This window comes from Lissotriton vulgaris, chromosome 1_1 (assembly GCF_964263255.1).
Source record: "Lissotriton vulgaris chromosome 1_1, aLisVul1.2, whole genome shotgun sequence".
NCBI classification, from domain to species: domain Eukaryota; kingdom Metazoa; phylum Chordata; class Amphibia; order Caudata; family Salamandridae; genus Lissotriton; species Lissotriton vulgaris.
In genome coordinates this window covers 112,017,195-112,159,302 of record NC_141685.1, presented here as the reverse complement: position 1 = coordinate 112,159,302, position 142,108 = coordinate 112,017,195, and the positions used below count along the sequence as shown (strand labels likewise).

The 142,108-nt window shown below is 46.1% G+C and overlaps 1 protein-coding gene and 1 pseudogene across 1 annotated transcript; one reads left to right on the top strand and one right to left on the bottom strand.

The window, feature by feature from the left end:
- Positions 1–28,411: 28,411 nt before the first annotated feature.
- On the bottom strand, positions 28,412–113,132 carry LOC147737652 (uncharacterized). Its single transcript, XM_086939586.1, has 3 exons — positions 113,078–113,132; positions 78,993–79,111; positions 28,412–37,270 (listed from the first exon to the last, which is right to left on the bottom strand). Exon 3 carries the CDS (start codon positions 35,871–35,873, stop codon positions 34,494–34,496), a length of 1,380 nt encoding a protein of 459 aa, XP_086795712.1. The 5' UTR covers positions 35,874–37,270; positions 78,993–79,111; positions 113,078–113,132; the 3' UTR covers positions 28,412–34,493.
- Positions 97,498–105,680, top strand: LOC147737653 (uncharacterized; annotated as a pseudogene).
- Positions 113,133–142,108: the final 28,976 nt, after the last annotated feature.

Here is a 142,108-nt window from a genome sequence, read left to right as displayed (position 1 = left end):
TGTAAGCTCCAGATTACTGTCCCTCGCAGTTGCAAGAAGTAGGTTGTCTTTCCCAGGGTAAGAGTCCCTTTCCTACTTTAAAAACTTTTTTCAATATCCGATTTTTCACCATGTAAATCCGCTGATTAAATCAAACAGTCTTCTTAAATTATTTCTCCAGGTTGTCTCCCAAGGTTCAATTACTCATCTCGTACATTGACATTGCTCCGATTCTATCCATATATTAGAGAAATTATGAAAATGCGGAACCAATCCTTCCACCTAGATCCTCAGGTCCCTGAAGTACGGGCAACCTGTAACTCTCCCCGCTCGGCATCTTGTGAAATCACATACAATAGTAGCAGGAGCTAGTAGTGGCAGGAATGTGGTCTTTCATGGTTAATGACTGATCTAATTTTAGGCCTAGATTTTTAACACGTTGTTTAGGAACAGGAGCTAGTCCCAATTGTGAGGGCCACCATTCATCAGACCATCTAGCTAAGGCTTTCCCCGTTAGCATGACCTCGGTTTTTCCAGGATTCAACTGAGGGCAGTTCTGTGTCATCCAGCTAGATATTACAAGCATTCCGCTGGAGAACCGCAATTTCTCTGCATCTATCTTTGGGCCAATAGTAAATATAAGCTGAGTATCATCAGCATATGAAATTATCTCAAAACCTAGCTGTTCTACAATGTTTTCTAACAGATATGGCCCTAGCATGATAGTTTGCGTTCTGTCTGACAAAGTTCTGCAACTACTTCAAGGCTGCCCCTTGAATGCCACAGGAAGCTAGTCTCTCCGCGAGCACTAAATGTGAGATGGTATCAAGAGCTGCCGAGAGATCTAGAAGGATCAGTACTACCGATCCTCCAATGTCTATTTTCTGTCTGAGCGAGTCAGTTACAGCGAGCATGGCAGTCTCAGTACTGATGCCCGGTTGAAACCCGGATTGTGATTGATACAGAATTTCCTTGGACTCCAGGCATAGACTTAGTTGCTTGTTAATTATACTTTCCAGCAGCTTGCCCAATAAAGGTACCAAAGAAATAGGGCGGTAGTTGCTTAGTTCTCGGGGATCCGCAGTTGGTTTCTTCAATATTGGACGTACGAATGCTTCCTTCCATGGTATTGGAATGGTACCTGATTGTATTGAATAATTATTGATATTTAGAATTGCTGGCACGCAACGAGTGGCTAATAGGGCCATTGTCTTTGGAGGACAAAGATCTTGGGGTGAGCCAGATTTTGAGAAGGAGAGAGCATTGGAAACTTCCTCAAGCGTGGTTAACTCGAAACAATCTAAGGTGCTAGCTGCCATTTTTTCTAAGCCCTCTGTTCTTTTAGAGGCTTCAAGGTCTTGAGAGGTGATCGACGAAAAGTTAGCATAAATATCAATTATCTTTTCTTGAAAATAGATTGCTAACGAATTACAAAAATCTTGTGTGTCCATAGGCAATTGTCTACAGACATGAAGAGATACGAAGTCTTTTACTATATTAAAAAGGGCCTTTGGGACGTTACTGGCACGTTCAATTTGGTTAATAATAAATAGACGTCTGGCTGATTTCAAATTCAGATTACAGCTAGAAAAGAATTGTTTAAACCGTAGTTTGTTTTGTGGGTCTTTACTTACTCGCCAAAGTCTCTCCAATCTCTTGCATTTGGATTTTTCAATATTTAGCTCTGAAGTGCACCAGGGGGCTGATGGTGGACATTGGGGAGAATCCAAAACTGTCACAAAGGGGGTATTAAATTCTTCCAACGTCGTAGGAGCATCCTCATTAAAGGCTTCTACAGAAACATTTCGCCACGGTCTTGCGCCACTTGATTTTTCCCTGCACTTAAGTCTGAGCACTTAGGGCATGGCTGTTGGATAGAGAACTTAATCATTGAATGATCGGTCCAAGTGAGAGAGTTTGGGAGGTTACAGGTTAGATGATCAATATTAGAAAAGATTAGGTCTAGCGAGTGGCCAGCTGAATGAGTTGGGCCTGTAACTCTTTGGGTGAGTTTAATCATGTCAAGAGTAGAGAGGAGTTTATTTACCTCAGGGTTCGTATGATTTTCACCATGAAATTTAAAATCCCCCAACAAAAGAAATGTATTTGAGGAGAGCACATGTATAGCAATTAGATCTATCAGTTGGTCGGTAAAATTGGTCTTAGGAGAGCTCTTCCGGGGAACCCTCCCTGCTCCCGGGACCGACGTTACAGAGCCTAAAAGCAACCTAGGTCTGCTGCCGATGCAAGACACAATTCTGCCCTCCTGCTGCTGGGCCATGGCCGAGCAGGGGAAGGTAGGACAATAGGTTTCCTGTCACAGGGAGGTCGCTCCCCACAATGCAACAGTACCACCTGTCTGCCCGTGTCTCCCAGCTCGCTGCTGTTGCCTCGGACACGAGTTCAAGGCTCTCCTCCACCCGCAGGCTACCACCTGTGCCTCATCCCTGGTTGCCAGTGGTAGGTTGCTTTGTGTAATTGTATTGCTTGTTTATTTTGTTTGCTTCATTCCCCCTGTTGCCTCTTGTGCTACTTCTGTGCCCTGTGCTCTTCTGCCTTCTCGCCGTTCCTCCTGTGGTTTCCCCGCCGCTGCGTCCCCTGCGGCCCTGTCCCCCGCTCGCTACACATCGCCTTAGTGTATTTTGTATTGCATTTTGTTGGATTGTTTGTTGTTTTCCTTTCCATTCCTTCTTTTCCTATTGTGCCGTTTCTGTTCCCTTTTTGCCTTCTGTACCCTCGCCGTTCCCTGTTTTCCCGCCGATGTGCCCCCTGCGGCCCCAAGCCCCGCTCGCCCATTCATGCGCCCCCGCCTCCCAGATGCTCCTCCCTCCCATCTTCCCTTCTTATGGCGGCTGCTGCGCGGTGAGGAGAACGACCCTTGACCCTTTCACAGGCAGGTGGCTCCCCACACTGCGACAGCACCACCTGCCTGCCCGTGTCTCCCAGCTCGCTGCAGCTGCCTTGGACGCGAGTTCGGGCCCTCCTCCACCCGCAGGCTACCACCTGTGCCTCACCCCTGGGGGCCAGTGGTAGGTTGCTTTCTGTAATTGTATTGCTTGTTGTATTGTTTATTTTGTTTGCTTCATTCCCCTTGCGCTACTTCTGTGTCCTGTGCCCTTCTGCCTTCTCGCCGTTCCTCCTGTGGTTTCCCCGCCGCTGCGTCCCCTGCGGCCCTGCCCCCCGCTCGCTACACTTCACCTTAATGTATTTTGTTGGATTGTTCGTTGTTTTCCTTTCCATTCCTTCTTTTCCTCTTGTGCCATTTCTGTGCCCTTTCTGCCTTCTGTACCCTCGCCGCTCCTCCCCAGTTTTCCCGCCGCTGCGCCCCCGCTCGCCCATTCATCTGCCCCCACCACCCAGCTGCTCCTCCCTTCTACCTCCCCTTCTTATGGCGTCCGCGCCTGGACCGCACCCAAAGCCAGAACACCTGGCCCCCACGAACGCCATGACGCCGGTCTCCACTACTACTTCAGCTCCCTCCACGCACTCAACCCCGGACGATCATGCACCTGCTGCCTGGCTGCCCCGAAACGCACCCAAGGACCCTTCTCCTGCCGGAACTGCAGCTTCACCAGCATCCGGGCGCCAACCCTCCTACCAGGAAAGAACCCAAGTACCTTAGATGCATTCATCTCAACACTCGCAACACTAGAAAGCATGTTAAGACTCACTTACCAGCCGGGATGAGATGAAAACTGTGGATCAATGTTTTGTCCACGGGGCAAAGTAACATAATTAGGAAAATTTGTTAAATTAGTATTGCTATATAAGATACAGTGCCAAAGTTCATAATGCCATCTTTGATGTAATCTTTCCTAGTTTTTCAGTGCAGGGCAGTAGAAAGACGAATTTGCAGGAAGTCGCGCTGAGTGTGGCACTTCTTTACGATCCCATAGGGATTCTATAAGGACAATATCCTCTTGTCCTAGCTCAAATTTACATTTTGTTACAATCAGTCAGGGAACTTAGAGTTAAAGAACTTAAAGTGTAAGTAAAAGATTCATATATTCATTTGAAATTTCAATGCTCCACGTTCGATTTCTGAAGAACGAATAAATTATTGTGGCTTCTCTCCGCGCTTCTGGTTAACGAAACACGGCAGAGAAGACCTACAACATAAACGGGATGCAGCCAACAGCCGCAGCGTGTGCATGCAGGGTTCAAAGGCCTCGTGTAAGATGGCCGATCAGTTGAGTGGCGGTTTAGTTGCTGCTTGCTGTATGGTACAAGGGGATGATACGAAGTATGCATCTAAGACTACCCAAGGTTACAGTCCAGTTTTTCTATCACAAACTTACTTCAAATGTTTTGTTTGATTTAAGCTATTGCTGTAACTGTTCAAAATGAAGAGATTGATCTTGAGAACACAATTTGTCACAAGGGTAGGCTGAGAATTAAGAAAAACAACAAATCTCCTGGTTTTATAGATGCCATCTTGTTTTTTAGTGGATGTCACTGTCTGTGATGGTGAGCCTGGGCCTGTTCTTATCATGGAAATGCCACTGAGTGCGAGCTGCCCAGACCTTGAATAGAGAGTTCACAACCACAATATTTTGGCAAAGAGGTGAAGCCACAAATAAATGAGTGAGGCTTGTGGCTGCCCAAATCAGTGAACACCTTGTTGGGGGGGGGGGGGGGGGGGGGGGGGGGGGGGGAGAGGAGAGGAGAATTCACAATGATTTTTTTAAAGCTCTCGCTACTTTAACAGAGCCAGTTTCGAAGCGCTCAAAGTGTTTGCCGATAAGAGACTTAGGGCCAGATGTAGGTAGCTAAATACCGGTCGGTAACGGCCAAAAATCGGTGAATTTTCCGGTTACAGACGTTTTAGCCCTTTCCATTGTAGGAGGCTGTAAATAATGATTCGGTAATTTACCGATTCGTTATTCTAAGGAATCGGTAACATTTCGATTCCTTAAAACCTAAGTAGGTAGTACTTAAGTGAGTGCATTTTTGCTTTAAGGATTCTCTATTTACCACCAACTACAAGTTGGTGGTAAATACCGAATACCTTTAAAAAAGCAATTATTTGCTTTTTTCAAAGTGCCATGTGGCAGACATACATGCCCTTAGGACATGTATGTGTGCCACATGTGCACACATGCACGATTCAGGGGTGTAACAGGGTGTCAATGTGACACCCTGCCACCCTTGAATATGCTCCCGCTTTACCGATTCGGTATTTACCGAATCGGTAATAGTGAATGGCTTCCTATTCATTCCACGCCCAAAGGAATGAATGGGAAGGTATTCCTCATTACCGAATCAGTATTACCGATTCTGTAATAAGGAATTTTACCTACATCATATTTACCGATTCTTAAATACTGAGTCGGTAAAATTTGGTATTTAAGAATCGGTAAATTGAGATTACCTACATCGGGCCCTAAAGGTATAATAAGGAGATAGCGATGCCTAAGATTTTATTTCATACCAATCAAGTTACTTCCTGTGTAGACTTGCCTCACCAAATGCAGCAATAGCAGGCAGAAAAGGCTTACTTTAAGGTCCAGTACTGTCTAATCTATGTTTCTTCTAAACACTAGGGGATTCAACAAACTTTATTCGGTTTTATAAATCGAAAAAAACATAAAAGTCATAGATAGGATGCTTTTTTGCAGCATGCTGCTGGGGTTCTGGACAAGGAGATTGAACTGGCTATTAGACAATTATCTCGCTCACCTTTCCTCCCTTCCCTAGGGGTTTCTTCTGTTGCTCCATATGCTGGTTCCCATACTCAGTCCCCTCAAGTAGGCTTGGTGGACATACCTCAAGATATGCCTCAAGACCAGGCTGGGGGTATCGTCACCCTTACACCAGTTGTTGTCACACGGTTGGTGCCCAGTCTCCAATTTTTAGGTCAGCCCCTGACATGACCACTGGCAAGGGATGGGGCCCAGGAGGAGCGAAGAGGAAGCGCCTCTCAGTTGGGGGCCCTTGTAAACGAAAAAGAACATTGGATCACAGTCCTCTTCAGCAGTCCACCCAGAAGTGCCTAACCTGGATGCTATTTCGTTAGACATGCTCAAAGCAGCCTTGCTGTCAGCACTTGGAATTAAATTGGACCCCATCCTATTACAACTTTCTGCGATGGAAAGCAACCTGTCTGCACTAATCGCCTCCTTGCAAGGGGACCATGCCCTTCTCTCCACAAGTATCTCTCCTACAAGGCCTACGATCTCGACTACCATTTCCAGTCCCAGTGGTAGTGGCACGGGGGCAGAAGACAGAGCAGTGTCTATCACGAAGCAGCCTAGTCACATGGTAGGAGATACAACGCCACCTATTATGCCCAGGACTGACCATAAAGACCGTCCAGCCAACCGAAGGGGGGCAGGGGTCACCCAGAACTCAGTATCTTTTCAGTCTCTGCAATCTCAGGGTTTCAAAGTGGGCGGATTGTACAGTTCCAATGATAGGTGGGAAGGGCTGGAAGCCATGCCCCCGGGGACTAGAATAACTATTATCCTAGTTTGGGCTTTGTTCATCTCCTACCAGAGTCCACTAGGCTTGTTGTGGAGTGAGTACCATGCCTCAACCCCGGGACCAAGGAAGACTTTTACCAGCTCAACAATAAGGTGGTGCACTGGCTCAATTCCATCATTGCCCCTGGGCTTAGGGTGGAAAACAAAATTCTCATGGTGCGCCGGACACAGTGAGTTGGTAGCACCAAGAAATCCTGGCTGGGGGACTGCATTATAATCAATGTTAACAATCCAGTCATGGTAAACCGAATCTTAAGCACGGTTGCCCAGTCTAACTACAGGTGTTGGAACTCAGTAATCTCGACACTTCTACAGACCCAATTATTACCAACTACGCTCCCAGCGCGAGCGGCTCCAAGAGGTGGGCCATAGGGGTTGTGCAGAGGGGATGATAGGGGTAAGCACAGCAAATAGGTTTACTCCTCTGAGCTCATTGGAAGATTGCGATTGATGATGTGTGGGTCCCTCGGACCCTGTGGCACCCGCATCCCAGGGAAATGTATCGCCCCCAGAACAGGTATCAAGTGTGAATGGAGGGTGTAAATGTATTTCTTGGAATATCGCGGGGCTGGAGAGCAAGACTGAGAGCACCAAATGGTTGGCCCTTGTTAAGAGTTTTGATGTGATATGCTGCCAGGAAACATGGGCTGTAGACAATAATTATCACCTAGATGGCTATAAAACTCTCTTCATTCCAGCTACCCCATCCAGGACAGGGAGAGCCAAGGGGGGGCTTATCACCTTTGTTTCTCTAGCTGTGCTTGTCATCTCCGCTACCTCACTAAACGTCTCTCCCAATTTACATGTGATGTTGTTGTCCAGTGGAAAGAGCAAGCTACTTCTGGTAAACTTTTACAACGAGGGAGTTACACACCCGGATGAGGGCAATATGTCTGCTGGGGTCTGTACTTCAGGATAGCTTCTTGAAAGGTCAGAGTTATCACTACATTTTTCTAACAAGGGATTTTAACACTCATGTGTGGGGACATCAGGCAAAGAGAAGTGGAAGCTATGGGTTGTGCACGACAAGCAGGCTTACACATGGAACATACTACCCAGGGTACTGAGCTTAACTCCATCTTGCTTGAATTTGATTTAACATCTGTAATGAATAAGCTGCCTCCGGGGAAAACAGACATTATTCCCACCTTTCTTGGAAGCGGGTGAGAGACCTTTATTGAAATCCCCTTTGTATCTTCCCCCTTTATTCTCTGGTTACCGATTTTTCTGTGCAGGCGATTGAATCTAGTGACCACAACCCCATTTGTGTCTTAACAGGCTAGACCCGAACACTCGGACATACCAAGGTGGGTGCAGGGGCTGGAGGCTCCTTTAAAAGTGGTGGTAGTGGGAAGGAGCGTAAGGTGGGTATGTATTGTCCCAGAGCTACTCCACGAGTCCCTTTTAACTCACTGTCATAGCAGGTTTGCAACCTGAATCGATGATGAGGTAAGTGCTCTGGACATCATGGTTGCATTTGGATCCATGTCTACTGTCAGAAGGAAGTTACTACGGGCCTCGGGTGAGGGCTGTAAGCACCAGGTCCACAATGGTTCGGCGTGCTCCCAGGCTTCCAGGACCCTGAGACAGGCCTTGGGTGTTAAACCCCGAGACCGGTGGCTCTCAAAGGCCATGAAGAGCATATAAGGCTGCTCTAGCAACTCGTGAGTCGGCCCTGAAGATTGCGGCCTGGATCGATTTAGTGGAGGCGAGTACACTGCGTAATAGCTCAAAGTTCTGGGGCATTATTAACAGCCCATTTCTATCTGGAAATAATGCTAATTTACTGGAAGCCCATATCACTGAGGACAATTGAGTACATAATTTCGAGGGTATCTTCCAGTCGGATACCCCGCCAACTGAGGGGCAGGAAAGGGTGGAAGGCAAGTCAGAACTAATTTTTACCACGCAAGAGGTGAGAGCCGGTATTCTGGGTCTGTCTAAAAACAAGCTCACACGCCAGATGGGATCCAGCCATATCTCTACATCGCCCACATAGAAACCTGGGTGCCTGTCCTCACAGATGTTATCAATGCTGCAGTCCAGGTTGGCCGCCCAGATTCTTGGGTTTTATCAATTATAGGCTAGGTATTTAAAAAGGGAGATCCGTACAGTACCTATTGTTATAGGCTCATTTGTCTTCTGGACTCTGTGGTGAAGGTGGTGGGCCGCATGGTACTTGACACAATAGTATCTTGGGTTGACGAAAACAACTTTTTATCCGATATCCAATAAGGCTTTCGCCTGGAACAGTGTTTTAAACCTGTACATGGTTCTGAACTAATACACCGTGGCTCGTTCCAGCCCCATATACCTAGCCTTCATGGACCATTCCTCAGCATTCGACTGTGTCAATAGATCCAAGCTGTGGCAGTTGATGTCCTCCATTGGCATAGACAGTAACATAATTTTATTTCTGCTGGATCTTCACCGCGATTCAACCGCGGTTGCCCGCTATTCAAAGGATCTGAAAGTGCCCAGTCAGATTGACATCAAGAGAGGGATGTGTCAGGGGTGCATTTTAGCACCCTTTCTTTTTAACCTATATATTAATTCCTTAGAGAAGACCGTTTTGGCCACAAATGCTGATTGTCCCCAGGTAGGCAAGCGTAGCCTGCCAGTCCTCCTATTTGCAGACAACGCAATCCTTGGGCGAGGACAGCCAGGTGCCTACAACTTCTTCTGAATTCTTTTGCCCTTTTTATGAAGGACTTGGACTTTTCATTTAATCATTCCAAGTCATTCATTATGCAGGTGGGACCTCGTAAAGCTAAGCAGTTCACTTTTAAATTCGGACTTTCGGCAATACCGAAGACCAATGTTTTCTACTATTTGGGAGTTGTGTTTGAGGATTCCTTGAGTTGGTGCCCTCTGCTTACTTGGAAGAAAGGGGATCTAGTGAAAGCTTTTGCAGCTGTTTTTAACTTTGCCAGCAGTGTGGGAGGGAAGCCAATAGGGGCTTTGAAGACATATGAAGACAAATATATCTAAAAGGTTAGTTATGGGAGTGAGATATGGGGCCATATTGGGGTAGGGGCAGTGCAAAGTACTGAAAACTCTTTCCTGCTATGGGCCCTTTCTGTTCCACAAAGCACCCGGTTTTATGTCTTGCACGAAGAGTTGGGGATGCCTTTCCTCTCAGATGTACTGGCTTTCCGTCCCCTGGCTTTGTGGCTTAATATTTGGTCTAAATAAGAAAATACACATAGCAAAGACGTCCTACGGGAATGCCTTTCACTTGACAATGTCTCAAGCATCCGATGACTCTAGTATATAAGATGTATATAAGGATAAAAGAGGGACCTTTTCTCTGGTCAAAGAGTGTTTTTTAAAGAATGAGCTGCTGTGATAGAGAGGGAAATGAGCTGTGTAAGCCTAGTGTGTGTAAGTACATGGTGGTAAAAACTGTACCAACCACTGAACCTTATCTTCTAGGGTTTAAAAGCATCCATGATCGTTTTCTATTGACCCAGTTTCGGCTCAACCTCTTCCATTACCTCATGGCGCACCCTTGTGGCTTCCACAGAGGCCAGTGCCTCATGCCCTGTGGCTGCAACTGTGAGTCTCCTCAGGACATGATGCACGTTTTTAATGTTTTGTAGTTTTTATGCTGTCCCTAGAAAGTTATTTATTATTTCCATTCTCAAAAAAGCGGGTTTTAGGCGGGTGAGAACAGCTCTTATCTTTTTACAGCTGCTCTCTAATATCACCGTTTTGCCTACGCTTAACTTTTTATGGGACGCTGTTAGACTCAGGTGAAGCTGCGATTAACTTCTGTACTGTAATTCATGAATTTTTGTCTTGTGTTCTGATTAACTTGGACATATTATATTTGTCAATATGTGTCTTGGAAAATGTTTTATCATTTAATGTATGACTTTAATGATTTTCTTTTTTAAAACCGAATAAAGTTTGTTGATAATAATCACTAGGGGATTCATTTACAGGGTAGCATGGTATCCCTCACAATAACTCCAGGAGTCACAGTCCACACAATGTACATGCTTTGTTTCCCCTACTTCCAACCTTACATGTACCCCTAATCACCTGCACAAACCTCTCCCTGCTGATGCCAATGTTGTCCTCCGTCATCCCGCAGATCATCTTTTTGGCCCCTTTCAAAGTGCCCATACAATAAAAATGCTACTGTTGTAAATACATATCAACTACCATTTGTTGCGTTTGAAACATTTTATTGAATAATAAAACCTAATAAACGTAAGCTGATTATTAAAGCAAACCAAAACATCAGTTGCCATACACATTAGAGACAAAAGTTGTACATACAAATCAACATACTGTAACACAGCAAAGTTATGTAGAGTACAATTCCTAATTTCTGGCAATCTTTAAAGTTGAACAATAGAAACGTTCATAAAGAACAGGAAATGAAACAAAGAAGGTGGGATACCGTGATTTCATTAATGTAATACTTCATACACATAGAAAAACAAATACTAATTATTTTCCTTAAGCAATAAAGTCCGCACATTAAAATATTACAAGAAATATAATGAACAATGAACATTTCATGTGTAATTAGAATTCAATTTGAATATTTTAACCTCCTCAGCATTATTTGACTCGTGATTACAACCTGAATGCTTTCTGGAATGGAACCACCTCATGGGGTTCGAAATCTCATCTTTTCCAACAACAGGATTCAAATGGTAAACTTGAATTTCAATTCAATTTATTGATTTAAGCCTTTTTGGAGATCAACAATTTAAATATATACAAAATCCACACACTTTTGTAAAATTGTCAGCTAAACTTTAATTCAATCCACCTTCTAATCAAACACTTCCCATTCCAGCAAGCATCACAGGACCACTTGTTGTTATCTTCCCAATTAGTGATAATGTTTCAGATGGCAACTACAATAAATATGTTTAGTATTTTACCTCCGAAAGGAAAAACATACCATTTCTGAATCAAGGTGCACAATAAAATATAGGAACAGAAGGGCATCTTTTGGTGTAGCATTCATTAAGGTTGGACCAGGCTTGAAACTAGAATTCCTGAACTTTTGGACATTTAAATGTCATATTTTAAAAGAGTTTAAACAGACCCAGCACGAGCTCCACGAAAAATAGAAGATGAGTGAAAATGTGCTGATAAGTAATCTATTGATGTAAAATACAGTGGTCAGGCAATGCTTGTGGATCTAATTTATTCAGATTTTAACTCCATAGTTTGTTCAATAAATTGACTGAGCCTAATACTTGAAGGTCCATCTCTCAGATCAGTTCTATTACAGTTTTAGTTGCGATAACACTAAAAGAGATCAATCATAAATAGATTTTAAATGCCATGTTTGGAATTGATCCTTGGTCTGAATCTAGATTATTGTCTGCAATAGAAACCAGTACGAACAGATCAAATCTAAAAGCATTGAATATGTTTATTATAATGGTTTAGAGAAAACCCAGAAGACACACATTGTTCCTGAAACTCAGAAAATGTATCTAAAGATTATGAATACATCCTATTTTATGTCCAGAGACTGCTTTCTTGTTTAAGTTACAACATTTGCAAATATATTTAACAAAACATTAAAGCTGGTTGTCAGAAATTCTGTCTTTAAGTATTGTGTAAGAGTTAGGTGTGATGATTTTTATTTGATCTGAAGCAACACTAACACTAAATAGGTACATTCACAGGTTATCATTCAACTAACATTATTATCAAATTTAATTTGGAGGGAATTGAGAAAAATGGCCTCATGTACCAAGGGTTTTATTGTTACAAAAATCCACTGGTTCGGTATTTCACAGAGTTTGCAAATGCTAAACCCCTTTTAGAAATGTACTAAGCCCATTTAACAATTCAGAATTTGGACGGGGAATGTTAATAGTTTACCTTCTTAATATTAAATACATCCTTAAGGTATGTATTACGCTTTGAAACCATATGTGGGCTGAAAAACAGTAACAGGAGGTAGTAACCCAAGGGGACATTTGTAAATCTGAAAGTAAAATGGGGTGCATTAAAAAATTCCATTATTTAAAAGCAATCACAGACACAGTAGTGTGCTGACTCTACAAGCAACCACTTTTTACTAAATGGATTATTAGTACATGAACCTTAGCATTTCCTATATTGCTGAAATTTAGTCTCTAATATTATTGTAATGTTATGTAAATATGTGTTTCTGTTATTTCAATATTGTCATGAAATGTACCTATTCTTTTTGTCAAACATATTGAAATATCTTTATCACAATTTTTGGGGCATTCTAAAAAGTGTTTTCATTCTTTAACTTGAAGCTTCCTAAGAAAAATACTGACGCCAGTTCCTGGTTTCTCCTAGATCGTTTAACTTTCTCACTAAACAAGCACAATATTGATTTGAGAGCGGTGGTTATTGTAGTCATACGCACTGTGGTTAGTTTAGAAAAGACCAATATAGAACTTCCTTTATATTTAGAAATATTAATTGCAAAAGTGTATGTTCAATAATTTCAGATAATTTACTGATAAATATATCAGATAAAGATCCCCTAATTTCTTATACCTTGTGGTATCAAAAATCTGCTAGAATTAACAGACTTCTCTTCTAGTTAAATCCAGGTATGAGAAGTTATTAAATGCGATTATCAACTTTCCGTTATTTTAACACATTTTCTCAGTGCACAGAGTATTTTCCCTACATAAATCAAAACATTTCATGCAATGGTCTGTGCTTGAACGTACAATGAAGGGGTAAAAATGTATTTCTATCACAAACAAGAAACCCTTGGGTCTATGAGGATTACTGTTGCAAATGAAGACCTAGCTAAGATGAAATATCCCTTTAAAGGGAAGATTTCCCTCACCCACCATAGTTGGCATGCTTCCTTATTGGGAATCTCCTTGCACCGTGATACAACCCCCTCACTGAGAGGAAGGAGTTCAGGCATATTTTGTTATAGAGAAAGGTATACGAAATACCACAATAATGAGCTCAGGGTAGTGGGGGCAGCAGAGTGAAAGTTAAAACTGGCTAAGTGTTTAGCCATGCAGATCAAGTAACAATGTGAAATAATTTCGATTAAAAAAAAAGAAGACTATAAACTAAGCTAGACATGACTTTATAACTGGTTAATCAAACGTTTCTGGAGGTTTAGTATATATAAACAACTCCTTTTTTCTATGGTGTGTCATAAAAATGATGCTCTAAATTTTGGTAAGGAGTACACAATGTCAAAAAATTCAATTCTGCTTTTATATCAATTTACCTTTGAAAGCTTGAAGTAAAAGACAAGTCTAAGTGGCATTTGGTTATGAGTAGGCGCTAATGAATATTTCCGGATGACAATGTAGTTAGCATTTTTTGTATAAGATGTGTTAAAAGTATGGGTAGGGAAAATGGCTATTTTGGCCAAAGGCTCCCCTTTCTATATGCATGCCAGTTTTAATTTGTACACAGAATCACAATTTTTTATCTGGTACACTGTAATGTTAGATGAATCTATTTTACTCTTCTGATAAGGGATGACGATGAACCGTTTTTTTGTCCCTGGTTTTAAATGGATTAAGGTTGGAACAGACGAGGTGTTGGTGGACTTTACCTCAGAAAATGGTTGTTTCCCGCATGCTGCTTTCATGCGACTTAAATCCCTTTAGTGGAAGAGGCGGCTGCATGCCTGCATATATGGCCAGATCAGTACTTGGCTGTTTCAGTTCCACAGTGGGGCTAGAATAGAAGCTGTTAAGGGCTTCCCATTGGTGCAGCAAGTACAGTGGCACCAGCTCCCAGGTGCCTTAAAGGCCCACTGAACCCTGATAACTGCTGTTTGTCACAGTTCAAACATAGGCCTGAGGGGCCCACTGAACAATGATTATTGCTGTTTTCCACAGTCCAAACAGAGGGCAGGGGTCACATTTCCTTTCTTCCCTTGGGGCCCAGAGCACACTGGCTGGGCCATTGGTTAAGGATGCATTGGGGGAAGAGGTGGGAGACAGGGGGATTATTTAAACAGCTCGATGATGACTTCATGCCTGGGTATTAAAGTATTCATTGCAATTAAAGACTGAAGCAGGAATAGATCTCATAATATAGGAAGGCCTATGTACAAATGCAGCTCGATAAGCAGCTGCCTTTTAACTTCTCACTTATCACCTCTCCTAATTTACAGTTTTATTTTAGATGCAGACTTAAATTGTGACCTATGAATATGTTTATCTATCTTTAGGTTCCAAATGACCCATCTTTTCCATATGCAAGTATCAGACAGGTCGGGAAAGCCTAATGTTTTGAACTTGATAAAGCCATATTATTCACTGTCTTGTAATGCAAATGGCAGCATTAGGCACGCAGAGGTGTAATCTACGTAATCCCATTAGGTTCAGGGTACGGGAGGGTGTTGAGGGCATAAAGCACTTTGACAAAAACATTGCTGCCACCATAGAAATTCAATGTTCCTTGTCCTACCCTAGTATACAAGTAGTACCACATTCCTTGTATCCCTGAATTAAAACACAAAATAATACCGTATTTAAAGGCCCAGTTCAGAATTACATGGAAGGTGCACTGTCCCAGACTACACAACGGTGCAGTTTTCAGTGGGTGCTGTCATGTCACACAGGGGGAGTACACCAGATTATGCTGGGGAAAGCATGTGGTACCCCAACGTAGGCGCAGTTGTAAACCACCAGTCTGCTTACATAGTAAAGCATCTGGCAGCTATTAAATGAGGTTGCACGTTTCCTCTGCAGATGGTTGGGGTCTGTCACCATCCTGTCAGGTGGAGGTATACAATCAGTGCACCTCCTGACTGCTTGTTTGCCTTTTCGCCTGTGTCAATAATACAGTGCAGTCCTTGGAGGAGTAGTCAATTTGTATTCATGAAAGACACTTGTGTTTCTCGGATGTGTAATTCCCAGATGATGCCTGAAATATTCCCCAATGGGCTATTTGTACATGGTATTGAATTGTATCGTCTTATGAACACTGTTAATAATAAAAAATATTTCCCCCCAAAAATAATAATAATACAGTGCAGTCGCAAGACAAAAGGTTTTCCCACATTTGAATGTGGCCATGCCCAATACAAAGGAAAGCATGCACGCTTAGAATCTCTCCTACGTGATCCACACTACATAAAGGGCTATGGAAGTGTCTGCAGCCTCTTCTGTAGAACAAAATCCAAAATGCCCATAGAACGCAGAAAGAGGGTGCACCCCGATGCCTCATTATGTACGAGGGCCTTTGGTGTTCGTCTGTACTAAGCGAGTGACAGAGTTAGTGGAGTTTTTATTGCACTCTATGTCACTTTACTTCTAAGCACCTAATACAGCTTGTACAGTGGTTACTGTCATCTGCTCACCTACATTATGCTTAATATAAATAGTGCACAATTTCGGCGTTTGTGTCTGCCTACAACGTGGACCTGATACAAATAGCAGTACCTACAAGGTGGATGGTACAATTCAACAAGAGTCTAAGATACTTCAGCACAACTGACTTTGCATCAACATTACGGGGCATCAGTCTTGATGGCAAGCCAACTTAAAACTTATCAGTATTGTATACATTATTATCAGAGACTATACTTGCTTCTTGGATACAACTTTACAACAGAATTTTATTAATTTTCGTACAGTTGTGTGTATATAATAAAACAACCTACCCAACATAATTGATCTATTTATTCCTCTTTTTGGGTTCTGGAGTAGCATGCTACTCGCCGAAAAGTGCTTCAACACTTCATCAGGGGTAGCAAGCGCTATATAAATGCAAAACCTTCCCTCTTCTATCCCTCCAATATCATTTTGAACCCAACTAACAGACCAACATGTCCAGCTCTCAAGTCAGTCATAATTACTTTTATTTAATTTCATTAAAATAATCATAAAGTGGGTGGGGAACCACCATCAGTAAAAATACATTTTAAATTTAAAAACAGGAGAGTTTGAAACATTTAGACAATGCCGTTGATGGGTATGCTGGAACTTATTAAATTGGTGAATGATTTCCTTTTTTTCCAGTTCTTTTGCTGCCATTTTAGGAAATGTTACTGCTGATTGATAGCCCCCCGAGGCATTGGATGATGGCTGCTCTGCATGTCAGTATTTGTTCCTTCCTGAAGATTTCCCGGAGGACCGTTCTTCGGGTCACTACCAGGGAAGGGAATATGCATAGTAAGCGTCCCATCCTCCTCATGAGCGACATTCCTTGGATTGCCAGGGGTATTTCCATTTTGATGTCAGGTCTTTTGATGGGCATGACCCCAGCCGCAGTAACGTTAAGTAGTTTTTTCTCTCCTCTGAGAAGTGGTCAAGTAAATATGGTTGAGGTTTCAGCCACTGATAGCCTTGAATCACGGCCCAGACATGTTTTTTTTCTTGACAGCTGTTTTGTCCATTAATAGGGAGGTTCTTTTGATTGCGTTATTCACTACGGTTTTGAAACTGGAGGAAGTGGGGAGGGTGAGCCTGGCCTCCTCGACCTGCAATGCCGCGAGGGAGTCTTTCAGAACACTGAACGTTGAGATACTTAGCCTGGAATGGGTTTCAATTTCCTTCCAGCAGTAGTGTGCAAGAGTGTTGTCCTCTGCGTCCCTCATTCTCCAGTAGTATTTAGCTAATGCCCCTCCTATGTCGGGAGTCTGGTTTCTCAGGCCGTACTCAAGACGAATTCGGGTATGTGAAATGTGTCGGGGGATTGAGAACAGGATCTTAGAGACGGTTGATTGTGCTGAGTTTAGGGTGATGACATCATTCATATTTAGGATTTCCGAGCCATATGAAATCGAGGGTAAGAATTTTGCTGAAATAGCTTTAAGCAAATGGCCTGTAGAACACCCTGTGAGTTTTTCCTTTAAGACTGAAGGCGAACTGCAGTTGTTTAGCTCTGGTACAGCCTTGCCCCAGTTGTAATTTGAAGTTGAGGTTGCGGTCTATTAAGAAACCTAGATATTTATGAGTCTCCCGGGAATAGAGGTTGCCCGTCCAAGTACCAGGTGAATTTGCAGTGGGCCTTGATTTTAACTCGTCTGGCAAAACACATAACTTTTGTTTTTTGGTGATTGATGGTTAATTGGGCATTGGTGGTGTAAGCTCCTAGTTTGGTGATGAGTCGCTGCAGACCTACAGGTGTTAGAGCGAGGAGCACAATATCGTCCGCGTATTGAAGACTGGGTGTGGGGACGTTACCCAGTTTTGGGGGTCTGATCGAATTGACCGTAGTTGAATATCTAGGTCGGCGATGTAGATGTTAAAGAGGCAGGGTGCCAGCACACACCCTTGTTTTAACCCGTTAAGGGTTTGGAACTTTTTGGTTATGCTATGCCCGTCACCTTTCCTGAAGGGAACCCACGTCTGGGAATACAAGTTGATAATGGTGTCCAGGAGTTTGGTTGGGACACCCCAGTTGTTCATTTTTACCCATAGCTTGGCTCTTGGGACTTTGTCGAAGGCTGCTTTCAGGTATATGAAGCATGCATACAAAGGCCTGGAATTTACGAGAGCTTGGTTGGCTAGCAGGGTGACCGAGGAGATGTTTGTGAGTGTGCCCATCCCTGCCCTGAATCCTGTTTGGATGTAGGGGATGAGGTTACTGCTTCCGACCCAGTCCTCCAAGTCAGCCAGCAAGTTTGATGCATACATTTTAGCCTCCACATCAATTAAGGCTATCAGACGGTAGTTGGAGGGGTCGGTGCGGGCACCCGACTTGTACATTGGATTTAAAATACTGCCCCTCCAGGAGTCTGGGATGGTAGAAGAAGCTAGGATTGAAGAAAAAAGTAGTGTGAGGAGTTCAGACCAGAATAGGGGATTATGCCAGAACAAGGCGTTTGGCAACCCGCTGGGTCCTGTGGCTCCCTCGGGTCTCCGTTTTTTAATGATTTTTAGTACTTGCTCCTTCCGGATTTGCGGAGAATATTCGAATGCTTCAGAGTTGGGGGAGATTTTGATATGGCCTGCTACAATTGGCTTCACTCCTGGTTCTGGGCCATGAGTTACCGGACGAACCATTGACATATCGTTGTATAGGTAATCAATGTGGGCACTCCAGGAGTCCTCAATGATGTCAGAGTTGTGATGCCGGTTCTTGCCATTTGCTAACTGATTGATTATTGCCCAGAACTTCCTAGAGTCCCTTTGTTTGGTGGAATGGAGGAGTTTGGCCCAGAGTTGTTCTTGGAACGCTTTTTTTGCTCCCTTAATGTCTTTTTTTAGGTCTTTTCTGGCTTTGGTAATTAGTTGCAAGAGGTCCTGGGAGGGGGCGGAGCACTGGGTGCGTAATCTCCTGAGGTGTTTGTTCAATTATTGTTTTTGCATCCTGAGGTTTTTTGTGAACCATTCAGCCCAAGGTGTCTTTTTACTTTTTTTCCTATGGCCTGCTTGCAAAATTTTTGATTTAATTCTAGGGTAAAGCGCTCCCATGCCTGAGTGTTTATGGGTTCTGTTTGAAATCTTTCTAAGAGGTGGGTGCATGTTCCCATGATGTCATTAATCAAATCTGATTTCCATGCCAGACGATTTAAATTGAAGCATTGCGTTTGGTGTGATAATACTCTGGATGGCACTAGGTTGTCAATGTTATTTAGTAACGTAAATGTTTGCGGATGGTGGTCGCTTTCGGTCCTATCCAATATTTGAAACTTCATGATAAAAGGGAAGAACTCATAATCCGTGAAAGTGTTGTCTATTGTTGAAGCTGATTTTTGAGTAATCCTGGTGTATGCAGCTGGACAGTCTGTCGGGCTGCTCCCGTTTAGCATTCCTATTGAAAGCTCCGCCAGACTGGCCGCACATCTTGCAGAGCGTATCTCATTGTTTTGGTGCGTGTGTACGCTTGTTAATGGCTTGCAGTAAGTTCATATTAATGTCCCCTGACAGGATGATATTTGCATCCTGGTAGGCGAGTTTTAGAGTTGTCATTGTTGCTAATAAGTGATCTAAACATATCTTTTTTCGGCTGAACACTAGATGAATATAGATGTTAAGTATCAGAAGACAAGTGAAATGCGGGGCTTCGAGTTTGTCACATTGCAGCCCAGAGGACGCGAGGTCTATTGTTGAAGCTTGCCATGGAATATCGGTTGAAACAAACATTGAAAGACCTCCTTTGGCTCTCCCTAGTTTTCCTGCCTTTTCGGCGGGCCTCTGAAATTCCTTGTATCCGGGTATGGGAGTAGGGTTAGTCATCCAAGTTTCCTGGAAGAGAAGAATTTTATACTTAGAAATAAATTCCATGAAGCCTGGATCTTCAAGTTTTGAGCTAAGCCCGAACACATTCCAGGAGCAGATGTTGCAGCCTTGGAGTCGATTGGGAGCTGCTTGGGTTTTGATTCATGCCATATCTTGAGATGGTCTGGCTGCGATTCGGTCCCGGGGTCCAGGGGGGTCAATGGATTCTGGGTTAGCAAAGGTGATAGTAATGTTCTTAGATATGCACTCGTTTCTTTTTTAGGAAGTTTGATAGTCTGAGCCTTTTGCCCCCTTTAGCAGACCGTCTGGTTGGTAGACTGGTTGGAGCAGGTTGGGGTAGCGAGGGGGGGGGGTCGATCTTTTTTAACTTGATGCCCCACTTTGCGAATTGGTCCCTCTGCTGCCAAATTTGTTCAATAAAAGAGGTGGCTGAGAACGAGGCTGTGGTGATTTTGTGTCCCATAAAGTACGTGTTCTGTTTAAATGCAATACGAACAATGTCGCTGGTAGTTATGTGGCTCAGGGGGGGCAGAGCTTTAAAGAGTTTAAGTAGGATACTTCTATTTAAAATGTTGTGGTTTCCCCTTGATACATAATGGGGGATTAAGTCTAGTTTGTTGGAATTTGAGGAGGAATCCTGGTGCAACGCTAGATGTACAGCCCTTCCCAAGACTTTATCGGCCAGTGGTGACTCTGTTGTACTCAAAGAAGTGATCAAGGTTACGTTTGCGTTGTTTTGGGTTAGGTGTTTGTGGACATTTATCTGGGTTGCTTGGTTGCTTCCCACGTTTGAGTTATTACCTGTGTCAGTTTGGCAGGTATCTTCCCCTAGGTTTTCGGTAACTGAAAATGCTATGCGTGGACTTGTTGTACCTGAATCTATCGTAAATGTCTTTAGTTTAATTGGGGAGTTCTCTAAGTGTATTGCCTTGGTGGATTTAAAGTGTTTCTCTTTCATTGATGGCTTAAATATACTGTATACTTTCTCTGGCTGCGGTAGTTCCCTTTTGATGTTATTTGGGCGGTTTGGGGGGTGGGTTGCATAGATGGAGGGTTCAATTGATCATTATATGACGTTATATCCGGAGAAGTGAGGGCCGCATCATGATCACTCTGTTTCAACCCCTGATCAGTATGGACAGGAAATGAAGTGGTTGCCTGTCTAAATTACCTTTTGTTTCTTGTTTTTCTTAGGCGTTTTCTCTCATGCTTGGTTAGTGACTTGATTGATATAAGTGGCTCAGCTAGTGGTTGCTCCCCATTTTCAGTTGGTTGAAGGGCTGGGAACGGTAATTGCTGGACTAGGTGCTGTGTGGTCTGTGTGGTCTATCAGTAATTGTTCTGAGATGGAAACAGCGCCGCTTTGTGTCTGTTCGCCCATGTGGCTGGGTGGTTCGGATGCCCTTAGTGCATTGTAATCTTGCACTGTTTGAGGGCATTCTTTTTTGTGGCTTCCCTGGTTGCGACGAGTAGATCTGACTGGATGTTGGGAACCTCCACTAGTTTGTCTATTATTTGGGTGCAATGGCAGTTACACATTTCATATGTAGTTTCCTGGTCTCGCTGCACCCTCGAGACCATCTCGTTGAAACTTTGCAGTTTCTGTTCTACCCCCTGAACGTGGATTGCTAAGATGTTTAGAAGATCCACTTGGGTATCCAGCTTGTCTGCGTGGTAAGACATTGCTTTGGCAATTGTGTCCATTGTTTGTAGCAAGAGCTGACAAGTCAAGTCAAGTCAAGTAATTTATATAGCGCGCTACATACCCAGAGGGTCTCAAGGCGCTTGAAGAAGGGAGGGGAATTATTTGTCGAATATCCAAGTTTTAAGTTGCTTTCTGAATGCTAGGTGGTTCTGTGTGAGGCAAAGGTGAGTGGGAAGTGAGTTCCAGGTTTTAGCTGCCAGGTAGGAGAAGGATCTTCCTCCCATGGTGGTTTTGTTGATGCGAGGTACAGTAGCAAAGGCTTGGTTGGAGGATCGTAGCTGGCGGGAGGGGGTGTAGAAGGAAAGTCGTGTGTTGAGGCAATCGGGTCCAAGTTCGTAAAGTGCTTTGTGTGCGTGGGTTAAGAGGCGGAATGTAATCCTCTTATTGACGGAGAGCCAGTGGAGGTTTTCCAGGTGACCGGAAATGTGGTCTTTACGCGGGATGTCTAGTATGAGTCTGGCTGAAGCGTTCTGGATGCGTTGGAGTTTTTTCTGGAATTTTGCGGTGGTACCGGCGTAAAGGGTGTTTCCGTAGTCCAGGCGGCTCGTGACCAGTGCGTGGGTGACCGTTTTTCTAGTTTCGGTTGGGATCCAACGAAATGTTTTTTTGAGCATGCGAAGAATGTTGAAGCAAGATGATGAAACGGCGTTGACTTGTCTGGACATTGAGAGTGAGGAGTCCAGGATGACGCCCAGGTTCCGTGCGTGGTCTGTCGGGATGGGTGCTTTTCCAAGGGCCTCTGGCCACCAAGAGTCGTCCCAGGCGGAGGGGGAGGTACCTAGGATAAGGACTTCCGTTTTATCTGAGTTCAGTTTCAGATGGCTGTGCTTCATCCACTCGGCTACTTCTTTCATTCCTTCATGTAGGTTGGTTTTGGCGGTGTTCGGGTCGTTGGTGAGTGAGAGGATCAGTTGAGTGTCATCAGCGTAGGAGATGATGTTGAGATTGTGTTGGCGTGCGATGGTCGCGAGGGGGCTCATGTATACGTTGAAGAGGGTAGGGCTTAGTGAAGATCCTTGTGGCACGCCGCAAATGACTTCAGTGGCCTCTGACTTGAATGGTGGAAGGCGGACTCTCTGAGTTCTTCCGGTAAGGAACGAGGTGATCCATTCCAGTGCTTTTCCTTGGATTCCGATGTTTCTGAGGCGTTGTAGCAGGGTGCTATGACAGACTGTGTCGAAGGCTGCGGAGAGGTCAAGGAGGATGAGGGCGACTGTGTCTCCATTGTCCAGTAGAGTTCGAATGTCGTCTGTTGCTGCGATGAGTGCGGTCTCAGTGCTGTGTTTGGCTCGGAAGCCGGACTGTGAGGAGTCGAGGGATTTGTTGGTTTCGAGGAAGGCGGCGAGCTGGTTGTTGATAGCTTTCTCGATGACTTTGGCCGGGAATGGAAGGAGCGAGATGGGGCGGTAGTTTTTGAGTTCGGTGGGGTCAGCTGTGGGTTTTTTCAGAAGGGCGCTGAGTTCTGCGTGTTTCCAGCTTTCCGGGAAGGTGGCGGAGTTGAGGGAGCAGTTGATGACGTCTCGGAGGTGTGGTGCTATGATGGAGTCTGCTTTGTTGAAGATGTGGTGGGGACAAGGGTCTGTGGGGGATCCTGAGTGGATGGAGTTCATCAGGCGGATGGTGTCTTCAGTGGAGATTGGGTTCCAGTCGTTGAGGAAGTTCAAGGGGGGTGAAGATACGGCAGAAGGTTGGGTGGGTTGGTCTCCGGGTTGGTTGTCGAAGCTGTTGTGGATGTCTGCGATTTTGTCGTGGAAGAACGAAGCTAGAGAGTCGCAAAGGGCTTGAGAGGGGGTGATGTCGTTGGAGTTGGCTGAGGGGTTGGTAAATTCTTTGACGATGTTGAATAATTCCTTGCTGTTGTGGGCGTTGTTATCTAGTCGGTCTTTGAATGCGGCTTTCTTGGCAGACCGGATTAGTTGGTGGTGAATGCGGGTAGCGTTTTTGAAGGCGTCCTTGGTGCTGGTGTTTGGGTCTTTTTTCCAGGCCTTCTCGAGGGAGCGGCAGAGTTTCTTAGATTTCTTAAGATCCTCGTTGAACCAGGGGGCGTTTTTTCTGCCTAGTTTGATTTGGCGTTTTTTCAACGGTGCTAGGATGTCGGCGCTGTTGGTTAGCCATTGAGTGAGGTTAATGGCTGCTTGGTTGGCGTTCGATGAGTGGGCAGGGGGGTTTTGAAGAAGTGATGAGGAGATCTGGTCGATGGTGATTTTGTTCCAGTTTCTTCGCAGAGTAGGTTGAGGATGGTTGTGGGTTGTGGTCTTATTGTAGATGAAGTGAACGCAGCTGTGGTCCGTCCAATGGAGAACTGTGGTGTGACTGAAGGAGATATGTTTGCTGGAGGTGAAGATAGGGTCGAGTGTGTGACCTGCATTGTGGGTGGGGGTATTGACGAGTTATTTGAGACCGAGGTTGGCGAGATTGTCCAGAAGGGTGGTGGCGTTAATGTCATTGCTCTTTTCCAGGTGAAAATTGAGGTCTCCCAATAGAATGTAGTCCTCGGAAGGGAGGCTGATGGAGTTGAGTCACTGCCTGGTTCGGTTGGAGAGGCCTGGGCGCCGTTTGTCCTATGTATTGAGCGTGCTGACCAAGGGGAGTGTAGAAAGGAAGGGGTCCTGCTAAGTGTTTCCCTAGTTGGGGATGATGGCTGAAAAAGGTTTAAGTCCTGCATAGCAGAGAGGGGGGAATTGCACCTCCTGTTGGGTTACCTGGCGGGGGACTGGCAGCGATTCTGTTCTGCTTGTGCTTTGAACAAAAATGAAGAAAAAACAGGCTTTTTAATGGGATTGGGGTTGGCAAATCCCTGGGCCCCGATGCTCTGGATGCCCTGGGGTTTAGTGTGGTTCCCTATTAGGTTCCCAGTTGAGTGCGAGATGTTTGTGGTTGTCTCCTCGGCAGGGGCCCCTTCATTGAAACTTTGGGGTCCATCTATACGTGGGAAAAATTAAAATGATGTCTGGTGTTTGGGATAATCGACAGAAGTGGGAGGGTTATGCATTTGTGCCTTGAAGACTTGGTTATTTTGCTTATGTCTAAATTCAAAAGGGATGAGAGCTTTGGATGATAGGAGCTGGAGGCTTGGAATGCCTGTAAATGCTTCATGGGGGCCTCCAAACGTTGTGGTGACTGGGAACCTTTCCTACCGCACTCCAGGTTCAAAGTTTTCCCACTAGAGGTGCGTGCTATGACCTTACTCGCTGGGCTGGTGCTGGTTTCGCCTCTTGTATTGAAGGCGCCAGAGTTCCTGCAGTGGCGTTGTCGGTTAGATGAGGTAGATTCTATTACAAATTTTAAAAAGTCCATAATCAGTGCCCGTTTACTGTTGTATGGTGCTGAGTGGTGCCTAGGTGGGGCAATCGGGATGGTCTTGGTACTGCCGCCCCATTTCGGTACAGGAGTCGCCGCTATAGGTTTTTTTAATGCAGCAGTTAACCAGTTGCTATGGTTGTTGCTTTTGTAAGCGGTGGCTGCTTATCTGTTGAGGCTCCAGGTGCTGGCCCCTGATGTATTTCATTTTTGGCAGATGGATGGGGGCTAGGGGAGATCATACATTGGAGTTCTTTGGCTGCTGCCTCTTTAGCTTTCTCCTTGTTCTTTGGTGGAGGTGTGCGTCTTACTCTCCCTGACCGCATCCTCCGTTACACCACCCCTCTGGTGGGGGGGGGGGGGAGTGGGTGTGGGTGCAATTAGATGGGGGAATTAGGAGGTCATGCAAGTTGCATGTGATGTGAGAGGCAGCTGAGTGCTGTGCTCTTTTGCACAGTGGCACAATCGAAGTTTGTTGCGGTGGCAGTGATAACAGTAGGTGTGATGTGATGTTGTTGTCCAGTGGAAAGAGCAAGCTACTTCTGGGTAAACTTTTACAACGGGGGAGTTACACACCCGGATGAGTGCTGTATAACTCTGCTGGGGTCTGTACTTCAGGATAGCATCTTGAAAGGTCAGAGTTATCACTACATTTTTTTACAGGGGATTTTAACACTCATATGTGGGGACTTCAGGCAAGGAGGAGTGGAAGCTATGGGCTGTGCACGACAAGCAGGCTTACACAAGGAACATACTCCCCAGGGTATTGAGCTTAACTCCATCTTGCTTGAATTTGATCTGACATCTGTAATGAATAAACTGCCTCCAGGGAAGAAATACATTACTCCCACCTTTTTGGGAGAGGGTGTGAGAACTTTATTGATTTCACCTTTCTATCTACCCCCTTTTACTCTCTGGTTACCGATTTTTCTGTGCAGGCGAGTGAATGTAGATTCCACAACACCATTTGTGTCTCAACAGGCTGGACCCGAACACTCGGACACACCATGGTGGGCGTGGGGGAGCTGGTGTCCCCCTTAAAGCGGTGGAAAAGTAGCGTAAAGGGGGGTGTATTGTCCCAGAGCTACTCCATGAGTCCCTTTTAACTCAGTCTCGCAGTGAGTTTGCCACCTGTCTCGATGATGATGCAAGTGTTCCGGAAATTATGGGTGCATTTGGATCCATGTCTACTGTCATAAGGAAGTTACTACAAGCCCCGGGTGGGGGCCGTAAGCAACCAGGTCCACGATGGTTTGACTCACGTGCTCCCACGCTTCCAGGAACCTGAGACTGGCCCTAGGTGTTAAGCACCAAGACCGGGTGGCGGTCAAAGGACTACGAAGAGCATATAAGGTTGCTCTAGCAACTCGCAAGCCTGCCCTGAAGGAGGAGGCCTGGATCGATTTAGTGGAGGCTAGTACACTGCGTAATAGCTCAAAGTTCTGGGGCATTATTAACAGCCCATTTCTATCTGGAAATAATGCTAATTACTAGAATTAATAGATGCCCATGTCACAGAGGATGATTGGGTACATAATATCGAGGGTATCTTCCAGTCGGATACCCCTCCAATTGAGGGGCAGGAAAGGGTGGAAGGCAAGTCAGAACTTATTTTCACCATGAAAGAGGTGAGAGGCGGTATTCTGGGTCTGTCTAAAAACAAGGCCCACGTGCCAAATGGAATCCCGCCAGATCTCTACATCGCCCACATGGAAACCTGGGTGCCCGTCCTCACAACTGTTATCAATGCTGCAGTCCAGGTTGGCCTCTCAGATTCTTGGGGGTTATATAGTCCCGGCATTTAAAAAGGGAGATCGGTACAGTACCTATTGTTTGAGGCTCATTTCTCTGTGGTGAAGGTGGTGGGCCACATGGTACTTGACACACTTGTATCTTGGGTTGATGAAAACAACTTTTTATCCGATATCCAAAACGGCTTTCGCCCAGGTCGTTCCACTGTGAAACAGTGTTTAAACCTGTACATGGTTCTGAACAAATACACTGTGGCTCGTTCCAGCCCCATGTACCTAGCCTTCATGGACCTGTCCTCATTATTCCACTGGGTCAATAGGTCCAAGCTGTGGCAGTTGATGTCCTCCATTGGCATTGACAGTAACATCATTTTATTTCTGAGGGATCTTCACGGTGATTCAACCGCGGTTTTCCATTATTCAAAGGACCTGAAAGTGTCCAGTCAGCTTGACATCAAGAGAGGGATGTGTCATGGGTGCATTTTAGCACCCGTTCTTTTTAACCTATATATTAATTCCTTAGCCAAGGCCCTTTTGGCCACAAATGCGGATTGTCCCCAGGTAGGCAAGCGTAGCCTGCCAGTCCTTCTATACGCGGATGACGCAGACCTCTTGGCAAGGACAGCTAAGGGCCTACAACTTCTCGTAAAGCTAAACAGTTCACTTTTAAACTCAGACTTTTGTCAATACCGAAGACCAATGTTTTCTCCTATTTGGGAGTAGTGTTTGACGATTCCTTGAGTTGGTGCCCTTTGCTTACTTGGAAGAATGGGGATCTAGTAAAAGCTTTTGCAGCTGTTTTTAACTTTGCCAGCAGAGGGGGAGGGAAGCCAATAGGGCCTCTTTTGAAGATATATGAAGCTAAATATATCTCAAAGGTTAGTTATGGGAGTGCAATATGGGGCCACATTGGGGTAGGGGCAGTGCAAAGTGCTGAAAACTCTTTCCTGCGATGGGCCTTTCAGTCCCACAAAGCACCCCATTTTATGTCGTGCATGAAGAGTTGGGGATGCCTTTCCTCTCAGATGTACTGACTTTCTGTCCCCTGGCTTTGTGGCTTAATATTTGGGCTAGGTAAGAAAATACACTTAGCAAAGACATCCTACGGGAATGCCTTTCACTTGACCATGTCTCAAGCATCCGATGGCTCCAGTATATAAGAGTAGGCCTTACCGGGGTAGGTGGGAACTGTTCGCTAACCCTGAGCGCATATGTAAGAGGGACCTTTCTCTGGTCAAAGAGTGTTTTTTAAGAATGAGCCGCTGTGATAGAGAGGGAAATGAGCTTCGTTAGCCTAGTGTGCGTAAGTACATCGTGTCAAAAACTGTGCCAACCAATGAACCTTATCTTCTAGGGTTTAAAAGCATCCATGATCATTTACTAGTGACCTGGTTTCAGCTCAACCTCTTCCATTACCTCTTGGCACACCCTTGCAGCTTCCACAGAGGCCGGTGCCTCATGCCCTGTGGCTGCAACAGTGAGTCTCCTCAGGACACGATGCACTTTGTAATGTTTTGTAGTATTTATGCTGTCCCTAGAAAGTTATTGATTATTCCCATTCTCAAAAAAGCGGGTTTTAGGCGGGTGAGACCAGCTCTTATCTTTTTACAACTTTTTACTGGTTGCTGTTAGACTCAGGTAAAGCTGAGATTAACTTCTGTACTGTAATTCATGAATTTTTATCTTGTATTTTGATGAACTTAGACATATTATATTTGTCAATCTGTAACTTGCAAGATGTTTTATCATTTTATATATGACTTTTATAATTTTCTTTTATAAAACCGAATAAGGTAGGTTGATAATAATCACTAGGGGATTCATTTACAGGGTAGCATGGTATCCCTCACAATAACTCCAGGAGTCACAGTCCACACAATGTACATGCTTTGCCCCCCCTACTTCCAACCTTACATATTCCCCCAATCACCTGCCCAAACCTCCCCCTGATGATGCCAATGTGGTCCTCCGTCATCCCGCAGACCATATTTTTTGCCCCTTTGAAAGTTCCCATACAATAAAAATGCTGCAGTTGTAAATACATATAAACTACCATTTGTTGTGTTTGAAACATTTTATTGAATAATAAAACCCAATAAACATAAGCTGATTATTAAAGCAAAAGAAAACATCAGTTGCTATGCACATAAGAGACAAAATTTGTACATAAAAATCAAAATACTGTAACACAGCAAAGTTATGTAGAGCACAATTCTTAATTTCGAGCAATCTTTAAAGTTCAACAATAGAAACGTTCATAAAGAACAGGAAATACTAATTATTTTCCTTAAGCAATAAAGTCTTCACACTCAAATACTAAGAGAAATATACTGAACAATGAACATTTCATATGGAAATAGAATTCAATTTGAATATTTTAACCTCCTCAGCCTTATTTGACTCATGATTACAACCTGACTGCTTTCTGGAAAAGAACCACCTCGTGGGGTTCAAAATCTCATCTTTTCCAACAATAGGATTCAAATGATAAACTTGAATTTTAATTCAATTTATTGATTTAGGCCTTTTTGGAGATCAACAATTTTAAATATATACAAAATCCAGATATTTTTGTGAAATTGTCACCTAAACTTTAATTCAATCCACCTTCTAATCAAACACTTCCAGCACACATCACAGGATCACTTGTTGTTATCTTCCTAATTAGTGATAATTTTTCGGATGGCAACAACAATAAATATGTTTAGAATTTTACCTCCGAAAGCAAAAACATACCATTTCTGAATCATGGTGCACAATAAAATGTAGGAACAGAATGGCATCTTTTGGTGTAGCATTCATTAAGGTTTGACCAGGCTTGAAACTAGAATTCCTGATCTTTGGACATTTAAATGTCATATTTCAAAAGAGTTCAAACAGAGCCAGCACGAGCTCCGCGAAAAATAGAAGATGAGTGAAAATGTGCTGATAAGTAAACTATTGATGAAAAATACAGTGTTCAGGCAATGCTTGTGGATATAATCTATTCAGATTTTAACTCCATAGTTTGTTCAATAAATTGACTGAGCATAATACTTGAAGGTCCATCTCTCAGATCAGTTCTATTACAGTTTTAGTTGGGATAACACTAATAGAGATAATTGATAAATAGATTTTAAAAGCCATGGGTGGAATTGATCCTTGGTCTAAATCTACATTATTGTCTGCAATAGACACCAGTACAAACAAATCAAATCTAAACGGATTGAATATGTTTATTATAGTGGTTCAGAGTAAACTCAGAAGACACACATTGTTCCTGAAACTCAGAAAATGTATCTAAAGATTATGATTACATCCCATCCTATGTCCAGAGACTGCTTTCCTGTTTAAGTTACAACATTTGCAAATATATTTAACAAAACATTAAAGCTGGATGTCAGAAATTCTTTCTTTAAGTATTGTGTAAGAGTTACCTGTGATGGTTTTTATTTGATCTGAAGCAACACTAACACTAAATAGGTACATGCACAGGTTATCATTCAACTAACATTATTATCAAACTTAATTTGGAGGGAATTGAGAAAAATGGCCTCATGTACCAAGGGTTTTATTGTTAAAAAAATCCACTGGTTCAGTATTTCACAGAGTTTGCAAATGCTAAACCCCTTTTAGAAATGTACTAAGCCGATTTAACAATTCAGAATTTGGAAGGGGAATATTAATAGTTTACCTTATTAATATTAAATACATCCTTATGGTATGTATTACGCTTTGAAACCATATGTGGGCTGAAAAACAGTAACAGGAGGTAGTAACCCTAGGGGACATTTGTAAATCTGAAAGTAAAATGGGGTGCATTAAAAAATTCCATTATTTAAAAGCAATCACAGACACAGTAGTGTGCTGACTCCACAAGCAACCACATTTTACTAAATGGATTATTAGTACATGAACCTCAGTATTTCCTATATTGCTGACATTTAGTCTTTAATATTTTTGTAATGTTGTGTAAATTTGTGTTTCTGTTATTTTAATATTGTCATGAAATGTACCTATTCTTTTTGTCAAACATATTGAAATATCTTTATCACAATTTTTGGGGCACTCTAAAAAAGTGTTTTCATTCTCTAACTTGAAGCTTCCTAAGAAAAATACTGACGCCAGTTCCTGATTTCTCCTAGATCATTTACCTATCTCACTAAACAAACACAATATTGATTTGAGAGAGGTGGTTATTGTAGTCATACGCACTGGGGTTAGTTTATAAAAGACCAATATAGAACTTCCTTTATATTTAGAAATAATACTTGCAAAATTTATGTTCAATAATTTCAGATAATTTACTGATAAATATATCAGATAAAGATCCCCTAATTTCTTATACCCTGTGGTATCAAAAATCTGCTAGAATTAACAGGCTTCTCTTCTATATAAATCCAGGTATGAGAAGTTATTAAATGCGATTATCAACTTTCCGTTATTTTAACACATTTTCTCAGTGCACAGAGTATTTTCCCTACATAGATCACAACATTTCATGCAATGGTCTGTGCTTGAACGTACAATGAAGGGGTAAAAATGTATTTCTACCACAATCAAGAAACCCTTGGGTCTCTGAGGATTACTGTTGCAAATGAAGACCTAGCTAAGATGAAATATCCCTTTAAAGGAAAGATTTCCCTCACCCACCATAGTTGGCATGTTTCCTTATTGGGAATCTCCTTGCACCGTGATACAACCCCCTCACCGAGAGGAAGGAGTTCAGGCATATTTTGTTATAGAGAAAGGTATAACAAAATACCACAATATTGAGCTCAGGGTAGTGGGGACAGCAGAGGGAAAGTTAAAACTGGCTAAGTGTTTAGCCATGCAGATCAAGTAACAATGTGAAATAATTTCTATTAAAAAAAGAAGACTATAAACTAAGCTAGACGTGACTTTATAACTGGTTAATCAAACGTTTCTGGAGGTTTAGTATATATAAACAACTCCTTCTTTCTATGGTGTGTCATAAAAATGATGCTCTAAATTTTGGTAAGAGTACACAATGTCAAAAAATTAAATTCTGCTTTTATATCAATTTACTTTTGAAAGCTTGAAGTGAAAGAGAATTCTAAATGTCATTTGCTTATGAGTAGGCGCTAATGACTATTTCCGGATGACAATGTAGTTAGCATTTTCTTTGTAAAAGATGTGCTAGAAGTATGGGTAGGGAAAATGGCTATTTTGGCCAAAGGCTCTCCTTTCTTTATGCATGCTAGTTTTAATTTGTACACAGAATCACAATATCTTTATGTGGTCCCTGTAATGTTAGATGAATCCGTTTTACCCTTTTGATAAGCAACAGATGACGATGAACCATTTTTTCGTCCCTGGTTTTAAATGGATTCGGGATGGAACAGACAATGTGTTGGTTGACTGCCTCAGAAAATAGTTGTTTCCCGCATGCTGCTTTCATGCGACTTAAATCCCTTCAGTCGAAGAGGCGGCTGCATGCCTGCAGATATGGCCAGGTCAGTACTTGGCTGGTTCAGTTCACCAGTGGGGCTAGAATAGAAGCTGTTAAGGGCAGGGGCTTAGCTTCCCATTGGTGCAGCAGGTACAGTGCCACCAGTTCCCAGATGCCTTAAAGACCTACTGAACCCTGATAACTGCTGTTTGTCACAGTTCAAACAGAGGCCTGAGGGGCCCACAGAACAATGATTATTGCTGTTTTCCACAGTCCAAACAGAGGGCAGGTGTCACATTTCCTTTCTTGCCTTAGGGCCCAGGGCACACTGGCTAGGCCACTGGTTAAGGATGTATTGGGGAAGAGGTGGGGAGACAGGAGGATATTTAAGCACATCGACAATTACTTCATGCCTGGGTATTAAAGTATTCATTGCAATTAAGGACTGAAGCAGGAATAGATCTCATAATATAGGGAGGCCTACTTACAAATGCAGCTCGATTAGTGGCTGCCTTTTAACATCTCACTTATTACCTCTCCTAATGTACAGTTATTTTTAGATGCAGATTTAAATCGTGACCTATGAATATGTTTATCTATCTTTAGGTTCCAAATGGCCCATCTTTTCCATATGCAAGTATCAGACAGGTCGGGAACACCTAATGCCGTTGAACTTCATAAAGCCACATTAATCACTGGTCTTGAAATGCAAATGGCAACATTAAGCACGCAGAGGTGTAATCTGCGTAATCTCATTATGTACCTTAGTATACAGGTAGTACCACATTATTTGTATAACTGAATTAAATAGGCACACATAATAGTACCGTATTTAAAGGCCCAGTTCAGAATTACAGGGAAGGTGCACTGTCCCAGACTACACAATGGTGAAGTCTTCAGCGGGTACTGTCATGCCACACAGGGGGAGTACACCAGATTATGCTGGAAAAAGCATGTGGTGCCTCAACGTAGGTACAGTTGTAAACCACCAGTCTGCTTATAAAGTAAAACATCTGGCAGCTATTAAACGAGGTGGCACGTTTCCCCTGCAGGTGGTTGGGGTCTGTCACCATCCTGTCAGGTGGGGATATACATTCAGTGTGCCTCCTAACTGCTTGTTTGCCCTTTCGCCCGTGTCAATAATACAGTGCAGTCCCAAGACAAAAGGTTTTCCATTTGAATGTGGCCATGCCCAATACAAAGGAAAGCATGCCCGCTGAGAATCTCTCCTACGTGATCCACACTACATAAAGGGCTATGGAAGTGTCTGCAGCCTCTTCTGTAGAACAAAAGCCAAAATTACCATGGGAAGCAGAAAGAGGGTGCACTCTGATGCTTCATCATGTACTAAGTCTTTGGCGTTCGTCTGTACTAAGCGAGTGACAGAGTTAGTGGAGTGTTTTTTGCCCTCTATGTCACTCTACTTCTAAGCACTACAGCTTGTACAGTGGTTACTGTCATATGCTCACCTACATTATGCTTAATATAAATAGTGCACAATTTCGGCGTTTGTGTCTGCCTAGAACGTGGACCTGATACAAATAGCAGTACCTAAATGGTGGATGGTACAATTCAACAAGAGTCTAGGATACTCCAGCACAGATGACTTTGCATCAACATTACGGGGCATCAGTCTTGATGGCAAGCCAACTTTGTATACATTATTATCAGAGACTATACTTGACTCTTGGATACAACTTTGCAACAGAATTTTATGAATTTTCGTACAGTTGTATTTATATAATAAAACAACCTACCCACAATAATTGATCTATCTATTCATCTTTTGGGTTCTGGAGTAGCTACTCACTGAAAAGCGCTTCAACACTTCATCAGGGGTAGCAAGCGCTATATAAATGCAAAACCTTCCCTCTTCTATCCCTCCACTCTAATTTTCAACCCAACTAACAGACCAACATGTCCAGCTCTCAAATACATTTTATATTTCCCTACACTAATTCACCACTAATCATTTTTGGATCCTGGAGTAGCGTGCTACTCGCAGAAAAAGTGCTTCAAATTGACCCTAACGCACTCCGCTGCTCGCAGAACTCCGCGTTGAGCGGTTTAGTTTTTTTGACACTTTGCGGAGTTCTTCATTGAGAAACAACGCCTAGGCCTAATCTTATTATGAACATCTAGATTTCAGTCATATGTTAAGAAACAAGTGTGAGTAGAAACCTTTTGGGTGGAAAAAATTTAAGACATTAATATTGTGAATTTTTTGTTAATTAGTTGATGTTTGCAAGTACAAACATTCAGAACACTCATAAGGCTTTTTTGCCCCATGTGAGTTCGCTCATGTCAAGTGAGAAGTAATTTGTAACTAAAACTTTGCTTGCATTTCGAGCACTCATAAGGTTTTACCCCAGAGTGGGATCTCTCATGAAGCATAACACAGTCTTTCAGATTCTAGCTTTTATGGCATAAGGATTATCTTCAGTGTGGAGTTTCTCATGGTGAAATAGCATTTTCCTCTGCAGCTTTTCTGGCATTCAGAGCACTCCTAAGGTTGTCATTAGTATGGAGTTGCTTATGGTTAGTGAGGCTGTGCCTATCAAAAAATAGGAATTTCTGGCATTCACAGCATAGGTAATGTTTTTTCCCTGTGTGCGTCTGCTCATGTAGAGTGGGCTTGCATTTCAAATTGATGCTTTTCTGGCACTTGGAGCACTGAAGTATTTTTGATGGTGTGTTTTCTTATGGTGCATGTAACCATCACTACCTCTGAATCTTTTCTGATATTTAGAGCACTGATAATGCTTTTCCCCCAGTGTGGCTTTTCACATGTGCAGTGAGCTCATATTTACGGCTGAAACATTTTTGGCATTCGGAGCACTGATAAGGTTTTTCCCCAGTGTGGGTTCTTATATGGTAAGTGAGCTTGGTTTTTTCACTGAAACATTTGTGGCATTCAATGCACTGATAAGGTTTTTCCCCAGTGTGGGTTCTTGTATGCCGAGTGAGTATTCTTTTTTCACTGAAACATTTCTGACATTCAATGCACTGATAAGGTTTTTCCCCAGTGTGGGTTATTCTATGCCGAGTGAGGCAGATTTTTCGACTGAAACATTTGTCGCAATCAGAGCACTGATAAGGTTTTTCCTCAGTGTGGGTTCTTGTATGCCGAGTGAGGCAGCTTTTGTAACTGAAACATTTGTTGCATTCAGTGCACTGATAACTGTTTTCCCCAGTGTGGATTCTTATGTGCTGTGTGAGACCACTTTTTACACTAAATAATTTCTGGCATTCAGAGCACTGATAAGGTTTTTCCCCAGTGTGGCTTCTTATATGCACCGTGAGATGACGTTTTTCACTGAAACATTTCTGGCATTCAGAGCACTGATAAGGTTGTTCCACAGAGTGGGTCATTGCATGTTGAGAAAGACTTTTTTTGTTACAAAACCTTTTCTGGCATTCAGAGCACTGATAAGGTTTTTCCCCAGTGTGGATTCTTGTATGTTCAGTGAGGCTGATTTTTACACTGAAACATTTCTGGCATTCAGAGCACTGAAAAGGTTTCTCCCCAGTGTGGGTTCTTATATGATGAGTGAGACTGTTTTTGTCAATGAAACATTTCTGGCATTCTGAGCACTGATAAGGTTTCTCTCCAGTGTGAGTTCTTCTATGCCGAGTGAGATGGGTTTTGGAATTGAAACATTTCTGGCAATCCGTGCACTGATAAGGTTTTTCCCCAGTGTGGGTTAACACATGTTGAGAAAGACTTTTTTTTTTACAAAACCTTTTCTGGCATTCAGAGCACTGATAAGGTTTTTCCCCAGTGTGGGTTAATACATGTTGAGAAAGACTTTGTTTATTAAAATACCTTTTCTGGCATTCAGAACACTGATAAGGTTTTTCCCCAGTGTGGGTCCTTGTATGTACAGTAAGGTCTCTTTTTACACTGAAATATTTCTGGCATTCAGAGCACTGGTATGGTTTTTCCACAGAGTGGTTTAATACATGTCGAGAAAGACTTTGTTTGTTACAAAACCTTTTCTGGCATTCAGAGCACTGATAAGGTTTTTCCCCAAGGTGGATTCTCATATGCTCAGTGAGATACGATTTACAACTGTAACTTTTTTGGCACACTGAGCACTGAGAGTGGTTTTTCCCAGTGTGCATTCTCTCAAATTCAGTGAGATGAGATTTATGGCTGAATCTTTTTTGGCACAGGTAACTTTTTTCCCCAACTTGGGTTACTTTGATTGAGGCGGGTTTTAACACTGAATTTGTTCTCACAGCCCGTGTTTTTATAAGGTTTATTCCTAGAGTTAATATCTATACATTTAGTTCTCTTGCTTATATGCCACGGTAAGAGTGAACCCGATTTTAGAGTCAGGCTTGTTTAGATAATGTTCAGCATTTATCTCTAAAAGAAATTGTGTGTAATCTTCTTAACACTTGAATTGAGCAAAATATGTCTGGATGCAGCCCTTTAAAACATGTTGAAATGTTTCTAGCAGATAACAGTCTTTTGGTTATAGCTCTCCAGCAGCAACTTATTTTGTGACTGAAGTTTTTCTCAAATCTATTTGTATAGGTTCTTAGCAATGCAGTGATAAGGTGTTAGTCTGATATTTAATGATTAAACTGAGAAGTACATGTTTGCACTGGCGTAGTGGCAGTAACTGAGAACATTAGAACATGCACAGTAATATTGTGTCTCACCAGTCGCAGAACATCAGTTCCTTTTACCCTTTCTATGTTTGGTGTAAGGTTAAGGATTGTAGTTCTGAAGACGAGGATTTATTTACATTAGCTATAGCGCAACAGTGCTCATTTAATCAATTTTTATTTTTAACAGTTTTACATTTCACTCCTGCACAACAGATAATGTTGAGGCGATTTACATAGAATTACAGAACAGTACACAATAAAAAGTAAACAATCTGAGATGGTCATGAACACAATAGACTGGTGAATTTTTAAGGTTTTCGCCAGAGTGAGCAGAGTGGGTCGCGGTGTTGTATCCCGAGGCAGATAGTCTCAAACTTGCGTAACTGGTAAAAACGGTTGTTGAACAAAGGTGATTTTCCAATCTTTTTGTTGTTAGCGTGCCAGCTTCGGAGTCTTCTTTCAGTGTCTTTTCTTTGATGGTCTGTAGAAGAAACCTTTTGTTATATCTTTCTTTTATGCAGTGTGTGCTTCCACTCTGGAATTACATGATGCTTTAGATCATGCGTGCTTTAGATGAACGTTATTCTGTCATGCTGAGGCAATTTGTCTTCTTGATAATATTTCAGATGAGGATGTTGTGATTGGTCTTTCTGGCATTATTTCTGATGCTGTGTGGACAGATATGATTTTGCTCTGGGTTAATGAAATGCAAAATTAGAGACTTCACTTACAGGTATAGTACTTTCCTCAGCTCCCACTTCCTCGCCACACCTAGATTTTGGAAATTGTTTAAATTTAGAATGCTGCATGTCCTTCAGTTTTTCAAAATAAACCTTCTTATGGCACTAACATTCAGATGGCTGGTGCTTAATCTTGCTTTCTTCGTCCGTAATTTCAATCACCTATAGTATTAAAATTAAATAGTTATTACAAATAAATATCCCCAAAAATAATTTACAAGCCATATCAATGCAGAATTTCGAAAGTGTTGAGCTGTTCTTCAGACTGAGCAGAGTGCAGAATGGTAGCCTGAGAGTACTTGGATCTAGGAGTGAGGATTTGTAGAATTTCCAACATTTTATTAAGCTCATGGACTTGTAACATAGAATCCCAAAAGCAGACATTAAAGTCATATGGACTGGCACCAAAAAGATATTTAAAATAGAATACTATTAATTAATTTTAATGTAGATTTCTAGGATGGGAATTTCCCCTCCACGGACAACAGGCATTTTTCTCTGCCCTGAGTTACCACCTACTTGCATCTGGTATCCTGACTTTTGAGCTCTGGCCTCTGCCACACTCAAATCTATTGTGTGCTGCGAGGACTATGCCTAGACCTATCCCTCAACTATGGTCCAGAGTATGAATCAAGGGCAATGAAATTAAGGAGTACTTTCATGTGTTCATTTTATTCCACCTGATTATCAGTTGTTAGGCTTTTCTGCACTTGGATTTACCGGGTGCAGAAAAACAGGACACAATATTTTTCCAGGTTTCAAAAGGAGAGGGTACCCCACTTTCACCAGGGAACAGGGTAGGAAGACAGTTAGTCAAGAGGGGGAATCCCTGGAGTCTACTGACAATGACTACTAACCTTTCTTGTTAGAGAAAAAGGTCACACAGTACAATATGTATTTAAGGAATATAAAAACGGGTTTCCACAAAGAAATAGAATCGTTAACAATCTGTTTTTATTAAAAAACCAATCAATCAAGCAATAAAAAGCAAAGCAAATTCATACAATTTTACAATACAGTTTAAAATACAAGGAAAAATACCTTGGAGGGATAAAAATTAAATACAAAACAGTGTTACACAGACACAATAGTGTTATACAGACACAATATTACAATATACGATAAGTAGAGACATATCTAAAACATATTGACAATGGATAGACGACAAACTGAACTACATATAGTCACAAAACCCCTTGTATCAATGTGGCTCCCAGATATCTCTGCCACTGAATGTAACCAGATCCAATGGCCTGAACCAATTCAACTACTATAAAGCTTTAGTGGAAAAGTAAGGTACCCATCTAAAGTTTTACCCGGCCCTGACTGGATTCTTTTAAACAAAAAACAATGCGTCGACGCGTTTCGGTGCTGTACAATTGATTCTGTGGCACCTTCCTCAGGACTTCTCTTGCTGGGGTTTCAAGGAACGGACGGTTACACCGTATCTGTAGGTATATTGGGAGAAATGTACGGAGTCAATTGTCGTACATGATACCTGTTTCTCTTTCTCTTGAATCAGTAAGTATTAGCTTCTCTTATCTCAGATGCATGTTACTGCTTTACTCACTATGGATTAAATCCCAATATCGCCAGACAATTCCTATCTCCTGGTTGTGAGATGGTTACTCAATGAATGCACATTCGATTACTCGTAGTATGTTAAACAGGTACATCAGATAACGCAATTTTGTTTGCATTGTACATTGCTATTACTACAAGACCCTATCACATTTACAGTGAAATTATTAGGCAGCTAGCATAACATTCCCTCCGAGTCGTTTTCAGTGTGGAAAACCTGTTTATCTTTACTTTAAACTAAGGGGGGATTCTACTGCAAGGGTCCTGAAAAAGGTAGATAAAGTATAGTCTCACCCTCAAATAGTGTAGGAGACGTTCCAGAATGGGGTCTGCTTTGTATCACACTTAAATTCTGCAGGCTTTACTGTGGATGTTTCCTGTCAAATATTATCCTATGTTAGACGGACCGGGAGGGTCGGCCGAGTATAAGGGGAGAGGTCTCCAGGGAGAGCCGTCTCCAGCGATCGTACAGACAAGTAACTTCCCCCCCACAGACGGACACCACACAAGGATAAGGTTAAACGATACTTTATCAGCAATTCTTCAAGTACGGTCAAATGATACAAGGAGGTCTGGACTCAGGGGTCCCCTCGGTTCGGGTCTCTGGTTGGGAAAAGGGGTAGCGGGACAGTCTTGTTACCAATTGGGTGGATGGATAGCTCTCAATCCTCGAGCTCGGCGTTCTAGATGATCGGGCCGCGGCCGAGCCAGCAGGTCCCGAGATGGTTGAAGGTAGCGACGGTCCGCGGCGGAGCCGGCAGGTCCCGATGAAGATGGTGGTTACAAACGGTCCGCGGCCACGCCAGCAGGTCCCGACGACGACGAAGGATTAAGAAGGTTGCGGCAGCGCCAGCAGGCAGGACGATAGTTCACAAGGCAGGGCTACGGCAGCGCCAGTAGTCCGTCAAGGATGAGTTCTTCTCTGCGTCTCTCGACTCCAGGATACAACTGCCTTCCTGCTCTGGAGCTGCCCCAGTTATAGGGCTGGTGCCCTTTGATGTCCGGACCCTCGCACTTGGAGGTCGGGGGGTCCAGGATGAGGGAGTCCAGACACCCAGCAGGGGGGTGGAGCCAGCGCCCGGGGAGGCTGGGGGCGAGCGGTACCTGGCGGGGGAGAGCCATCGACACCTCTTTCTCCCATTGACCTGCCAAGTAGTCCGCTCACCTCCTGGGTGGATGGTGGTGCCGGGATGTCTGAGGCCTGGCCAGGCCCAGGGTTAGGGTCGATCGGAGGCCACGTGGCCTCGTAGTGCAGTGTCCAAGATGGCGCCCAGGTCGGACGCGAGGGCCAGTAGGGGATCGGGCCCAAGAGGTCGAGATGTTCAGAGGCAGGGGTCCCGGAGGGGACGGAAAACGTGGAGTGGTGGTGGGTAACACTGGAGGGACCGGGCTCGGGCCTGGTCGGGCAGAGGGGGAGCGGGCCCTTCATGTGGCCTGTCCAACATGCGTCCCCCCCAGCTGAAGGCGGGGAGAGTCACCCATCCTCTTGGGGACTCTCCTCGTCGAGGCGGAAAAAGCGTGACAGGCCATCCGCGTTAGCGTGGTCTTGTCCAGGTCGATGTTCCACAGTGAAGTCCATCCCTTGTAGGGAGATGGACCAACGTAGTAGTTTTGGGTTCTCCCCCCGCATCTGCATCAACCACTGCAGGGGTCGATGATCGGTCTGTACCCGAAAGTGTGTGCCAAAGAGATAGGGCCGGAGCTTTTTGAGGGCCCATACCACGGCGAAGGCCTCCCTCTCGATGGTGCTCCAGCGTTGTTCTCGGGGCAGGAGTCGCCTGCTGATGAAGGCCACTGGCTGATCAAGGCCTTCGGGGTTCAATTGAGACAGGACCGCCCCAATGCCGTGGTCGGAGGCATCCGTCTGGACGACGAATTCCCGGCTGTAGTCGGGGGCCTGGAGCACAGGGGCGGAGCACATGGCGGCCTTCAGTTGTTCGAAGGCTGCTTGACAATCTGGGGTCCAGTTGACCTTCTTTGGTTGATTTTTGGATGTGAGTTCTGTGAGGGGCCCCACTATGCTACCATAGTCCTTCACGAACCGTCGGTAATAGCCCGTGAGTCCCAGGAAGGCGCGTACCTCGGTCTGGGTGATGGGGGGCTGCCAGGACTGGATGGCGGCGATCTTGAGCTGCAGAGGGGCCACCAGGCCGCTTCCCACCTGGTGTCCGAGGTAGGTCACGGACCCCTGACCAATCTGGCATTTGCTGGCCTTGATCGTGAGGCCAGCTCGCTGAATGGCCTGTAGCACCTCTCGGAGGTGGTGGAGGTGGTCGGACCAGTGGTGGCTGTATACAGCGATGTCGTCTAGGTAGGCGGCACTGAATCCTTCGAGTCCTGCCAAGACCTGATTAACGAGTCGCTGAAACGTTGCTGGGGCATTCTTCATGCCGAAGGGCATGACCTTGAAATGATAATGGCCGTCAGGGGTGGAAAACGCAGATCGTTCTTGGGCCCGGGGTGTGAGACCGATCTGCCAGTAGCCCGCCGTCAGGTCGAAAATGCTGAGGTAGCGGGCAGCTCCCATGCGGTCGATTAGTTCATCTGCCCGGGGGATGGGATGTGCGTCTGTTCTGGTGACCGCATTCAAGCCCCGGTAGTCGACGCAGAACCGGAGTTCCGGTGTGGTGCCGGGGGCGGCTGCTTTGGGGACCAGCACTACTGGGCTGGCCCAGGGGCTGTCCGAGGGCTCAATGACCCCGAGCGTGAGCATCTTGGTCACCTCTTCTTGGATGCAGGCCCGTACCCGATCTGGTACGCGGTAGGCCCGGTGGCGGATAGGGGGGCTGTCCCCCGTGTCCACGTCGTGCACACACCAGGAGGTGACACCTGGGGTGAGGGAGAACAGGCTGGCGAACTGCAGCAGAAGGTCTCGACATTCTTGGCGTTGTTCCAGGGTGAGGGCCTCCGAGAGTCGGACCCCGTCCACGGAGCCGTCTTTCTCCCGAGTCCGTAGGAGGTCAGGGAGGGGTTCGGAGTCTTCTTCGGCTCCATTGTCTGTGGCCATCAGGAGGCTGAGTTCTGAACGCACGAAATGGGGTTTCAGTCTATTAGCGTGGAGGACCCGGAGGGGGTTCCGTGAAGATTCCATATCGATGAGATAGGTGACAGGGCCCTTGCGCTCGACTACTTTGAAGGGCCCCGTCCACTTGTCTTGCAGGGCGCATGGTTCGGTGGGGGACATTACCCATACTTGTTGGCCGGGTTCAAATTCGATGGAGGAGGCATTTTGGTCATACCACTTTTTCATGTCCTCTTGACTGGCCTCCAAGTTTGCTTTCGCCATCTCCCTGAATCTTCGGGTCTGGTTGCGGAGGGTTAGGAGGCATTTGAAGACATCTGGAGGGTTCTTTAGAGGGGGCAATTCCCAGCCTTCCTTGACTAGGCTGAGCGGCCCCCGTACCGGGTGTCCATACAACAGTTCAAACGGGCTGAAGCCGAGGGACTTCTGGGGGACTTCTCGATATGCGAAGAGGAGGCACGGCAGTAGCACATCCCACTGGCGACGGAGGGGCTCTTCCAACCCCCCAATCATCCCTTTGAGCGTGCGGTTGAACCGCTCAACGAGTCCGTTTCCTTGAGGGTGATAGGGGGTTGTGAATCGGTAGGTGACCCCACACTGTTGCCAGAGGGACTTCATGTATTTTGAAATAAAGTTCGTGCCTCTGTCGCTGACGACTTCTCGGGGGAAGCCCACACGGGAGAAGATCCCCATCAGGGCCCGGCCGACTACCGGGGCTGTCACAGTTCGCAGGGGAACAGCCTCGGGGTAGCGAGTGGCGTGGTCCACCAGTACCAGGATGAACCGATGTCCTTGTGCTGTACGGGGGTCCAGGGGCCCCACAATGTCTATCCCGACCCTCTCGAACGGGGTGGTGACCACTGGAAATGGTTGCAGGGGGGCTTTCAGTTTGCGGCCGCTCTTTCCACTGGCTTGGCACGTGGGGCAAGATCGGCAATGCTGGAGTACGTCATTCCTCATTTTGGGCCAGAAGAAGTGGGTCACTAGGCGGCTGTAGGTTTTATCCTGACCCAGGTGCCCAGCCAGGGGGACATCGTGGGCCAGATTTAGCAAGAAGTCTCTAAAACGGAGGGGCACTACTAGCACTCGACTGGCCCCCAACTCCGCGATCTTTTGTTCACTGTATAGCAGATCATTGTCCCAATAGACCCAATGTGTTCCGGAGGTATCCCCTGCGCTCTGGGCGAGGGCTTGTTGGCGGAGTCCCTCGAGGGAGGGACAGGTCTTCTGCTCTTGGCGAAACTGCTCTTGTGTGGGCCCCCCCTCTTGATGCCACTGGTCGAGGCCAGAGAGGTCCGGAGGTTGAGCTGGTTCTGGGGGGACGGCACGGTCGGTGTCTTCTACTGGAGCGACCGGGGGAGGAGGTGCCGGCCATTCAGGTTCCTCGGGTCGGAGATTGGCCCGGGCGGCCATGGACCGGGTGGTGACGCACGCCCAGTCCGGGATGCCTAACATCCCCAGGTGTTCTCTTCGTTCTACGGCTGCCCACGGAGAGCTTTCAAGGTCATTCCCCAGGAGGCAGTCTACGGGAGCATCATCTCGGACCGTCACCTTCAACATGCCGAAGACTCCTCCCCATTCGAAAGGGACGCAGGCCATCCGACACAGACTCTCCGAGTTATCGGCTGAACGGACAGGGCAGAGAATATTTGGTAGGAACTGTTCTGGGGTCACCAGGTGACAGCGGACGGCTGTTACACTGGCCCCGGTGTCACGGAGGGCTTCGGCCCGGCGTCCATTGATGCTCACCCATTGACTGTACTTCCGGGTGTTAGCGGGTAGGGGGACCCGCGGGACCATGTCTTTCCCCCCTAAGCAGGCTAGAGCCATGGCGGCTGGCTCCCATTCTTGATGTTCTTGCTCATATTCTTCTTGTTCCTCGGAGATCTGTTCTTCCCCCAGGGCAGCTGCAGCCACCTGGCGGGGTCTCGGGCTCTGGTTCTGTGGGCAATTTGGGTCGTTTGCGTAGTGGCCGACTCGCTGGCATCGGTGACATGTGACATTGGCCCTATATCCCGGTCGTGCTGGGGTGCTGCCCCAGTTGGCCGGGGGGGTGGTGCTGGCAGCGGGGGCGGCCGGAGCGCTGTCTCTTCCTCGCCCTTGGCCCCCTCCTCCTCCTCGGGGACGGTGCTGACCGTGGTGGTTCCGGTTCTGTTCATAGGACCCATTTCGGCCCACTCTGGTGATTTCCCACCGGTCAGCCTCGGCTGCGAGCTGCCGTGGATCAGTCAATTTGCTGTCGAGGAGGTGCTGCCGGAGCTCGATGAAGCAATTGTTTGACAGATGCTCCCATACCATAAGATTGAAGAGCTGTTCGTAAGTTGTGACATTGCTTCCTTTGATCCAACCCTCGAAGGCTCTGCTGAAATAGTTCACGTACTCCACCCAAGTTGTACCCGGGATGCGGGTGCAGTCTCTGAACCTCTGGCGGTACATCTCGGGTGTGAGCCCATAGCGGGTGAGGAGGGCCGCTTTCATGTGGTCATAGGAGGCCATCAGATGGTCCGGGAGCTGTAGCAGGGCATCGCGGCCCTCATTGAGGAATCTCCCCCATAGACCGGCTCCCCAGTCGCTTCGATCGATCCGGTGGGAGGTCATAGCTATCTCGCAGGCCTTGAACCATTGTTGGATGTCGTCCTCTCGGAAGTATTCTCGAACGACATCCTTGGGGATGTGTACCTTCTTATCTGTCGCTCCCGGGGTGCGGGGTTGCTCGGTCGCCCCTGATTCCTTGTTCTGCTTGCGTAAGTCTATCTCAGCTAATTTGCGCTCATGTTCATATGCCAGTCTTTTTTCCTCGAGCTCTCTTTGTCTCTGTTTTTCCTCTCTTTCTTCTCGGAGCCTCAGATGTTCTAAGTTCAGTTTCTGTTCAGCCAACTTGAGTTCACCGTCCATTTTGAGCCGGGCCATTTCTAGTTCATGTAGTCTTGTTCTTTCTCGTTCCTGGATCTCGTCTTGCGAGAGGCCCGTTCTTCGCTCCTCGGGAGCCGTGGTGTCTTTTTCTACTGCTGCGATATTTTGGTCCGGGGGTCTGACGGCCCCGGTTTCTGCCCAGGACTCCAGGGCATGCTTGAAATCGTCTTTGGTACTTAGACCGGTGGTAGCGATACCTAGTTCGATGCAGAATTGTTTTAGTTCACGATGGCTGTATTCTTCCAATTTCTCCATCTGAAATTTCTCGGTGGATCCGCTTTCTTTGGTTGTCATCGTGATTTCGTCGTGGGGTGAGCTACTCTCTGTACGATTATGCGGTGATTCGGATCGCGCCGCTGGCCACCAATGTTAGACGGACCGGGAGGGTCGGCCGAGTATAAGGGGAGAGGTCTCCAGGGAGAGCCGTCTCCAGCGATCGTACAGACAAGTAACTTCCCCCCCACAGACGGACACCACACAAGGATAAGGTTAAACGATACTTTATCAGCAATTCTTCAAGTACGGTCAAATGATACAAGGAGGTCTGGACTCAGGGGTCCCCTCGGTTCGGGTCTCTGGTTGGGAAAAGGGGTAGCGGGACAGTCTTGTTACCAATTGGGTGGATGGATAGCTCTCAATCCTCGAGCTCGGCGTTCTAGATGATCGGGCCGCGGCCGAGCCAGCAGGTCCCGAGATGGTTGAAGGTAGCGACGGTCCGCGGCGGAGCCGGCAGGTCCCGATGAAGATGGTGGTTACAAACGGTCCGCGGCCACGCCAGCAGGTCCCGACGACGACGAAGGATTAAGAAGGTTGCGGCAGCGCCAGCAGGCAGGACGATAGTTCACAAGGCAGGGCTACGGCAGCGCCAGTAGTCCGTCAAGGATGAGTTCTTCTCTGCGTCTCTCGACTCCAGGATACAACTGCCTTCCTGCTCTGGAGCTGCCCCAGTTATAGGGCTGGTGCCCTTTGATGTCCGGACCCTCGCACTTGGAGGTCGGGGGGTCCAGGATGAGGGAGTCCAGACACCCAGCAGGGGGGTGGAGCCAGCGCCCGGGGAGGCTGGGGGCGAGCGGTACCTGGCGGGGGAGAGCCATCGACACCTCTTTCTCCCATTGACCTGCCAAGTAGTCCGCTCACCTCCTGGGTGGATGGTGGTGCCGGGATGTCTGAGGCCTGGCCAGGCCCAGGGTTAGGGTCGATCGGAGGCCACGCGGCCTCGTGGTGCAGTGTCCAAGATGGCGCCCAGGTCGGACGCGAGGGCCAGTAGGGGATCGGGCCCAAGAGGTCGAGATGTTCAGAGGCAGGGGTCCCGGAGGGGACGGAAAACGTGGAGTGGTGGTGGGTAACACTGGAGGGACCGGGCTCGGGCCTGGTCGGGCAGAGGGGGAGCGGGCCCTTCATGTGGCCTGTCCAACATCCTACTATTAAAGATGGGGTCTCTTACATTTTATCAACTAAACAGATCTATACGTTGTCATAGTTACCTCTCTCCTGACCTAGGAGCTCCTTCTCTTGGGGTGTCTTCCTTTAATATTGTCAGGCGTTTTCACTATTTTCGTATATCTATAGGGGTAATGTACATCGCATATTTACTGTGTCTTGCCTATATGCCTGTGTCTCATCTAAGGCTTCATATTACTATATCTTACCTCTTAGAGTATTAAAACATTCTTTGAACGGGCATAAAATGTCGCCGGTATTTCCAAGAACTGGATATGTTCTGTTGGACAAAGACAAATATGAAGCAGTCGTTACTACTTATGCTTCAGGTATTTCATGATTTTCTACTGCTAGACTTGTTACTGTACAAGGGCACTACCTCCACTTATTTTATGCTGCTCTCCTGCATTTGCTGCTGTTGTTCACCCTTATTTGTTGGCCCAACAAACATGTAAAGGGCTTGCATTACTGTATGTTACTACTATTATCTGAAGAAATCTGACTGGCTTCCATGGGGTCACATCTTAGTTCTAATTCCCCCACACGAGATCAGTGGTAAGTGATGAAACTACTCCCTCCCCTATAGCGTTTAGCGGTGTAGGGGTTAGGGTGTTGGAGAGTTCACTTTCCTAATTCCCACTACAACCCTTTACTCCTGTGGTTTAAACTAACATCTAGGTAACATCCCTTGGGATAGAACCCCCTCTTTAGGACATGTGGGCTGGGGACGGGCGTTGTGCAGCGTAATCCTGGTAAGTGACTCCCCAGCCCACATGTCCTAAAGAGGGGGTTCTATCCCAAGGGATGTTACCTAGCCAGTCAGATTTCTTCAGATAATAGTAGTAACATACAGTAATGCAAGCCCTTTACATGTTTGTTGGGCCAACAAATAAGGGTGAACAACAGCAGCAAATGCAGGAGAGCAGCATAAAATAAGTGGAGGTAGTGCCCTTGTACAGTAACAAGTCTAGCAGTAGAAAATCATGAAATACCTGAAGCATAAGTAGTAACGACTGCTTCGTATTTGTCTTTGTCCAACAGAACATATCCAGCTCTTGGAAATACCGGCGACATTTTATGCCCGTCCAAAGAATGTTTTAATACTCTAAGAGGTAAGATATAGTAATATGAAGCCTTAGATGAGACACAGGCATATAGGCAAGACACAGTAAATATACGATGTACATTACCCCTATAGATATACGAAAATAGTGAAAACGCCTGACAATATTAAAGGAAGACACCCCAAGAGAAGGAGCTCCTAGGACAGGAGAGAGGTAACTATGACAACGTATAGATCTGTTTAGTTGATAAAATGTAAGAGACCCCATCTTTAATAGTAGGATATTATTTGACAGGAACATCCACAGTAAAGCCTGCAGAATTTAAGTGTGATACAAAGCAGACCCCATTCTGGAACGTCTCCTACACTATTTGAGGGTGAGACTATACTTTATCTACCTTTTTCAGGACCCTTGCAGTAGAATCCCCCCTTAGTTTAAAGTAAAGAAAAACAGGTTTTCCACACTGAAAACGACTCGGAGGGAATGTTATGCTAGCTGCCGAATAATTTCACTGTAAATGTGATAGGGTCTTGTAGTAATAGCAATGTACAATGCAAACAAAATTGCGTTATCTGATGTACCTGTTTAACATACTACGAGTAATCGAATGTGCATTCATTGAGTAACCATCTAACAACCAGGAGATAGGAATTGTCAGGCGATATTGGGATTTAATCCATAGTGAGTAAAGCAGTAACATGCATCTGAGATAAGAGAAGCTAATACTTACTGATTCAAGAGAAAGAGAAACAGGTATCATGTACGACAATTGACTCCGTACATTTCTCCCAATATACCTACAGATACGGTGTAACCATCCGTTCCTTGAAACCCCAGCAAGAGAATTCCTGAGGAAGGTGCCACAGAATCAATTGTACAGCACCGAAACGCGTCGACGCATTGTTTTTTGTTTAAAAGAATCCAGTCAGGGCCGGGTAAAACTTTAGATGGGTACCTTACTTTTCCACTAAAGCTTTATAGTAGTTGAATTGGTTCAGGCCATTGGATCTGGTTACATTCAGTGGCAGAGATATCTGGAAGCCACATTGATACAAGGGGTTTTGTGACTATATGTAGTTCAGTTTGTCGTCTATCCATTGTCAATATGTTTTAGATATGTCTCTACTTATCGTATATTGTAATATTGTGTCTGTATAACACTATTGTGTCTGTGTAACACTGTTTTGTATTTTTATCCCTCCAAGGTATTTTTCCTTGGATTTTAAACTGTATTGTATTGTATTGTATTATATTGTATGTTGGATTTATATAGCGCTTATAACCCAGGGGTCTCTAAGCGCTTGCCTTGGGAACCCGTCCTGGCTTTTCCCTGTGAGATAGCCCCTACAGGGCATCCCCAAGGTGAAAGCCAGGCATCCCGCCGCGGAGGGCCGTTGTGGAGATTAAGCAAGCTTAATGCCCAGAGTTGCAGAGTGTGAACCCATGATTAGGTCAGGCACCGAAGCGAGAATTATCGAGTCCGTGGACATTTGAGCTCAAGACCCTGCCGCGTCGGGAATAGAACCCTGGTCCCGGGTCTGACCTCTGCTTCAGGGTCTGCCTGCTCTAACCAGTGAGCCACACTTCTCCACTTCTGTATTGTAAAATTGTATGAATTTGCTTTGCTTTTTATTGCTTGATTGATTGGTTGTTTAATAAAAACAGATTGTTAACGATTCTATTTCTTTGTGGAAACCCGTTTTTATATTCCTTAAATACATATTGTACTGTGTGACCTTTTTCTCTAACAAGAAAGGTAGTAGTCATCGGTTGATCAGTAGACTCCAGGGATTCCCCCTCTTGACTAACACAATTTTTTTCCAGACAGAAAAATTAGACTGAAAAGACCCACAAGACTCTGGGTGCAGCAGAAGCAGCCAAGACGTATGCTGGTTTTTTACTAACTGGGGGAAACATACAATTCTTCCCTCTGTTAGAAAATCCTTTCCTCTTCCCTCCCCTGCTTCACCCATCTACCCCCAACCAACCACATGTTTATATCTACCACCTGCTTAAAAAAAGTGGTAAATAAAAGCAGAAAAACAATATGTAATAGTGAATGGCATGTAGTTTGACAGGCAGAAGAATCTGTTCCCCGTGGCAACTTCCCAGTCCATGGCGTCAAACTTTTAACTGCATGTTACTGGGATAAATCTACCACAAAACAATTACATGAGATTTTTCTGCCACCCCAGTACTGTGCAACTTCTAACAAGGGACTATGAGAGATCTTGGACCGGTCCTGTGACCTGGAGGGTCACACCAAGTGTGCCCTCATTAAGGGCAGAGGACTGTCATGGGTTTAACAGCTAGAGCGGTAGTGGAAATGCACCCTGTTGTAAGGATCAATAGCCGGATGAGATATTTGCATCATGGTCAGTGGAGTGGCTTTCTATTTATTTATTTGTTGAGTTTATAAAGCGCGTCAGCTACCCGCAAGTGTTTCACGGCGCTAAAAGGCAGAAGCAGCAAGAACTATCCAGTAAGATGTTATTGGTTAAAGAGCCAGGTTTTCACAGCTCTGCAAAAGCGAGCGTGACAGTTCTCCATACGGATGTCCAGAGGAAGGGAGTTCCAGAGTCTTGGTCCCAAGTTTGCAAAGGAACTGCCACCCATTCTGGAAAGTCTGTACTTAGGTACGCAGAATAAATATTGAGAAGAGGAACGGAGAGAGCGAGAGGGGGTATAGAGTTTGACTAAGGACTGAAGGTACAAGAGGGCTACCCCAGCCTTGATCTTGTGCATGTAGCTCAAAGCCTTGAACTTTACACGACTTTCAAATCGGAGTCAATGGAGCTCCTTTAAGCGTTCTGTGATGTGATCAGTTTTTGGGCAGCCACAAAGGAGCCCTGCGGTGGCGTTTTGGACTAATTGGATACGTCGCGTGACCGCCCTGGCGGACCACAGGTAGAGCACGTTGCCGTAGTCGACCTGGAGGTCACTAAGGCATCGACAACGGATCTCTGGGTGTTAGATGGTAGCATCCAAAAGATTTTTCTCAGCCACCGCAAAATGGTGAAACAGATGGCTGCCACTTTGTTTGCCTGATCTTTCATGGATAAGCCATTGTCGATGGTCACACCAAGATTACGCACATGTTTGGACGGAAAAGGTAAGGAACCTATGGCAGACGGCAAATGTCTCGGGCTCCAGAGGTCAGGTTTGTTCCCAAGTACCAGAACCTCGGTCTTACCGCCATTTCATTTGAGCAGGTTGCGATTCATCCAGCTGGATATTTTGCTGAGACCTGCTTACAGGGGGGAGGTAGAGGTTGGGTCAACTTGGTATAAAGAGAAGACGATTTGAGAGTCATCAGCGTAAGTGAATACATTCAAGCCGGAATGTTGTGCAATGTGAGCCAGGGGGGGGTAACATAAAGATTAAAAGGGAGAGGACTAAGTATTGAACCCTGTGGCACACCATATGGGGAAGAATACATTTTAGAAGTGGAGGAGTGGGAAAAAATTTGAAAGGTCCGGTCCATCAGGAAAGATATAAGCCAATCCAAGGCTTTTCCACCGATGCCAGTGGCCGCAAGGGAACTGAGGAGGATACTGTGAGATACAGTATCGAAAGCTGCACTGAGATCAAGCAATATCAGTGCAACTGTTTCACCTCGATCCAATAGCAGGCGGAGATTTTCTGTAACGCCAAGGAGGGTGGTCTCGGTGGAGAATCCCGGACGGAAACCGGACTGAGAGGGATGTAATAAATTATTTGTTGCCACAAACTGGGGCTGGTGCAGGTAGATGTGCCTCTCTAAGATTTTGGAAAATGTAGGAAATAAAGAAATAGGGCGGAAGTTAGAGGAAACGTTGGGGTCAGCAGTAGGTTTTTTCAATAGCGGGGTGACCATTGCGTGCTTCCAGGGACTGGGAACAACAGCAGTGTTGAGCGAGTGATTAAGCAAAGTACAGATCGTCAAGAGCTGGGGGGAATCCAGAGAGCGCAGTATTGGGACGGGCAAAGGATCAATCGAAGAGAGCCTGACATAACTTTGCTCAGGATCTCCAGAAGGGTAGAAGGGTGGAGATAAGGCAAGGACTGGAGTGAATCAGAGGACGGCACAGACGAGTCAACAACCTCCCCGGTATCAAAAAGCGAGTTCACCGAGGTTTTGCTGTCTCTTTGGGCAGAAATGTCCTGGTAAATATTCTCAATTTTAGAGATGAAGTACTGAGCAAGTTCATCGCATTTACTGCTTGATAGAGGGGGAAGGGTAGCCGTGGTCTGAGAACCAGCGAGGTCTTTAACCACACTGAACAGTATTTTAGATTTATTAACGGCTTCAGAGATAATTCTGTTGACATAGTTAGCCCGCGTCGAGGCACGGCTTTGTGGTAGCGCTTCAACTCAGTTTTATAGATGAGGCCAGCTGAGGGGGAGTAGTCCCTTCTCCAGACGCGTTCCAATTTTTTACATCGGGATTTGTCAGTTTGAAGCGTCTCGTTATACCACGGGGCAGGTGTTTTGTGAATTGTCATTTTCTTATGAGCAAGAGGAAGACAGGTGTCAATGGCTTTCTGGAGCCAGGAGTTCACGGCACTGGCCGCGGTTTCCATATCAGCCAGGTTCGGTAGACTGGTGGGCAGGTGATCGGCCAGAGCATTGTTGAGAGCAACAATGTCTAACTTTTTCCAGTCTCTCTTTCTGACACTCGCTGGGGCTATACATTTAGGCAATACTACAGTGATAGCAACGGTAAACTTGAATAAATAATGATCAGACCAGAGGACAGGTAAAGCTGAGGAACAATATAACTGAGGAATATTGGAAAAGATAGGGTCAAGAAAGTGACCACACCTATGGGTGGGTCCCTTATTATGTATAATAAGATTCATAGAAGCGAGGTCAGCAATAAGATTGCAGGCCACGCTGTTTTTTGGGTCCTCCAAATGCATGTTGAGATCGCCAACAACCAAAAAGTTGCTGGACGCTGGGAGAACCAAAGCTATGTAATCCGAAAGCTGGGCCAGCCAGGAAGTAGCCGTGCCCGGGGGATGGTATACTAACAAGCCAGTAAGAGTGGTCTTGGGATGCAGAGCAAGCTTAAAATATTCTACTGACACACCCATGTAATGCTCCATTTCTATACCTGTGCCCAGACTTTGCAATAACATCAAGTGAATGTTTAGGGTGTTGGTGTGCGTAGCATAAATGCAATGTGAGAGTGCCACAGAGTAAACTGCATCATCTGCCTGCCAGTTGTGTATACAAGTGGGACCATATATCCCTCTTTTATACCCTAGTTCAAAGTCCTCTGTTACCAAGGAATAATGTGCTCTACAAAGTACTCAGGTGCCTGCTGTGCCACCAGGGATGGTGTCAGCCTGACAGTCTATCTAAGTTGAGGGGACATCACCTGCAGGCTGAATTACTTAATGGAGAAGCTGTGTACCTGTCCTGAAGAGCCTAGAAGTCTGCCTAGAAGCCTGCCTGTCTGGTAAGAAAGGGAATGGAGTTTGACTATCCAGCAGGAGGACAAGGCTGTCCTGGAAGAAGCAAGGTCCGACACATCCTCGTTATCTGTAGGGCGGGCCGGAAAGCCATCCAGCAGGACCAGCTAGTCTGAGGGACCCCACCCCACCAAGACTCTCCCAACAGTTCAAGGCAGAAAATAAAACTCTACGAAAACATGATTGTTGAGGCCCAGTCGGACGATTGTGTGCTGCCAACTGTCCCGTTCAAGGTTGCATTTTCCAAATTCCTAACACAACAGAGTCTGAATCTACTGACTTCCTGGAGAGCCTCTGTAGGGCTTTTAGCTGCTGAATTTCTGACTACTCTGTGTCAGAGGCCCATGAGGGACTACAACTACTCCAGTGTCGAACACCCTGTCTGAGCTTACGCCTGTGGTCCAGCCGCCCACAATGTGGGCTCAATTGCTGATGGTCGGGCCTCCAGAGGGGGCTGCACTTACAGACAGGCCAGGTGTGACTGCTACCTTGGGACTGCTGATCTTCAGGCAACTGCAAAGAAAAGACAGAGTGGGTGCCCTACTGAATGCAGCACTATACCCAGGACAAAAGCGCTCCACAAAAGCCTGCTAGTGGGCCTTTGCTCTCTCGAGTTTTCGGGCGTGTCATTCAAGTGTCCGGAAACAGGAAAGAGGCCCAGACAAGACTGACTCATCCTGTGAAAGAGTAAGACATTTACGACAGAGCATACACACATTGGGGCGTCTGGAGTGACAGAACTGACCCTATACTATATTCATGATACTCCTAAATGCCCCTAGAGGGGAAGAGGGGATCAGAACCGGACGCACCTGTCTGCAGCACATGGTAGTCTGGCATGCCTGCACTATCTTTTCACCCAGACTGTCCATAAAGATGATTTTAGAGCCGCTACGCACATAGCAGGGGGAATCTCAGACCATTCGCTGGTGGAGGTGCAACTTGTTGGTCCGGTTGTGGACTTCATGCTACCCCCAAGGGTTGATCCGTGATATTTGAAAAGACAAGACGTTCAAAGCTTGTATGAGCAGACTTCGATTTTAGGGAGAACGGGCGGCCTGTTGAATCAGCTTGCGTGCTATAGGATGAATTCAATCCAGGACACTGACAACAAGGGGGCGGAAGTACTGGGAGAGAATTCCTGAAAGACCTGACCCTGACAATGCTAACGAATGAGGACCGAGACGCACTAGACCAAGACCTGACAGTAGACTAAATAAATAAGACAATAGGAACCTTGCAAACAGGGCACGCAACGGGGCCTAATGATCTCCCCATAGATTTATATAAAAGCATGAAGGATAAAATCAGGGAGGTTTCAGACTGCCTGAAAATAAGGGTGTCTCCCAGAGGACCAAAGAATGTCTGAGGTGGTGGTCATCCCAAAAAAGGACAAAGCAGCAACTGAGTGTGGGTCTTATAGACCTCTCTCCCGCTTAATTTTGAGACTAAGGTCCTTGCGTACGTCCTGGAGATATGCCTGCAGACAGTAATTGCAACAGTGGTTCATCCTGATCAATCGGGATTCATGCCACACCAGGGAACGCGCTTATATCTCCGGCACCTTAATGGCATACCACATCCAACAGGGGATTCCTTTGCTGAACCAGTGGCGCTGCTGTCAAGCTCTTGTATGTGGACCCTCTAGTGCGCATGCGCGTCAATAAAACATCCTCCCGAGTTTTTGCCGTCAGGCAGGGATGTTACTTGTCTCCTATGTTCTTATCACGTGCGTGGATTCGCCAGGACCTCTCCTATGGGGTATTCCAGTTGATCAGGAGTGGGATGAGAGAATCTCCCTCTACGCTGATGTTTTGCTGTAGGACAAGTAATCAGCCTTCTCGAGTGAACAAATCCTACACATTTTTCACATATTTAGAGATTATTCAGGATTATTCCTGCTGGAGACAGGGACCCTGCGGCTGCACTCTAGGTGCACAGTTCGGGAGGCACTACATGGCTTTAAATATTTGGGCGTGTTTATTACAAGAGAGTCACAGGCAGAAGCATACTTCCGAAATTAGACCAACTTTGCTGGGACACCCCACACTTGTGGGCGCTCCCGCTTTCCTTACTTGACCGGGTGGTCCTATTTAAAGTGATGACCCTCCAGGGTCTCCTGTACATCGTGAAAAAAAATGTCCTTCAAGATCCCACCAAACATTTTCTTTCAAAGGGTAGACCGAGAACTTTGGCTCCTGTTGTGGGGTGGTGGCACTTCACGCTGAGTAAGGTGCAGAGGGGAATTTATTAAGGTGGAATGGCGTCCGAAGCATTCACAAGTATTACTGGGCCACGCAGCTGATGGCTGTCAACAACTGGGTGTTTGTGGACCGTGAGGATCCTACTAACCCGGTAGATAGATTGACCATGGGCAAGAGAGGTTACCCCACCCTGGTGCTGTATCGAAGAAAGTATGAGTGCACCCTACCTACTCATACCTAAACAGTGGTAAGGGTGTGGAGAGAGGCTACCAAGTGTTTAGGCTGAGAAGGTAAGCTGACTGAAATTATTCCACTGTATGGTGGTGATCTCTTAAGTGCAGTGGGAGGATTACAGGGCTTCACAAAATGGGGATTGATTAGCTTAGAGCAGCCGGGCGATGTGTGGAGAGGACAGGCACTTGTGCCCTTCACAATCCTACAACAAAAGTATGAATTAGGTGACTAAAAACGGTTATGACATTTGCAGGTGGGTCACGCTCTGCAAGGTCACATCTGGGAAGGGGAGAAGTTGCCTGATTCATCCCCAGCTGCTAACTAATCCCCTGACCGAAAAAGCACTCTCAACCATCTATAGGTAGTTGATCTACAATTCTCTGGATCCCTTGGGGATGTTTCAGGCGGCCATTCAACAACTTTTGTTATTTTCAAGAACAAGCTTCCAAAGCTGGAGTTTGTTTTTAAAAAGCAATAACTAATGACCCTCACACCCCTGGAACTGTCTCCTTGATTAATTTACTCCCAGGAAGTGTGATTCATTTAAAAACAAATTCTCATCACGACTGCCAGGTATTCCCTGGTGGTCCTGAATAAGAGAAAAATACATCAAACAGCCTGATCTAGAGAGGAAGGGCCGTCCGATATATTTACAGGCAGACCATCCGTTTGTTGGACAGGATACTCCACCACGCTTGTGAAGGAGTACCCTGCTCATCAAACTCTAAATCAAGACCTTTATCTTGTCTGTGCTAGGCATGTATCTCTAGGTCTGCTTCATTATGTCCATCAGACTTTGTATTATCTACCTGTTATTGAGGCTTGTGTGTTTAGCACAGGTTTAATCTCACGGTCTGCGTGTGTGTGTGGGTTTATTTGAATCCTGCGGTTTAATCTGCACGTGTTGTTTATGCGGTGTTATGTGGTGTTGTCACACCCTTGTAATTATAAAAATTATGTTACAGGCGACCACGTGTCTCTTGCCTGTGACTTCTGAGGAAGTAATGGTGCACAGTTAACAGCAGCAACAATGCAAAGTGTCAAGAGCCTGATTTAGAGTTCGCTGGCCGGGTTACTGGCCGGGTTACTCAGACACAAACGTGACGGATATCCTGGCTGCGGTATTACAAGCACCACTGAATATAATATAGGGGAGCCTCATTTCTTTCTTTCGTACTTTCTATTTCCCTTGTTTTTATTATCTTTATTTTACTCTTTTTTTTCTCTCTTATTTCTTTTTCTGTTTCTCTCTATTCCTGGTGTATCTTTCATTCATTTCTTAATTTAAGAGTGCTCAGCCTCCTAAAGCATTTTATTCATTCATTTGCATTTCTTCTTTCCTGTCATGGGGATGACTGCACAGATATCCTTACAAGTAGGATCTTTTCAATTCTGCATGAACCTGTTTACTAATGGTCCTAGTTGAAGGTGTCATTTAGAAGTTAAATATATGTTTCTGATGTGAGGTAGGGTGGGTATGTGTGAGAATGTGCGTGAGAGAGAGAGAGAGTGTGTGTGTCTGTGTCTGTCTGTCTATGTCTGAGTGTGTGTGAGTACTTGAGCGTGTGGAGCTGGCTCTCACTAGGTCTATACCAAAAAGAGTGGACCAGCAAACGCAAAGCCGTGTACCCTACCGCTGCGCCACCAGTGTAGGAAGCTGGCTCTCTATATACTATACCAAAAAGAGGTAGAGTGTGTCGTGTACCCTACCGCTGCGCCACCAGTGTAAGAAGCTGGCTCTCTATATACTATACCAAAAAGAGGTAGAGTGTGTCATGTACCCTACCGCTGCGCCACCAGTGTAGGAAGCTGGCTCTCTATATACTATACCAAAAAGAGGTAGAGTGTGTCGTGTACCCTACCGCTGCGCCACCAGTGTAAGAAGCTGGCTCTCTATATACTATACCAAAAAGAGGTAGGGTGTGTCGTGTACCCTACTGCTGCGACACCAGTGTAGGAAGCTGGCTCTCTATATACTATACCAAAAAGAGGTAGAGTGTGTTGTGTACCCTACCGCTGCGACACCAGTGTAGGAAGCTGGCTCTCTATATACTATACCAAAAAGAGGTAGAGTGTGTTGTGTACCCTACCGCTGCGCCCCCAGTGAAGGAAGCTGGCTCTCTATCTACTATACCAAAAAGAGGTAGAGTGTGTTGTGTACCCTACCGCAGCGCCACCAGTCTAGGAAGCTGGCTCTCTATAAACTATACCAAAAAGAGGTAGAGTGTGTCGTGTACCCTACCGCTGCGCCACCAGTGTAGGAAGCTGGCTCTCTATAAACTATACCAAAAAGAGGCAGAGTGTGTCGTGTACCCTACCGCTGCACCACCAGTGTAGGAAGCTGGCTCTCTATATACTATACCAAAAAGAGGTAGAGTGTGTCGTGTACTCTCCTGCTGCGCCCCCAGTGAAGGAAGCTGGCTCTCTATCTACTATACCAAAAAGAGGTAGAGTGTGTTGTGTACCCTACCGCAGCGCCACCAGTGTAGGAAGCTGGCTCTCTATAAACTATACCAAAAAGAGGTAGAGTGTGTCGTGTACCCTCCCGCTGCGCCACCAGTGTAGGAAGCTGGCTCTCTATATACTATACCAAAAAGAGGTAGAGTGTGTTGTGTACCCTACCGCTGCGCCACCAGTGTAGGAAGCTGGCTCTCTATAAACTATACCAAAAAGAGGTAGAGTGTGTCGTGTACCCTACCGCTGCGCCACCAGTGTAGGAAGCTGGCTCTCTATAAACTATACCAAAAAGAGGTAGAGTGTGTTGTGTACCCTACCGCTGCGCCACCAGTGTAGGAAGCTGGCTCTCTATAAACTATACCAAAAAGAGGTAGAGTGTGTCGTGTACTCTCCCGCTGCGCCACCAGTGTAGGAAGCTGGCTCTCTATATACTATACCAAAAAGAGGTAGAGTGTGTTGTGTACCCTACCGCTGCGCCACCAGTGTAGGAAGCTGGCTCTCTATAAACTATACCAAAAAGAGGTAGAGTGTGTCGTGTACTCTCCCGCTGCGCCACCAGTGTAGGAAGCTGGCTCTCTATCTACTATACCAAAAAGAGGTAGAGTGTGTTGTGTACCCTACCGCAGCGCCACCAGTGTAGGAAGCTGGCTCTCTATAAACTATACCAAAAAGAGGTAGAGTGTGTCGTGTACCCTCCCGCTGCGCCACCAGTGTAGGAAGCTGGCTCTCTATATACTATACCAAAAAGAGGTAGTGTGTGTTGTGTACCCTACCGCTGCGCCACCAGTGTAGGAAGCTGGCTCTCTATATACTATACCAAAAAGAGGTAGAGTGAGCAGAGTCCAGTGGATCCCCAAAGGCTTTACAGAGGCTCAATTAGATAATACTAATGCTCTTTTGTGGTAGTGTGGGGGAGCAGGTAAACGTATACGAGGGTAGTTTTAAGCATTTGTTGTAAATGTAAATGTAAATGTGGCGTATTTGTATAGCGCGAACAGTGACCCGGAGGCATCCCGGCGCTTGTACTCCTACCACAAAGGAACCCCTCCTGGCTTTTCCTTGTGGGGTGTCCACTCCTGGGCATCCCATGGTGAAACCAGGCATCCCTTGTGTATCAGGGGGCCTTTGTGGAGACTAAGCAAGCTATTGCCCAGAGTTGCAGCGTGGGACCCATGCTTAGAATCGGCACTGAGGCGAGAATATCCGGTCAGAGGAATTTAAGCCCGAAACCCGCCGAGGCGGGAATCGAACCCTGGTCCCTGGCCAGCGTTCTGCATCAAGGTCTGCCGCTCTAAGCATTGTACACACACAGTGGCACTAAATGACACACAATCAATGAATAAATCTGAGACAAATTTATACAAGCATTTACAATGCAATAGGTTTCGCATTGACGTGAGTTTGAGCTATTGACATTGCAAATAAAAATGCCTTTTATTTAATTTAAATTATTTTAAAAACATAAATAAAAGGCATTGTTATTTACAATGTCAATAGCTCAGACTTGTCACAATGCGAGACCTATTTCAATGCTTGTTTTCATTGGAATCTAAATGAGCATCTTAATCTGTAGCTGCACAATTATTCTGACCTAATTTCAATTACTCCTGAGCATTTCAGGCTTTTTGTTTCTTTGTCCCCTCACACTTTTACTCGTGCTGCATTTTCACACCTGACAAGTGCATTTTGCTTTGTAACTAGTTCCAAGGAAGGAGTAACAGCGAGGGTGTCCGAACAGCAACATAAGAAGAGGGACAGTAACGTCAAAGATGGAGGCTGAGACGAGGGGCGAGAACAAAGGAGAGGACCCGCTTCCCTCTGGAGGTTTGAGGTTCAGCAGAAGAGAGGACAAGGGAAGGAACACTAGAGGGTGTGCTGTGATCCAAGGGAGAGGTTGAGACCAGATAATAGTGGATCGAGCAGATTGCATAGAGAAACGAGTATGTCGATGGGTCGGGCCACTATACTTTCAATCCCTATATCTGTCACAGAACGGACTGGGCGCAGACGGGCAGAGCAGCACAAACACAGTGAAACAAACAAAACAATAGCCAGTAGTAGTGTTCTTGAAAAACCCGATGTTAAATCCCAAACTTGCAAAGTTAAATGTGAAACTACAAGACCCAGAATGAAATACGCTGCTGCCCAAAAGAACAGGACTGGCATTAGGGGCCACCCAATGCATTTACCCACTTGGCAGCTAATATCACTTTGTGAGGTGGGATAATGACGGTAATGTCCATCTGCATTTGATCAGTGATACAAATGTAGTAGCACGCAGGACCCTTTATAATAGCAGAAATCGTCCTCCCTTTCGGCGTGTGATGTCACAGTCTAAGCCCACCCCCTACCTTATTATGTTGTGCACGCCCAACCTCTGCTTGTCGCCAGATGCTCGAAGTGAAGATGAGGTGACACAACTGTTTGTTGACATTTTTAGGGAAGAACTACATAGAACTCAGCCCCAAAACCTGCTCTCGCAGTCAGACCAGCAGCAGGATGAAACGAACTATCCTAATGGGGTGAGCAAGGGTGCCCAGCTTGGAGGTTCCCGCCAGCTTACCGGCCCCGGCATCCTGCGCCAGCAGCCCCGGTCATGTAACTACAATTTTTAAATATGTATAAACATTGCCAATTTAATAAAATAATTATTAGGCATCTGCCTGCAGTAGTATGCACTACACTCCTGGCAAAGACTGAGGCACGCAATCGGCGGCAGGTGAGAGGCGAGGGTGTCACCGCGCCGACTGGGGGCGCGTGAGTCACCGTCTACTGCTGATGCGTCCCTAGAAACCAAATCCAAGCCCATGCCACTTTCTGTAAGGAGGCAACTCACTCATCACCTGCCCGTCCCCGAGGACTCCGCCTGCACGCCCCCATCGTCTGCGCGTGCCTCTTAAATTACCGGATCCTTCGTGGAGAGGTAGTGCATGGAGGATGCAAAACTGGCCCCAAAGCCTGGCATGGATCATCCTTCACAAATACATCTGAAAGATAGTTCCGTGAGTTATCCTCCTGCTGCTGACATCTATGACCGCTCTGCAATCACAGACTTTCGTTAAATGTGTACCATAGGAATGAGGTGTTAGAAAGGGTTTTTACAGTGTATCCGAGATAAGGTTTGTGGCTGTAAGCGCTATATAGATAGCACAATATTATATATTCTCGTTGTCCGCTTCCCAGGGTTTGTCTACAACAGGGCCATTTGGACCTGAGAACAAGTGCCGGTTGGCGGCAGTACAGCCAATGGCAAGGTTAGGCCGCAAAACCGAAACCACGGTTGTAGCGCAGGAGACGCAGTCGCCGTCCGCGCGCACGTTGGCTGTCCCTGTGCAAGCTGTGATGAGAAGACACGCCGAACCGAGGTAGGGGATATGTGTGTGTAAGCGCCGGGGGGTTCAGTATGTATGTGTGTGTGTGTGTGTGCGTATGTGCGTGCGTGCGTGTGTGTGTATGCGCGGCTGCAGGGGGGTTGGGGGGTTCTCTATTTTTGTGTGTGTTTGTGTGCGTGCTTGTATGTATGCGCGGCGGGGCGGGGGGGTAGGGGGGTTCTCTATGTGTGTATGTGTGTGAGTGTGTGTATGCGCGGCGGCGGGGGGGTCTGTATGTGTGTGTGTGTGTGCGTGCTTGTATGTATGCGCGGCGGGGCGGGGGGGTAGGGGGGTTCTCTATGTGTGTATGTGTGTGAGTGTGTGTATGCGCGGCGGCGGGGGGGTCTGTATGTGTGTGTGTGTGTGTGTGCGTGCGTGTCTGCTTACAAGGAGCCATGGGAGACAGGAAGCGCGTGTGACCTGATCCGTTTACACGCGCGTGCACATCACTTGTCTCCTGTCTCCCTTGACTCCTTGAAAGCAGAAATGATTACAATAGAGTTTCGCAGCGACGATCGCTTCGCAATCGGTTCGCAGTGCGAAACCTAAAAAAATTGTGAAAAACGTGTAAATGCAGCTAATAGCAATGGATGGAACCGATTCATCCCAAGTAGACAAGAGCAGAGTGTACTTTAATTTTGCATATTTTTAAGAATGCGGACGATACTGGAGCGCTGCGGTTGTACAACAAGGGGGCCACTGTCCTTGAGCCCAAACCTGGGTAAGACCCCTGACATGCTCCTGCTGTGCGGTGCCTTTGATGACTCCGGAAGGATGAGTCGAGGGTGTCTGCCTCTTTGATGCCACATTAAAAACATGTTCCCCGTGTGCACAGAGCACGCCAGGCACAATGGCATATCTAGTCTTTTAACCTAAAGAGTTCTGCACCTGGGCTCCAGAGTGTGGGCTTTCTGCAAGGTTTGAGGGGGATACAAAAAGCAAATATAATCCCACCTGGAATAAATAACGTTATTAATTCAGACTAGGAAAAACTGCATTCGCTGCTGAAGCGCAGGTCATGTCAGCCGCACCGTAAAGGGTTTACACAATCTCGTTCCCAGCAGTCCTGATCCGAGTCCCCAAACTTTGAGACTGCGGACTCAATTCTCTCAACCCTTGAGTTAATGGGCTCGGTCCACCTCAACCTGCGCCTCAGCTCTCCATCCCGATGCCGAGGCCTGGTGTGCGGGGGACACCGCCTCGAGCGTTCACACCCCCGGTGCTGCATTAACCGAAGGCACCCCGGCCAGAAACACACTGACGTCACCAGAACTGACCCCCTGCACCAGATACACCCCCCACCCCCCGCTTTGCACCTTCTCGATGTGAGGTCTCCTGTCCTTCCCACAGGTGTGCATTGACGCGCCGGGCCAGCCTTAAGCATGTTTCCAAGGGAGATTAGCGAAAAACACAAGAATTTTTATTTTTTTTAATTATTTCGTTGGGATTCTTGTCTGACGCCAGCAGAACAGTACTAATGTTCATTGCAGATTAAAATTAAAACGCCGCTGCTTCGATCACGACCGGCATTCCCAACATCGTTTCTGTCGAACATCCTTGGCACATTTTTTTTAAGCGTTTGTGCTCAGATTTTGCGTTGTTTGACGTACAGCGAAGGTCACAACCTGAGGCGGCACTTGGAGTCTGAGGCGCCTATTTTAATTATAGAAATATAGAACAAGGTTAGTCTGCGAAACCGAAACCACGGTTGTAGCGCAGGAGACGGCGTCGCCGTGCGCGTGCACGTTGGCTGTCCCTGCGCAAGCTGTGATGAGAAGACACGCCGAGACAAGGTAGGGGATGTGTGTGTGTAAGCGCCTGGGGGCAGAGGCGGGGGGTTCTGTGTGTGTGTATGTGTGTGTGTGTGTGTGTGTGTGTGCATGCGCACGGCGGCGGGGGGGTCCTTATGTGCGTGCGTGCGTGTGTGTATGCGCGGCAGGGGTGGGGGTTCTGTATGTGTGTGTGTGTATGCGCGGCAGGGGTGGGGGTTCTGTATGTGTGTGTGTGTGTGTGTATGCGCGGCGGCGGGGGGGTCTGTATGTGTGTGTGTGCGTGCGTGTGTGTCTGCTTCCAAGGAGCCATGGGAGACAGGAAGCGCGCGTGACCTGATCCGTTTACGTGCGCGTGCACATCACTTGTCTCCTGTCTCCCTTGACTCCTTGAAAGCAGAAATGATTACAATAGAGTTTCGCAGCGACGATCGCTTCGCGATCGGGTCGCAGTGCGAAACCTAAAAATGACACTTGGTTAGATTTATTTTGCGGAACCACAGAATTTCATCTTGAGTAAATAAGTTTTGCAATAGAAATTCTGGTCAATATAAAAAGTAGACAATTAGTGCAATTTTCAGACTTTGCAATGTTAACCTATGGGGTGAAGAAAGCATTCAACAAATGTATAGCCAACATCTACTTACAAGACCATTCTTCAGAAGTTAAGGTCAGTATTGGACAAGGTTCACTTCAGAACCAACAGTGCACCACCAGCGGCACGTGGGCGCCCGGGTGCAGGTGCAAGTTCAAGGTTGGAAACCCAATACAAATTAAGGGGGACTGGGGCAATCGGACAGAGGCTGCTTACAGGTAGGTAACAGCGGCTTGGGGGAACTAGGTGGGAAGGAACTGAAGTTCATGGACTGGGGATGCCACCTAAAAACTTGATTCAAGGGCGATACAAAAAAGTGATAGGTCGTGTCCGATGGGCCCTTTGCCTGGGTGTCTAGGTCCTCTAACATGCCCACCTTTGGTGAGAGGGGGACACAGTCCTAGCCCTAACTGAACAAGTCCCACCATCTTCAAGATGGTGGGCACTGAAAAGTGTACTTGACCTAGCCTCCAGCACCCGAGGGCTGGAGTTGACAGAGGGAGGGGCACATCTCCTATTCTATCAAAGGTTTCCCACCTGTCCTGCCGCCAAAAAGGGGGTGAGGACGCGACGGAGGCCCGCTTCTTCGAACAGGAGAGGCTGGGGTCGCACTACAAAGGAGGCAAGACCTTTGAAGCTCCCCACCACGGATGGCTCTTCCTGTCCAGGGGAGACGTGAATACCTCCCCTCAGGAAAGGCATTGTTCTCAGCCACAGATTGCGCAGGCACTCTCCCCTGAGGTCAGAATACACTCTGGTGGTAACAGGCAGGCTCAGGCTAGTCAATGACCACACTAAGGATTGGTAGGTTTCAGGGGACCCCTCTAAGGGGCCCTATGTGTGCAATTGTTAATAAAATCTACACTGGAATCAGTGCAAGTTTATTATGTTGAGATGCTTGGTGCCAAACATCACATATTTCAATGAAGCCATCATGGAGCTGGCGAACTAATAATGATGAGTGTCCAGCCTATGTACTTACAATATCCAGGAATCGACTAGGATATTGCAGGGGCATCAGGGGCATTTCAGGCAGATATGCCCTCACAGGGGGGAGAGGATGTGGTGCAGCAGTCAGACCTGCCGACTTGGGAACTGGGGATCCGGGTTTGAGTCTCTGCTTCAGCGCAACATCCTGTGATTCTGGGCAAATCACTTTATCACCACGTGACCATAGACAGCATCTGGAAACCATCACGGGTGATGAGCCGCACTATATAAATCTGCGAATTTTAACTCACTGCCCGAGATATGTGTAAGACATCCCTCTAGCAGTATTCATGAGAATGGCACACAGGGATGTATGTGTGCCAGGTCGGCTCTTCAGTTTTGTCAGTAGATGACGCAGTCAGAATTTAATAATTGTCCCACTCAGTAAGGAGGGATCTATCACCCACTCCCCTTCTTCGATGTCATCGTCAGTTGTGTGTGGGTCCTCCGGGTGATGAGACATCAATGCCACGGAGGGAGCGGCCTGATGATCGATGAAGGCAGAGGAAGAGGCATCTGTGGGACAGATGAGGCTGATTCCGAGGGAGGAAATCGGCAGAAGTAGTCATCAAGCACATGTTGCAAATTAGAGATGAGAGACATGGGCATCTGCACAGTTGGATTCTCAAGTGGTGGTTGAGTATTAGGCTCAGGGTAATAATCATATCCTTGGTCATCATCAATATCTTGACATTTGATGAGAAGCTCGGAAGGAGTACGAGCAGCACGGAACCGGTCATCATCTTCCGAAACCTCCTCATTAGCCCCATAGTCAAAAAGCTCCACAGAAAGATTTGGAGACGGTTGAATTGGCAATAGATCCAAACAAGAGTTCCTACGTTGACATTGAAGTAGGGAAACATCCGTCGTTCCTGAAGGCGGCAAATGTGTTGCTGAAGATTTCAAGGGGACTAGAGACATCAAAGCTGAAGGTGGAACCAAGGATGCCGCCGCCGACTCAGCGGTTGACGACGAAGAGCGTGGTTGAAGTTCCGTAAGGAAAGGCTTCTGTGCTGTCAATGAGTCAACGGTCGTCGAGGCAACCGTTGACGAAGCAGGTGGAGCCTTAAGAGCCATCGACCGTCTCGTCAGCGAGGAGGCATCCGTCGACGACTGACCGGAGACAGGCCTCTTTTTTGTCGACGACGAAGTGAGGGAGGTGGCAGACGAGTGAGGCTTCACCGACACCATGACAAACGTCGACGGAGAGGACGCTGACGACATTATCATTGTAGGTTGAGGAGAAGAGAAGGTGGAAGTGGTCGTTGTAGCAGGAACCCATTTTTTTAGGCAAATTTGTCTCAGGAAGAGACTTAGACGCCTGAGACTTAGAGGCAGATCTCGGAGGTGTAGAGGGCTTAAGTAGTCCCTTAGAAGGAGCAGGAGCCTTTTTGAAGAAGAAGTCTGGTCTTCATGAGTAGAGGTGTGGTGTTTCTTGAGCACCTTAGCCTTAGCAGATACCATCTCCGCCTCACAAGCCCTGAGAGAGGAATCACTCATAACATCTGATAAGGGATTATCCTTGGTCTTGAGTTTCTGTAACCACAGAAGTAGACATGTCTCTCTGTCTCTTTTGAGGAAAAGTCCTGCAGATTTTACAATCTCTCACCTGATGTTCAGAGTGGAGGCAATAGACACACTTTTTGTGGGGGTCTTCGGAATGAAGCCAGAATTTCCCACAAGACTCACAGTGTCTGATGAGTGACCTCTTTGTAGTAGACAAAGCATTGAAGATATTCTGAAGAGTTTCTGAAGGGAAAAGGTAGAGGTACTGAGCAGAGCTCAGAGAGACTCCCTTCACACGACGTGCGGTAGAAAATCTGAGAGCCTGAGCCTCTGAGGAGAAGGTTCCAGAGGATGCTTTCACCTGATTGGCTGGAGTTTGTACCATATCTAATGACTTGGACAAGTTATTAAAGTGACGAGTTTTTTCCTATTAACTTCCATGTTACAATACTTCCTATTGCTCTTTTAGCTATGCTTTCGCTATGCTATAGCTATATTGCTATTCTATGTCCCGTGGGAATCCAACTTCGACGACGGGGAATGATTCACGCATGTGAATCTATGAAAGTTACCCCATTACTGGAGAAGAGCAGATTTCTCACAACTGAAGCTCTTACCCAAGTTGCTTTAGCCTTAGTCATCTCTCACATTGACTACTCTAACTCTTTACTTTGGCATTCCGGCATATCAATCTAAAAGACTGCAACTAGTGCCGAACCAGGCTGCTAGATTAATCTATCGCCAGGCAAGAATGCAGGATGTCACCCCTCTTATGAAAAAGTTACATTGGCTTCTGGTAGTCGAATGTAGTGCATTCAAGTTGGGATGCCTCCTCTTTAAAGCGCCCCACGGCAACTGCCCAGTGTCTGTATCTACTCTGGTCCACAGATATATCCACATTCAGGATCTTAGGTCTTCCCATTTGAATCCCCTAGCTACTCTGTCCTTTAAACGCTAGAAATTGGGAGGAACTAAGATTTGCAGTCCTGGCCCCTCAATTTCAGAATTCTCTCCCTCAGGACATTAGATCGATGATATCATATCCTCAATTTTGGAAACTCTTAAAGACCTGGCTCTTACGCCAGACTTATGAATGAATCACTTACCGGCAGGACTCCCTTGTCCCCAGCGCCATGAAACCTTGTGGGGTGCGCGCAATTTATAAGTATTTTTAACATAACATAACATTTAACCTTGTCTAAATGGGACAACCTCGAAAGTCCATCTGCACTGGCAGTCCCAGGTCTCTGTTTCACTTCAAAGTCTATTCCCTGTAGGGAGATGGACTACTTTAGCCATTTGTATTAACCATCGGAGAGGCCCGTGGTAGGTTTGAACTAGGAAGTGAGAGCCAAACAGGTTGGACATAAACTTCTCAAGGGACCAAACCACAGCAAAGGCGTCCATCTAAATGGCAGTTCAACGCTGTTCCCTGGGATTAGCCTTCTACTGATGAAAGCCACTGGCTGATCGTGACCGTGGTCATGTTTTTGGGATTTTTTTCTAAAACAACAACGGTCCCGTGCATAAAACAGTTCACAGCCAATAAATATAGACGAAATCAGTTCTATATTTTAGAATACATGTCCAGCCGGACAGAGGTCCTTCAAGTTTACTAAATAAACAAAATTCCAAGGTAGAACAAGGATACCTTCCACAAAGCCCCTGTGTGGTACACAAGCCTGTGCCCAACACTTGCGGGGTGATTACAGTTGGAGAAAATAGGAAAGGTTTAAAGGCAAAACAAGCGTTTTTCTGTTTACATATGCATTGTACAGAAAATATCAATTAGCACCGTTACATCAATCTACACAATCAAATATTTGTATAGGGTGCATGAGCAAGTCGACGGCGTTTCGGTTCCCCTAACGGGTCATGGGAACCATCATCAGGACAAACAAATAATTGCCTTTTTCACTAAACCTCAAATTGCCTAAAAGAAAGAATAAGAAAAGTACAGACTTTAAGAACAAGGTACATATAATTAAAGGAAAAATAAAGTGACTCCTTATGCAACGTGCATAAACTCGTTGGCCAGGTAGTGGTACCGCACTGTTTCTACGGGTGACATGGTAAACCTAGTAGGTCTATGTTTTATTTACAGGATTTTAAGGACATGCGTCAAAAAATGCTAATCAGTGCCTAATAGACAACGGTGGTTGCGCAAATTACCGAACGTCCGGACTAATTTGAGCATCGACTTGTATAAATGACCATTTACGCACTGCCTCGGTAAGCAGAGCGTGCCCCCCAGTCCTCATAGAGCCCCAATTCACACGATTTGTCGGGCTCTTAGTAGACACCACCACGACAAGGAGATAATTAGTCATCACGCGCACTCCGTTGGGTAATTTGCGCAACCACCGTTGTCTATTAGGCACTGATTAGCATTTTTTGACGCATGTCCTTAAAATCCTGTAAATAAAACATAGACCTACTAGGTTTACCATGTCACCCGTAGAAACAGTGCGGTACCACTACCTGGCCAACGAGTTTATGCACGTTGCATAAGGAGTCACTTTATTTTTCCTTTAATTATATGTACCTTGTTCTTAAAGTCTGTACTTTTCTTATTCTTTCTTTTAGGCAATTTGAGGTTTAGTGAAAAAGGCAATTATTTGTTTGTCCTGATGATGGTTCCCATGACCCGTTAGGGGAACCGAAACGCCGTCAACTTGCTCATGCACCCTATACAAATATTTGATTGTGTAGATTGATGTAACGGTGCTAATTGATATTTTCTGTACAATGCATATGTAAACAGAAAAACGCTTGTTTTGCCTTTAAACCTTTCCTATTTTCTCCAACTGTAATCACCCCGCAAGTGTTGGGCACAGGCTTGCTTACCACACAGGGGCTTTGTGGAAGGTATCCTTGTTCTACCTTGGAATTTTATTTATTTAGTAAACTTGAAGGACCTCTGTCCGGCTGGACATGTCATTCTAAAATATAGAACTGATTTCGTCTATATTTATTGGCTGTGAACTGTTTTATGCACGGGACCGTTGTTGTTTTAGAAAAATTGCTCCCCGAGGTCCCTGGCTGACTGAATTGGGGTCCCTTGTTGTTATAAAACATGTTTTTGGGATAGCACTGCTCCTATGTTCATAGGCATCAGTCTGCACAATGAATTGCTTGACATAATCCGCAGCTTTCAGAACAGCTGCAGAGCACATTGCTTTCTTCAGCGTGTCAAAAGCCTTTAGACAGCTCACAGTCCAGTTCACTATTTGTGGGCATTCTTTTGGAAGTCAGTTCTGTGAGGGGTGCCACAATGGTGGCATAATCCCTCAAAAGCCCTCCCTTTCCATCTTCGCTCCATGCCGACAGTGACTGCTTTTAAAAAACATCTGAAAACCCACCTTTTTGCATGAATGCAGGTTAGGAGGATGCTCTCTCTGTCTTGTTCTATGCCGCTTTGATCCCTTCCCCGCGCCAGGATACTCACAAGTAGCAGAGCGCGCTACAAAACGGTTTATAACTTTATAACTTTAACTATAGTACCAGGGAAGCCAAGGAAGGCCCTCACTTGAGTCTGGGTAGTTGGAGCCACCCAGTCCAGAATGGTCTAGATCTTGGGGTGTAAGAGTTGAACCCGGTCTCCACGAACAAGGTGACCCATGTATGCAACCTTTCCCTGCCCTATCTGGCACTTGAAGGCCTTGATAACGAGGCCTGCTCTTCTCAGAGCCTCATGTACTTTACTAAGGTGGATCAGGTGATCCTGCCAGGTGGAGCTAAAGACAGCAATGTTGTGTAGATATGCTGCACTCAAGTATTCCAATCCAGCAAGGGCTTAGTTCACCAACCTTTGAAAAGTGGCAGGTGCATTTTTCAAACCAAAGGGCATTACAGTGAACTGATAATCTGGGGTTGAAAATACAGATATTTCTTTTGCTCCTGCAGTCATCAGACCTATCTGCCAGTGCTCTAATGTGAGATCGAACATACTCAAATACTTGGCTGCTCCCAACCTGTCAATAAGTTCATCTGCCCATGGAGTTTGGTATGCATTGCTTTTGGTCACAGCATTCACGCCCCAATAGTCCACACAAAACCTCATTTCTTTCTTACCATCCTGGTTATGAGGCTTGGGGATTAAGACAATTGGGCAGGTCCAGGGGCTCTCAGAAGGCTTTAAAACTCCCAATTCCAGCATCATGCTTAATTCAGCTTTGATGCTCTCTTTCACATGTTCAGTCGGCCTGTATGTTTTATTCTCGAAAGGTAGTCTTTCATCAGCGGCTACAGCATGGATACACCACCTAGTCTGGCGAGACGTCAAAAAGAAGAGCTCAGCAAAATGATTTAGGACTTGCCTGCAATTAGTCTCCTGATGGGCAGGTAGGGTGTCTGACAAGACCACACCTTCCACTGACCCACCTTTTGGATTGTTGGACAGGTCAGGGACAGGTTCGCTCTTTGCTTCCTGATCCTCATCTGGAACTATGAGCAAGGTCACATCTGCCATGTCATAGTAGTGTGTAAGGCGGTTGAGATGGACGGCCTCTTATGGTTCCTGTCACAGCCAGGGTCTACCAGGTAGGTAACCTCCCTTTTTCTTTCTAGGATAGGGTAGGGTCCACTCCACTTACCGTGCAGATCCCAAGAAACCACAGGCCCCAAAACCCACACTATCTGCCCAGGCTGGAACTCAACCATAGCAGCCTTTTGGCATCACCAGAGCTACTGCAGCTAGGCTGTCCTCAATGTTTTTGCTTGCTTTTTCCACGTACTAATACATACTGGAGCAAACACCAAGCACATAGTCAACTATATCTGCTAAGGTTCAACAAGAGGTTTCTCCAATCCCTCCTTCACAAGGCACAGTGGTCCCGACAGGAAATCCCAAACAGAAGCTAAAATAAGCAGGACCCCACTCCCTTCTATGGCCCTTCCCAATAGGTAAAAAGCAGGCATGGAAGTAAGACATCCCATCTTCTTCGGAGTTTTTCAGGAAGTCCATCAATCATGCCCTTCATCTTTCAACAAGGCCATTACACATAGCAGAGAGGCTTTTGCCAGGCCTTATGCAGCGGGGGATCAGAGGTCCCACATTTGGACCCCTAATATTATGCCGTTTGTTAGAAATGGGATCCCTGGCTGGCCAGGGCTTGCGCCAAAGTCAGTCAGAGACCACCACTCCTAAGTCAGGGCAAGGGAGTTACACGCCAAGATAACCCCTGCTCACCCTCTAGGTAACGTGGCGCGAGCAGCAAGGCTAAACTTGGAGGCGATATGAGTTAAGTATTTGCGCACGCACCCCAGCAACAACACCCAAGACCCACCACAAAGGAAACTCCACACAAGGTTATATATAAAAATAGCCGTTGTATTCCAATAAACATACATTAGATAAAACACACACTTTACATTGCGCCTGAGGCACGGGCAGAATTTACAGGGGATAATGTACAGGACAGGGCCACCTGGACCACTGTCAAGGGTGTGCACTTTTAGAAGTAACACTTTTAGAAATAGCACTTTAGAATGTAAAATCACTGTAGCACATAATATAAAAATAGAGCACACAACCAGTAATCACTGGTAACAGGACCTCACTAGCACCACCTGCGCTAGGAGGACAACAACCACCTAAGTATTACAATACCTGTAGGGGTGTAAGAACATAACACATGATGCAATGCATAACATTCATTCAGAGGTGTAAGGGAGGAAAACACATGATGCATCACAGTACATTCAGAGGTGTAAGCAAAATGAACAATTGCGCCAAACTCACTTAAGTCACCACCTGTGACTGTCCCTAGGCCAACTGGCCTCTCTAGGGCTAGGACGCCCTGTGTCCCAAAGTCAGGGGGTCTAAACGTGGCAGTTGCCCACAAAGTGCTGGGCAACTGGTGCAGGGAAAGTTAGGGCAACGTTGGAGCCTCTCTGGCTCAAGAACCACCACTGTGGCACTGCGGAGCCTCTCTGGGCTCTAGAACAACGAACTGGCCCTACTGAGCCTCTCTCAGGCTCTCAGACAAGAATGGGCACTCGAGCCTCTCAGGGCTCGCAAAGCAAATGGCACTCTCAGAGCCTCTCTGGGCTCTTAAAATGACTGTGGGGGCAAGAGCCTCTCTGGGCTCGAAGAACAGGGGTGCCCCTGAGCCTCTCGGGGCTCGTCACGAATGTGGGCAGGGGGGGGGCCCTCTCGGGGGAACCCAGAACACTGGAGAGCCACTCGGGGCTCGACGAACAATTAGGCCGGGTTGGAGCCTCTCCGGGCTCCAGAACAAAGGAATGGCCCCGAGCCTCTCTGGGCTCACAGAACGAGGGGGCCGGGTCTGAGCCTCGCGGCTCCAGGAACAAAGACCGGGCCCCTCGAGTCTCTCGAGACTCGGGAACACAAGGGCAGGCAGGATGGAGTCCCTCACGGGGGACTCAGGGACCCAGAAACAACTGGGTCAGAGACGCGACCCAGGGCACGCCCGCACTCACCAGGCACTTCGGGAGGCGGCATCTCCTTGCGGCGTCGGCTCCTCTCGGCGGGGCTTCCCTTCTCCCTCGGGAGCCTCGGCAGGCTGCTTCTCTGCTCCGCTGCGGGGGCGGGACTTCCGGTCGGCCTCTCCCGGGCCGCGCTGTGATTGGCCGGGCACACGAACACTTCCGGGTCGCTGCGGCTCGCTTTAGATAGGCAGGCGGGGTCCCATTATCCGAGGAGTGGGCTCCCTCGTGATAAATTAATATCTCCAAAACGGGCACAATACCAGCGGCAGATGAGCGGGGTGGCACCCGCGCCGCTAGATCACATTACAGGGCGATGAGATGCCGGGTGGGCACCGGCAAAGGCACCCAAAGCGCTAGCAGCGCTAACAGCAAGGAAAGGCGCTCCCAAGCGCCACAGGACGAAAATACAGCGCTCACAGCGCTATGGGCAAAATAAAGCGCTTTCAAGCGCTAGGCAGGAGATTTCAGCGCTCCCCAGCGCTGAAGGACAGAGAGCACCGCTCTCAACGCTGTAGGCACAGCACAAGCTCCAGCAGGGGCTGGAGGCAGGCAGGGGGGCAAGGCTGGGCCAGAGCCTGCACACTGGGTCTCCAGGCAGGGAGACAGTCCAAGTGGCGATCCTCCTGGCCCCAGCAGCAGCAGCAGCCCCCTCTGGCAGGATCATAAAAGAGAACAACTTCAGTGGGGACACAGCCCCTTCTTATACTGTAAATCCTTTGTCTAAGGGTGCAGGGTGGGGGAGAAACCAGTCGCAGCTGGTTCTGGAGCACTCTTGCTAATCTCCCACTCACCACCGGGCAGACCCATCCAGACTTCCTGGAGCCTGGCATGCCAGCCAGCTCCAGCCAATCACGCTCCAGCACCCTCACTGCACACATATCTCAATGTCCAGAAGTAGCACTTCCCTTCTAGACACTTACATGCCGCATACACCATCTCGCAGCATTCACTCTCACGAGTTTACACATACTAAATTCGAGCCTGCACTCCCCACGCATCAGGAACTACCAGGGACACACACATTCCCCATGCATTCCTATGGGAGGGCAGGCCAGCCATACTACACGCACGTACTTTCACTCTGGGACCCAGGGAAAAGTGCGCAGAGACCCAAAAATCACTAACACAGGGTCACAAATAAAAGCAAAAAGATTAGGGGGGAACCAGCCCTAAGGGCCAAGTCCAACACCGTTCAATTGCAACACGCAGCTCGATGGCTCAACACAGTCCCTAGTTGGGAAATGCGGCTCTTAGAGCAAATGGTGGACGCTGGTTGTCTTCCAGAGCTGTTAATGGAGGAATTAGGTACACCGAGAGATACTCCATATATTGTGTGACAGATGGCCAGAATATGGCAATGGTTTGTAGTGAGAGTACTTAAGGGCGCACCATTCCATAGGGAGCTCTCAATCTGGATATTAAAATCAATCAGGCAGATGGCACTCAGTTTGTCCTTCCAGGCATGGAGGGAGGGGAATGCGAGCAATAGGGTGAATTGTACCCAGATGAGACTTATCGCCTTTAAACATGCCCGCAAAGAGTTTGGTCTAAGCCAGTGGCTATTTTTACAAGATGCAGGCTTGGCAGACATAACTAAGCACACCTGGCCATGCTTTGCGACAGCTCCGCTGCATGTTCAAACCCTGGAAATACTGCTAACCTATGGCACGTGTAGACACCTAATTATGGATCTTTACAGTACAATGCAATCAGATACAGTAGGCACTACACACAGACCGAGAGGCCTGGAATTTAGACCTTGACATTCCAATGGAAGATCAAGACTGGTAGCGGGCCTGTGAACTAACACACATGGTTTCTAGTAATGCCCATTTTCGGCTGATACATTATAATTTTCTGCGAAGAACCTACTTAACGCCACAAGGCCTTCATCGAATGGTCGGGTCTTGCCCGGATATATGCTTGCGCTGCAACACTGTGGGGGCTGATTTCTTACATTAACCATGATCTGCGATGCAATACACTCCTTCTGGCAAATAGCTGTCGAAGAAATGGTGCATGCCACACAACTAAGTATTGAGCTGACACCCAAAGGCTGTTTATTAGGCCTCTTTAGTTGTCAGAAAGGACGCATGATAACCTATACATTTGGTCAGTCGCCTATGGTACTGGCATGACGTAAAATTGCAATCACATGGCTGCCCCAGCATGCCCCAACGATTGCACTCTGGCACAGAGATGGGCCTCTTCTTCTACGGCGGACGCTTCTATCTCGTCTTGGTCAGATTCTTCCCTCGAAAGCATGTCCTGAAGGCACATCTTGGGACTCCAGATAGATTTCGAGCACGGAATCGGACTCTGGAATCGAGAGGGCCTCTTCTTCTACGGAGGACGCTTCTATCTCTTCTTGGTCAGATTCTTCTGCAAAGATATCCAGAGTGTGTTGAATGCTTTGACGCTTCCGCTCTCGTCATCGAGTCTGATGATCGGGTAGAGTCCTCTTGGACCGAAACGACTTACAAGCGTCGCAGTCTTCCGCCTTGTGCTCTGGAGAGAGGCGCAAGTTACAAACTTGATGTAGGTCGGTGTGAGGGTACTTGGCGTGCCACCCAGGACAGAAATGGAATCCATTTCATTTGCAGATGGCTGGCCCTATGCAGCAAGGCCCGATGATTGCCCACAAGGTTTTCTATCGAAAATGGAGAGTTTGTCGATCGATTTGAAACGCAGAGAACAGGGAAACGCGTACCTAATCAATACCGTTGAGGGTAAAGTGGACTGCACACTGAGAGGAACCCGAAGAGCGGCTTCAGAGCGCAGCAATACACATCTGAACCAGTTTGGGGTAAAAAACAACAATGGAGTCGATGCCCATGCGCACTATCACCGAAAGGAGGAGTCACCTTACCTCGCGACTGGAAAGACTTCTTCGAAGAAAAACAACAGTGTTCAAAGCATGTGCATCTACAGCATACATGCCTCGAACAGAGGATTAATGGCCCCAAATCTCTGCCGTGGTATCTGGTCATGTTGTGGCTGAGTGTGCCATGTGATGTGGCAGGCTATAGTGCTTGGTGTGATTTGGTAATTTTTGACAAGGTGGAGTGCTGAATGGTTAGGCAATTTTTGATTTTCTTTGTTTTTTGGGATCGTGTGAAATAGTGCGGTACCTACCGTATGATGTAAATAAATTACATTGCTAATATACCATAAGGATGTGGGGTGAGTGTTATTAGGGCAGAAGCCTTGCTGATTATATGCAGAATAACAGGTCTGGGAGGTCCCTACTGACTAGAGCAGGTTAGCAGCTGCACAGGCCTTGGCATTGACCCTATTGAGGATAATATGTGACGGGCACTGGTGACTGGAATGGCTAGCAACAACGCTGGCCTCTGGTATTCATTACAGGCAGGGTAACAATACATGTCAATATTGACTGGATCTGGTTGACAGTAGAGTTAACCTCTGGTTTTGAATATTTGCAGGATTTAAGGTGCAGGGGTCACTACTGACTGGAGTTACCTAGCTAGATAATAGCTCTCAGGGGGGCAATACTGACTGAAGTTGGTTAGTATGATCACTAGTCCCAAGGTGCTACTAATGACTCAAGTTGGCTAGCATGATAACAGGTCCCAGAGGCCAGTACCAACAGGAGCTGGCTAGTAGGCTTACATACAGGCCCAAGGGGCTACTACTGACTGGAGCTGGCTAATATAATAACAGACCCAAGGGTGGTGGGGTGCGAGTGGCACCAGTGACTGGAGTTGGCTAGAAGCATTGACGACCTTGGGTACTGATTAAATGCAGGATTCCAAGTCACAGGAGGCACGGCTGAATATGGCTGGCTAACAGCAGTGGTGGCCACTGGGAAGAAGGAATGGAGAAAGCATAACTGGATATACTGGTTTCTTTAATACCGATAATTGGTTACCCATGAATGCCATAACGTGCATTGATATATTACATTACCAAATTACAATATTCTTATATTAATTTGATGTCTCTGTTCGCCTTAATATGCCTGCAAAGTTACATGATTCTATTAGGGCCCAGAACCATCTTATTTAGTGATGTCCATCTGCACACTTTCCTGTATCTTGTAGTAAATTGAATATTGACAAACAGAAGTGTTATTTCCAGAAACAGTGAATTCTGCTGCTTTTCTGTGTATCTTTTATCTGCACCTCACAGACTCCTTACATTCCTCTCGAGAGAAGATCCTGCCTCCTACTCATTAGTGTTGTTTCAGTAACTGTTTCTATCACGTGTTCATGTTCCATTGACTTGTATTAGGAGAAAAGTGTATAAAAATACATTTTGTAGCATTAGCATTATATTCTCCAAATTGCTTTAGGGTGGATGCTCTTGTCCATTGCAAAGACAATTGTCACTTGCTACTTTGCTTGGCCTTTTGCTATTTTTGCATTACATGTATGATAGATGTGTTGGCCTCCCGATGTGTAGTGTTTTATTTTATATAGCACAAAAGATGCTGAGGAAAATGACAGTCCAGTATACACATTCTTCATATAAATCAACTCACAGTATACTGTTCTGGAAGTTCAGTCCCACAGACATTATCTCTAACTGAACGCAGACTAGGAAGCATGTGCTTTTCAAACCAGTTGCCCTCTGAAGCGGCGTCCTCGCTAATGGATAAGTCAGTATCTCCTGCATTTTAGGAGGGTTACCGTATCTAGTGCACTCTGTTAGGCAGTGCTCACCTGTTGCTCACCAGATGTTAATAGGCACCTTTTCACCTATGCACGTTGCAGGGCGCTGAGTTACAGAGCTCCTCACGCTGTGGAGAAGATTAGGTCTCATTTACCCATTTTCCCATATTTGGTCCTGATGAAATGCCAACAGATTGATCCATGACTACACAGGGCATGAACAAAGTATAGACCCCAGCTTACGAGCAGGTCCATAGATGATAGACACTTTCACACAGTGATAGGGGCCATTAGTTCCTCAATTTCTCTGCCACCGTTTTTAATCTCAACATGGACGAGGAAGATCACATTAACTATATTGCGGGAACTGGTCGATAGTTGATCAATTTGCCCATCTTGGCCAAAGTTGTCGAAAAGGCCTTGAATGCCCAACTCTCAGCCTTTATAGAACTCCATCATTTATTGGATGATTCTCAGTTTGGTTTTCGCCAACATCATGGGACGGAGACGGCCCTGATCAAGGCCACAGAGGATATCCGAATCATTTGTGATGCGGGTGGCACTGCGGTCTTGATATTGCTGGACCTTTCAGCAGCATTCGACACAGTCGATCATGCTATTTTGATCGACCGTGTCGAAGATCTGGGGATTAAGCATAAGGCTAAGACCCTACTGGCATCCTTCCTTGCCGGAAGGACTCAGGTGGTCACCATAGGGCCTTTTCAATCTACCACCCTGTCCCTGCCATGCGGAGTCCCCCAAGGCTCATCCCTGAGTCCGACACTTTTTAATATATACGTGTCGGACCTTGCCAACACCATCAGAGCTCATGGGATGAGCCTTACTTCCTATGCTGACGATACCCAGTTGGTCTTGGCCATCAGAAATGACGGACAAAAAGTGGCTGATAACTTCAATCTGGGCATGCAGGCTATAGGAAGTTGGATGGCCGCCAACTGCCTCAAATTGAACTCGGATAAGTCCGAGGTGGTCATCTTTGGACACTTATCCCCAGATTGGTCTTCCCGCTGGTGGCCACAGTCCATGGGTTCACCGCCCACCCCAGTCAGCAATGTGAGGAACCTGGGTGTCATGGTTGATGACAGGCTTACTTTTCTTCCTCATGCAAATCAGATTGCCTCCTCCGCATTTTATAAACTACGAATCATCAAAAAAATCCTCCCTTTTCTCCCTACTTCAGCTGGCAAAACCTTGATCACGTCCTTGGTCTTATCCACCTTGGACTATTGTAATGCTCTATTCTTGAATGCCCAAGAGAGAGTCCTCAACAAGCTGCAGACTATTCAAAATGCCGCTGCCCGACTGTTGGGTAACATCCCCAAATTCCAATCAGTCTCAAGCACTATCAGAGAGTTGCATTGGCTCTCCATTAGGAACAGAGCTAAGTTTAAGGCTCTGTGCATTGTCTATAAGGCACTGCACAACCAGGGACCGGCCTTTCTGACTCAACAACTCATCCCCTACCGGCCCGCTAGGTCCCTGCGGTCCTCTGATCTCTTCCAGCTGGAAGTACCCCGTACCAAACTGGTCTCATGGGGTGACAGAAGATTTCTTGTTTCCGCACCCAAGCTCTGGAACTCCTTGCCGCTAATCATAAAGAACAGTCCCTCTTTGTGGTCCTTTCGAAAACAACTCAAAACTTGGTTATTTGACCAATAAGTAGATCCTCCTTTAGGGCTGAATTTAGCAGATATCAGCGCTGAGATGCCCAAGGGCCTTTGTAGCGCTTTACAAATGTTTAAATAAATAAATTATATTCAGACTTTCACCAATCTCACATCTTATGACACAAACATCCTGTGTCCTACTATGCTCATCCGGCATACTTAATAAAAGATCTCCGACAAAGTGCCCTCTTGTGGTGCCTGCCAGGCATTGTAGCGCTGGCCTGGTGAGGAGTATAGCCCAATGATGAAGCATGTTACCTTCAGGTGAGTGAACGCAACTTGTCTTAAGAGCACATGCTTCCTAGGGTGTCTGCTTTCAGTTATAGATAATGACTCTGGGACTGAACCTCCGGAACAGTATACAGTGATTTGACTGTTTTATTTAACACATGTACATAGCAGATATTGGCGCTTGCTTGTTTCACAAAGATGATCCGATAGCTGCCTCGGAGCGCACTTCTTACAGACGAGTATGGTGTTATCATGTTGCTGCTACAAGGTCCTTACCTGTGCGAGTTATCGGGATAGATGCAGGGGGCAGACCCAAACCAGCCACATGTGGAGATCAATGACAAATACTGAAGAATTAACAGAGCTTCCAAGCTGGTGACCATTACTTAATTGACCTTGAAAATAAAAGACACGTTTTTAGTATTCTGGTGACTCATGACCATAAAAAACAAAGGTTATAAATTCAATATAGTGTCAAATACTTAAAAAATGGAACTGGATGCGCTGAATCGGATGTTGTCTCAGGACATGTGTGACACCTTCCACCACTATTGCTTATGGGACTTTTTTTTTTTTAACCTTTATTAGTAGTACAAGCAATTACAAGTATGGGCCTACAACCGACCCAGCCGGCCGCTAAGCAAGCAAGAGTACAGCAGGCAATATGGAAGTTATAGCAGTTCGGAATCCAGGGTCACAAAAATACAAGGGCAGATCTTGTAATCCGGTGCACAAACTTGAATCAGGATTTAAGAGGTTCATTTTCATATAAGGAACTAAAAGGGTCGTCTCACAGTCGCACACAGCCCCACAATACTGCACACGAAGCAGGATATCTACATACAGTACAGATACGAAGGAAATATCAGGGGCAGGATACTCAGAACAGGAGAAATGCAAGCACAATCCCGGCACGTAGCAAGCGCTTATGGGACTTTTAGTTTTGTTTTTCTCATTAAAAGGATGGTCTCTAAGGTCCCAGTGTTCTAATCGATGTTGGTCAAAATCAGAGGCCTGACGGAGGATGAAGCATGACACTGCTCTGCTTAGCAGTGAGATGACTGACAGTTCCCCAGCCCTTCCATTCTTTGATCTACTGAAACTCGTCGGCCATTCATATTTTTTTGCAACGACAAAAACTATTATTGCAGCTTGTGTCACTGAAGAGACTTAAAACCCCTGGGAGAAAACGGAGGTGTCGATTTTTGGGGTAATCAGGATATCTGGTCAAATGACTGGTGGCCACCCTCACTTGGGGATTGCCCGCCCCCCCCCGCCCCAGTTCGCTAGGTACCTAGGGGTGCTTATAGACACCACGCTTTCTTTTGAACATCAGGTCAGCAGGACTGTTTCCACCTGCTGCGGCATCATCAGGGTTCTAAGAAAGATTGCCCACTATCTTTCTCCTGATGCTCGGAAACAAGCCACTGTGGCAATAGTTTCATCAAGTCTGGACTATTGCAACGCCCTCTATGTGGGTATAAATAAGAGCTTTATTCATCGTTTGTAAATGGTCCAGAATGCGGCGGCAAAGATGGTCCTTAATCTCCCCAGGCTTGCCTCAGCCTCGCTAGCCAGAAGAAACTTACACTGGCCTCCCATTCAGTCCAGGATCTCTTTTAAGATTATTTGTCTCGCCCATGGGGCTTTTCAGCATATGTCCCTTTTTTCCCAATGCATTTTGGTATGTCTACCTTCTTCAGGGGAATACTGGAATAAACCAACAAAAAACTACATGTATCTTTTGCTATATATTCAATGGGAATTCAGTAAACCACAACCGCGATTGCTTGTAGTTAATTGCCATGCACATTAAAAATTGAATCAAATGGTAGAAAAAGGTGCTTAATGACATGCTTCCACAACCAATGGTTCAAACGCTACGTGAATACCCGCGTGCTACCTTAACCCTGTGTGTGTATATATGAGATGTCACCACGTTCCTAACTGACCTGTATCTTCCGTGCTGAGACCTGCCTGAAATGAAAATAACAAAATGATGGCTCAACAAACTTCATAAGCCATATACTGAGGTAATGTGGCATCTTCCAAAAGGACCTTAACCCCTCCTGTGCTCATGACGAGCTCAGCTCGGCATGAGCCACGGCGCTCCGGTCGCACCCGTTTAATGGAACGCTCAGCATGGCAGGGGAATCAGCCCAGCGTGCGAGCGTTCCAACGGGCATAATGAGCTCCGCTCGCCATGAGCAACGGAGGGGTTAAGGTCCTTTTGGAAGATGCGAAAAGAGGTGGCAGTGCGGAGGTACGGAGGAAGCGAGTTCCAAATTCTAGTCACACAGGCGTCGTGCACGCAGGAAATCAAACTCAGAAACATATGGCGCCCCCTCCCTATATAATGCAACGCCCCCGGTCTGGGCATGTTTGCTGTTTTGACCCCGCTCCCACTTTTCTAGACCCCGCCCCCCCCAGACCCCGCCCACCCCACCCCACATAAACAGTCTCCGCCCCCACAGGCCACACTCCCACAATCACCGCCCCCACAGAGGCCCCGAACCCTGGTAGAGGAGGAGCATTCACACCACAGGCCCCGCCCCCACGCGCCTAGGATTAACAACTGCGCATGCGCTCAAGGGTAGTACACCAATGCAGTTTAGAGACGTACTGTATGCAGCCAGGCTTAGAGTAGTCGGTCACACGCGCCGTATAAGTGCGCATGCGCGGACAACAGACACTGCCTCCCGCAGCGGAGCGCGGGTTAAAGCGGGTCTAAGAGTAACAAATGCGCATGTGCAGAGTATAGTACCAATGGAGTTTGGAAACTGAGATTAGAGTGTCTCACCTCTCCTTGTTCACCGCTCAGTGGGGGCTGCAGGGCCTGGGGGAGAGGTGGGGCACGCTGGGGGCCGGCTGCCTGTGAGGAGTGTGTCCCGGTGTGTTACTGCCCCCGAGTGACGCGCGCGCTCACGCCGCTGCAGAGGCCGCTCAGTCTCACTGCGCCTGCGCAGAGGAGAGACAACCCCCCCCCCCCCGCAGAGGCCGCTCAGTCTCACTGCGCCTGCGCAGAGGAGAGACACCCCCCCCCCCCGGGAGCAGAACTGGGAGGCTTTGCACTAAAATACAGCTCACCCTGCTGTGGCACGAGGCTCTTCGTGCTCCGCGGCGGGAGGCAGCTGTTGTATCTCATTTATCATGTCCTGGCCCTGAGCTTTCGCCCTTTCCTGCGCTCCGTGCTGCCGGAGCCTGTGCTGTGAATCTTTCTAGCATCGATTTCTGGAGTGGGATTGTGGTGACAGCGGAGTCTATCCCCAGCGCATGCGCAGTTGATTCATAGGCCTCTTTAACCCGTGCTGGGAAGCAGTGTCTGTTCTCGGTGCATGCGCAGTTGTCCATCTACGGTCCTCCTAAACCCGCGCTCATCGTTCAGTCCTGGGGTTACACAAAGGCCTCGGAAAGCTCAGCCCGACCCCAGCAGGGAGCCCAGGCCCCACATGAAACCCCAGGTGAGGCGAAGAGATACAAAGATTGTCTGCTGCTGGGGGGGTCTCGAGCCTGCTCTCCGGGGTTCATTTGTTGTTGTTGCATCGATGGATGATTATTTTGTATCCACAATGCTCGTTGGCCCTCATTGCTGGGGTTGGGCCACTCTTTTGAAGGCCTCAGCAAACGGTGACATTTTGTCTGTGTGATGAGAAGATCGACTTGAATTCCATTTTTGGCTTTCACCAGAGTAAAGGGGGGCAGCCCCGTCAATTGAAAGTGAAAGAACACACTCCCAGTCAGCACCGACTGCGCCTCATTGTACCTGGGCCTGCACAGCATCATCTGATGAGGCTAAAACTCCCCCAAATATGTCTCAACCTCACTAGGGCCTCAGTGACCAGGCAGCGGTCAGCCAATGCCCACCAGGTAAACAAGCATTGGCCTCGCCAGTAGGTCTCGCCTCTAGGACCTTATAAGTGTTTAGTTATCCAGCACAATATCCTTGGTGCAACAACATCAACTGCTGCATGTCTAAACACTTATAAGGTCCCAAAGGCAAGACCTATTGGCTATGCCAATGCTTGTTTTCATTGGTTCCCGTTTGTGCCTTTTAGAGATGCATGCTTCTGTTTCGTTCTATTGTCTAACTACTCCCGCCTTTTGTTGATCTAGATCACGCATACTCACAAACATTTTCCCGGGGGCCGCAAAGTTTGGTCTATGGTGTGACCGAGGGCCGCACTGATGCCAGCGGGGTGTAAAGTCGGGGTAGGGAAACAAAGCATGTATATCTAGTGGCTGCTATTAAGAATGAAGGTGTTCCTAAAGTTAAAGGCCTAGTTACCTCCTTTTCCTAACTGCAATTAACCTTTAAATAAGTGTTTGCTGTATATGTACTTTTTTTTCATGTTAGTACTTATGGTGCCCGCTGCTGGCGTGCCTAAGGCTAGCCCGTCTGCATCCGGACACGGTCAAGGGCAAGGAACCATGCCGAATTCGTCCCAGAAAACGGTAAGCTCATCACATATGATAGAGCATTATTACTCTCATTGAGATACTTGGGTAGAGCCCATTGTGAGATAACTCTAGCGCCAACAAGCTTCATAGGGAAGAAGATGTCATGCCCTCTCTGCCAGACTAAGTTTAACTCATAAAAGATTGAAGGGCCACTACAACTAGATAGGCCCACAAGGAATGAGATATGAGACTTATTAACAGTAGATCCTTGCCAGCACACACCACAGAAATCATCATGCTAATAGAGAATGAAGAACTTGACATTCTCTTCGTTAATGAAACGTGGTTGAAAGACTGGTCCGACCCAGACATAATCCAAGGACTAACCCCAGATTTCCTTATCCAAAGACAAGGTAGGATGGGAAAAACGGGAGGCGGGGTAGCAATCATTTACAAAAACGACTATGAATGCATGATATCGTCCGTTGCCACCACCAACAGTGAAACTGTACAATTCAGCCTAAAACATCGGCTAGTAACTCGTTTTCAGGCACACTGCTCTATAGACCCCCAGGACCCCCCACTCCATTCCTAGTGGAATTTCCCAGCTTAATAGCAGACATGGTGGCCAGCAAGAGCTCCATTACATTATTGGGGGACTTTAACTTCCATCTGGATGAACCTGATAATACCACGGCAGTTAGATTAATTCATGACATGGAGGCCATGCAACTGAAACAGCTGATAAACACAAGCACCCATGTAAAGGGTACCATACTGGATGCCATTTTTAGGTCTCGCATACGCAGTGCGCATGTGCTGCATAGGAGGACCTTTAGCCGTTGCTCTGCTCTTTTTGGAAGCACATACTCATGCTTGTGGCGGCATCCGCTTTGCGGGAGCAAGCAAGGGCGCGCCACAATCATAAGTATGTGCTTCCAAAAAGAGCTGACTGCGCACACAAGCACGCTGACATTCTAACGTGCCGCAAGTGCACGCATGCACTACTTGCATCTTCAAATAGCACTTGCTTTAACAAATCTCATCAAAGATCGCTTCTACCACTGATGCACACACATCTACAGGGAGAATATTTGAATGTGCTTTACTTAAACAAAACCTGTTCATTCGACGATGGCTCCGTGGATGCGCAAGCATCAGCCAGAGCTCGCTTTGAGTACACTTTTGAATAGTTAACAAAATGCCACTTAAGGACAGCCACCGCAGATACGCATGCATACATGAATATCTAGGACAACAACAAGCACCTGTAAAGAAAATTGTTTTTGCAAGCTTGTTTTATACTCAGACTTTTGAAGATGACTGTCGGGAGTTCAGGTATTGTTGCAAGATTTGCTCCTGCTTCTGAATAAACAACCAGAGAGGTCTCGTCCGTGGCAGAGATGCATTTTCAGAGTCTCAGAGTCCTTCAATTGAATCTCTTTATTAGTTTAAAATGAGCAATAAACAGTTAGTGTAGACTCGTACTCTGGTTCGCCTGCAACACGAGTCAGAATAGAATAATATCATATCTCCTCAGAATTACAAACATTTATTTATTTATTTTATTTTATTTATTTATCAGATTTATAGTGCACATGGCTGCCCCAGCGGCGGGGCGTCCCAGCGCAGACCACAGACTCCCGGACAAGAACCAGATACGAAAAGCTTTAAGCCGGAAAGAGCCAGGTCTTTATGGCCTTACGGAATGCAAGATGATTCCGGATCACTCTGATGAACACAGGGAGTGAGTTCCAGAGTTGCGCGGCCAGGCTGCGAAAGGAACGGCCACCCACTCAGGCTTTCCAGACACGCAGGGTGCACACCAGAGCTAAGGCGGCAGATCTTAAAGGATGTCGTGGCGCATAGAACTCTAGTAGCCTCGTCAGTCCCGCCGGTGCCTTAGGTGACAAGATCGTATGCGCCAAACAAAGCACCTTGAATTGAATGCGCTTTTCTACCGGTAACCAGTGAAGTTTCTGAAGTACAAGGGAAACCGAGCAAGTGTGCCCAAGGGCCATCAGCATGTGAGCAGCTGCATTCTGTGCCCTTTGAAGACGCTTGACGCTAGCCTTGTTCGCGCCCAAGTATAGGCAGTTCCCGTAATACAGTCTAGACAAAATTGTTGACTGAAGGAGCACCAGCGATTAAAGCCTTCATGGAAGGATTAAAAAGGGTTATACCGCCAAGTATTCCCCCTGCTCCAGAGTGGAACTTAAACATAGTCCTTACAAGGCTAATGGGCCCGCCTTTTGAACCAATGCACAAATGTCAGTTACAATCCCTATCATGGAAAGTTGCTTTCCTCATAACGATAACCTCACTAAGGAGAGTTGATGAACTTAAGGCATTAAATAAGAGCCTTTCTTTCAACTTCACAAAGATAGAGTGGTACTACAACAAATCCTAAATTTCTCCTTTAAGGAGTTTCTGCTTAGTGGTAATTCTTGTGCGAAATCAAATTAAAATAATATAACATTAGCATTTTCATTATGTATTGAACCATCCTATTTCTTGTATAGAATTTATGTGCTGCAATGATAATAGAAGCAGATAAAAGTAATTAGCAAAATAAGCACATTGAACAAAATCAATAGTTTCACCATCTTTCTAAAATAATGTACATATGCAAGCATATACAAGCATTTACAATGCAATGGTCTCGGCATTATTAAAGGTAGAGCTATTGGCATTGCTTATGACTTTTTTAATCATAAATAAATAGCATTGTCATTTACAATGCCAATAGCTTAATCGCTTGCATATGCATGACCTATTGCATTTATACACACAGAGCCACCCCCACAAAAAGCTATCTACACAGGAGGAAAAAGTGAGATGGGCAGAAAGAAAGACAAGAATAGAAAGGGAAAGGAAGAGTGAAAGAAGGAAGGAAACTTCGAAACAAAGAAGGAAGAAATGGTGAAGGGTGGAAGGATGGATGGACTTTAGAATGAACGAATTGGAGTAATGGATGGAGCAATGAGTAGCAGAGTGAATTGAGGATTGGTGATGGGCTAGTGACTGGATCAATGGCTAAAAAGATAAATGGATGCATGCATATAGAGACGAGTGGATGGACAATGAAGGAAGCATGCAAATGTGGATGTATAAAGGGTGAAAGCAGGAACCGATGTGTGGATGGATAAGTGAAAGGAAGGACGACGAAAGGGTATAGGAAACTGTTCTAGGGAGTATGGGCAGTGTCCCTTGGTGCTATTTAAGATATGGTTCAAGGTGGGAGCTATTTTACTGTTATTACTACTCAGTTGTTTCAAAGTCTATGAAATGCTGCATTTCATTCCGCAATTGGGATAGATAATCACATATGTCAAATGCTCGAAATCCACATCCTCGCCCCCCCCCCCCCCTTCCCCTCTCCTCTCTCTAAAAGCCTCACTGCGTGTTTGCTCATTCATTTTACCTTACTGACTCGGGCCTCCAAATCCGTGATCCCAGTGGGGAAAGAGAAGCCGAGTTTCTGTCTGAAAGGACACCATGCAGGGTCTTAAAATAAGTCATGATGTTAGTCAAGGATGCATACAGAATACATAATACAAACACACACACACACACACACAAAATCCGCCCATCTCTCTCCCCCCACCCCCATCTCTTGCATGTCACCTATCTGCAAAGAAGGACACATACTGTGGGTGCAAAAGCTTCCTTTACTCTGGCCCGGGCGCTGGCCACTCTGGCATCGTCTCATTAGGACAAAGGCTAGAGCGTGGCATTACACAGTACAAGTTTTGTAAATTATCACGCAGAAGCCGCTCAGTTAACCCGCATCTAAATTTCTCAATGAAAACTAATTTTAATCCAGATGATTTGCACTGAACCATATGTCAGCACTTCAAACCTGCTAATGTGGATGGGCTGATGAGACAGCAGGCTGTGATGTCACAGAGCTGTGTGGCAATCACAAAGACAGCACATTCTGAAACAGGGAAGATAAAATGCCTATAAAGTACAGAACAGAAATAGCAACTTGCTCGGCACATTAGCGATTTACAGGCATTACCAGCCAGCTAGGAGATACACGCGCTGCAAGTGGTTTGGAAACCAGCACGAGGCACACTAAGTGCTAGCCACATGCGTACACCTGGCAGGTTCACACAGCATCTGCTAGGACATACCTGGGTGGTAGAGTGAGTGCCAGGCATCAACAGGTGCCTGGAGTTTGCTGCACACACCTGGAGGTAGCGACTCCAGTCTCTTACACAGATATTACTAGCAGCCTGCGCATACTTGTGAGGTGCAGGAACATTAACCACATGTACCTCACGGATACACAGTACACATGTGCTGCTGGCCTCCATGCACCTAAAAGGACATGCCATCTCTACATATTTAAAAGACAACACAGTGTCACATTGCACGAGCTTGTCACGAGCTACGAGCGCTCGTGACCGCTCACATAACATATGTACATACCCAACACCATCTGTCTCTGACTTGTGAGACATAAACTGTACTAAACCAAACCCATGCAAACAAATGGGTGAAAAAAGCAGCGTCAGCCGCCTGCACATCGGAGTGCTACAGACAGTACCTGCTTTCAGCAGGCACCTGGAGGTAAGGTTTCTACAGGTAGTGAAGACAATACTAAACACAAGCCCATATCTTGCAATCTAGGATGGAGGCAGAATCCTCACAACTGAAAGAGCCAAGTACATGATGTCACGCGTCCAAAGCCTCGGAAATGCAGGCATTGCCTAAAGCGATATCGGCAATACAATGCACCACATATACCGGGGAGTGGGAGGAACAGATGCACAGTATTGTAAAGTGCAAGATTATGCCAAGGAATCCAGGAAACAACAGGTAGTTGAAAGCATACTTTATTTTGTTCCTTCGAGATTCAGATACATTCCCATGAATACTCGAAACCGTAAATTTCCCGCTAAGTATCCAACACGGTCCCTTCAAACCCATACAATCACACGCGACCTCCAACCAATCAGTATACACACTCACGACACATTCAAACATATACACGCCTTCACAACATGCATCCACTCACAAGCGCAACCATTTAAACACAAACACACATTCATCCGCTCACTCACGCGCCTAAACACACAAGCTCTCGTTGTTGTTAAAGTTCCATGCGCGCTCAAACGCTCGTGTAACTTGAACAACATACACAACACACAGGCCTTCTGCAAAGCACACACCAGAGATGCACAGTCCCAGGCACCCACACATTCACTTTGGAACGAACAGTATGAGGCATCCGCACACAATTAGGGGGCACACAGTAACCACCTGCACCCGCCTGGAAGGTACACAAAAAGTCACCTGCGCATACACTGCTTCGTAACTCGCTACAGAAGCAAAAATGCCCAAGAGCCACCTCCGCTTAAATTTACACTGGTTTCGTTAGTTCTAATCTGGCACTTTACGGTCGCTTCAAAGTGCTCTCCCCCCTGTGAGCCCCCGTACCTTCAGCCTCTCGCCTGTCCCCTCACTAGACACCCTGATGCTAATTCAATGATTATATGATTGCAATGAGTTATGAGCCTGACGTGGCTCGCGCTGCCAGCGGCCTGCGCTCCTGAGGATTTCCTCATGCTAGAACTCGCCGCCGGCAAGACGGGTTGGGGGTGGGGGGGGGGTGTTCGCAGATCGGTGGGATCCAGGGCTCATACGGTATCCGAGGTCTTCTAGGGTCAATGGGTACGGGAGGGTAGAGGGAGGAGGGAGACTGGATGGAGGCGAGCTGGGAGTGAGAGTGCAGGGAGGTTACAGGGCAGAGGAGCGCGCAGGACGAGAAGCGCCGAGAGGGAGCCTGCCGGAGCAGGGAGCTACGGACTGGGAGGACGGGTGACTGTCGCTTCAAAGTGCTTTCCCCCCTGTGAGCCCCCGTACCTTCAGCCTCTCGCCTGTCCCCTCACTAGACACCCTGATGCTAATTCAATGATTGCAATGAGTTATGAGCCTGACGTGGCTCGCGCTGCCAGCGGCCTGCGCTCCTGAGGATTTCCTTATGCTAGAACTCGCCGCCGGCAAGACGGGTTGGGGGGGGAGGGGGGGGGGGGGGGTGTTCGCGTATCGGTGGGATCCAGGGCTCATACGGTATCCGAGGTCTTCTAGGGTCAATGGGTACGGGTGGGTAGAGGGTGGAGGGAGACTGGATGGAGGCGAGCTGAGAGTGAGAGTGCAGGGAGGTGGGAGGTTACAGGGCAGAGGAGCGTGCAGGACGAGAAGCGCCGAGAGGGAGCCTGCCGGAGCATGGAGCTACGGACTGGGAGGACGGGTGAGAGCGAAAGGGAGTAGGGAAGTGGGAGTCTGCAGGGGCTGAGAGGGAGGCTGCAAGGTGACTGAAGAGGCGACCTCACAGGGGACGAGTTGGTGCAGGCTAGACGGTGAGAAAATGGCGGACTCGAGCTTCCGATATTTTTCGGATTTGGGGGCGTGGTTTTGCTGTCCTGAGTGACGGACTACGTCACGAGCTAAAGAACAGCAAAAATGACGCCCCCAAATCCGAAAAAGACGGAGCCTATTCAGAGGGACGGCTCTCTCCTCCAATGGCTGGCCTCTGTTTAGGAAGCCAGCCAATGGAGGGAGAGCCAAAAAGAGGGCGGGATAAAGCAGCCCTCTTACTGACATTAATTCTCGGACATCCGGTCTGCCGACCGGATATTACCGAGACCTAAAAAACTGTATGTAGGGTTTTCCTACTTTGCTTTCCCGTGTGTGTGTGTGTCTGTTGGTCTCTGCTGTCTCCCATTCCCTGTAGGGAAAGTATGTAGCACCCCGTTGTAGAAGAGTCGGTCAAGAGGGAGCACACTGCATTGAATAATTTCTTGGTATGCACTTTTTATTAGTATTACAGGAAATCACAATGATTGATTGTCTCTTTTGTATTCTTCTTTCCCACAGGTTCTTCCACTTCAGTCCCTTAGGTGAGCCTCGGCCGCCTTTCGGACAGAAGGTAAAGACTCAGGTAAGTGTTTTTGCTTTATGGTTTAATCAAGGGAGGATGTCAGGGATAAATAATTGCTATGCATATATGTGAAGGGAGGGGGTTGGAGCAACCAAAAGAAGAAGAGTAGCCGATGATTTCTGCTCTTGTCTTTCCTTTCTGTCTCACTTATTTCCTTTTTCCTGGGTTCCTTTCACCCCTCAGCCTCCTCTCACGTCCCTCTTTGACTCAGCCCCTTTTCAAAAGCCTGTAGATGCCCACGCACCTGGAAGAGCCACGTCCCTCCGGGGCCGTGGCGTGGGGACTCTGCGTCCTCAGTGAGGTCTGGTCTCCATCTGTTTCGGCTTTCCCTCCTCCGCCAGGTTCGGGTGTTCCTCTCGCCGACAAGCTGTTACCTCCCCTGGGCTCCGGTTTTCTCTTTCGGAAAGCTGTTAGGTCTTCTCTGTCTTTCCGGTCTTCCCCTGCTGGTTTCTCCGCCTTGCGTTCCTGAGTGGTATTTGGAGTTTATGTTGCCTTGAGTACAGTGTAATTATGTGGCATGTAATTATGTGGCACTGAGTGGTATTTGGAGTGTACGTTGTGTTGAGCGCAGTGTAATTATGTAGCATATAATTATGTGGCACTGAGTGGTATTTGGAGTGTATGTTGCATTGAGTGCAGTGTAATTATGTGTCATGTAATTATGTGACACTAAGTGGTATTTGGAGTGTATGTTGTGTTGAGCGCAGTGTAATTATGTAGCATATAATTATCTGGCACTGAGTGGTGTTTGGAGTGTATGTTGCATTGAGTGCAGTGTAATTATGTGGCATGTAATTATGTGGCACTAAGTGGTATTTGGAGTATATGTTGCATTGAGTGCAGTGTAATTATGTAGCATATAAATATGTGGCACTGAGTGGTATTATGAGGAGTGTATGTTGCATTGTAATTATGTAGAATATAATTATGTGGCACTGAGTGGTATTGTGTGGCATGTAATTATGTGTCACTGAGTGGTATTTGGAGTATATGTTGCATTGAGTGCAGTGAAATTATGTGGCGTGTAGTTATGTGGCACTGAGTGTGATTGTTTGTAGTGTATGTTGCATTGAGTGCGCGTAATTATGTGGTATTTGGAGTGTATGTTGCATTGAGTAGAGTGTAATTCTGTTGCGTGTAATTATGTGGGTACTGAGTGGTATTATGAGGAGTGTATGTTGTATTCAGTAGATTGTAATTGTGTGGCGTGTAATTATGTGGCACTGAATGTGATTGTTTGTAGTGTATGTTGCATTGAGTGCAGTGTAATTATGTAGCGTATAATTATGTGGTACAGAGTGGTATTGTGTGGAGTGTGTGTTGCATTCAGTAGAGTGTAATTATGTGGTATTTGGAGTGTATGTTGCATTGAGTGCAGTGTAATTATGTTGCATATAACTACGTGGTAATGAATGGTATTTGGAGTGTATGTTGCATTGGGTGCAGTGTAATTATGTGGTGTGTAATTATGTGACACTGAGTGGTATTTGGAGTGTATGTTGCATTGAGTGCAGTGTAATTATGTGGCGTGTAATTATGTGGCTCTGAGTGGTATTGTCTGGAGTGTATGTTGTATTTAGTAGAGTGTAATTAGAGTGTTTTTATGCAGCACTGAGTGGTATATGGAGTGTATGTTGCATTGAGTGCAGTGTAATTATGTGGCATGTAATTATATGGCAATGAGTGATATTTGGAGTGTAAGTTGCATTGAGGGTGCAGAGTGTGTGAGGGTGCATAGTGTGTGAGGGTGCAGAGTGTGAGGGTGCAGTGTGTGTGGCCTAAAGTAGTGTGAGGGCGCAATGTGCGTGGCCTAAAGTAGTGTGAGGGTGCAGTGTGTGTGGCCTAAAGTAGTGTGAGGGTGCAGTGTGTGTGGCCTAAAGTAGTATGAGGGTGCAGTGCGCGTGGCCTAAAGTAGTGTGAGGGCACAGTGCGCGTTGCCTAAAGTAGTGTGAGGGCGCAGTGTGTGTGGCCTAAAGTAGGGCGAGTGTAAAGTGTGTGTGAGGGTGCAGTGTGTGTGAGGGTGCAGTGTGTGTGAGGGTGCAGAGTGTGTGAGGGTGCAGAGTGTGTGAGGGTGCAGAGTGTGTGAGGGTGCAGAGTGTGTGAGGGTGCAGAGTGTGTGAGGGTGCAGAGTGTGGGCGCAGTGTGTGTGACCTAAAGAAGTGTGAGGGTGCAGTGTGTGTGGCCTAAAGTACTGTGAGGGTGCAGTGTGTGTGGCCTAAAGTACTGTGAGGGCGCAGTGTGCGTGGCCTAAAGTAGTGTGAGGGCGCAGTGTGTGTGGATTAAAGTAGTGTGAGGGCGCAGTGTGCGTGGCCTAACGTAGTGTGAGGGCGCAGTGTGTGTGGCCTAAAGTGGTGTGAGGGTGCAGTGTGTGAGGGCGCAGTGTGTGTGGCCTAAAGTAGTGTGAGGACTCAGTGTGTCTGGCATAAAGTTGTGTGAGTGCGCAGTGTGTGAGTGCGCAGTGTGTGTGGCCTAAATTAGTGTGAGGGCGCAGTGTGTGTGGCCTAAAGTAGTGTGAGGGCGCAGTGTGTGTGTGTGGCCTAAAGTAGTGTGAGGGCGCAGTGTGCCTGGCCTAAAGTTGTTTGAGGGCGCAGTGTGTGTGGCCTAAAGTAGTGTGAGGGCGCAGTGTGTATGTGGCCTAAAGTAGTGTGAGGGCGCAGTGTGCGTGGCCTAAAGTAGTGTGAGGGCGCAGTGTGTATGTGGCCTAAAGTAGTGTGAGGGCGCAGTGTGCGTGGCTTAAAGTAGTGTGAGTGCGCAGTGTGTGAGTGCGCAGTGTGTGTGGCCTAAATTAGTATGAGTGCGCAGTGTGTGTGGCCTAAATTAGTGTGAGGGCGCAGTGTGTTTGGCCTAAAGTAGTGTGAGGGCGCAGTGTGCGTTGCCTAAAGTTGTGTGAGGGCGCAGTGTGCGTGGCCTAAAGTTGTTTGAGGGCGCAGTGTGCATGGCCTAAAGTAGTGTGAGGGCACAGTGTGCGTGGCCTAAAGTAGTGTGAGGGCTCAGTGTGTCTGGCCTAAAGTAGTGTGAGTGCGCAGTGTGTGAGTGCGCAGTGTGTGAGTGCTTAGTGTTTGAGGGCGCAGTGTGTGATTGCGCAGTGTGTGAATGCGCAATATGTGTGGCCTAAAGTAGTGTGAGAAAATTACAAAAAACAATTTGATGGACAGAATGTAGATCAATGTCTTACATTCACCCCAGTACAAGGATCTGGGCCTAAATCCATCGTTTTTTGCACTCCACACCACCCTGGGTCAGATAATGGCTTTATGCAAATCAGCTCTGACCCTGTGCCCCATGGGAACAGTCCGGTCCGAACTACAACAGCCATATCTTTCCCAGACCGGAATCAAGCATCCGAGGACCGGACCGGTTTCGAGGTAACACCTCTCATCAGCCCGGCTAGCTTGACTCCAGTGGTGTGGAGGCTCTGGGACCCACGTCTGAGCTACCCCAGTACATTCAGGGAGAAAATTACAAAAAACAATTTGATGGACAGAATGTAGATCAATGTCTTACATTCACCCCAGTACAAGGATCTGGGCCTAAATTCATCGTTTTTTGCACTCCACACCACCCTGGGTCAGATAATGGCTTTATGCAAATCAGCTCTGACCCTGTGCCCCATGGGAACAGTCCAGTCCGAACTACAACAGCCATATCTTTCCCAGACCGGAATCAAGCATCCGAGGACCGGACCGGTTTCGAGGTAACACCTCTCATCAGCCCGGCTAGCTTGACTCCAGTGGTGTGGAGGCTCTGGGACCCACGTCTGAGCTACCCCAGTACACTCAGGGAGAAAATTACAAAAAATAATTTGATGGACAGAATGTAGATCAATGTCTTACATTCACCCCAGTACAAGGATCTGGGCCTAAATCCATCGTTTTTTGCACTCCACACCACCCTGGGTTAGATAATGGCTTTATGCAAATCAGCTCTGACCCTGTGCTCCATGGGAACAGTCCAGTCCAAACTACACAGCCATATCTTTCCCAGACCGGAATCAAGCATCCGAGGACCGCAGCCTCAGAGACTCACAGATTGACAAGACAGGAAGACATGCACTGAACTCATTCACAGAGAATCTGGACAGTCCGCTTAACCGGGCTCACAGAAACAAGACAGGCAGCTCCACTGGGCACAGAAACAGGACAGGCAGCTTTACTGGAGTCACAGAAAGAACTGCACTGGGGGCAGAGAAACAGGACAGGCAGCGCAATCGGGCTCACAGAAAAGGACAGGCTGCTCCACCGGGCACAGAAACAGGACAGGAAGCTTTACTGGACTCAGAGAAAGAACTGCACTGGGGGCAGAGAAACAGGACAGGCAGCACAATCGGGCTCACAGAAAAGGACAGGCTGCTCCACCGGGCACAGAAACAGGACAGGAAGCTTTACTGGACTCAGAGAAAGAACTGCACTGGGGGCAGAGAAACAGGACAGGCAGCTCAATCGGGCTCACAGAAAAGGACAGGCTGCTCCACTGGGCACAGAAACAGGACAGGAAGCTTTACTGGACTCAGAGAAAGAACTGCACTGGGGGCAGAGAAACAGGACAGGCAGCGCAATCGGGCTCACAGAAAAGGACAGGCTGCTCCACCGGGGTACAGAAAATAACAGGAAGCTTTACTGGACTCAGAGAAAGAACTGCACTGGAGGCAGAGAAACAGGACAGGCAGCGCAATCGGGCTCACAGAAAAGGACAGGCTGCTCCACTGAGCACAGAAACAGGACAGGAAGCTTTACTGGACTCGGAGAAAGAACTGCACTGGGGGCAGAGAAACAGGACAGGCAGCGCAATCGGGCTCACAGAAAAGGACAGGCTGCTACACCGGGGTACAGAAAAGAACAGGAAGCTTTACTGGACTCAGAGAAAGAACTGCACTGGGGGCAGAGAAACAGGACAGGCAGCGCAATCGGGCTCACAGAAAAGGACAGGCTGCTCCACCGGGGTACAGAAAAGAACAGGCTGCTCCACAGGGTCCCAGAAGCAGGACAGTCAGCTACATAGGGGCTGAGAAACAGGACAGGCTGCTGCACCGGGCTCAGAGAAACAGTCCAGATAGGAGCGAGAAGAAAACACCGGGAGATGCGTGCCCTGGGGCAATGTCTGCCACGTGTGAGAATAAAAGGCTTTCTCCATCAATCACTAATTGAGATGCAGAGTGACCTGGCAGCACAAAGGAGGGGTCCACGACCCACATCCTGCGCCGCGCCGCGGCGCCTCTGGCTTCTAATCACGGCGCACCAGGGCGCCGCGGCGCACACTTTGGGAACCACAGCTTTAAACCAACAACGTGAACTGAGTTAGGAAATGAAAGAATTATTTAGAGAAATTAAATTTTTAAATATGTTGAATACAGTCAAAGTCTCTCTTCCTTAAAAAAACTAATATTTTATAAAATTTCACATTTTAAATAATTCAAACAAAATTATATTTATTTATTCATTTAAAATTACAGATACACTACTTAGCACAAAAATAATAATTTGAGACGTCGAGGAATGCAGAGACAACCGTAAACAACAAGTATGTTAACATTAATTAATATTATGTTTTTATTTTTAAATCAATTTAAAAAATATACTCTTTAAATATTTTATAAAAATAAAACAAAATGTATGCTTTAAAAAAATGGTGAAAAAATGAAAGGTAGATGAATGAGAATCAAAATATTTTGATTTATTTAAAATTGCAGAAATATTTCTGAATTAAACTACAGGAAAGGACAAGGAAAGTGCAGACCCTCAAAGAAAGAGATTCCAAAAAAAAGGCATGGTAAGTTTTTTTAATTTTGATAAAATGTATCCTTACAAACAAACAAACAAGAAAGCAATGTATGGAGATTTTAGACAGTGACAATAAAAATGAAAAAGAAAATCACTTTTAAAGTCAAAAGAGATTTTAAAATGTATTTTTAAATTTCAGAATTCAAATCCGAAAAAAAACCTGCATTTCCTTGGATTAAACCAAAGAGCAGCGGACTATAGGGATCTACAAAAAGAACAGAGAGAAATACTAAGTAAGTACAGAAAAATACCTACATAATTATATAGTCTGTGATCAACACATTGTATGCCAATGCAATGCCTTTTTTTCAGACATGTTTTTAATAAAACATGCTTAGATAACGCATACCAATACAACGCAATGTTTTCTTTTAAACACCAAGTTTTAGAGGAGAGACCCCCAATTTTAACTTAACAACATTTATTTATTTCCCTTAAAGCATGCGTTGAGAAAAGTATGTAGAAAAATAACAAGCACTGGCGTTGCCAATAGGTCTCGCAGTAGGAAAGTTGGAGCTATTGGTTTTGTAAATGACATTTTATATTTATATATCGTTATTGGCATTGTCAATAACAATATATACATATAAAATGTCATTTACAAAACCAATAGCTCCAACTTTCCAAATGCGAAACCTATTGGCAACGCCAGTGCTTGTTTTGAATGAGGTTCGGGTGGCCCTGCTCGAGCACTAGAAAACTTGAAAATTTGCACACCACTCCACGTGTGGAAGAGAAAATAATGTTGAAAACGAGTCGAATACAGTGTTTACTGTATGGATTACAAGAGTATAATGATTAATTTGGTATAAGTCAAGGATCGCCAAGAAGGCGTAACCCGAGCAGTGCATTTGGTTGGGGCGACATTACGTCCCAGTTCAGCACGTTTTTGACCCTGGTGTCATTGGGCATGGCACTCACCAAGCTGCACGCATTCTATGAGATAAAGGGATGCCATTTGAGTAATAATGATAATATGGAGTGCATCCCTATCACTATTGAACTGGCATGTTGAAATGTATGCCTGATTCTGGGATAGCACCCGCAGAAAAAATTGGACTAAGGAAAAAAAATGTGGAGTAATGTTTCCACACGGCAGGAGAAACATCGTGGTTGGTCGGAAAAGACAATGTCGTAATGAGATGAAACTGAGAACCTTTATTTGTTGGAAACCTACTTCGGTTCGAGAAATCAGTTACAATGTGTGCAATTATTGTGGAATAATGCAATGGAAACGTTTTTACACAGGTCTCCACATTAAACTGCATAATGGGAAATGGAGTCTCTGGCATGTAAAAGCAATCGGACAATAGAACGTTAGGGGCGGGTAAGGAGAAGAGTCTTTGACCAATTGGGAGGGATGTACTTGATTTCCAAAAGGGAGGTAGAAGGGAGGGTACAATCTCCTGTTGGAAGGGAACACGAGGACGGTTGTTTGTCTACGACTGTGGCAGGTAACCCATATGCAACAGGAGATATTTGTCAATTAAAAATTGATTTGTTCAAATTTGTGAGGAACCTTAAGCTCAAAAAACATTTCTTTAACCTGGGGAAAAAGGACAGAGGGGTCACGAAGTCACCTGTTATGAGCACCACTGAAGCATTATCAATAAAGGATGTGCATGCAACTCATCTTCTTTTATCATTGACCGACATGGAGGATTCTCCTCTAGATATGGACAGACTCCTAGAGGAGCTGGATGTAGAATCGGATTTTAGTATTGTCAGTGGACTGAAGTCCAAATCTAAATGGATTCCCACACTACCTGGTGGTAATGCCATAGACACATTTTACAAACGTGTGTTAGAAGATCTTGATAAACTGAACCGTCTACGCAAGGACAGGATGTTCAAGTATAAGGATAATCTCACCATTGGGGAAAGAGTAGCACTTAACACACTTATGAATGACAACACTATCACTATACGAGAGGCAGATAAGGGAGGGAATGTAGTGATTATGGACCGCACAGACTATCAAATGGAAATTAGTCAGCAACTACAAGTAGAAACATGCTATGAAAGCCTCACTTATAACCCCATTGGTCCTTTAACAATAGAAATTAACTCTCAGTTGTTAAAGTGGAAACAATTAGGTTTATTGAATGAGGAAGAATATCTGTATTTGAAAGTTTTTAGACCCACATATCCATGGCTGTACACATTACCTAAGATTCATAAAGAACTCCCTTTTCCACCAGGGAGACCAATAGTTTCTGGCATAGGGGGCCCCACAGAACGGATAGCGGAATATGTAGATCTCTTTCTGAGTCCACTAGTCAAAAATTTACCGTCCTATATACAGGATTCCAAACATATCCTTAGCACTCTAGCAGATATGGAATGGCAAGAAGACTTTCTTCTAGTAACTATGGACGTGGTGTCACTATACACCAGTATTGACACAGAGCTGGGTATTCAGGCCATTAACAAAATTCTGTATAATAGACCAGCTACATTATGGAAACACACTGAAATGCTATCAGCAATGATAGAATTGGTCCTTAAGAACAACTATTTTATGTGTGATAAAAACTGGTACCGACAGAAACAAGGTGTAGCCATGGGCTCCAAAATATCACCCTCGTTTGCAAACCTATTCATGGGGGCACTGGAAGCAGACCTAATTTGGGGAACAAAGGGTGCTCAATATATCGACTCCATAATTTTTTATGTGGCAGGTAGGGAATGCTAATTTAACATTGGAAACAAATGCAAAGCAGGCAGGCATTTCAGCTAGATAACGAGAGGATGTGGGAAAGGTAATGGAATGAATGGGCATAGCGTTACTGAGCAGGAGTAGTTTGAAGAGTATGGGGGTGAATGTGGTGTTAACTCAGAGTGCACATGCATGGAGAATGATATATGAGTGAATTTACGAGTGGAGGGGGATAGAGCAAGCTATTGCAGCATTTTCATGTTGGAGGAGTGGAAAAAACAGTTTTCTCCCAAAGCCGTGCATTTGGCTGAAAGATGGCCCCAAATTGGCTCTGTCTGCATCCCTTCAAATCGCTCCCAGTGGAAATGTTTACTTTTGTGAGTCCTTGGGGAGTCGCCGAAGGCTTTTAGCATGTTTTTTTGCAGAGCCTCAGCCCATGAGGCTTATTTGAAGCTGCTGTTCGCCAAACGGAGGTTATCTGCTCCCAGCCCAGCGTGGAATGTGAAACATATGAGGTAAAGGAGTCACCACAAGCAATTTTGGCCACGGATTTGCCCCCTCACCCCTCCCCTAGTGTGGATCTTCTAGTGCGATGTTTATTTAGCATGGCATAACTAATGTTTGCGTTTCATTACAAAGACCAGGATCACAACCTAAGTCCCACTCCTTGGATTTGGCCAGTTAACATAATAGATGCAGTAATTGTAAAAGAAGATAGCCTAAATGTATTGGGACGAAAAGGGTATAGCATCGTTATACCGATGACGATGCGCCTAAGCGGTTTACTTAGGGTACCACCCTACTCCTTGCATAAAAGCTCCGGTTTACAGGGGGCTAGGTGCTATTGGTGTTCTAGGGCAAAATAGCTAATTACCTGAAACTCCAGAGTGCACTTGGTGCCCTGAGCGATATCTTCATAGAAGCACTGCTTGGCATTGTCAGGCAGCTCAAACGTGATCTCCGAGGCAACAGCGTAACCCAGAAAAAGAAGAAAAGAGCAAACGAATTTAGGGGAGGAGAAGCCGCAGAGCGCACGCTGGGCGAAGCCCTTTGATGTGCTGTGCGGCAGTTACAAAATGCAAATAGGAGGGAGGCTGATGCCATATGGGCGCGATCCTCAACAGCATCATAGTTACCACGTTTAATGCCTTGATATGAAGAGCTGAGAAAGGAAAAGCCAACTGTTGTAAAGAGAGTATCTAAATCAAAAGTCACTTGACATTAGTTAAACAAAAATATGAATAGTATACATATAATAGAGCTCAACTTAATCTAGCGGCTTTTTCATCAATGGTCTCAAAAGAATATGTATACTCCAAAACACAATTAATAATAACCTTCAACACACGGTGCATTTTAAAGATAAATTGGTTTTCCAACCGCGCTGTTGTATTCAAACACTACAATAGACAACCAGAAAACATTACAATAAAGATAAGACACAGACCAGGAAAACAGAGGCGCACAAAGGCAGCCGACCCAATAAATGTATCAATAAAGAAAATTGGGTGTGTAAGGTGTAGGGGGTGGGGGGAACACGTACACGGAATCCACCTCATAGCGCTCCGAATAGCTGCAAGGCCCTATGTTTAGCGCTATACGAAACTCCTTGAATAAATAAGAATGAAACCTAGAAGGAATGACTCTGGTGCAAAACACGGAGCCTCTGCAGACCATCGTGACTGTGACGCTGCTTAACTTAAATGTGTCTGAAACCTCTCAATTTCTCCACATAGAACAGCACAAAACCCGGCCGTACGTGTTCCCTGAAAAGCACTTTCAGATGAAGTAGTGTTTTGTTTACTTTTATGGGTGTTAATTCAGAGGTTAAGCTTTGTTCCGCTCGCCTGCTTGTAAACGGCGGGGCTGCCCTGTGGTCGGTGTGCCTGCTGCAGAGAGGTGTCTGTGCCCTGCAGTCCCAGGAAACCGGATCACGAGCACAGTTTGGCTTCAGAGAACGCACTGCACATTCGAAGCTGTTTTGCACCACCTTTTGCACCAGGACCTCGGAGTGTGTCTTGTGTGAATATTTTTTGTTCAGTGCCTGAAACTGGGCATTTACCGGGTTAGCTGCCCGAAGCACCAGCATGGGGCTCATTGTCTAGAAATCAGCGGTGTGTGTGGTTTCCCCTCCAGCGTCGCAAGTCCAAGCACGGTGTCCACAGGGTTCTTTCTTATTTATTTATTTTTGCAGTTTTATATAGCGCGAACTCGACCCGAAGGTATCACAGCACTGTACTTGAGAACCAGTTACATTACACAAGGACACATGCATTTCTATACATGGGAAGAATATATGATTTGCCCAGAACCACAGGATGCATGAGCCTCCTCCAGCCAGACACAAACCCGGGTCCCCAGCTTCAAGGTCCGCCGCTCTGGCCGTTAAGCCACATCCTCTCCCCAGAGTTTAACCTACTTGAGTTATAAAATATATTATTTGATGGTTGTTCGTTCTCTGCGTAATGCGGTTTCTTCTGTGTGTGATCATCTATGCGAAACGTACATGTTGTACGTAAAGTAGAGCACTGAAGGATTAGAAGACTGACAACTGTCATTACAACACCTAGAAGCGACAAGGTGCCGCATGACGCTATATGCAAAGCTAGTGTTGTGTGTCCCTGCGCATGTCGAGTCTCGGGAACCAATATAGTGTGCGGTAGTGCCCCTGAGAACTGAAAGACACCCCTCACCCCAATCTCACCCAACCCGCAGTGTTTCCTGGGGGGGGTGTAAACAGTGGCTTAATGCAATGCTGGGGCCGCCATTGCAGAACGCGGTGAGGGGCCACGGGTCTCCAATAAGTCACATAATTTCATTGCCCTGTGCTAAGTGGCGACCCCGTGAAATATTGGGGTCTCCTGCAGGGCAGGGGCTGCAGAGGCCTGCGTTGCACCGGTGCTCCTGTGGGGTGTGCGGCCGCGGCATCGCACCCCTCTCCAGACCTCGCAGGGCCGAACACTCCAGACTTTTTAAACACGGACTACTAAATATCAAACAAAGGAAATAAACCAGAATATTATACAACGACAGATAGCAGTAGTCTGCTTCTCAGTGTTTACATTTGTTTGTTTTTAAGTGTTTCATCCCGTAGCGTTTCTGTTACAATAATCTACGTCTGTGCACATCACACCGGGTACTTAAAGCCAAAGGTTGTCCCCCGTCTAAGGATAAAGTCCCCTGAAGCGAGGTCAAGTGGTTGGAAATCAATCACATATCCACGCACTTATGGCACATTTTTTAATACTTAGTTGTTGAACCGGATTTAAGGCTGACGTGTTTGTAAACCAGCTGGGTTTAAATGTGTATAATATGGATGCAGACACTGTTGTGGAAGAGGCCTGCTGGTGCAAACAGCCCTCGCGCTGCGCATGACTCAGGCTGCGTTGGCAAATAGTGGAACCCAGTCATGGCTTGCTCAAGATCACACACGTATGTGAACGGGTGGAGAAGCCGGGATACTCGTCTGATCTCCTGGTCACAAAGCGAACAAGAGATCATCCGTAGTCTAAAAGAACAAGACTGAGGGAAGGCAGAGATGGGGAGGGGGGAGGAGAAATGCGACACGGTGTGAAGCAGCCTTTGAAGTGAAGCTAAGCTTCACTTCAAAGGTGTGGGAGGAGTGCTGCTACGGCCTGGGGGAAGCTGGCTGGGAAGGGGGAGGAGAAATGCAAGTTTATGGCCCAAAAGCGCGTGCCTGTGGCCACGTGTACTCTTAGAAAACCGCACGAACGAAACCCTTGGTTTCACGAGTATTTCGAGCACTTGAATTCTCGCTCCGCTCAATGCGCTTGCGCGCATTGATAGGTCGCGAGACCTAAAAACATGCATTGAAAAAATGCACTCCAAAAATGTGTGAAAAAAACAGTTGATAAAGATTCTTTCATTTACAAAAGCATGGATAGAGTACCAAAAAAGGTCAAGTGTATAACAAGGATAAAGAAACAACATAAAACTAGCGTATGAAAAAAATAAAAGGAGATAGTATGAGTACACCAAAACTTATATACCCTGAAAAAAAGCAACATAGAGAGTGTGAACCAAATCATAATGCAACTTATCCAGGGAGTCAACACATAACAGCTCTGAATACAATCACTTATTGTACAATGTCTATTCTATTTTCAGAAATGTAATCCTTACAAAAACTAACGTTGAGTTGATTCAAACAACCAAGCAGGGGACTAAAGGAATTTACAAGAACACAAAGAGATATACAAGGTAAGTACCAGCAAATCTCTATTAAATTAAATAGACAAAATAGGTTTATAAACCAAGACATTGTATGCTACTACCATGCCTATATTTATAAGACATTTTTTAAGCTCAAACATGCTTTAAGTTACAAAACCATTACCATGTTTTTTTACAAATTTAAAAAAGAGTGAGTACAAATGAAAAAAGAGCGTAACAGTGATTCTGAAACAACAAAATTCAAGCTTTTTTAAATATTAAAAAAGAATATAATGAGAAAATAATAAGGGGCCCATTAGGATCACAGGCGGATCACCACCCCCCGCGTGGCGGCGGCGATCCACCCGTGTTCCGACCCCACCCGCCGCCGCCAATGGAGGGACCAAGGCAGACGGAAAGTCCGCCCGCCAACCTAATGACCCCCTAAGACTTAACAACCATGAATTTTTAAAATAGAGACTAAAGACCAAAGCAAAACAAGCAAATCACCCAGAAAGTCAACACAGATCACATGTTAAAAAATATTAAAACTTTTTGTACCATTTCTATTCTATTCAGAGAAATCTATTCCAAAATTGGAAATCTACATCTCCTTGATTACGACAACCAAGCAGTATCCTTCAAGAAACTACGGAATATCAAACATATATACAAAGTAAGTACAGCTATAAGTTAGAAATGAGTCTTAAAAACCTTGCATGCGACTACCATGGCTTTTCTTTTAGAACGTTTTATGATTTATGCACGCTTACCTTCCCCCAAATTTGTATTATTTTTTAAATCTAATGAATTTGGGGGGAGGGGTGGGGGGGGGGGGAGATTCACCCCCCCATCTTCCCATAATATCATGGTAATAGCTTGCGTATTTGTGTTGGGAGACCCCCCACACCCCCCATCTTCCAATGTTAACATTATAAATAAATGCGTATTTGTGGGGGGAGACCCCCCACACCCCCATCTTCCAATGTTAACATTATAAATAAATGCATATTTGTGGGGGGAACTCCTCCCCACACCCCCCATCTTCAAATGTTAACCATATAAATAAATGAGTATTTGTGGGGGGGGAGACCCCCCACACCCCCATCTACCTACAATAACGTTGTAAAGGCATGCATCTTTATTGGTGAAGACCACCCATACACCCCATCTACCCATTAATACGTTTAAATAGCATGCGTATTTGTGGGGGGGAGACCCCCCACACCCCTCATCTACCCATAATAGCGATGTAAATGTATGGGTCTTTTTGGGGAAGACCACCCACACCACCCATCTATCCATCATTTCCTAGAATAAGAATAGATAACTTCTCTGAAATATGTTGTATGTTCATTAAGCAACATGCGTAGAAATGATAGCTGATAGAAATATATTTTTTTTACATTCAAACAGATTTATCAACAATGTCAAGCAGCAACCGTGCATCGTATGTATAATCTCAGACAGGGAATAACCTTCTAAAGTATGATGGGTACCTCTATTGTAAAGATAAAAGTGTTGAACCCAGATGTCATTGGAGGTGTGTGCAATACTTCTCTTCCCATTGCACAGGCAGAGCGGTTACTCTGGAAGAAACCGTGGTTAGGACAACAGAGCATAACCACTCTGCCTCTGCAATGGAAATAGAAGTAAGAGAAAATGTCCAACAGATCAAACTTCTCGCACACACCTCAAATGAAAATTGTGGAACAATACTGAGGGAAGTGGCTAAGAACATACCGTTGCATGTTGCAGGTAGCATGCCCTCCATCCCCAACCGTAGGCGGATGGTTCAAAGAGAAAAGTGTCAAGTAATCCACACCCAATAACACATCGTAATTTTGAAGATATTAACATCCCTAGTAATTTATTGATAACTTTCTCTAATGAATCCTTTCTTTTATATGATAATAGAGATTTACTAAAAAGAATTTTAATTTTTAGCACTAACCATACCATTTTAACTCTTGTGAACAGTCCAATTTGGATGATGGATGGGACTTTCAAATCAACACCCCATCCATTTTCTCAAATTTACACTTTTCATGCTAACATAAATAACACCACAGTCCCTCTAATCTATGCTTTGCTGCCTGACAAACATTCTTCTACGTACACTGAATTTTTGTCAGTATTAAAAACCAGAAACATGAATAAAAGTCCTGCAAAAGTAATAATTGATTTTGAATTGGCGATGATTACTACAATCAAAAAATTATACCCTGAAACGCAAATTCAAGGATGTTTCTTTCACTTTTCGCAGGCTTGTTTGTGCAAAATACAGAAATCATCCTTGGTTGAGGAATATTTGTCAAGCAGCAAATTACAATTTGAGTTAAAGAAACTAACAGCATTGTGTTTTGTACCACCTGAGAGTGTATATGAGTACTACACTGCAATTACTGAATCAGATTTTTATACCCAAAATGAAGAAAAATTGGCACAAATTTTAAATTATTGTGAGGATACCTGGATTGGCCATCTAAGCGGGTCGGGTCGCAGGCGGAAAATCAAGTATCCTATTGAATGGTGGAACTGCTATTCAACCTTCTTGAAAGGTGGTGTCAAAACAAACAATGCAATTGAGGGGTTGGCATAATTCTTTTGATAAAACAGTAGGTAGACATCATCCTAATATATATCATTTTCTGGAAATTTTGAAAAAGGAACAAAGTTTCCAGGAAATGAGACTAGCGCAATCACTTTCAGGTAGTCTGAATCCACGGATTTCGAAAAGAAGCAGAGAAATGTCTGAGAGACTATTGGCTAAAATACAACTATTTTCGTTGATGGTGGCTTCAGACTACCTTGAAATTCTATGTCAGGACAGGAGGCTCCGATTATGCTTTCTCATTTCTTTAATGAAATGCTCAGCAGCCAATAAAAACAACCAAAAAACTACATTTCCCATGAACACCAGGGAATGACCATAGAGAGTAGTGTATAAAAGGTCCCAACATTAGTCCTTCTTCCTCTTTCTTTGCTGCTCCGCAGCCAGTTAAGTGCATTATTTTCTCTCTACTAGCATATTGTTACTTTCTTACTTGCTTTAACATTGTTGCTCACTTTATATACTGTGCTTTGCCATTGCGCATTGTGGTTCGCGCGTTTGGGGCTCGGTCTCCGTTCTTCGTGCGTGTTTTTTCTCCGCTGCCGGTGTGCAGCTTGCTTTGGGCTCGGAGCGTGTGTCTCACCTCCGTTTGTTGGTCCGGGCGCTTCCTAGCTGCTCGCGTGCCTTTGGTGGAGCGGGAGCAGGGGTTTCCGTTTTGTTGGGGAGCGCGAGCGCTCTCGAGACGGTCTTTGGTGGCAGGCGACAGTCGCGCATGCGCGCTGTCCTATTTCCGGTTTCTGGGTTTCCTCAGCGCTGGTTGAGTGACGACGTTTTTGGCGTCCTGCCCACAGCCTGTCTCCAAACTTTAACCCCGTCAGACACCGAGGTCTTCTGAGGGCTTTGGTTGCAACTTTGTGGCATAGGCTCTGCCTAGAGTGTTTTTGTGCTGCGCAGGCTTTGGCTCCCTCCACGCTTGAATACTTTGGAAGTCAGGTTTGTTCCTGCTTCATTCAAAGCCTGCCTTGGGGTTATAACACTCCCCCTTGACTTGTGTTTTGACACTCCATATTGTTGCAGTCGTCTTGTGGGCATTTACTCTCTACCCTTGTGTAGAATGGCTGATTACTACGACGCTGATGACGACTATTACTATGATGATGAGGAGGAAGGCTCCTTGGAACAGAATTTGGTGGAACAGTTGGATAAGGGTGTTCAACAGTCGGTTAACAAGGCACTGGTACGTGCTATTAACCCCTTAAAGCGTCATTTGAATCTCTATGCGCAGCAGCAGGGCTGGTTGCCTGCTTCCAAGAAAACAGCAAAGTCTCCTGTTAACCCTCATAAGACAGACTTTCAACGCCTGGCTAAGAGTTTGGCGGCTGCGCCTTCCACTGCTTCTAATCTGCATGATACCGAATCGGACAATGCACAGTCTTCCGCTTCTTCGGACCATGCTTCTCCTCCTCCTAAAAAACGAGTCTGTAAGGAACATTTTGTGGATGCCCCGGAGCGTCCTCCGGTGCTCAATTTTGAGCCTGCAGATATCGTTCATCCGAACTCTTCCACATGGCTGCCTTCACCTGCTGTGGCTACCTATATTGAGGCGCACATTCGACAACCTTTTGAGGCTTCAGTTCAGGCCCGGTTGCGCTCAGAGTGCCCGAGACCTGATTTGGCTGACCATTTGGCGAGACTCCGGAGGTTGACCCCATGATGGTCACGTACTTGAAGAAGTATGCAAAGGACCCGAAGAAGGGCCTTGATAGATCTTGGCGGTCTTGTCAGGATAAGGTACTAGACTTACTTGGACCGCTCACCAAGATTTTAGATCTGGGTTATAAGGCGAAGGAGGCCTCTGCCCTTGTGAACCCAACTGAATTAATTGAGTGGGCCCAACGGGCGATCTGCCAATTGGGGAATGCCAATTGCGCAATGTCTGCGGAACGTCGCAGGTCCATCATTTTGAAACTTGATCCTAAACTTTCTGAATTGGCCACTTCGGAGTCTGGACCTGAGGCGCAAGGCCTCTTGTTTGGTCAACCGTTTCTCAAAGAGCTCACGCGGTTTGTCTCCACCGTCAGTGGTATAGACAAGGCGCAAGCCTTCTTAAGACGGGCAATGCGTCCGGTTTTTGCAAAGGCCGGACGAGGTAGGGGACGTTCGTTCGGCCGTGGCTCTGCAAACCAGTCCCAGAGAGGCAACTCCTCTCAGCAAAGAGGATCTTACGACGCTAGTTATTCCACCAGGGCCAACTTTTATCCATCACGGAAAGGAAAAGGCCAGTATGGCAAAGGACGTTCAGGTGGTCAACAAGGACACTACCAGGATGCCCACTCTACAGGTGAGCCTGATTCAAGCATGCGATGTAATGTTGGGGGGTCGCATTCAATTTTTCCTACAAAATTGGCGCATGATCTCCAGCGATGCATGGGTGCTACAAACTGTTCAAGGGTTCAGAATAGAGTTTTATCACCCGATGCATCAGACCCGTCCTCCCCCTTGTTTGCATTTTTCTCTTCAGGATCAGGTTTGTCTCTCCGGGGAAATAGACACCCTCCTCAAGAAAGGGGCGATTCTTCCAACCACCCGTCATCCGATGGGGTTTGCCAGTTCAGTCTTTCTGGTCGAGAAAAAAGGGGGGGGGCTCTTGCCTGGTTCTCAACCTGAAGGACTTCAACGGTGGGGTGATCTATCGACATTTCAAGATGGAGGGTATCCATCTATTGAGGGATCTCCTGCGCGAGGGGGATTGGATGGTCCGACTGGATCTCAAAGATGCGTACCTCTCGATTCCGATTTACAGGCCTCATCGTCGTTTTCTCCAGTTTCACTGGCAGGGAGTTTGGTACGAGTATCAGGTTCTCCCGTTCGGTCTCTCGTCGGCACCGTGGTGCTTCACGAAGCTGTTGAGACCGGTTGTGGAACATCTACGGTCTCTGGGTGTCAGATTGATTATTTATCTGGACGATATTCTCCTTATGGCGGAATGTCCTCTCAAACTTCAACAACATCTGGAGTGGTCCATCGATCTTTTACAGTCTCTAGGTTTTCTGATCAATGTTCAGAAGTCGGTTTTGATTCCTGCCCAGTCTATAGAGTTCCTGGGTTTCCAGATCGACTCGGTGGCTTGTCAACTTCTCTTGCCTAATCAGAAGATGCGTTACATCAGGAGAGAATTGACGTCTGTTATTTCCAGACTGACTGTGTCGTTGAGGTCGTTGGCACGTGTAGTAGGTCTGTTAGCATCATCCATTCAGGCGATCTTTCCAGGTCCTCTGCATTACAGAGCGATGCAAAGGCTGAAAATCCAACATCTCCGGAAAGGTCTCAGGTACTCAGACCAGATTCCTCTTACGGAGGAAGTGCGTTGGGAGATGCAGTGGTGGTTGGACCACATGGAGGCCTGGAATGGTCGAGCCCTATTTGGTGCGTCCCCGGAGCTGGTGATAGAATCCGATGCCAGTCGGTGGGGTTGGGGTGCTCGCTGCGGGTCTGTCTCGACGGGGGGTCGTTGGTCCCCTCAGGAGTTGGCTCTCCACATAAACTGCCTGGAACTCCTAGCGGGTTCGTTTGCAATCAAGTGTTTCTCTCGCCTTCAACCGAGTTGCTGCATTCTTCTCCGGATGGACAACGTGTCCGCAGTCCGATATGTCAACAAGCTGGGCGGGACCCGATCCAAAGTGTTGGCGGAGATAGCCAAGGATTTCTGGCATTTTTGTCTTCAGAGGAAGATCACTGTTATTGCGGAGTATCTTCCGGGGTGCAACAATCAGATTGCGGATTGGCACTCCAGACATCTTCGGGATTACAGCGACTGGAGGCTTCACCCTCGAGTATTCCGTGCTCTCCTTCGGCGTTGGGGTCAATGTCAGTTAGATCTGTTTGCCTGTAGCCTCAACGCGCAACTTCCGCGCTTTTACAGTTGGAGGCCGGACCCTCAGGCTCTGGACACGGATGCTTTTCTTCAGCAGTGGCCATCGACCCTCTGTTATGCCTTTCCACCTTTTCTAATGATTCCCAGGGTGCTAGCTTACACCAAACGGTTTCGAGCGGATCTGATTCTGATTGCCCCTCTCTGGAGGGCTCAAGCATGGTTTCCGGTGTTTCTGGAAATGTGCTGCGCTCCGCCGTTCCTTCATCCCCCGTTGTCGAATCTCTTGGTGGATCCTCTCGGAGATCCACATCCCCTGATCCTATCCGGCTCTCTTCAACTGCTAGCGTGGAGGATCTCGGGGATCGCTGGACGCTCCCAGGCATTTCTAGCGACGCTTCAAAATTCCTTAGTGAGGCATGGGCTCCCAATACTCACAAACGGTATAAAGGGGCTTGGAAGCGATGGTGTGATTGGTGTGCTCAACGGGAAGTTGATCCCGTTTCAGCAGATATCAGTATGATTATTAATTTTTTGGCATCCTTGGCCACCTCTGGTCTGGCTTATTCGACGGTTAATGGTTTTCGCTCTGCTATTTCAGCGGGTCATATCCACATTGATGGGAAGCCTGCGGGTGAACATCCCTTTATTTCCAGGTTACTTAAGGGAGTTCGTTTTGCGAAACCTCCCGCCCCTAAATATGTTACTTTATGGGATGTTTCTGTTGTTCTCAGGTTCTTAGAGGCTTGGCCTTCGAATCCTTTGTTATCTCGCAAACAATTATCTGCGAAATTGACGATGTTACTTTGTCTGGTTTCTTGTAAGCGTGTGTCGGATGTCCACGCTTTGGATCTAGCAGGTCGCAGTTTTACTCCTGAGGGGGTTACCTTTCGTCTTTCCAGACGTACGAAATCTAATACGCCTTCCATTACATATTCTTCTTTTCCTTCTCGTCCCAACTTTTGTGTTGTACAATGCCTTAAGGATTATGAGGTGAGTACTGCTTCTTTCCGTTCAGACATGCAGGGTCAACTATTGATTGCCTTACAAAAATCTTTTCGCCCTGTCACTCCAGCTACTTTGGCGCGCTGGGTGCGGTGGCTTATGTCTGAGGCGGGTATTGATGTGTCTGTGTTTGGCGCGCATTCTGCACGAGGGGCGATGGCCTCTAAAGCTTATTCCATGGGTGTTACTCTGTTTGATATTATGAAGGCTGCAGACTGGTCATCTGATTCTGTGTTCAAAACGTTTTATTATAAACCTATTGATAGTGTTGCTTCTGTGGTGGTGGATCAGCTTTAAAAAAGCATAATCGGAGCCTCCTGTCCTGACATAGAATTCAAAATTTGCAAACATTCGTGACAAGAATTTTCAATTCTATTAAGGACTAGGAGGCGAGGATTATCCCACCCGTTGTTCATATTTGCTTGCTAATGTATTGTGACTGTTTACATGCAATTACAAATATATCACTCCTTGTTTTTTCCCTCCCTGGATTGCTCTTGACTCTCTTGCAATTTTGGATGTTACGGCTCTGTGTCTTTTCCAGGTTCTGACCAGAAGTGATGTTGTTTGTTCTCATCCGGAGTGTCATTCTCCTCCTGGCTTCTGGACCCGAAGTTCTTCTGCTGCCTACTTCAGGATCCTCTGGATTTCTGCAGCTTGTTTGGAGTTATTGTTCTTACTTTACTTGGGATTTTATTTTGACCTGGACCTGTTTCCACAAAGAAAGAGGAAGAAGGACTAATGTTGGGACCTTTTATACACTACTCTCTATGGTCATTCCCTGGTGTTCATAGGAAATGTAGTTTTTTGGTTGTTTTTATTGGCTGCTGAGCATTTCATTAAAGAAATGAGAAAGCATAATCCTCGCCTCCTAGTCCTTAATAGAATTGAAAATTCTTGTCACGAATGTTTGCAAATTTTGAAGTATTGCTTATGTTTTACATTACTGAAAATTAAAAATATTAACCTCAATATGGTTTTACTTGCCATTTTTTCTTCAGTCAACAATTCGATTGGAATTTTTTAAAATATTTTTCTCTAAAAAAAAGGAAAGTTGGGGTTCCTACCTTTAGCTGTCTTCTTTTTTTGAACGCAATGGAACTGCTTAATAATCCTTGAGTCACCATTGGTCATCAACTCCAATCTTTGCCAAAAACAATTTTTCTTTAGATCCAAAGAAAATCCCAGAATATCCAGTTTTTACTTTTCAAATTCAAAAATCCAGGACAATATTTTAAAAAGGCAACTTGGTTTGCCTTGATGCAGTGCATCAATGCAAACTCCTTTTATCCAAGAAAAACAAAATATGTGATTTTCTTTGTTAATTTCCAATATCCAAAAAGAGAATGCTTCATGAAGACTAAGGGGTCTATTACGATGTCGGGCGGATCGCCACCGCCATGGTGGTGGTGGCGATCCACCCGACATTAATGCCCGCCCGCCACCCTTTTCCCCCCTGCCACATTACAATGGCGGGGGGGGATCGCAGCGGAGGCAAACACCGCCCGCACCTTTTCCGCCCCGGTCGCCTTGCGGCCGGGGCGGAAAAGGAATAATATGGTGGCGGTGTCTATCAGACACCGCCAGCCATATTATGATGGGCATTTTTTAATGCCTTTCTGTGGCAGCAATGCCGCCACGGAAAGGCCGGCGGACTTCACTCTGGGGGCCCCCTGCGGGCCCCCAGAGTGAAGGTGATGTGTGGGGTGCACACGGGGGGGTACCTGTGGTACCCACCTGCATTCGCATAATCAAAGCGGCAGGCACCGCGCAGTGCCTGCCTCTTTGATTATGCAAATGTAAAAGTGCTTTTTAAGCATTGTGGCGGGCGGTGCTGAGAGCACCGCCCGCCACAATGCTTAACATGCAGGATGTGCCCGCCACTGTGGCGGGCACATCCTAATTCAACCCCCGCCGTTATGGCGGGCGGTCCCGCATACCGACAGGATGGCAGGCGGACAAAGTCCGTAAACCGACAGGATTGTCCGCCCACCATCCTAATGACCCCCTAAGACTTTCAAAAGAAGGCAACTTTTTTAGACTTATTCCACTAAAAATTGAAATTTGATCGATGTCAATCACTCGCAAAAATCCAAGAAAATGAGCATTGCTGGTTCTCAACAAAGTAACTTCGAAAAAATCCAACAAACCATCTTATTTCAATCAATCATCATTTTAAGACGAATGCCAAAAAATCCAGGTATTAAGGCCAGTTTACTCACGAGCACTTGAAAACCTGTTTTTTTTTTTTTAAATGGTCCTGAATTAGACTTCGAATGAAAATTAAATTCTATAACTAAAACAAAAAGATGTCTTTAAACAATGGCACCCTTGGGAGCTCTTATTGCTTGTAATGTAGACTTGGGTAAGAAAACAAGTTGTATGTTTTAAACTGGGTGGTCCATTAATGTAAACTATTTCAGGAGGGATTACATGTGCACAGAACACCCTCACACTAAGGGCTCAATGGGAACAAAAGACAGTACACAGTAAACCTCTAGTGCCTTAAAGGTTAGATTATGTTTCAAAAAGAGCAGGCCACCAGTATCCAACCACGAGCCCACATTTCAACATGCAGATTATAATAGGAGACCACATTTCAACATGCAGATTATAATAGGAGACCACATTTCAACACGCAGATTATAATAGGATGCTTCTGGGTTAGTGTCTGGCTCGACATCAATCACAATATAAAGAGCATTCTCAGTCTTGGATTCACGGAGATGGCATGGTCAAACCAAAAGCATTCTCTTAATATTACATTTAAAATTTTAAAAAAATTAACAAGGAACCATTCACATGGTGGAACTACTACTTGTAACGTGCATCGGTGTTTTTCATGGTAAAATAGAGCATTACATTAAATTATACCAAACCCGTTCTTAAGCAAAGCCCTTCCCTCACTTTTATCATTACATTAGAGGTGTCCACGATATTCTGCTCTATTTACAGTTTAAACATAATCTTACCTGTCTACTTTAGCGCCGCCATCCTGCGATCACCGGAAGTTGCAATCCTGAAAATGAAGTAAAACTATCGCGCGAGTACATCAGCAGATTCAAGCATAATAGAAGACGGACAAGTATTTCCTTTGCAAGTAACGGAAAAGCGTGTGAAAATGTATTGTTAGTGAATCTTACCATATTTTTATTAGAAAACAATGCAGCATCAGTTTTGAAACCTTATAATAATTTGTTTATTTACAAATTAAAAAACGATCAAAATAATAATAAATAATTTAATTTTCACAAAAATGACAGATTTTTTTTTTAAATACAGCAATAATGTTTGTGACGTTTTACGATCAATTTTGAAAGTAGCCACGAGGATTCACAAGAATATCTCTTATAGTTAATACACATCACGCAATATGGATTTATATTATACACGCCACCCTTTTAATGATCTAAATTGTATTTTTGAGATTACATTTATGAGAAGTAGATGAGTTTACAGAACACGAGCATTTGACATATTCACCATTCCAAGACGTCGCCCGTTTCCATTGCCGCAGTCCTTCGTTTATTATTATGTCGGCATACCGGAAGTCACCCCAAGCGACGGCCTGAGCTCTTCTACACCGGTTCCTGTGCTGAAGCTACTCAGATGTGGAGACCGCCCCGCCCTCGGTCTGAGGGTTTGGGTCCTCTGCTGCGCTCTGCGGCGATAGAAAGGTAAGACTGAGATCATAGGTTTCATGTAGTTCGAAGTGAGATCCACGCTGACAATAGACCTGAGCACCGCTCCTTCACATAGAGTTACTTTCAGCGTTTGCATTAAAGAAGTATGTTTCTGTGCCCGACTGTAGCACTCCCAACGGACCGCCCACATCGGAACTCCTCGGCGCTCGTCGCTCGGCTTCCGGTTGACCGAGTAAGCGCATCGCCAGGAACGCCTCGAACGCCGGCTGCTTTTTCGGCCGTCGCAACCGCCGCCTGTCGCACAAAAACAGAACCCTCATTAGAACAAGCGGCAAATATTGAATCTGCGCTTTTGCCGCGCTGTAGGGAACAGAGGGGGCGCGGCGCCCGCACCCCCCATCGGGGGTCCACAGACTCTGGACCCGGCGCGCTGACAGAGACGCAGCACAGGAAGCGCCAAAGGAAAGTGTTATCAACGAGGGGAAGAGAGTGGGCATGTTAATTCCGAGTCTGTAGTATTCGGAGAGAAGCCGTTAAGAGCATACAATTAAGAGGCGGATGGTGGCAGAAGAAAAGACTCAAATTACCAGGAGAGAATACTGATATTGAAGTTGCTGAGGTGCCTGGATTTCGTGTGGTGAGGTGAGGAAGGAGTGCGGGCCCACAGAAACAGAGGTAAGTGAAGGAGGCAAGTCTTCCTAAACTTGAACATTCTGCCCAAAATTAAATAATTAAGGGAAGCAATCTGGGGGAGAGGGTAGTTGCCTATACACAAGCGACAGAAGCCTTGCAGTACATCAAAGCTCCCTTGTACCCCCGGCTACGTAGTAAAGAAGAATTTGAAAAACAAATGGCCTTAGGGAAAACAAAACCACGTAAGGCCCTGAAAAACCCTAAAAAAGCAGGAAACAAATCCGGAATGGTGGACGTGACCAATGCATCAAAAAGTCTGGAGAACGCAAAAACAACACCAACCGGCAGCAGAGTAATGACTAATGGAGAAATCTCACCCCCGAGTTCAACTCCTTTGCCAGCACTTGCATCCTCTAAGTCAGCTGGCGCAAATGGGGGGTCGGCGGTATCAAAAACCATTAAGGATTTTATCGGGAAACATTTTAAAGGGAAAGAGACAGTACGTAAGGAGTCAAGTGTATTAGAGACCCCGCAAACCATCGAAGACTCGGCAGAAACTAGCTTGGAACCCCTGAACCAGTCAGTCTTCAATATCGCTGAGATACCATTGGAACCTCGATTGTCTTCCTCACCAAGGATGTGGCAGTCACTATTCACCCAGGTCACAGGAGCAGAGGTGGTGAACGAGGATAAAATAGACAGTAGCAACCACTTGGGTGAAGAGAATTCTGCTGAGCGGGAAATCAGTGTCAATGGACAACAAAGACTAAAGAGCCCAATTGTTATCGGATTAAATGCTACAGACGTGCCCCTATGCAATTTGGAGGTGACTGGATCTACTAGCCTATCCATGCTTGAAGTTATGTTGATGCTCCAAAAGACCTTGCAGGGCATTTTAGAAGTCTCAGTCCTAAATAACGACATTATAAAAAGACAAGGTGACCAATATAAGGATATTCTCGGAGAAGTGATACAGATTAAAAATTTGATGCCCGCCTTAGTAAGACCAGTAGAAGATCAGGAAGAGATTATAGTGGATAGTGGGGATGTAGCGAGAAGGGAGAGTAGCCATTCAGAGGATGCACCCACAGAATACATATCCTATCGCCCAATGATAATAAAAAGGTATGGGGAAAGGAGCTATAGAAAGCAAATAACAACAAAGCAAAGGAGGGGGAAAAAGGCCCCAGTTAACAGCAACCCCGAAAAGCACCAGGAGCAAGCGAAGGGGGCCACTCCAGTCTATAAGTTAAAGGATAAGGATCTAAGGCAAGGAGTTAAGAAACTAATTTTTGCAGAAACAGGAGCAAGTAGCAATAATTCAGCCAATCCAAGCAGGAGGATAAGTAGGAAGAGATTGGGAAATGGTGAAAAGGCTACCAGGAGGACCCAACCTGGGGTAAAGGAGAGCTCAGTAGTAGGTTGGGGGATGGACATACCTGTAGATGGGGGGCCCACAAACCTAAATCAGGTGATGGGGGACAGAGCTAGAGACAGAGAAGAAGTAAGTAGGCATAATAGGGAAGAGAGGTCAGAGGGATTACTACAACACCGACAGCTAGAACTCCCTACAGATAACTGGGTGTTTGTAGAGCCATTAGGACAGGAAAAGGGGGGGAAAAGAACAAGGAAATTAAACCCTTTAAATCGTTCACAGCTCCTAACATCTTTTGCAATGTGTCCCAGCCTAAGATATGTCAGCACCGCAGATTTAAAAGAAGTTGGGTTCATGGTGAATAGCAAGGGGAAGGAAATAACAAAGGTTCTACTCCACTCAGCCCTAATAAAAGATGCAATAGAAAAGGCAGAGTCTGAGATGCGTTGGGAAGGAATTAGAATAGTAAAAAGGGAAGAGGTGTTACTGAATAAGACAGGGAACTCTTTCCTTAGGAACCACGCAGCACTAGATGAAAGACAAATAAAGATGATTAGCCTGGGGAGAGGCAAGAAAGATGCCCTTGAAATTACGATAAAACCAAAAGATCAGAGGTGGAACGTGGAAGATGTCCTTGCTGGGAATAGATATAGAGATCTGGCCTACATGAATGGTGAGGAAGACAGCTATATGAGTAACATTGATTAGGAAGAAGGGTCGTTGCACAGCCTTGCCATTCTGTCCTGGAATGTAAATGGATACAATAGAATAAAAGCACAGGAAGATTTCAAAAACATCTTGAAGAAAAATGATATTGTATGCCTCCAGGAAACATGGCTGTGCGACGAAACCCCTGTTACGGAAGGCTTCACTCACCATGTAAAACCAGCAAAAAAGAACCAATCAGGTAGACCGTCAGGTGGCCAGATGACGCTGATCTCAACAAGGATAGTTAAAGATATGGAACCCCTCGAACTTAAGTGCAAATGGGCGTTGGGTAGTAGAGTGTGTACCGTAAACAATATGCTGGGGGGTGAACACTTATGTATTATAAATGTGTACATACAGAAAGGGAAATCAAATGAATATAAGACTGATCTAGATTGTTTAAAATCAGACCTGGAGTACCTATGTGATTGCTATCCAAGAGATGTACTAATATTATTGGGGGACTTCAATCATAGACTAAATCCCATCAAAACGGATTGAGGGATATGTTGGGAGTATATAAAATAGAGCTCGCACATTTTCCCCGTTGTGAGATCTCCACTCAAGACGATGAGCTTGGGCAACTGCTGGGGGCCATAGGTATGGTCTGCGTAAATGGAAGGAAGGAAGCAGACCGGCCCTCAAATCGTACTTTTAAGATAGGACAACAAATGTGCCCAATAGATTATGCATTCATTCAGGCCTGGAACTTTTATTTAATCAAACAATTTGAAATTCTTAGGCTTGAGGGTAGTGATCATTACCCTCTACAGGTAGAACTCCAGGTACGCAGTTCCCCACATAGACAAAAAGTGCTTCAAGTAGAGGTGGAATACCCTAAACGACTTACTACGAGAATTACAGATGAATATATAAAAAAACTGAGTGCACACCAGCTAACGGTGAATTTAGATAATCTAGCACCAGTGGAGGGCATAAGATGGTATGAGAATACAATAAGGGATATGGTGGAATGCCTCAGGTTAAAATTAAAACACGGTAATCGTAAAGTAGTAAATAATATGAAACCATACCCCGATAGTACCTCCCATTGGTTCGATGATGAATGTCGTAAGGTCAAGGCCACTATTAGAAAACAGGAGAGATATCTAAGAGCTTATTATAGTGATGAAGCGGTAATAGAACTTAAGAAACTAAAAATAAAATATAAGGCCACCATTAGAGATAAAAAAAGGACATTTAAGGACAAATGTTGGGGGAATTTACTGGAGATAATTGAAGAAAAGAATGTGAGAGGTTTTTGGAAGTTAATTCAGGAATGTACGGGGAAAGCCTCAGGAACCCTACACTGCTCGGTCCCAGAGGAGAAGTGGGTGACATACCTGAAAGAAATCTATGGCATATGGCCAGAGAGGGAGGGGAGAACGGCCAATGATTGGCCTAGAATAAGGGAAGAAATTAAAGCACACTTCTCCCCAGATGCCATTAGAAGTATAATAAAAAGACTAAACCTAACACGGGCTGCAGGACCTGATAATTTACCAGCAATTATAATAAAAACGAATGTAGATTGGTGGGCGGAGTTTTTTTCTAATATGTTTCAAGAGATCCTAAATACAGGCAAGTTCCCAGATAATTGGAAAGGGGCAATCGTCAGGCCAATACATAAGAAAGGAGACGTAAACTCCCCAAAAAACTATCGCCTAATAAACCTATTGGATATAGGAGAAAAGGTCTTTTCAAAAGTAATTTTGGGTATACTAAAGGACTGGGTGGATAACAAACAGATAATACCACCAGAACAGGGAGGGTTCAAAGAAGGCCACTCAACTGTTGACCACTGTTTCGCTCTTTGGTCCATTGCACGGAAGTCGATCGATCAGGGGGGAAAATTATTCGCCTGTTTCGTGGACTTCCGTGCAGCTTTCGATCTGGTTGACCGGGTGCAGCTGTGGACATCACTGGTTGGCTATGAAATACTGGGTGATCTGCTAGCCATAATCCAAGAACTGCATACAGAAAACTGGGCACAGATAATCCTGGATAAGGAGGGAGGATTGACGAAGAGAATCCCAATTGGGAACGGTTTAAGGCAGGGTTGTGTACTTGCCCCCCTACTATTCTCCCTGTTCTTAGCAGACCTGCCTCAAAAGCTGAGAGAGGTTAGAGGGGCAAACCCAAAACTGGGAGGAAACCAGATATCATGCCTCCTATATGCTGACGATCTGGTAATCATGGACCAGACGGAGATTGGGCTCCAAAGAAAATTAAATCGATTCAAAGAATACTGTACTACCAAAAAACTAGTAGTAAATATGGAGAAAACAAAAATTGTTTGTTTTGGTAGGAGAAAAACAAAGTTCTCTTGGTACCTGGGCACAGTATTACTCGAGAGGGTATCTGAATATAGATACCTGGGAATGTGGTTTTCTGGTACCCTGAAATGGCATACTCATTTACCATCACTAAAAATGAGGGCATTGGCTTCCGTGAAAGGTCTAAAAAGATTCAACAATATATACGGAGAAATGTCGGACAGACCGGTCCTGAAAGCCTATCAAGCAATGGTGCCCCCTCAATTCTTGTACGGAGCCGAAGTCATTTACTTAAGCAGTAAGACCTCCTGGGATAGAGAGGAGGGAAATATATTAAAAAGCCTATTTGTACTGCCTAAATCTTCTATGGTACAGGCGGTTAGACTTGAGTTGGGAATTACCTCGTGGGCGATAACCGCCTGTATGGCCCTTGTACGATTCTGGCAGCGATTGGGAACAGATGAGCTCCTCAAAATCTCCCAGTGGGCCAAAGAGGAAATTACAAAGAGCGACCTACCCTGGGCAAAAGAGGCTAAAGCATCAATAAGGAATGCATACAGGGTGCTCGATCTGAAGGTCTGCCCACTACAAGATCATATAACAATAGGAAAGAGAGAGCTAAGGCTCCAAGGCACGGATATGTCCCGCACTTATGACCGGGAGTACCTCTCACAAAAAAGCTCAGTAGCCCACATGACATCTGCCTGGGAGCTTGACCAACACTTTCCGTATGTGGACCGGTTACCAAGTGTAGGAAATGGGACCCCCGGCCGGCCAGGGCTTGCGCCACAGCCAGTCAGAGACCACCACTCCTATATAAAGTCGACCCCTGCTCGCCCTCTAGGTAACGCGGCGCGGGCAGTCAGGCCTATCTCGGAGGACATGTGTGAAGCATTTGCGCACGCACCCACCAACAACAACCTCCCGGGCCTCCCACAAAAGGAACTCCACACCAAGTATATATATGAAAATAGTCTTTGTATTACGAAGGACACATAGGAACATACACTTTACAAGGGGCTCGAGGTACGGCAGGGGTTAAAAGGGAAAAGAACAGGGCAGGGCCAAGGGGCACCTGCCAGGGGTATGCACATGATCGATCTAGCATTAGAACACATATTCACTGGGAGCTTCCTCGGATTAGGACTAGAACACATAATCACCAGGAGCTTAGCATAGAATACGTCACGCCCCGGGGTCTCATAGAACCAGCAATAGAACTCACTCTAACCAGTATAGACATACATGAGGCAAGGTTATACAGGAGGGAAGGAATGGCAAGGTACAGCACACCACAGAGGCCCCCATCAGCAGGGCAACACATAAGAATTCTTAGCAACACTTTGATGATAGTCAGTAGCGCCCCCTAGGCCAGATGGCCTTCCTGAGGCAAGGGCGCCTTAAAGTCTCGATGTCCAGAATGGGCTGCAAGGGGCCCGGGGCAAACCTAAACGTGGCAGCGGCCCACTAAGTGCTGGGCCGCTGGGGGATTTGGACATAGCCCTGCAGGCTTGGGGGGACAGGGGGTAATGGTGGAGCCTCTCGCAGGGTCAGGGACACGTGGTGGGGCCACTCGGGGCCCAGGCAGGGCCAGGGACACGTGGTGGGGCCACTCGGGGCCCAGGCAGGGCCAGGGACACGTGGTGGGGCCACTCGGGGCCCAGGCAGAGCCAGGGACACGTGGAGGGGCCACTCGGGGCCCAGGCATAAGGACACGTTGGAGCCGCCTCGGGGCTCGGGGCCAGGGCACGTTGGAGCCTCCTCGGGGCTCAGGACAAGAACTGTGGGCAGGCGGGGCCCCCCCTCGGGGGACCCGGCATCAATGGCCGCCCCCGGGGCCCGTGACGGAGCCTCGAGGGCTCGGAGGGCCAAAACTGTAGACGGAGCCCCTCGGGGCTCAGGGGGGTAAGGTAAGGCCAGGCGGGGTCCCTCTCGGGGGACCCGGCATTACTGCGGGGCCCGCGGCCCTCTAACCGCATTTGTGCTCGCGCTGGAGGGGAGGGGCGAGCACCGACAATGTGCTCCGACGCCCCGCCCCCCCTCCGGCGCACTCACCGCTCACCGGCCGGTCGCGCCGGTCTCTCTTCGCTCTCCGGGGCTCCCGCTCGCTCCTGGGGGGCCCCGGGGGGGGTCAGCGGCACTTCTGTTGGGGGGACGCAGGGGCGCGGAGTCGGCTCCCGCTGCCTCCTGCATTGCTCGGATCTCTTCTGGGTGGGCAGCTCCCCGGGCCGCCGGCCAATCAGAGCGCGGCCCGGGAAAACGTCATCGGGCCAGCCGCCTATCAGAGCGCGGCCCGGGGGCGGGGCTTCACGCGGGGTCCCGGGCCGCGGCGGTGAGCACAGGGGAAATTGACGAGGGCCCGGCTCCCTCGATAAGGCAGCCAGTGAGGGAATAAAGCGAGGTAGGCACTCGCTGAGGTTGTTGAGCCTCCGTAGCACGGGGCAGACGCCGGGTGGGCACCGGTCTAGTTGAGGATAGCGCTCCCAGCGTGAGGGTATGAAGGAAGCGCCCTCAAGGCGCTAGGCCAGCAGGAAAACACTCACGAGCGCCAGAAGCATAGATGAAGCGCCCAAGGCGCTAGTACAGCAGGTAAACGCTCCCAAGGGCTAGTGGCATGGAAAGCAGAGTCCACAGGAGGTCCAGGAGTTCAGGGGGGAGCACATCAGTTCTTAGAAGGGAAAGAGGAACATCAGCAGTCCAGGAGTAGGGCAGGGCCCAGGGAGGCCAGCCAACCCTGAGCCCACGCAGCAGCACTCCCCAGGTAGGGACCCAGGCAGGAAGAAGAAGAGAGAGAGAAGAGGGCCCACCCCCCTTTTATACAGGAGCTCCCTTTGTCTCCAAAAGGGGCAGGCAGGGAGAGAACCAGCCAGAACTGGTTATAAGGAATTTCATGCTACTGGCCAGGCCAGGGGCACTGGACGCACCCTAGGGGGTGGAGCCAGCCTGGTGGGGAAGGCCCAGCCGGCTTCAGCCAATCATACACCAGCACACCTACTGCACACATGCACCAAAGTCTAGAAGTGGCACTTCCCTTCTAGTCACACACATGCTGCATACATCATCTTGTAGCATTCAACCTCACGAGCGCACACATACCAAACACGACCCGGCACGCCCCCACGCATCAGGAACTACCAGAGCCACATACATTCCCCATGCATTCCTATGGGAGGCAGGTCTCTCTCACCACACACACACTCAGAAGGGGAATCACCATTCCCCGGACACATATAATAAGCACCAAACTTCAGGGGCGGACCTGCCAGACGGGCCAAGTCCAACACATGCCCCTCCCAGCCCAAACGCAGGGCAGACCAATCACTACCGTGATGGACTTCCCTGCTGCAGGGCGATAGAATTTGGACGCGGCCCGCACCGCCGGACCGATAGACATACACAGACTAAAAATAATAAAAGTTAAAAAAAATTAACAAAAAAAATGAAGACATAGGCCCAACCAGGCTACCCACCTGGTACTCCTTAGTTGTCCATGACTAGGACCAGGCCCTAAGCCATCCAGATACCACTGGTCCCTGCTAATCCGAAGTGGGGGGTGGTAACCCCGGGCCCACAATAGCCCTTCTCCACTCCCTTTCTCAGGGTAGCCACGACTACCACTGTTCCTTCCACCTAGGGTCCGCACCCTCAGGCTTGCCAGAGGTCACGGGCAAGAATGCCCCACCCTACCTCTACTTCTGAGGTTCCGCGTTCTCCCAGGAGAAACACCCTCAGAACACACTTTCCTACCAGTCTTGGAACTTTCTCCCTCCACTGGTCTTCCACCTGGGACCTACGCGTTCAGCTCTCCCCAAGGCAAGCCGCGGCAGCGCCAGCAGGTCTTCCTTGTCCGGGATACAACTTAACATACATTCAGCCAGGGCGACACCTGACGCCTAAAACACAACAGGGATACCACTTAAGATAAATTCAGCCAGGGCGACACCTGACGCCTAAAACGCAACAAGATGAGTCTCAGTGTTCAGCTCTCCCCAAGGCAAGCCGCGGCAGCGCCAGCAGGTCTTCCTTGTCCGGGATACAACTTAACATAAATTCAGCCAGGGCGACACCTGACGCCTAAAACACAACAGGGATACCACTTAACATAAATTCAGCCAGGGCGACACCTGACGCCTAAAACGCAACAAGATGAGTCTCAGTGTTCAGCTCTCCCCAAGGCAAGCCGCGGCAGCGCCAGCAGGTCTTCCTTGTCCGGGATACAACTCAACATAAATTCAACAAAACGAGCCGCTGCAGCGCCAGCAGGTCTCAACGTTCAGCTCTCCCCAAGGCAAGCCGCGGCAGCGCCAGCAGGTCTTCCTTGTCCGGGATACAACTTAACATAAATTCAGCCAGGGCGACACCTGACGCCTAAAACACATCTAGCGGGATACGGAACACATGATGCGTCAAACACATTCAGCGGGGTAAGGAAGGACAGGATTATCGTTGTTTCAGCAAGCTCCCCATCCCAGAGAACTTACACTCCATTACTCAGCGCACCTCAACATTCATCCACACACCGTCCCCTAGACCGGTAAGACAGTTTTACACATTCAGCGGGGTAAGGGAGGACAGGATTATCGGTGATTCAGCAAGCTCCCCATCCCAGAGAACTTACACTCCATTACTCAGTGCACCTCAACATTCATCCACACACCGTCCCCTAGACTGGTAAGACAGTTTTCCACCGCCCCTGATTCCTCAACCCGACCCTCGGGGCACAGGTACCATTACTCTAGGGACAAGGACCCTTCACATTTGAACACAATTACACAACCACCACTGGATCCCACCCTCCTGGTGAATCCAGAAAACCAAATTACACTAGGGAGATGATTTACCCTCCCAAGCTAGGGGCACCTAACTCACAGTGCACCAGAATACATTTTTCACAGAACAGACATTTAAGTAACCTCTTAAAAACAATAATCTCCTTTCTTTGCGACCATTTACAATGCAGAGTTTTGTAGTGAGGCCAGTTATCGTTGTGGTACTGCGCAAACACAAGTCCGGATCCCACCGCTAGCCACCAGTGTAGGAAATGGGACCCCCGGCCGGCCAGGGCTTGCGCCACAGCCAGTCAGAGACCACCACTCCTATATAAAGTCGACCCCTGCTCGCCCTCTAGGTAACGCGGCGCGGGCAGTCAGGCCTATCTCGGAGGACATGTGTGAAGCATTTGCGCACGCACCCACCAACAACAACCTCCCGGGCCTCCCACAAAAGGAACTCCACACCAAGTATATATATGAAAATAGTCTTTGTATTACGAAGGACACATAGGAACATACACTTTACAAGGGGCTCGAGGTACGGCAGGGGTTACAAGGGAAAAGAACAGGGCAGGGCCAAGGGGCCCCTGCCAGGGGTATGCACATGATCGATCTAGCATTAGAACACATATTCACTGGGAGCTTCCTCGGACTAGGACTAGAACACATAATCACCAGGAGCTTAGCATAGAATACGTCACGCCCCGGGGTCTCATAGAACCAGCAATAGAACTCACTCTAACCAGTATAGACATACATGAGGCAAGGTTATACAGGAGGGAAGGAATGGCAAGGTACAGCACACCACAGAGGCCCCCATCAGCAGGGCAACACATAAGAATTCTTAGCAACACTTTGATGATAGTCAGTAGCGCCCCCTAGGCCAGATGGCCTTCCTGAGGCAAGGGCGCCTTAAAGTCTCGATGTCCAGAATGGGCTGCAAGGGGCCCGGGGCAAACCTAAACGTGGCAGCGGCCCACTAAGTGCTGGGCCGCTGGGGGATTTGGACATAGCCCTGCAGGCTTGGGGGGACAGGGGGTAATGGTGGAGCCTCTCGCAGGGTCAGGGACACGTGGTGGGGCCACTTGGGGCCCAGGCAGGGCCAGGGACACGTGGTGGGGCCACTCGGGGCCCAGGCAGGGCCAGGGACACGTGGTGGGGCCACTCGGGGCCCAGGCAGAGCCAGGGACACGTGGAGGGGCCACTCGGGGCCCAGGCATAAGGACACGTTGGAGCCGCCTCGGGGCTCGGGGCCAGGGCACGTTGGAGCCTCCTCGGGGCTCAGGACAAGAACTGTGGGCAGGCGGGGCCCCCCCCTCGGGGGACCCGGCATCAATGGGCGCCCCCGGGGCCCGTGACGGAGCCTCGAGGGCTCGGAGGGCCAAAACTGTAGACGGAGCCCCTCGGGGCTCAGGGGGGTAAGGTAAGGCCAGGCGGGGTCCCTCTCGGGGGACCCGGCATTACTGCGGGGCCCGCGGCCCTCTAACCGCATTTGTGCTCGCGCTGGAGGGGAGGGGCGAGCACCGACAATGTGCTCCGACGCCCCGCCCCCCCTCCGGCGCACTCACCGCTCACCGGCCGGTCGCGCCGGTCTCTCTTCGCTCTCCGGGGCTCCCGCTCGCTCCTGGGGGGCCCCGGGGGGGGTCAGCGGCACTTCTGTTGGGGGGACGCAGGGGCGCGGAGTCGGCTCCCGCTGCCTCCTGCATTGCTCGGATCTCTTCTGGGTGGGCAGCTCCCCGGGCCGCCGGCCAATCAGAGCGCGGCCCGGGGAAACGTCATCGGGCCAGCCGCCTATCAGAGCGCGGCCCGGGGGCGGGGCTTCACGCGGGGTCCCGGGCCGCGGCGGTGAGCACAGGGGAAATTGACGAGGGCCCGGCATCCTCGATAAGGCAGCCAGTGAGGGAATAAAGCGAGGTAGGCACTCGCTGAGGTTGTTGAGCCTCCGTAGCACGGGGCAGACGCCGGGTGGGCACCGGTCTAGTTGAGGATAGCGCTCCCAGCGTGAGGGTATGAAGGAAGCGCCCTCAAGGCGCTAGGCCAGCAGGAAAACACTCACGAGCGCCAGAAGCATAGATGAAGCGCCCAAGGCGCTAGTACAGCAGGTAAACGCTCCCAAGAGCTAGTGGCATGGAAAGCAGAGTCCACAGGAGGTCCAGGAGTTCAGGGGGAGCACATCAGTTCTTAGAAGGGAAAGAGGAACATCAGCAGTCCAGGAGTAGGGCAGGGCCCAGGGAGGCCAGCCAACCCTGAGCCCACGCAGCAGCACTCCCCAGGTAGGGACCCAGGCAGGAAGAAGAAGAGAGAGAGAAGAGGGCCCACCCCCCTTTTATACAGGAGCTCCCTTTGTCTCCAAAAGGGGCAGGCAGGGAGAGAACCAGCCAGAACTGGTTATAAGGAATTTCATGCTACTGGCCAGGCCAGGGGCACTGGACGCACCCTAGGGGGTGGAGCCAGCCTGGTGGGGAAGGCCCAGCCGGCTTCAGCCAATCATACACCAGCACACCTACTGCACACATGCACCAAAGTCTAGAAGTGGCACTTCCCTTCTAGTCACACACATGCTGCATACATCATCTTGTAGCATTCAACCTCACGAGCGCACACATACCAAACACGACCCGGCACGCCCCCACGCATCAGGAACTACCAGAGCCACATACATTCCCCATGCATTCCTATGGGAGGCAGGTCTCTCTCACCACACACACACTCAGAAGGGGAATCACCATTCCCCGGACACATATAATAAGCACCAAACTTCAGGGGCGGACCTGCCAGACGGGCCAAGTCCAACACCAAGTCATAACTTAAGGCGGGAAGTCCTAAAAATGAGAATCGGAATAAACCCATGCTACGCGAATAATGGAGCCCGAAATCAAATGATAAGTTGTAATGGGACCTGCACTTGCACTTTAGGTACTACCTGTAATATTATACACATTTTATTAGATTGTATGTGGTTTTTAGATTTACGAAAGGAGATTTTACGTCCGATTTTTAAAAATTATAATATTGCAAATAGGATGCAAGCTGCTAAATTGTTGATGGAAATGGAGAACTTAGATATAGCCTGTGCCTTGGGGAAATATATGAAAAAAGTTAAGGTATTCCTCAGCTGCACAGAGTAAGATCTAATAATATAAGCCCTTGACATCAAATAAATGTGAAACAATTAGTGATTAAAATAGTGCTGTATGATTAAGAAGATGATGTATAGATATGAATTAAGCGTCTCATTTAAATTAATTGTGATAACATTCCGGTTTTAAAAACGATAGTCAAAGTATATGTATATTAAGATGTAATATGTTTATTGATACCGCCGTGCTATGTATTTACTGTCGTTTTTATTTTCCCTGTTTTAGTAAGATAAGAGGTAAATTGTACTTTTATGGTTGTAACAAACCAAATAAAGTTTGTTTTTTTGACTTGAAGTCAAGCTAGTTTACGAGAACGCTGCATGCCCCTTGCATCTGTTCCCTGCGGCACGTGCTTCATTCCAGGAATCCGACCCAGAGCTGGAGACTCCCACCGCATTCCTGTGCTTTGGTAGCGTGGTTCATCGAATTGTTGCCTTTAACCCCGGTTTGTCCAAAATGCCTTCAGTATTGATACAGTGCCTATTTATTCCTTTGCATTTACTTTCCAGTTGGCCCAGTAACATTTTCTTTTTGGGAGAAGGTATGTTTTTGATAATTCAAATGTAAGTCCTGTAGAGGCGCACATTTCCACAAAGGATATCGCATTCACAGTGTATCCTTCCTGCTACATGGGATATGGGTGTGGACCGGAGCATTTTTCAAAATCATCCTATTTTCTTTTGTATTTTTAGAAAGCTTTTTTCCTATCCTTGTGCTTGCGAACATGAAATGTATTAAAAATACAAGCATTGACTGAGCCAATAGACTCTTCGATAGATATTGTTTGCTGTGTTTTTCTCTGCCAGGCGCACAACATATAGACTGTTCACAGACTTTCTGTACTATGCTTCATTCTGGGCAGATCAACTCTAAGCCCCACTCTACTTCTATCCTTGTGTCAGTGCAGCCTGATGTAAACAGTAACTGTAATGTATTTGCATTTATATAACGCTTACTACCCCTGACGAACATTGAAGCGATTTTTCGGCGAGTAGCACGCTACTCCAGGACCCAAAAACGGTTAGTGATGAATTAGTATAGGGAAATATAAACTTAATTTGAGAGCTGACATGTTGGTCTGTTAGTTCGGTTGGAAAAGATAGTGGAGTGCCACTTAGAATTGTCTTTCACTTCAAGCTTTCAAAGGTAAATTGATATAAAAGCAGGATTGAATTTTTTTTACATTGTGTACTCTTACCAAAATTTAGAGCATCAATTTTATATGACACACCACAGAAAAAAGGAGCTGTTTATATATACTAAACCTCTAGAAATGTTCGATTAACCAGTTATGAAGTCACTTCTAGCTTAGTTTATAGTCTTTTTTTTTAATAGAAAATATTTCACATTGTTAATTGGATCTGCATGGCTAAACACTTATAAGGTCCCAAAGGCGAGACCTATTGGCTATGACAATGCTTGTTATTGATTGAGTACATTGAGCAGCAGAACTTTTGATTAAGTCCTAAAGAATGACGCAAACACCTCTTTGGAGGGTTAATAGGCTGAAACATGTTGACCTCTTATTGACTCTAACAGTGCATATATATTTCTCCCACAGTGCCCTGTTTTTATCCTGGCCCAGGGGCGTACAAATAATGGAAACCACATACCCTTTAGCAAGTTTTAACTTTCACTCTGCTGCCCACACTACCATGAGCTCATTATTGTGGTATTTAGTATACCTTTCTCTATAACAAAATATGCCTGAACTCCTTCCTCTCAGTGAGGGGGTTGTATCACGGTGCAAGGAGATCTGCAATAAGGAAGCATGCCAACTATGGTGGGTGAGGGAAATACTACTCGATCGACGGCACGCCATATCCCGGCACCGCTGCAGAACCCACCGTTACCTCGGGGCTTTTCTCTTTATCAGTTGCATTTTTTGGTATTCCGGCCATCATTCTACTATTACTAAGTATCAGCTGGCCCACTTAACGTTGATCCAGCAAACATTGCAGACATTTATCTGACTGTTCAGACTACTGCCAGTTTATATATTGCTGCTCCACGTTTTATCCTCATACTCCTTTACGTACAAGTCGGCACCTGAACATATCTTTAAAGAACCTTTGCTGTCATAATACAGGATTTTCCTTCGTCCATAAGCCCCATCTTTTCAAATTATTTCAAGCACAGGAATCACTTCCTAGTTACACAGGTAGTTTGTTACCGTGTCATTCATCTGAAGACAACATTCTCCGTTTCTTTTGTCTAATTGTAACTTGCGGCTCCTGAAGAAGGCGTTTTCGCCGAAACGTGCGTCGAGTAATTTGTCATTACATTTTATATTGTAGACACTATTAGGTTTATGTTGGTGTCTTTTTAAAGAGTGCATATTGTGTCATTTTATCTAATTGTGTGTCATATAATTTGAACTTATCGTTCTTTATATGATTTTTAACATGTCGATTAAAATCATGATTTATTTTTATTAATGTTTTTTCTTGTATTGTTTGCCTACTCCTAGTTCTATTTTGGTCCCATTATCTGTAGTCTGCTACCCAGATTGCCTAGGAAGTTTTTGTACACATACTTTGCTCACCCTGCCCTAGGAGTCTTTAGCTATCACTACCCAGGGGGTCCTTGTTTTCTCACACACGGGTGAGGGAAATCGTCCTTTTAAAGGGATATTTCATCTTAGCTAGGTCTTCATTTGCAACAGTAATCCTCAGAGACCCAAGGGTTTCTTGATTGTGGTAGAAATACATTTTTACCCCTTCATTGTTTGTTCAAGCGCAGACCATTGCATGAAATGTTGTGATCTATGTAGGGAAATACTCTGTGCACTGAGAAAATGTGTTCAAATAACAGAAAGTTGATAATCGCATTTAATAACTTCCCATACCTGGATTTATCTAGAAGAGAATTCTGTTAATTCTAGCAGATTTTTGATACCACAAGGTATAAGAAATGAGGGGATCTTTATCTGATATCTCTATCAGTAAATTGTCTGAAATTATTGAACATAAACTTTTGCAAGTATTATGTCTAAAGATTAAGGAAGTTCTATGTTGGTCTTTTCTAAACTAACCCCAGTGCGTATGACTATAATAACCACCGCTCTCAAATCCATATTGTGCTTGTTTTAGTGAGAAATCTAAATGATCTAGGAGAAACCAGGAACTGGCGTCAGTATTTTTCTTAGGAAGCTTTAAGGTAGAGAGTGAAAACACTTTTTAGAATGCCCCAAAAATTGTGATAAAGATATTTCAATATGTTTGACAAAAAGAATAGGTAAATTTCATGACAATATTGAAAGGGGAACTAACAGGAACAAATATTTACACAACATTACAAAAATATTAGAGACTACATTTTAGCAATATAGGAAATACTGAAGTTCATGTACTAATAATCCATATGCTATAAAGTGGTTGCTTGTAGAGTCAGCACACTACTGTGTCTGTGATTGCTTTTAAATAAAGGCATTTTTCAATGCACCCCATTTTTCTTTCAGATTCACAAATGTCCCCTTGGGTTACTACCTCCTGTTACTGTTGTTCAGCCCGGATATGGTTTCAAAGCTCAATACATACCTTAACGATGTATTAAATATTCAGAATGGAAACTATTAACATTCCCCTTCCAAATTCTTAATTGTTAAATGGGCTTAGTAGATTTCAAAAAGGGGTTTAGCATTTGCAAACTCTGTGAATTACTGAAACTATTGGATTTTTTTAACAATAAAACATGAGTCCATTTTTCTCAAATCCCTCCAAATTAAGTTTGCTAATAATGTTAGTTGAATGATAACCGGTGCATGTACCTATTTAGTGTTAGTGTTGCTTCAGCTCAAATAAAAACCATCACACATAACTCTTACACAATAATTAAAGACAGAATTACTGACATCCAGCTTTAATGTTTTGTTAAATATATTTGCAAATGTTGTCACCTAAACAGGAAAGCAGCTAAAGTAGTCTCTGGACATAAAATAGGATGTAATCATAATCTTTAGATACATTTTCTGAGTTTCAGGAACAATGTGTGTCTTCTGGGTTTACTCTAAACCACTATAATAAACATATTCAATGCTTTTAGATTTGATCTGTTTGTACTGGTTTCTATTGCAGACAATAATCTAGATTCAGACCAAAGATCAATTCCACCCATGGCTTTTAAAGTCTATTTATCAATGATCTCTATTAGTGTTATCGCAAATAAAACTGTAATAGAACTGATCTGAGAGATGGACCTTCAAGTATTATGCTCAGTCAATTTATTGAACAAACTATGGAGTTAAAATCTGAATAGATTAGATCCACAAGCATTGCCTGACCACTGTATTTTACATCAATAGATTACTTATCAGCACATTTTCACTCACCTTCTATTTTTCGCGGACCACGTGCTGGGTCTGTTTGAACTCTTTTAAAATATGACATTTAAATGTCCAAACGTTCAGGAATTCTAGTTTCAAGCTTTGTCAAACCAAATGAATGCTACACCAAAAGATGCCCTTCTGTTCCTACATTTTATTGTGCACCATGATTCAGAAATGGCATGTGTTTGCTTTCGGAGGTAAAATTCTAAACATATTTATTGTTGTTGCCAACCGAAACATTATCACTAATAGGTAAGGTAGAAAAAAGTGGACTTGTGAGGCTTGCTGGAATGGGAAGTGTTTAATCAAAAATTTGATTGAATTCAAGTTTAGCTGACAATTTTACAAAAGTGTATGGATTTTGTTTATATTTAAAATTCTTCATCTCCAAAATGGCCTAAATCAATAAATTGAATTGAAATTCAAGTTTATCATTTGAATCCTATTGTTGGAAAAGATGTGATGTTGAACCCCATGAGGTGGTTCCTTTCCAGAAAGCATTCAGGTTGTAATCATGAGTCAAATAATGCAGAGGAGGTTAAAATATTCAAAGTGAATTCTAATTACATATGAAATGTTCATTGCTCAATATATTTCTCTTTGTTTTTTAATGTAAGGACTTTATTGCTTAAGGAAAATAATTTGTATTTGTTTTTCTATATGTAGGAAGCATTACATAAATGAAATCACTGTATCCCACCTTCTTTGTTTCCTTTCCTGTTCTTAATGAACGTTTCTATTGTTGAACTTTAAAGATTGCCCGAAATTAGGAATTGTGCTCTACATAACTTTGCTGTGTTACAGTATGTTGATTTTTATGTACTACTTTTGTCTCTGTATGGCAATTGATGTTTTGTTTTGCTTTAAAATCAGCTTATATTTATTAGGTATTATTATTCAATAAAATATATCATACACAATAAATGGTAGTTGATATGTATTTACAACTGCAGCATTTTTATTGTATAGGCAGGGAGAGGTTTGGACAGGTGATTAGGGGTACATGTAAGGTTGGAAGTAGGGGGAACAAAGCATGTACATTGTGTGGACTGTGACTCCTGGAGTTATTGTGAGGGATACCATGATACCCTGTAAATGAATCCCCTAGTGTTTATTATCAACCAACTTTATTCGGTTTTATAAAAGAAAAACATCTTCCAAGTTACAGATTGACAAATATAATATGTCCAAGTTAATCAGAGCGCAAGATAAAAATTCATGAATTACAGTACAGAAGTTAATAGCAGCTTGACCTGAGTCTAACAGCGACTCGTAAAAAATTAAGCGTATGCAAAACAGTGTCAATAGAGAGCAGTTGTTAAAAGATAAGAGCTGGTCTCACCCTCCTAAAACCCGCTTTTTTGAGAATGGGAATAATAAGTAACTTTCTAAGGACAGCATAAAAACTACAAAACATTAAAAAAGTGCATCATGTCCTGAGGAGACTCACCTTTGCAGCCACAGGGCATGAGGCACAAGGCCTCTGTGGGAGCCGCAAGGGTGTGCCAAGAGGTAATGGAAGAGGTTGAGCCGAAACTGGGTCAATAGAAAACAATCATGGATGCTTTTATGCCCTAAAAGATAAGGTTTGGTGGTTGGTACAGTGTTTAACACAATGTACTTACGCACACTAGGCTTACACAGCTCATTTCCCTCTCTATCACAGCAGCTCATTCTTAAAAAACACTCTTTGACCAGAGAAAGGTCCCTCTTACATATGCGCTCAGGGTTAGCAAATAGTTCCTACCTACCCTGGAGAGGCCAACTCTTACATACTTGAGCCATCGGATGCTTGAGACATGGTCAAGTGAAAGGCTTTACGAGGTCCCACCAGCATAATGAACGACTTGGAATGATTAAACGAAAGTTCCAAGTCCTTCATAAAAAGGGCACAGGAGTTCAGAAGAAGTTGTTGGCACCTAGCTGTCCTCGCCAAGAGGACTGCGTCGTCCGCGTATAGGAGGACTGGCAGGCTACGCTTGCCTACCTGGGGACAGTCCGCATTCATGGCCAAGAGGGCCTTCTCTAAGGAATTAATATATAGGTTAAAAAGAAAGAATGCTAAAATGCACCCTTGACACACCCCTCTCTTGATGTCAAGCTGATAGGGCACTTTCAGATCCTTTGAATAGCGGAAAACCGTGGTTGAATCACGGTGAAGATCCCTGAAAAAAATAAAATGATGTTACTGTCAATGCCAATGGAGGACATCAACTGGCACACCTTGGACCTATTGACCCAGTGGAATGCTGAGGACAGGTCCATGAAGGCTAGGTATATGGGGCTGGAACGAGCCATAGTGTATTTGTTCAGAACCATGTACAGGTTTAAACACTGTTCCACAGTGGAACGACCTGGGCGAAAGCGAGTGGGGCAGCACTCTCCACATACCGCAGCGCCCAGTCCCGCCGGCCGCAGTGGCGGGGGGGATTTACACCGCCTCCGCGATGGCGCCTCCTTCAGCGGAAGTAGCGGTGAGCGCTGAGGTATATGGGGGTGAGCTTGGCCAGATATCACCCCAGAGACGGTCCGAGCAGGAATCGGGAGTGGAGATTGAAAGTTCTGGTGACCCCCACTTCAGTCCACCGATCTGCCTCGAGTCGCATGAGGCCCGGGATGAGACACAGGCACACAGCAGACTCGATGCAGGGCAGCCCGGTCATGCCACAGAGGCGAGGAATGGCACAGGGGGTGCACCATAAACCCCGGGGGCGGCCCCCAGCGGTCTCCACTCACCGGGACAGCTGCACTGGCACCACTCCAGGTAGGAGGGCCCTCTGAGGGCACAATGCGGGGGGAAGACTAGGGGCTCCCACGACATGGAAACACCACCACGTTTCTCCTAGGCGATGCAGAAATGCCTCGTAGAAACACAGCCTCATTTTAGGATTCGGGGCGTGTTTTTCTTTCTCTCCTCTTCCCATTGGCTGGAAGGTAAAATTCCAGCCAATGGGAAGAGGAGAGAAAGAAAACAGAAAGAAACGAAAAAACACACCCAGAATCCCAAAAAGACGTTTATGAAGCCAGCCAATGGAGAAGAGGGGCATGTTCAAGCCCCCATAATTGTACGCTAGGCCGAGACCTAAAAAGGTGCCAATGCGCAAGATCAATTCAACATTGTCCAATTTAAATCTGCAGTCAAGAGCGTCTGTTAAATTAATAGGTGACAATTTTTTAAAATACAGAGATTAACAACCATTGTGCATATTTCATATAGTATTTACTAAAGACTAAAAAGTGTAAAAGTGTTGGACCGATGTGACCATCACATGGACATGGCAGGGAGTCAAGTTTTGGGTTATACCCATAGGGAAAACAAAGCAAATATCTTACTGTCCCAGCTCTTAGACGGAATAGGAGGCCTCTCTCCCATTGGGACATGGATAGTGTAATATAACTTGGTAGACAATGCTCAGGGTACGCAATGGATATATATTTTGCAACAGTTTTTTCATTCAATTCCCTTTCTAGTCTATCCGTGCTATAAAGTGCGTACAATGCTGTCTTTGAAACATTTTTGTCCATTGTTACAGCCATGTTCGAGTTGGCAAACAGTCTACCAAGGTTAACGCTTTCCAGTCTCTTGACAACCCCAGCAAGCCATGGAATATCCATCCCTTTCTCACAGCGAAGACCATCATCTATTATGTCCCTTGTGAGAGAAGCCTCTGGATTCTTCATTATGGATAGCCAAAATAGTGCAGGGCGGGCCCTTATGCTGTCTTCAATGTATCGTAATTTCAGTTGGCAGTGACATATGTGCAGAGGGGTGGAGATTGGAGTGCCCAAAAGTTTTCTACAAAATCTATTTACCTTTGATTGGACGCAAGAGCATTTGGCAACACCCCATACCTCTGCCCCATAGGTAACTATTGGTACACACTGTATCTTAAAAATCTTTAAAATGGCTGCAATTGTTCCCGATCTTTTAGGGCGGTGAAGACTGAGGGTTGCGTTAAAAGGCCTTGAGAACTTACTTTTACAATATGCCAAGTGTTCCCACCAGGTGCCGTTCGCAGCGAAGACCATTCCCAGATAAGGTAAAGTAGCAGTGCAAGTTAATTTTTGGTTACTCACAGAGATAAAATTTAAAGGACATTATTTTGGCCCACAAGGCATTATAAAAGATTTCTTAAAATCTGTGAATAAATCTAGGCCGGACATAAAATCTGTGAAACCTCAAACTAAAGTGTGTAGTGCATTTGGTGTGTGACCAATTAAAACCGCATCAGCTGCGTATAAAAGCACTGGGAGAGGTTTGCCTTGAATTCTGGGAACATCATTAGTTAGTGTAATCAGTGATTTATGTAAATTGTTTATATATATGATAAATAGGAGGGGGGCCAGAACACACCCCTGTCTGACCCCTCTACCTACACTGATGTCATTGGAAACTTCTCCCCCACCACCAATCCTGACCCGCGCTTTCAGGTCCGTATGGAGATAGGCAAATAAATGAACAAGGGCCTCATCCAGTCCATATTCTAAAAGGATGGGCCATAGACGGGACCTATTGACAAAATCGAAAGCTGAGGACAGGTCCATAAAAGCAAAATAAAGTGGCGAATGCTGTGCAAAAGTGTATTTCCCTATGATCAAATTAAGATTAGGACTTTGCTCGTTTGTGCCAACTTTACCCCTGAAACCTAGTTGACATTGTTCTAAAATCGGATTGTCCTCTGTCCAGGTTAACATTTTTTGTGTTTAAAACTCTGCCTTAACACGGTTTAGATTGGTCCAACTACGCATCCTGCACCGCTCTTACACTCCCCGCACAACACTTCATCGCATTGGATACGCTGATTCCAGGTTCTGTCTGCGTGGCTGCGGGGAGGAGGGCTCCTTTTTCCACATCCTATGGGATTGCGCCATGATCAGGGCATACTGGTCTCACCTAGCTGCCATAATGTCCGAGGTGATTGGGGCAGAGGTCCCGCTGGAGGCTAAATGGCATATTCTAGGAGTTACAAATGACGTCACCTGGCCGAAATGGGATAAGATCTGGCTGGCGCTGGCAAGTATGGTGGCCAAGAGAAACGTAGCCCGCCTGTGGGGTAGTGACCTACTACCGACGGTGGAAGAGTGGGAACAGGACCTGGACTGGTGCCAAAGGGCCGAAAGAGTGATTTATAAGAGCAGGGGGTGTCCTAGGAAATGGGAAAAGGTATGGGGGGCGTGGAGGAGGTTCAGAGGGGAAGTGTGGGATACCCAGACTGCCTCACTACAGTCCTAGGGCTTTTGTATGACTTTCGCACCGTTTCTGCAGAACTGTGATGTTCATATTGCTTGATATGTATCTGTCTGTTATACGCATGTACTCCTGCCACTACCTACTGTGTATACCGCCATTTTCACGAGAGCCTATTTTCTGAATAAAAAGAGTTTAAATTTTTTTTTTTTTAAACTATGCCTTAAATTTTAAGGGTGTTATCTATGAGGGAGATCGGTCTATAGCAAATCAAATTTCAAAGCTTTATTTGACAGCATGTCATCAAAGCAAATATTCATCCTGAGACTACACTATAAATACTACAAAGTTAAATTCATCATTTTTAAAAACTCATTAAACCATGGTGCTGTCGCTTACAAGAATTAAAAACAATTTATACAAAATGAATTAAAACAATTCGATTAAACATTGGTTAAAAAATTGATCGTACATTACTCGATGTGAAAAAATTCATTGGCTAGCCTCTAGGGACTGCAAGAGCGGGTGCGTATTGTCCAGGCCCACCCTAGGAATTTTGCAACGGCTATCGCCATGGAGGGTGTGCAATCTGATGCGAGTATTCTTAGAGCCTCTACAAAACTGCGTGTCCCCAGGTTTGTGCACACAGGTTTTATCCACTTACGACGGGGGCTTATATAAAGGGGACATACAAACAGCAGGAGGGGTGCATTCTCAATCATATGTTTACAATAATGACATTTGTCATTCTGGTTTACTGACCATTTATAAGTAAAAGCTTTTACTGGAAGGGTCCCAATTCTAAATTGAAAATACAATTTTCTTTCATAGGGCCTTTCTATAATGTCCCAGTAAGACTCACACAATGGTAGGGATTTAATATCAAGAAAACGACCAGTTAACTCTGTGTTGGCTCCAGTACTAAGGGCAGACAACCAAACCATGTTCCAGTACATATTTTTCAGGTTTATCTTTGACGGGAAACTTGAGGCATTTGGGTCGTCCAATAGGTGATCTAGTTCCAACTTTGTTAATAAGCCCCTTATTTCTTTGAGCCACGGGATAGAATGAAATCGATCTGCCCTAGTGATGTCCTTCAGGGCAGTGGCATAGTGAACTAGTTCAGGAGTTGTCATGATCCGTCTCCAATATAATAAGGGACGTAACCGCGCCAAATCCTCTATTTTTTTCCTGCCAAGATCATATACAAGCGGTACAGTGGGGGTACTTTGGGGGACCCGAACTAGACGACGTAGAATCCTATTCTCCGCTAAATTTAATTGATTCAAATTGGAAAATCCCCACAGTTCCGAACCGTACAAAGAGGCACTTATCACCTTCATTTATTTTTTTATTTTATTTATTTTATTTTGAAAGTTTTATATAGCGCAAACAAGATCTTTGCAGATATCAGAGCGCTTTACAAAGCCGGGCATGCCAGCAAGAGAGTGGGATTACACATAATAAGTGGGACGGGTAGGTACGTGAGGGAGCAAAGTAGTACAGCACATCAATAATACAAATATAACAGTTAAATGTGTGCATAGATAGTCAGTAGCGTCAATAATACAGATAAAATACATAGTCATAGAGTTCGAACAGAGTAAAACAGGTCAGTGTAGAGTCTTTCCAGATCCACGCTAATAGGTGAAGTGTATTTGGCCATAAAAATAGCTTTTACTTCTTTCTTAAAAAGTGTGAAGGAGGAGATGAGCCTGGTTTCAGGAGGGAGTGAGTTCCAGATCCTGGGTGCCATTCCTGAGAAAGAGCGTTTATAAGTTTTTACCTTCCGGAATCTTTGAGGTTTTAGCAGAAGATTGTTTGTGCCTCTAGTGTTTCTAGAGCCGCCAGAGATTGACAGCTTCTGAGTGAGGTATCCGGGGGAGCTCAGATGTAGAGCCTTGTGTGTCATGCAGGCGATTTTCAAATGTATTCTGGCTTCAAAAGGCAGCCAGTCCAGTGTTTTCAAGTCAGGGGTGATGTGCGAGTGTTTTTTTGATCCAGTGATGAGTTTGGCTGCGGCGTTTAGAGAGGCTCTTAGGGGTGCAGTGGTGGTTAACGGGAGACCGCAGAGGACGGTGCTGCCGTATTCAATTTGCGGGATTACTAGTGCTTGTACTGCAGTTTGGAAGTCTTTGGCTGGTAGGAAGGGTTTAAGTTTCCTCAGGGTATTGATTTGGAAGTTCGCTCCCTTAGTAGCCTTGCTGATATGATGCTGCATGTTGAGGTTGGAGTCGAGGGTTATGCCTAGGGATTTCGCTGAGTCCACTATGATGGGTTGGACATTGAGTGCAGTTAACTGTTTAAGCCAGGTTTGCGTGGTGGAGATCTTCGCGGGAGGTGTGATCAGCAGGAATTCTGTTTTCAGAGCATTGAGTTTGAGATGATTATCAGCAAGCCAGGATTGGGTGCTTCTGATCGTTGAGTTCAGTAGTAAGATGTCATTGGGGGATTGTAATTTGAGATATAGTTGGGTGTCATCTGCGTACATGTGAAAAGTACATTGGATGCTTGAAGCAAGGTGTTGAGAGGTTCCATAACTAGGTTGAACAAAGTTGGTGATAGGGAAGATCCTTGGGGGACGCCTAACGAAACAGGTATTGGAGAGGACATCAGGTTGTTACTCTTGAACTTCTGCGACCTGTTGTGTAAAAAGGAGGTGAACCACTTGAGAACAGTCCCAGAAAGACCCATTCTTGTGCTCAAAAGATCAAGTAACTTCTCATGTTTGACAGTGTCGAATGCTGAAGAGAGATCAAGAAGGATGAGGAGGCAGGTATCACCTTGATCTAGGATTTGAAGGGCGTCGTCAATTATGTGAGTTATAGCAGTTTCAGTGCTGTGTCCTGCTCTGAAGCCTGATTGATGAGGGTTGAGGAGATCAAACAGATCAATGTGTTTAGTCAGTTGTAGCTGTGCGCATTTTTCCAATAATTTGGCGAGAGTGGGAATATTGGTAATGGGACGGTAGTTGTTTAGGTCGGATGTGTCGGCAGTAGGTTTCTTTAGCAAAGGTGTTACTTGTCCAACTTTGAGGGAGTCAGGGATGGTTCCTTCTTGGAGCGAGCTGTTGATAATTTTAGTCCAGAGAGGAAGGAGAAATGGGGTGAAATCTTTGACAGCGTTAGCAGGGAGGGGATCCGTGAGGTGATTGGAAGGTTTCAAGGTGCTGAGCAGTTTGCCTATTTCTTCGTCGGAGTAGGTTTCAAAGGTTGACCATGTTATATATTTCTAGGGCCGGGGTGATTGGCTCGGTCTATAGCAACAAGGTTGTGTGCAATCGCCCTTTTTAAAAATGAGAACGATCGTGCTGGTACACCATGTCTTAGGCAGTGGGTCATTGGTTAGATTATTACAAATATTTAACAACAGTGGGGCCCAAAAATCTGGTTTATATTTAATAAGATCGATGGGCAACACATCAGGGCCCGGAGTTTTATTGCCCACACTCTGACATATAGCCTCCTAAACCTCGTTTATGTATGTATGTATATTTGTTAGGCGCAACTGCCACCCAAAGGGTATCCTGGCACTGTGACCATAACAATCCATCAGATGTGATACACTACATTGCTCTTGGAAAGAGGTGGGTTTTAAGATCCTTCTTGAAGGAAGTCAGATCTTGCCTACTCCTCAGCGACAGAGGTAAGGTGTTCCACAATTTGGCGGCCGCAAAGCTGAAGGCACAGCCGCCCATCCTCACTCTGTTAATCTTGGGGACCATCACCAGGAACGCCGAAGAAGACCTCAGGGGTCTAGCGGCTTGGTACCAGGAGAAAAGATTTTGAAGCAGCGTTGGTCCCAGTCCATGCAAAGCCCTGAAAACAAGGCATGAGGCCTTAAAAAGAATCCGCTGCTGGACAGGTAGCCAGTAGAGATCAGAGCGTGCTGCCGATGACGATGCAGAACGTGGGCGAGATAAAGCCAATTTGGCTGCCATATTTTGAATCCTCTGTAACTTTGATACCAGGATATTGGGAGCCCCCAGAAGCATTGCGTTGCAGTAGTCTAACCTACTGAGGATGGTACTACGCACCACTTCTGCCCTGGCTCCTAGAGGAAGTAACGGCAAGATTTTTCGTAAGGCTCGAAGCAAGCCCATACAACTCGCCGTGGTCCTGTTGACAGAGGCGTCAAGCTGCAGGCTAGGCTCAAACAAGACCCCTAAGTTGCGAGCCGACTCGGCAGCGGTCACCGTGCCCAAGATAATGAGACTCCAGGTGGCACCCTGTTAATAAAAGGGTCGGGTTAAAAAGCAGGCTCTTGGTAAATAGTGGAAAAGTGACTTTCCCAGGTAGCGCTCATTATGTGGCATCTGATGGGAGTGAACCTTTGTCCCATTGATCTTAACTCTTTAATGGTAGTCCAAAATATATTCCCATTATTTAAGCTGGCAGCATTAATGAGCGCATCCCAGTGCTCACCTCATAACTGTTCCTTCCTATTAGCAATAGCCAGCCTATATGTCAACCTTAAGGACTTGACCAAATCATTACACCTAGGGTTTTGAGATAGGGCCTTGCGGAGCTTCCTGTTGGCAATTGAGCACTCCTGATTGGACCATCTGGGTTCGCGCTGTACTGTAGAAATGGGTTTAGACAGCAAGGATTTAATGGATCCACTGAGTTCGGTAAAGGCGCTGATAGCCACTGGGTGTGCAACAGGGCCTCTAAGCAGATGATAATAAGATTCATGTTTCCCCTAACCATAGAACTGAATCGGTCTGCGTTATTAATGCCTCGCCATACCAGTCTGCGGTTATCTGTGGATGGTGATAGATCCCGAGCACCACATTCTGTCTGAGGCGTTGGAACTGGAGACATCCGTAACGTTATTTGTATTGGGTTATGGTTTATGTTTATTTTTTTCTTGTAAAACGCACTAATACCGAAATGTCATGGCGATGAAAGTGAGAGGCTGAAAGGCGCAGTGAGAAAGCTTATGACCTCTGCGGCTGTAAAAAAACAGGTTTTCAAATTCTTCCTGAAAAGCTTGAGATTTGGCTGGCGTCTCAAGGATATCGGTAGTTTATTCCAGAGCGTAGTTGCACAGTGTGTTAGAGCTCGACCGCCCCATCTAGCTCTTCTAAATTTTACAGTTTTGATTAATCCTTGCGTAGCCGACCTCAGTACTCGTGGGGGAGCATAAGTTATGAAAAGCTTATGAAGATCAGCTGGACTTCCCCCGTTTACTGCTTTGTGTACCAAAGTTAGCACTTTAAATTCAATATGTTGTTTAATAGGGAGCCAGTGTAGTGATCTTATTCCAGCTGATGTCGGTTGTCCTCTACGCAGCCCCAGAAGAAGTCTGGCAGCCGCATTTTGCAACAATTGCAGTTTTTGTAACTGAGATTCATCAATACCCAGGAACAATGCATTATTAGCATAGTCCAACTTTGATCGAAAAACCCTACCATCACAGTTTTCTGGAGTACTTGAGGAATAAAAGGGAACATTTTTCGCAGTATTTTTAAGAGAAAAAAACAAGAAGAGACAAGGCTGTTAACCTGGGCGCCAAAATTCAGCTTATTATCGAAAATCATTCTCAGATTTCTAACCCTGTCAATAGGGTGAGGGTTGTCCAGCCTACACCGGCCACCAGGTTTGACTCCAAATAGATTGCCCTGTTCCAAACTCCATCACGTCTGCCTTTTCCGTATTTATTTTTAGATAGTTCTGGCCCATCCATCTCATAATGTTAGTGAGGCAGGCATGGAATCTACCTGCAGTGACTTCTGGATCATCGGTGATGGAGATGATAAGCTGAGAGTGGTCAGCATATGATACGAGTCCAAAACCATGTTTCTTGACTAGACTGGCCAAGGGGGCAATGTACAAATTAAAGAGGATTGGATACAGCGCAGATCCTTGGGGCACTCCACAAGGCAGATGAAAACTCTCAGACTGTGTGCCGTCCCAAAACACCTTTTGCTCTCTGGCC

Bases quoted from the DNA above. Each gene is read 5' to 3' on its own strand.
- LOC147737652 (XM_086939586.1), bottom strand. From the start codon at position 35,873: ATGCACACTGGGAAAAACCACTCTCAGTGCTCAGTGTGCCAAAAAAGT.